Source organism: Pseudophryne corroboree, chromosome 4, assembly GCF_028390025.1.
Source record: "Pseudophryne corroboree isolate aPseCor3 chromosome 4, aPseCor3.hap2, whole genome shotgun sequence".
Classification (NCBI taxonomy): Eukaryota; Metazoa; Chordata; class Amphibia; order Anura; family Myobatrachidae; genus Pseudophryne; species Pseudophryne corroboree.
This window is the reverse complement of record NC_086447.1, coordinates 843,145,676-843,268,750: the sequence shown is the minus strand read 5'-3', so window position 1 is coordinate 843,268,750 and position 123,075 is coordinate 843,145,676. Positions and strand designations below refer to the sequence as shown.

General features: G+C 47.8%; 1 protein-coding gene across 1 annotated transcript; it reads right to left on the bottom strand.

The window, feature by feature from the left end:
• Positions 1–26,916: 26,916 nt before the first annotated feature.
• LOC134910503 (beta-soluble NSF attachment protein) lies at positions 26,917–118,317 on the bottom strand. The gene is made up of 11 exons (XM_063918606.1): positions 118,089–118,317; positions 93,510–93,589; positions 85,588–85,704; positions 76,432–76,478; positions 60,619–60,696; positions 59,905–59,960; positions 51,604–51,688; positions 49,776–49,880; positions 49,154–49,222; positions 48,894–48,944; positions 26,917–29,582 (listed from the first exon to the last, which is right to left on the bottom strand). The coding sequence occupies exons 1-11, from the start codon at positions 118,190–118,192 to the stop codon at positions 29,472–29,474; spliced, it is 903 nt and encodes a 300-aa protein (XP_063774676.1). The 5' UTR covers positions 118,193–118,317; the 3' UTR covers positions 26,917–29,471.
• Between the last annotated feature and the right edge of the window lie 4,758 nt (positions 118,318–123,075).

Genomic DNA, 123,075 nt, shown 5'->3' with positions numbered 1-123,075 from the left:
GAAAACCCTCTCCGTTTGCCAGGACTCTTCCGCTACCTGAAGACATCTTTCTTTATTGCCCTGCAAACTGGATTTTCTTTTATTATGCAGGAGGGTTGAGCGCTCCAGAGGTGGCATGCCGGGTGAGTTACATCCAATGCCGCCCCGCGCTTCTGCTGCTCCGTCTGAATGCCCCAGCCGCACTCACCAATCTAGAGGGAGTATAGCGGAGACCCGCTCACGTGACTACTTCCGGTTCACGTGACCGTGGTTCCGACAACATCCACCTGTATGTACAGGGAAATCACGTGGCGGACACCGGGGGAGTCACTTCCGCCCCCCGTACGACATCACTTCCGCCCTTTCTGTGGCAACCGTCCATGGACAAAAGAAACATCCATGGGCGGTGCCATGCATAACACTTACGTCCTCACTGGAGGGGCTCTGATCACATGAGCCTGGCATAATAAACTATATGAATTTTAATGAGAAACAGAGTCACGTGACCAAATCTAAACACAACAGTTTGGAAAACTTGTGTAAACCACTCGGGACTTATCCATATCCAAAAAAGCATTTCACTAGAAAAGTATATAGGGACTCTATAATAAGAAATGGGGAAATCTATATTGTTAATAAAACGGGGCAACATAAAGGCGCAGATTGATTTAACCTCATTATCATAATGACAATTATATACACTGTATGTAAATCATGGTCATATGACCATAATCAGATTTATTAAGCTCAAACAGATTAAATTCGTTAGATATGATAGATACTATAATATTAGAATATTCTGATAGAATGGATTTAACTATAGTCTAAAGCAGAGAACAGTATAGCTAATAATGATTAAATCAAGAATCTAGACATCAGTTATTAGACCCAGAAGTATATATGTTCCGGAAAAATCTACAGAATCATATTTAGTTTATATATTTTTTGCTATTTTTTTATTTATTTAATTCAGTTCTTAGGGGAGAGAAGAAAAGAATATTACATCTAAGGATATTTTCTCAGATTATAGTGCTCAGTTCAACAGCTTCATTTAGACCTCCCGGATAAATTGTGCCCATCCTAAACATCCAATAGGCTTCTTTTTTTTTCTAAATATTTTTATTCCAATTTCTCACAGTACAAAGAAGAAAATGCATAAATAGCAATTTGGTACAGTGAATAGTGAGACAGTAAAATATTACAGTACAGATAAATTGCCACCCTGCCAAAGGGCCGCAGGAAATCAAATAATCAATCTCACGGCTGAACAAGGAGAAATCAGAACCTCTTTTCGAAATTTTCCTCAAATAAAATATGTAAACATTCTAATAGAAAAAATTGTGTGTGTAACAAGTAATAGCGGAGTATAAAATTTATGAGCATAATGCAAATTGGCAAGAAGAAAACAGACATGGAACAAACGTCTTCCGCTGACATCGATATATAATATCTAGTACTCCAGATATAGACACAATAACTAAAACAAAATAAAATTTAATAAAGTAAAATAAAACCGAAAATATTTAAAACAGTGAAAGTATTCAATGCTCGCTAGAGGACACGGGCCGTCGATCTGTCCATAGAGATATTCCCAAATCTAAAAGATCAGTATCCCAATCAGCCCGGTAATACAGGAGAATAAAGAGAAAAAGAGAAGAAATGTGAAAAGAGGGGGTAGAAAGGTGTAGTATTCAAAGACCTAAGAGGTTAGGATGATCTATAGAGTGGAGTAAGTACCATGAAGTAGATTGGAAGCAGTTATGAAGTGCTTGTCTGGTGGTTTTGGGTAGTGTCCGAATATAATTATCCCAACATTGGAATAAAGTTGGGGTGAGTTTTTCTTTATGGATGGACGCCTCCAGCCAATCCATGGTAAACAAAAAGAATAGTCTAGATGTTACCATTGAGAGAGTGGGAGTAGAATCATGTATCAACTGCTGTAAAATATCTTTTCTGCTGGCCGCTGACAATATCACAAGAAGCTTTTTGGTGGTCCTTGGGATGTCCGTCTGGTCCGCTAAATAGCCAAACAGAGCCCAAGACATAGTGCAACGAAAAGACACGCCTAGCGTCGTAGTACCATATTGATGTACCTCATGCAAAAACTTTCCAATTAAGCCACAATCCCAAAAACAATGCAAAAGATCCGCCCCTTCAGCCAGACATTTGGTGCATCTCGCGTCTTCCGAGATGCCCATTAAATGCCGGCGATTAGGTGAGATATAGGCTCTATGGAGCATTTTATAGGCCATTTCTTGGTACGAGCTAGCTGGAATGAGTTTCAGAGTCAGCTGAAAATGATTTAAAGGTAGTCAGGGGTGACCGATGGGATGCGGGAGGACCATTGGGACAGTTCTGGAAGATCCGTAGTAGGGTCAATTTCTATGCGTATACGTGCATAAATAGTTGAGATAGAATAGAAGCCAGAGCGGAGAAGTATGAGAAGAAGATCTAGAAGATCATAGTCCGTCAGTTTGGGTAAAACGGTTTTAAGGTAGTGGACTGCCTGGAAGTAGGAAAATTCCTGTCGAGGGTGTAAGCCATATTTATCCCTCGCTTCAGCAAAGGACAACGGTAGGTGGGAGGCATTAAGCAAGTCGCGTAGGTTACGGATACCAGAAGAATGCCAGTCAGTGAAGGGTCTCAAGGCCCTCCCCTCCTGAAACTCCAGGTTGCCGACCAGGGGTAGCGAAAGCGAGTAAAAATATTGAAGTTTAAGAGGCTTTCTTGCCATTCTCCACGCCTGTATAATGGGAAATAGTAATAAATGATTAGTGATACTTGAGGGCAAGTTGGAAGGTCTGGCATGTAGTATGTAACTGAGAGATAGAGGAGCACAGAATTGCGAATCCAGAGTGGAGTCAGTATAGTAATTGTTATCTCCGAGCCAGTCCAAAGCAATGCGAAGGAGACAGGCAAGGTTATATTGTTTGATGTTGGGCAGGTTAACTCACCTCTAAGTACTGTTTGGGACAATTTTTTCATGCTAATCCGGGGTCGTTTTCCAGACCAGATGAAATTGGTAATGGAAGTATTCAATAAGGATAGGTCTGAGCTAGATAATAACAAAGGAGTCATCTGTAAAATATAAAGATGTTTTGGGAAGCTAGCCATCTTAAACAGATTGCAGCGTCCTAGCAAGTTTAGAGGAAGGGTTTGCCAAAGACCAAGCTCAGTCTTAATTTTGCGCAAAACCGTGGAAATATTGTACCGATATAAATGACAAGGATTTGAGGGGAGCGCAACACCTAGAAAGGTTATGTAAGTAGTCGCCCATTTAAAGGGAAAGGTGTCGCCCCATCCTGTTCTCGCCCGTCCAAATATGGCCAATGCCTCCGACTTCCCATAGTTAACAGAATATCCTGCGAAAGAAGAAAAGCGGTCAATTGTGGTGATCAGTTGGGGGATCGAAAGGCGGGGGTCGGAAAAAAAGGAGAAGGTCATCAGCAAATGCCACCACCCTCAATTCCCGAGTCCCACGGCAATGCCTTTGTATTCCCTATGTAACAGAATAGACCTGATAAGGGATTCCAACGCCTGATTAAAGAGAAGGGGAGACAACGGGCATCCCTGTCTGGTGCCTCTTTCCAACGTGAAGGGGGTGGATGCTACACTGATAACTAAAACTTGTGCCACAGGGTTAGTGTAGATAGTCTGCACCAAGTTGCGAAACAATGGGCCAAAGTGTTGGTGGAGAAGCACTCTAGCCAGATGAGGCCAGGCGATCTTATCAAACGCCTTTTCTCTGACGTCCTAGTGGATGCTGGGAACTCCGTAAGGACCATGGGGAATAGCGGCTCCGCAGGAGACTGGGCACAACTAAAGAAAGCTTTAGGTCACCTGGTGTGCACTGGCTCCTCCCACTATGACCCTCCTCCAAGCCTCAGTTAGATTTTGTGCCCGGCCGAGGTTGGATGCACACTAGGGGCTCTCCTGAGCTTCTAGAAAGAAAGTATAGAATTAGGTTTTTTATTTTACAGTGAGACCTGCTGGCAACAGGCTCACTGCAGCGAGGGACTAAGGGGAGAAGAAGCGAACCTGCCTGCTTGCAGCCAGCTTGGGCTTCTTAGGCTACTGGACACCATTAGCTCCAGAGGGATCGACCGCAGGCCCAGCCTTGGTGTTCGGTCCCGGAGCCACGCCGCCGTCCCCCTTACAGAGCCAGAAGCAAGAAGAGGTCCGGAAAATCGGCGGCAGAAGACATCAGTCTTCACCAAGGTAGCGCACAGCACTGCAGCTGTGCGCCATTGCTCCTCATACACACTTCACACTCCGGTCACTGAGGGTGCAGGGCGCTTGGGGGGGGGGCGCCCTGAGCAGCAATAAAAACACCTTGGCTGGCAAAAATACCACAATATATAGCCCCAGAGGCTATATATGTGGTAAATACCCCTGCCAGAATCCAGAAAAAAGCGGGAGAAAAGTCCGCGAAAAAGGGGCGGAGCTATCTCCCTCAGACACACTGGCGCCATTTTCTCTTCACAGTGCAGCTGGAAGAAAGCTCCCCAGGCTCTCCCCTGTAGTTTTCAGGCTCAAAGGGTTAAAAAGAGAGGGGGGGCACTAAATTTAGGCGCAATATTATATATACAAGCAGCTATTGGGGAAATTTCACTCAGTTATAGTGTTAATCCCCACATTATATAGCGCTCTGGTGTGTGCTGGCATACTCTCTCTCTGTCTCCCCAAAGGGCTTTGTGGGGTCCTGTCCTCAGTCAGAGCATTCCCTGTGTGTGTGCGGTGTGTCGGTACGGCTGTGTCGACATGTTTAATGAGGAGGCTTATATGGTGACGGAGCAGATGCCGATAAATGTGATGTCGCCCCCTGTGGGGCCGACACCAGAGTGGATGGTTAGGTGAAAGGTATTAACCGATAGTGTCAACTCCTTACATAAAAGGGTGGATGACGTAACAGCTGTGGGACAGCCGGCTTCTCAGTCCGCGCCTGCCCAGGCGTCTCAAAGGCCATCAGGGGCTCAAAAACGCCCGCTCACTCAGATGGCAGACACAGATGTCGACACGGAGTCTGACTCCAGTGTCGACAAGGTTGAGACATATACACAATCCACTAGGAACATCCGTGACTTGATCCCGGCAATAAAAAAAATGTGTTACACATTTCTGACATTAACCCTCTAAAAATGGGTTTTTATGTTGGGGAGAAAAAGCAGGCAGTGTTTTGTTCCCCCATCAGATGAATGAATGAAGTGTGTGAAAAGCGTGGGTTCCCCCCGATAAGAAACTGGTAATTTCTAAAAAGTTACTGATGGCGTACCCTTTCCCGCCAGAGGATAAGTTACGCTGGGAGATATCCCCTAGGGTGGATAAGGCGCTCACACGGTTGTCAAAAAAGGTGGCACTGCCGTTTTAGGAACGGACACTTTGAAGGTACCTGTTGATAAAAAGCAGGAGGCTATCCTGAAGTCTGTATTTACACACTCAGGTACTAGACTGAGACCTGCAGATCGTGCTGCTGCAGCGTGGTCGGTGACCCTGTCAAACATGAGAACATATTAAAGACGTTGTCTTATATATGAGGGATGCACAGAGGGATATTTTGCCGGCTGGCATCCAAAATGAATGTAATGTCCATTCTGTCAGGAGGGTATTAGAGACCTGTCACTGGACAGGTGATGCTGACTTTAAAAGGCGCATAGAGATTCTGCCTTATAAGGGTGAGGAATTATTTGGGGTCTCTGGGACCTCGTATCCACAGCAACAGCTGGGAAGAAATATTTTTACCTCAGGTTTCCTCACAGACTAAGAAAGCACTGTATTATCAGGTACAGTCCTTTCGGCTTCAGAAAAGCAAGCGGGTCAAAGGCGCTTCCTTTCTGTACAGAGACATGGGAAGAGGGAAAAAGCTGCACCAGTCAGCCTGTTCCCAGAATCAAAATTCTTCTCTCGCTTCCTCTGAGTCCACAGCATGACGCAGGGGCTCCACAGATGTAGCCAGGTACGGTGGGGGGCCGTCTCAAAAATTTCAGCGATCAGTGGGCTCGCTCACAGGTGGATCCCTGTTTCATTCAAGTAGTATTTCAGGGGTACAAGCTGGAATTCGAGATGTCTCCCCCCCACCGTTTCCTCAAATATGCCTTGCCGACAACTCCCTCAGGCAGGGAGGCTGCGCTAGAGGCAATTAATAAGCTGTATTCCCAGCAGGTAATACTCAAGGTGCCCCTACTTCAACAAGGACGGGGTTACTATTCCACACGGTTTGGGGTACCGAAACCGCATGGTTCGGTGTGACCCATTTTATATTTAAAATCCTTGAACGCATACATAAAAAAATTCAAGTTCAAGATGGAATCGCTCAGGGCGGTTATTGCAAGCCTGGACGAGGGGGATTACATGGGATCCCGGGACATCAAGGATGCTTACCTGCATGTCCCCATTTACCATCCTCGCCAGGAGTACCTCAGATTTGTGGTACAGGATTACCATTACCAAGTCCAGACACTGCCGTTTGGACTGTACATGGCACCGAGGGTGTTTACCAAGGTAATGGCCGAAATGATGATACTCCTTCGAAAAAAGGGAGTTTTAATTATCCCGTACTTGGACAATCTCCTTATAAGGGCAAGGTCCAAGGAGCAGTTGCTAGTCGGGGTAGCACTATTTTGGAAAGTGCTACAACAGCACGGTTGGATTCTAAACAGTCCAAAGTCACAGCTGGTTCCTACGACACGTCTACTGTTCCTGGGGATGGTTCTGGACACAGAACAGAAATAAGTGTTTCTCCCGGAGGAGAAAGCCAAGGAGCTGTCATCTCTAGTCAGAGACCTCCTGAAGCCAAAACAGGTATCGGTGCATCATTGCACGCGAGTCCTGGGAAAAATGGTAGCTTCCTACGAAGCAATCCCATTCGGTAGGTTCCATGCAAGAACTTTTCAGTGGGACCTGTTGGACAAGTGGTCCGGATCACATCTTCAGATGCATTGGCTGATAACCCTGTCTTCAAGGACCAGGGTATCTCTACTGTGGTGGCTGCAGAGTGCCCATCTTCAAGAGGGCCGCAGGTTCGGCATACAGGACTAGGTCCTAGTGACCATGGATGCCAGCCTTTGAGGCTGGGGGGCAGTCACACAGAGAAGAAACTTCCAGGGACTTTGGTCAAGTCAGGTGACTTCCCTACACATAAATATTCTGGAACTGAGGGCCATTTACAATGCCCTGAGTCAGGCAAGGCCTCTGCTTCAAAACCAGCCGGTACTGATCCAATCAGACAACATCACGGCAGTCGCCCATGTAAACCAACGGGGCGGCACAAGAAGCAGGATGGCGATGGCAGAAGCCACAAGGATTCTCCGATGGGCGGAAAATCATGTGTTAACACTGTCAGCAGTGTTCATTCCCGGAGTGGACGACTGGGAAGCAGATCTTCTCAGCAGACACGACCTCCACCCGTGAGAGTGGGGATTTCATCCAGAAGTCTTCCAAAGGATTGTACACCATTGGGAAAGGCCACAGGTGGACATGATGGCGTCCCGCCTCAACAAAAAGCTATAAAGGATATTGCGCCAGGTCAAGGGACCCTCAGGCGATAGCTGTGGACGCTCTGGTAACACCGTGGGTGTACCAGTCGGTTTATGTGTTCCCCCCTCTGCCTCTCATACAAAAGGTACTGAGAATAATAGGAAGGCGAGGAGTAAGAACGATACTCGTGGTTCCGGATTGGCCAAGAAGAGCTTGGTACCCAGAACTTCAAGAAATTATATCAGAGGACCCATGGCCTCTGCCGCTCAGACAGGACCTGCGGAAGCAGGGGCCCTGCCTGTTCCAAGACTTACCGTGGCTACGTTTTGACGGCATGGCGGTTGAACGCCGGATCCTAAAGGAAAAGGGCATTCCGGAGGAAGTCATTCCTACGCTGATTCAAGCCAGGAAAGATGTAACTGCAAAACATTATCACCGCATATGGCGAAAATATGTTGCTTGGTGTGAGGCCAAAAAAGGCCCCAACAGACGAATTTCAACTAGGTCGATTTCTGCATTTCCTACAAGCAGGAGTGTCTATGGGCCTAAAATTAGGCTCCATTAAGGTACAGATCTCGGCTCTGTCGATTTTCTTCCAGAAAGAACTAGCTTCAGTACCTGAAGTTCAGACATTGTAAAAGGAGTGCTGCATATTCAGCCCCCGGTTGTGCCTCCAGTGGCACCTTGGGTTCTCAACGTGGTGTTGAGTTTCTTAAAATCACATTGGTGTGAGCCACTAAAAACCGTGGATCTAAAATATCTCACGCGGAAAGTGGTCATGTTATTGGCCTTGGCTTCGGCCAGGCGTGTATCAGAATTGGCGGCTTTGTCATATAAAGTCCTTATCTGATTTTCCATATGGATAGGGCAAAATTGAGGACTCGTCCCCAGTTTCTCCCTAAGGTGGTATCAGCTTTTCACTTGAACCAACCTATTGTAGTGCCTGCGGCTACTAGGGACTTGGAGGATTCCAAGTTACTGGACGTAGTCAGGGCCTTGAAAAATTATGTTTCCAGGACGGCTAGAGTCAGGAGAACTGACTCGCTGTTTATCCTGTATGCACCCAGCAAACTGGGTGCTCCTGCTTCTAAGCAGACTATTGCTCGCTGGATTTGTAGCACAATTCAGCTGGCGCATTCTGCAGCTGGACTACCGCAGCCAAAATCTGTAAAAGCCCATTCCACAAGGAAGGTGGGCTCATCTTGGGCGGCTGCCCGAGGGGTCTCGGCTTTACAACTTTGCCGAGCAGCTACTTGGTCAGGGGCAAACACGTTTGCTAAATTCTACAAAATTGATACCCTGGCTGAGGAGGACCTGGAGTTCTCTCATTCGGTGCTGCAGAGTCATCCGCACTCTCCCGCCCGTTTGGGAGCTTTGGTATAATCCCCATGGTCCTTACGGAGTTCCCAGCATCCACTAGGACGTCAGAGAAAATAAGATTTTACTCACCGGTAAATCTATTTCTCGTAGTCCGTAGTGGATGCTGGGCGCCCATCCCAAGTGCGGATTGTCTGCAATACTTGTATATAGTTATTGCCTAACTAAAGGGTTATTGTTGAGCCATCTGTTGAGAGGCTCAGTTATATTCATACTGTTAACTGGGTATAGTATCACGAGTTATACGGTGTGATTGGTGTGGCTGGTATGAGTCTTACCCGGGATTCAAAATCCTTCCTTATTATGTCAGCTCGTCCGGGCACAGTGTCCTAACTGAGGCTTGGAGGAGGGTCATAGTGGGAGGAGCCAGTGCACACCAGGTGACCTAAAGCTTTCTTTAGTTGTGCCCAGTCTCCTGCGGAGCCGCTATTCCCCATGGTCCTTACGGAGTTCCCAGCATCCACTACGGACTACGAGAAATAGATTTACCGGTGAGTAAAATCTTATTTTCTGCATCTAGAGTTATAATAATATTACTTTTGGCCTGACAAAGAGGAGTGTGAGAAATTGCGGCCAGTGCTGCTCTTATTCCCCGTGTGGATTGTATACCCTTGACAAACCCCATCTGCGCAGGAGAAATTAGACGGGGTAGGCAGGTCTGCAATCTGTTAGCCATTATTTTAGTTAGGATTTTAAAGTCCTGGTTGAGGAGCGAGATAGGGCGATAAGAGCCGACCAGGGAGGGATACTTGCCAGGCTTTGCAAGGACAATAAGTCTTGCCTCATTGAAACGGAGAGGGGTCTCTCCTGTCTTAAGGATATGGTTATAGAGCTTAGTCAGAACAGGGAGTACGTCGGCAGTTAGCATCTAACTGCCGACGAACTCCCTGTTCTGACTAAAGCCATCAGGACCAGGGCTTTTCTCATTAGGGAGGGATTTAATGGTGGCCTGAACCTCATCATCAGTGATAGGAGCATCTAATAAGTCCCTCTCCTCCGATGTGAGCTCAGGCTCACTATCAGCCTCCGCAGTATAAAGAGATTTATAAAAGCGCATAAAAGCAGAGCAGATATCAGTGGGATTGGAAAGGATAGTTCCAGAACTGTGTAGCGCATCGACCCATGTTTTAGTCCGCGGCCCTCTGACTAAATGAGCCAGAAGCTTTCCTGACTTATTCCCCCACCTATGGAATTTATTCCTGCTATAGTCATAGCTCATTTGGGCTTGTTCAGTAAGGAAGGTGTCATAGATTTGCTTTGCCATGAGGTACGTTTCCCTGTGGATAGGACTATCGCATTGTATATAGTTACGATAAGCCAGCGTGAGTGCCGCACTCAGCTCTTGCAATTTAGCGTTACATTTCTTGCGTTTAGAATTAACATAAGAAATAATATGTCCTCTAAGGACAGCCTTAGAGGCCCCCCAAAAAAGTGGGGTATTAGATTCTTGTTCCAAATTGTCAGTGACATAGTCAAGCCAGGTATGTTTAAGATGCAGCAAGAAATCTTCGGAGTGCATAAGATAAGCCGGGAACCTCCAACATTTGGAGATACATTGAGGTAGAGCTAATTGTAGGGATAGAGTTACGGGGGCATGGTCTGAAATAATAATGTCTTTGACCGAGGTGTGAGATACTTTAAAGAGCAGATGTTTAGATAAAAATAGATAGGCAATGCGAGAGTGGGTGGAATGTGGATGTGAATAAAAAGAATAGTCCCGAGTGAGGGGGTGATGTATACGCCAAGGGTCTAGTAAAGCAAGTTGGGAACAGAAGGAGAGAAGAAGAGTGGAAGATGAACCGGGTCTGTTGGTACTCACCCCTGATCTGTCTATGGATGGATCGACAACCGTGTTGAAGTCACCCCCTAAAATCATATTCTGACCTCCCCAAGATAGGACTCTCCAGAGAATATCTGCAAAAAAAAGGTTATTAGATCCAGTAGGTGCATAAAGGTTCAAAAAGGTATAAGTCGTGTTATCAAGAGAATGGCTACACCCCTAGTTTTGTTAGTATAAGGAGCAGAGATGCACTCTCCAATCCAAGGGGCTTTCATGGAGACAGAGGAGTCGTATAACCAGTGTGTCTCCTGCAATAATACAATGTGAGGGGTCATGCGGGAGAGGTGCGCAAGCACCTTTTTACGTTTAATGGGGCTATTAAGACCCTCCACGTTCCAGGATATTATATTAAAATCAAAAAGTGGGGCGGTTACCGGGCCAGATGGTTGGGAAGTGGTATTATCAGTCATACTTACCTATCCCCACAGGAGGAGAACAGAGCAGCAAGATATCATAGTTAAATCGGTGGCCCTCCCAGCGAGCAGGGAGGGGCCAACCAATGGAGGACCGAGACCTAGCACTCCAGCAAGCAAAACAGAAAGAAAAATAAACAAACATTCAAGAACAACAAACCAACAAACAAAAAACACATAGAGGCATAGCCTCTGGCATACATAAATGGTATGCCAATAGCGTATCCTTAACATTGCGTGACCCACAGGTGATAACATTTGAAAGAGGAAGCAAACATAAAGGAGAACTTAAAAATCAAGTATCAGGAGCAGCAAAGTGGACCATTGCCGCCAATGGATCATCGAAAAAGAGCGGTTTTCTATTTTGAAAGACTCGAAGGCAGGCCGGATATAGTAAGGAGAACTTGACTTTGTCCTCAAACAGTTGTTTGCATAGTGGGGCAAACTCTCTGCGCCTATTAGCGACATAGGTGGAGAAGTCCTGGAATATGAGCAATCTTTCCCCCTTGTAAAGTATAGACTCCGACTTGCGATAGTGATCTAATAGCTTGGTTTTGTCCGCGTAATTGAGAATTCTCATAATAACAGGGCGAGGGTGTCCAGCAGAGTCCCTGCGCTCAGGACCCAAACGATGAGCCCTTTCAATGGCTAAAGGTGATCCGTGGAGGTCCATGTCCAGTTTTTCTGGCAGCCATGTAGAAAGAAGGTCTAGCAACGCATGGCCCCTCACCGACTCCGGAATGCCTACCACCCGCAGGTTATTACGACAGCTCCGATTCTCCAAGTCATCGAGCTGGTCAGTAAGGCCTTTAATTTCTTTAGTTTGGGTCTCTATAGTAGTCTGTGCAGACAGTAGGTCATCTTCCAGCGTCGAGACCCTCTGCTCAACATCATCTAGACGGCCATTGTGTTGGGTCAGTTGGGTCAGGGTGGAGTCAATGGCCTCCTTGATGCCCGCCAATTTTTCATCAAGGAGAGGCCCCAATACCGCTGCAATATCTGTGGGTTTCATTTTAGGCTGTTTGGTAGTCGCAGTATTGGTACGTTTCCGTTGAGAACGAGAACGAGTGGTCAGAGTTGGATGAATTTCTACGGAGAGTATCTTCACAGACTCCCGATGCAGGGCCAGAGGAGGACATAGGTGTGGACACCAGGAATTTTTCCATGTGAGGTCACAAAGGATAGAAATACACTATAGGCAGTAGAAGTCGACGCAGAGAGTAGATTGATGAGGGTCACAGCAGTGAAAAGGACAATCTAGAGAGTTACATCTTCATGAGGTAAGGAGGCATGGTAAGGGTTCCGTGCAGTTAAAACGTGAAGGAGCAATATGGCGGAGGCGCCCACATTACATTGCAGCGTGATAGAACGGAGCAGCAGGGGGTGATGTCCACGAGCCCACCGTTGATATATGTTGTAAAAGACAGAGGGTAATGATCCAAGTACCTGAAGAAGGGGAGGGGGGAGAGTTCCTCACCACACCGTCAGTGTGTTTCAATGGCAGTGACAGTGTAGCTCCCATCTCCCGCCGTCACAGAACCCCAGGGTGACCAGAAGGTAATAGAAAAAAAGGGGGAAGGGGGGAGGGGTGGGGCCGGGTCGTCAGAAGATGTGGGGTGCCAGGGATATGCTCAGTAGCTTGGGCCCCCGGGCAACTGTAGAGGAGGCAGAATGCAACGCCAGAGCGAAGCTCCCGCCAGTGTCTGCGGCGAGGGTTAGGCCGGCTGTCCGTGGGCAGAGGCTTCAGATGGGGTATGAGGAGGGACACCTTACCAGGTACTGCGGCTGGCTGAGTGGTGCTGGTGCCCTCTCCTCCGGTCCCGCAAAGCTCCCAATAGACTTCTTGTTGGCAAAGTCTTTTGTACGTATCGCCCCCTCTGTTGGTCAGTGGAATATGTTCCACCCCAATGAGTCTGAGGCTATTTGGATTGCCATTATGGACGGCATGAAAGTGTTGAGAGACACTATGAGACTCGAGCCTCTTAATGATGTTTCTGCGATGCTCGAGAAACCTGACTTTCAAATTTCCTTGTTGTGTGTCCCACATATTTGAGACCACAATCACATATAAGAATGTATACAACATAAGTGGAATTACAATTAATAAAGTGTTTAATTTCATACTACTCATTAATATTCTCGGTTTTAACATATTTAATTTTATTATCTATGTGATTACAAGTAATGCATCTACTTGCTCCGCATTTAAAGAACCCTTTGGTTTCTGTAAGGAGCCAAGAGTTTGTCTGAAATGATGCTTTTGATTCTGGTTTCAAAAAACTAGGTGCAAGTGCGTTCTTAAGTGATTTATTTTTTCAAAAAACAAAAACCGGATTAGCTGGTAATAAAGGTGCTAATAAATAATCCTGTTTCAAAATTTTATGATTTTTCTTTATGATCTGTTTAATTTGAGAGCAATGGTTGGTATAAGTGGAAATGAAAGCTAGCTGTCTATCTTCCCCTAACTCATTAATTCTCTCTTTTGAGATAGCAATAAATTCCTGTCCATTCTTTTAGTGTCCTCGAATGCCTTTTTCAGAAGGGCTTCTGGATAGCCCCTATGTTCAAAGGACTCGAGCATCTCCAATGCTTGGGCTTCAAAGGACTCCAGATCGGAACAATTACGTCTAAGACGTATAAGTTGTCCCCGAGGAATGCTTCTCTTCCAAGGGGGATAATGTGCGCTGGAATAGTGCAAGTAGGCGTTAGTGCCGACTTCTTGAACATAATTCATAGTGCATATTTTACCATCTAAAGCTTGCAGAGACACATCCAGAAAGTTAATACAGTGTGAGTGGTATTGATAAGTACTTTGAAAAGGAGGATGATAGGGTCTGCACAGGATCTCTCAATCTATAAACTTACTGATTTAATTACTATAGGATAAACCTATAATTATAACGTTAACCAACATCTGGCCATGAGTAATTAAATAATTAGTATCTGGCACTAGGTTGGCGGTGCTCCCAGAGGTAGTTCAGTGAACTGGTATAAGGAAAATGTATGGTTCCTGTATAGTACAGGAGCCAAAGAGAAAAAGAAGAAAGACTACAAGTCTCTTCTGGGGCACACTTTTGTTGTGAATTATGTAATATTGTTAAATTAAAATATAACTTTTATTAGTATTCCTCAAAAATAGGGGCTCGAAGGCAAAAAGGAACTGAAAAATTATAAGGGTATTTTCAATTATATCAAAAGGTTAATCTATCCGATTTAAGCGTAGTTGATTGTATAAGGTGATACAAATCAAACTGACTGGCTCCGTTTGGCAAAAATATATGTCTCTCTGGTGTTAGAAAAGCTGCAATTCTGATATGCACGCTATATTGGTTGCCCTCTTCCGAAAAAATGAAGTGTACTTATAATAAGAATAACAATGACAATATATCGGAAGAGAGGGATATTTCTCAATCTAACAAACCGGGCTCACCCTGATAATTAGTAAGAGTCTACTGCCGTAATCTGAGGTGGATATAGTAAATGATAACAGTACTTTGGCTCCGGGTCCTATGTTCTAAATTAGGATATAAATTGATAATTTCGAACAAGTGCCACTAATACAGTGTAATTAAGCACTTTAATATATAATAAGTCCTATTATTGGGTTTTTTCTATTTATGTAGGTAAACATCTTCCCAAATATTATGATCTTCATACAACTCAGCTCTAATCACATTATGGTCATATGACCGCACAGGGAACATACATTCAGGCATAAGAAATTTGCATCCATATAACTCTGAGTAATTAATTAATTATTTAATCAATGATCACGAGCAATCCACTCATCAATCAACAGGACCCACCAGGTCTTTAAATAACAGCATCAGAGAGCCAGGGAGCAGGCACTCCGTGAACAAGCTCCCCGAGCGAAACGTATGTCGTCACTTCCGGTTCCGGGTTCCGAACTTCCGGTCGGCGGACCGCGGACACCGGCGTCTCTCTGCTGGATTCACCCTCTACCACAGACCTCCAGTGGCGGTTTCTAATGACCAAGGGGGGTATTTTACCCCTCCACCTAACAGTAGGATTACTCTTTCTGTTTGATGCTCCATCAGGATTTAATATTTACACAATACTGCATGTAAAGTTTGTTGAAACAATTTTCTCAGATACTGTTGTGACTCTTCACCTATGCACAATATAATAACTTAAAATACATGTCAAACATGGTAACAATGGGACAGCATCAGGCTGGTCAGTAAGCCGCACTCTGGTCCAGGACTCATCCTCAATTTATTACCATCATCATCATTTTGATGCTTCTATTATCTGGACTTAAAGAGCTCCCAGGTATTTCACCTAAAATTTGGATCTCTTTGGCTCCTGTACTATACAGGAACCATACATTTTCCTGGTATTGATAAGTGAAAACTAAGTCATACGAATTGTGATTGAGGGTGTCAACTAATAATTGTGCTGAAGGTGCATCCCCATCCCAAAAAATAAATAAATCGTCAATGTACCTGCCATACAGGACCAGGCTCGCGCCCCAGTCTCCTCCCCAAATAAGAAGTACCGGGCCGGGGCGGGCCTCGCTCTGGGGGATCCCAGGGTGGGGGGCCGACTTCTAGGTTTTGCCCAGTAATGGTTGAAGACCACTTCAGATACCTGGGCGAGGGAAGTCGTCGCTCGAGGCTACGCCATACCCTTCAAGAATCGTCCCCTGCAGCGATTTTGCCCGACAGATGTGCCTCTGGATCCGGCAAAAGCAAACGCGTTGCACTCGGTGGTACATTCCCTCCTGACCACAGGAGTGGTAGTACAGGTGCCCCTGGCTCAGAGAGGCAAGGGGTACTATTCACCGCTGTTTCTAGTCCCGAAACCGAACGGGTCCTCGTGGCCCATTCTCAATCTGAAGTCCTCGAACAAGCATGTGCGGATCTCCAAGTTTCGTATGGAAACGCTGCGCTCTATTGTTCTGGCCATGGAGCCTGGGGAATATATGGTCTCCCTGGACATACAGGATGCCTACCTACATATTCCTATTGCGGTATCTCATCAGCAGTACCTGAGGTTTGCGGTGGGCAACCTTCATTACCAATTTCGGGCGTTACCCTTTGGTTTGACAACGGCTCCCCGAATTTTCACCAAAGTTATGGCAGTCATGACGGCTACACTCCGCCGTCAAGGGGTCAGGATCCTACTGTACTTGGACGATTTGTTGATCCTGGCAAATTCCCCAGAACTTCTCCTGTGTCATCTTGATCTGACGGTCCAGTGCATGAAAGCCCACGGGTGGCTGATCAACTGGAAGAAATCCTCCCTGGTTCCTGCTCGGAGCATGTTACATCTGGGAGCGTTATTGGACACTCACAACCAACGGTTGTTCCTGTCTCAGGAGAAAGTCCTGAAGCTTCAGGACAGGATTTGATGCTTCCTATCTCGTCCGCAAGTGTCGATACATTCGGCAATGCAAGTGCTGGGTCTCATGGTGTCTGCTTTCGACATGGTGGAGTATGCTCAGTTCCACTATCGCCCTCTGCAGAAGTTAATTCTGACCAAATGGGACGGCCTGTCTCACCGGATCAAATCTCATATGATCTCATTATCTCTGGAGGTCCGCCTGTCACTGAGCTGGTGGCTTCAGGACCAACAGTTGAGCAGGGGCCATCCCTTCTGGATATCCGACTGGCTTCTTCTGACAACGGATGCCAGTCTGAGAGGTTGGGACGCGGTGTTGGAACAACACTCTCTTCAGGGTCGGTGGATGAAGGATGAGTATCTGCTCTCGATCAATATTCTGGAACTGCGGGCAGTGTTTAACTCGTTGACTGGCCCAGCCTCTAATACAGAACAGACCTGTTCAAGTACAGTCGGGCAATGCCACCATGGTGGCGTACATCAATCAAGGCGGCACTTGAAGCCGCATGGCAATGAGGGAAGTATCACGGATTCTTCAATGGGCGGAGCATCATCTGCCGGCCATATCCGCAGTGTTCAATTCGGGCGTCCTCAACTGGGAAGCGGACTATCTCAGTCGTCAGGACGTACATGCAGGAGAGTGGAGCCTCCATCCGGAGGTGTTTCAACTTCTCGTGGATATGTGGGGCCTTCCAGATGTGGATCTGATGGCGTCTCGACACAATCACTAGGTTCCGGTCTTCAGAGCAAGGACAAAGGATCCTCAAGCTGCGTTCGTGGACGCTCTGGCAATTCCACGGAACCGAACGTGTTCCCTCCAGTGTCACTCCTGCCCAGAGTAATACGGAAGTTCAAGCAAGAAGGAGGAAACCTGCTTCTGGTCGCTCCAGCGTGGCCCAGACGGCACTGGTTCTCCGATCTACTAGTTCTCTCGTGGGATCGTCCCCTTCTAATTCCACAACGACCAGACCTCCTCATTCAAGGCCTGGTATGTTTACCAGGATTTGGCTCGTCTGACTTTGACGGCATGGCCCTTGAGGCTTCCGTCCTGAGGGCCAAGAGTTTTCTCTGAGGCGGTCGTTCAAACTATGTTGAAGGCCCGTATGCCGGCTTCTGCTCGGCTCTACCATAGGGTCTGGAATGCTTACTTTACTTGGTGTGCGTCTCACAATCCTGACGTTTTCAAGTTTAGTACGGCCAATCTATTGTCCATACATTCACTCAGGGTGTGTTGCAGATTCAGCCTCTTTTTGTGCCACCTGTGGCCCCTTGGGACTTGTCAGTGGTTTTGGAGGCCTTGCAAGTGTCTCAGTTTGAGCATCTTGCCTCTGCTGACCTTAAGTGGTTTTCCCTTAAGGTCCTATTCTTGCTGGTGATTGCTTCAGATTAGAAGGGTCTCGGACTTGGGTGCCTTATCCTGTATGTCTCACTATTTGATTTTTCACCGTGACCGGGCGGTTCTTAGAACGCGGCCAGTTTACCTATGGCGGTGTCTTCCTTCCACCTTAACCAGGAGATTGTGGTTCCGGCCTTTAATTCTCCCGAGTTGTCTTCCAAAGAGCGGTCTTTGGATGTGGTACGGGCTCTCCGTATCTATGTGAAGAGAACTTCCTCCTTTAGGAAATCTGATTCTCTTGTATTGTTTGGTTTTCACAAACGTGGCTGGCCTGCTTCAAAGCAGACCCTGGCCAGATGGATTAGAATGGTGATTGCACATGCTTATGTACAGGCTGGTCGTCCAGCTCCTGCTACCATTGAGGCCCATTCTACTCAGTCGGTTGGACCTTCTTGGGCGGCCCACCGTGGTGCGACCCTTGAACAATTGTGCAGGCGGCAACGTGGTCTTCAGGGAACATGTTCTTAAGGTTCTATGCCTTTGATACCGCCGCATGCCAGGATGCTTCCTTTGGACGCCGGGTTCTTTTGCCCACTACAGTGCATCCCACCCATAAGGAGCTGCTTTAGGACATCCCCGATGTGAATCATTGTGGAGCCCAGTGTATCCCGCAGCAGAAAACAAGATTTATGGTAAGAACTTACCGTTGTTAAATCTCTTTCTGCGAGGTACACTGGGCTCCACAAGGCGTCCACCCTGACGCACTTAGCTTCTTTGGATTGGTATTGGCATAGCCGCTGACACCCTCTCCTGTGGTGAGTGTGTCGTGTGCTTGGCTACGAGCGGTTGTCGTCTCGGATACCTGCTACTGCATTGGTCTGGTTAACGAAACTGAGCTCCCTGTGCATGGAGGCGGGGTGATAGAGGAGGTGGCACTGAGCATCTTGGGAACAGTCAAAAGCTTTGAGCCTATTGGTGCCTCGGATCATGATCCTACTCTACACCTGATGTGAATCCTTATGAAGCCCAGTGTACCTCGCAGAAAGAGATTTAACAACGGTAAGTTCTTGCCATAAATCTAATTTTTTAGAAGCTTTAGTAAATATACTCTCTGGTGAGTGGAGGCTGCTGGACTCATTGCCATGTTCGTGGATTCATCTAGAGGAGACGTGTGCTGTGTGACATAGTGTGATGTCCTGCTGGAAGATGGGTAGAGCGTGGCCATGAGAGGCGGAGCATGGGCTGTAACAATACTCAGGCAGGCTGTGGCATTTAAGCAATGATCAATTTTGAATGGGATCTGATCGTGTTGGGAGCGTTCTCTGGCACACATTACACCAACTCCACCCTGAACCATTGACACAAAGTAGGACAACTCCATGGATGGCTACCAAGGTATGATAAGTGGATCTTAATTACTGAAGGGGAATAGTTTTGCTAAAGGTTGTTGCAATCGGTGGTGAGGTTCCTGGTCAAATACAGTATTAGATGACGATAGGACACAATAAAACAATCTAACAGTGAGTGGACAGGTGACGGGCTAGGGCTCATTTATCAATGAGTGATAAATTTCACTGTAAGTGAAACTGCACCAGCCAATCAGCTCCTAGCTGTCAAGTTCCAGGCTGAATTTGAAAAATAGGATTTTAATTACCTGCCGGTAAATCCTTTTCTCATAGTCCGTAGAAGATGCTGGGGTCCATATTAGTACCATGGGGTATAGACGGGTCCACCAGGAGCAATTGGCACTTTAAGAGTTTAACAGTGTAGGTTGCCTCCTCCCTCTATGCCCCTCCTACCAGACTCAGTCTAGAAACTGTGCCGAGGAGACAACATACTTCGAGAGAAGGAAATACACATATAGTGGCGAGATTCATACCAGCTCACACAACAAGGCAAATCCGGCCAACAGGCCGGAAAACTTAGCAACAGCTGAAACAGTACTGAAACAGGAATGAACACAGAACTTACCTAGGAACCAGGTAGTACTGAACCAAATAACCACTGCAGGACAAAGAAGCGCTGGGCGGGCGCCCAGCATCCTCTACGGACTACGAGAAAAGGATTTACCGGTAATTAAAATCCTATTTTCTCTTACATCCTAGAGGATGCTGGGGTCCATATTAGTACCATGGGGATGTACCAAAGCTCCCAGAACGGGAAGTAGAGCGCGCAGGCTCCTGCAGAACTGCTTGACCAAATTTGAGATCATCAGAGGCCAAAGTATCGAACTTGTAAAACTTAGCAAACGTGTTCGAACCAGACCAAGTAGCTGCTCGGCAAAGCTGTAAGGCCGAGACACCCAGGGCAGCCGCCCAGGAAGAACACACTTTACGAGTAGAGTGGGCCTTAACCGATTTTGGATACTGCAATCATGCCGTAGAATAGGCATGCTGATGGTGAACCTGACCCAGCGAGAAATCGACTGCTTAGAAGCAGGACACCCAATTTTCTTGGGACCATAGAGGACAAACAGAGTCAGATTCCTCACAACATCCAAGGCCTTTGAAGCAATTGAGAAGTCAGTAGCCACTGGCACCACAATAGGTTGGTTGATATGAAATGCCGACACAACCTTAGGAAGGAACTGAGGACGAGTTCTGAGTTCCGCCCTATCATCGTGGAAGACCAGATAGGGACTTTTACAGAACAAAGCCCCCAACTCTGACACACGTCGAGCAGAAGCCAAGGCCAACAAAGTTACCGCCTTCCAAGTGAGAAACCTGATTTCAGCCTCCTGTGGAGGCTCAAACCAATCCGATTGCAGGAACTGCAACACCACATCAAGGTCCTATTGTGCCGTTGGCGCCACAAAGGGAGGCTGGATGTGCAGAACCCCTTTCAAAAAGGTCTGAACCTCAGGGAGGACAGCCAATTGTTTCTGGAAGAAAATGGACAAAGCTGAGATCTGGACCTTGATGGAACCTAATCTCAGGCCCATATCCACACCTGCCCTCAGGAAAAGGAGAAAACGTTCAAGTTGAAACTCCACCGCAGGAAATTTATTGGGATTCACACCAAGACACATATTTTTTCCAAATTCAATGGTAATGTTTAGACATTACCCCCTTCCTAGCCTGTATCAGGGTAGGAATAACCTCGCCTGGAATACCCTTCCGAGCTAAGATCTGGCGCTCAACCGCCATGCCGTCAAACGTAGCCGTGGTAAGTCTTGATAAGCGAACGGCCCCTGCAGTAGAAGATCCTCTCAAAGAGGTAGGGGCCTTGGATCTTCCAGCAGTAGATTCAGCAGATCCGCATACCAAGCCCTCCTTGGCCAGTCTGGAGCAATGAGGATTGCCAGAACTTTTGTTCTTTTTACAAGTTGTAGAACTATTGGAATTAGAGGAAGTGGAGGGAATACATATACTGACGTGAACACCCACGGCGTTACTAGTGCGTCCACCGCCACTGCCTGAGGGTCCCTCGACCTGGAACAGTACCTCCGAGGCTTCTTGTTGAGGCAGGAGGCCATCATGTCTATGTGAGGAACTAACCACCAACTCGTTACCTCCTCGAACACCTCCGGGTGGAGGCCCCACTCTCCTGGATGGAGGAAGTCCGCTTCCCAGTTGTCTACTCCCAGAATGAAGATTGCGGACATCGCTACAGCGTGCCTTTCTGCCCTGAGGAGGATTTTTGTCACCTCAGACATTGCAGCCCTGCTCTTCGTTCCGCCCTGTCGGTTTATGTAGGCCACTGTGGTCACGTTGTCCGACTGCACCTGAACAGCCCTATCCTGTAGAAGGTGTGCTGCTTGAAGGCCGTTGTATACGGCCCTTAGCTCCAGGATGTTTATCGGGAGGGACTCCTGACTCGACCACCTTCCTTGGAAGGTTTCCCCATGAGCGACCGCTCCCCAACCTCTTAGACTTTCATCCGTGGTTAGAAGGATCCAGTCCTGGACTCTGAACCTTCGGCCCTCCAGAAGGTGTGGTAGTTGCAACCACCAGAGGAGCGAAATCCTGGCTTTTGGAGACAGATGTATCCTCTGGTGCATGTGTAGGTGAGATCCCGACCACTGGTCCAAGAGATCCAGTTGAAAAGAGCGAGCATGAAACCTTCCCTACTGCAGAGCCTCGTAGGAGGAAACCATCTTCCCCAAAAGGCGGATGCACTGATGAACATCCAGAACCCTGGACATCAAGACATCCAGAACCATGGTTTGAATCACCAACGCTTTCTCCACCGATAGAAACGCCCTCTGCACCTCCGTGTCGAGGATCATCCTCAGGAAAGACAGCCTCCTTGTCGGCTCCAGATGAGACTTTGGATAGCGTCCAGTAGAATAGCTCTGGACTTGAAGAAACAGTGAGGTGGGAGAGTTTGAAACTCCAGCCTGTACCCCCGGGACACAATATCCTGTATCCAGGGGTCCAGGCCAGACGACACCCAGACGTGGCTGAAATGCCGGAGTCTTGCTCCCACCTGACCTTCCTCCAGGCTTTGCGGTCCACCGTCATGCTGAGGACTTTGAGGTCCTGGGAACCTGCGGGAGCAGGCTTTTTGGATTTGGCACGACCACCTCAAAAGAAGGTGTGAGAGGGCTTGACCTTTCTAGGCCTAGTGGGCCGACAGGACTGTTACGCATTGGGAGTAAAAGGCTTCTTCGTAGCCGGTGCAGTGCTGAGGAGAGAAAAGAACTTACCCGCGGTAGCCGTGGCAATCCACGCATCCAGCGCCTCCCCAAACAGAGCCTGACCTGTATATGGTAGGCTGGCTCTCCACACTTTTCCTGGATTCCGCGTTCGCAGACCATTGGCGCAGCCAGAGACCCCTGCGAGCCGAGACGGACATGGAGGAGATCCCCGCAGCCATGGAACCGAGGTCTTTCAATGCGGTAGATCCCGGGACTGGTAAGACCACCTGTTTTGACAGCCTAGAGACAGAGGCGTCAACTATAGGTGGAGACTCCCATTTTTTTTTTTATCATCTTCCGGGAAGGAAAAAGCAACCAGAACCCTTTTAGGGATCTGGAATTTTTTTCTCTGGGTTTTCCCAGGCTTTTTCAAATATAGCATTTAATTCCATAGAAGCCGGGAAGGTGAGAGGGGCTGTCTTACTGTCCGGGAAAAAGGCCTCCTCAACCTGCTCAGGAGGTGTGTCAGAAATATGTAACACATCCCGCATGGCCTCAATCATCAACTGCACTCCCTTAGCAAGTGATGCCGACCCCCTCGACACATCCCCTTCACCGTCTGCTGTGTCACAATCGGTATCCGTGTCATCCTGCATAATCTGGGCAAGAGCACGTTTGTGAGAATGTACCGCAGGGGGCCCCGAGGGAGCAGTATCAGACCATACTGCCATAGAGGACTGCAATACCTGAGAAGCATGCTCAGTCCTTACAACTCTTTCAGAAATCTGAGAAATAGCCCTCCTAAGAGAGGTTAACCACTCCGGTTCTCTAGCTGGGATCTGCGCTACAACAGTGCAATCCTGATTACATGGGATGGGATCTTCCTGAGAAGATAAATCCCTTGCAGCATATGAGACAGAGTCTCTAGACATGTTTGCTTGTACACCCCACATACAGGGTACAGGGCAGACAGTTTCCCCCCCAAGAATGGCAGAGACACAGAGATTGGAGCCAACCCACACACAGCGCTATATAGGTATAGGGAGACCCTTAACCAGCACTGACAGTGTCCCTTAATAGGTGACACAGTCTTTACACAGCCTCCCCTCCCTTCTACAATCCCCTGGTACCGTACAGATAGCTGGAGGTGCTCTGGAGGGACTGCTCTTCCAAGATTATACTGGCCTGAGGATTTTGTGTTGGCTGAGATCCGCAGACCCCAACAGGCTTTCTGGTCAGTGTAGGGTTAAGGCGCCGGCTCAGGGCGCCCCACCTAAGCACCGCTGAGCTCCCCGGAGCGCAGTTAGTACTGCGCTCCTACCCTGTAGCCGCCATCTTCACATCGGCTCCCTGCTTGTTAGGGAGCCGATGACTCACTCGTCACACTTCAGCTCTGTAAGGGGGTGGCGGCATGCTGATGGGGTGAGCGTTCCCCTGCGGCGGGGAGCGATCTATCCCTCTGGAGCCGAGTGTCCAGTCAGCGGAGACAGTGGCTCAGACCCCGCAGGGTGGACATTGCTCCCCCCCTCTGTCCCTCGATGCAGGGAGGCTGTTGCCAGCAGCCTCCCTGTAAAAAAACAAACTCTAAAATAAACTTTTCTAAAGAAGCTCTGTAGAGCTCCCCTAGCTGTGACCGGCTCCTCCGGGCACATTTTCTAAACTGAGTCTGGTAGGAGGGGCATAGAGGGAGGAGCCAGCCCACACTGTTAAACTCTTAAAGTGCCAATGGCTCCTGGTGGACCCGTCTATACCCCATGGTACTAATATGGACCCCAGCATCCTCTAGGACGTAAGAGAAAATGACAGTTAGGAGCTGACTGGCTGGTGCGTTATCCCCATCCACTTTATCACTTCTCCAGGCTTAATAAATCTGCCCCACAGTCTGTAACATGGCAGCTAGGAGCAGATTGGCAGGTGCAATTTATCACTCAGTGAAATTTATAACTCATTGATAAATGAGCCAATTAGTGATTGACTTTATATCCTGAAAAGACATAATACATTAGTTCTCTAAACAAATTTGTCTGTAAGAGCAGAGGTTTTGGGCCTGATTCTGAGGTGAAGGCGGTTGCGTCTTTTGCCGCAACCGGGTCTGCTTCTTTATGCTGACGCCACCCCCTGATTAGTAAAGAACTAAGAAAGCCACTTGCAGCGGATTAGACCATTTTTTCCGTCTGGTGCATCTTTAGAGACCTCATCACTCGCACCGTTGAACCCTATACCAGTCCAATGGCAGCTGCAGTTTCTCCGTCTGAATATGGCCTCCTATGTGATTGGCTGTGCGCCTTTCAGTTCAGCTTTCAGTGACATGCCGCCGTCGACTTTGCCACACGTTACCTCCCAGGAACAGCCACTAAAATTCTGCATCTCTATGTGCAATCGGAAACGCAAGCACTGTGCAACTCAGATTCCGACACATCGTTCACGATATCGTCTAGTGTGAACACACTGTATCGTCAATGATGCGTGCTCCCGCAGGTCGCTTGCAACATCTCCTGTTGGCTGTACATGCAGTTCAATTTGGCGATGTCACAAGCAATACCATACTGCTGAACACAGCATGGCCCAGCTCCTCCCCCCAATGCTGCTCCATTGCAGCAGACATCAGCAAGTGTCTATGCGCTTGCTGATGTCGACACCCCGCCGCATGCTGTTCCTGCCGGGTACACACATCGTCTAGTGCAGGCCTGGCCAACCTGTGGCTCTCCAGATGTTGTGAAACTACACATCCCAGCATGCCCTACCATAGTTTTAGCATTCCCTAATAGCAAAACTGTGGCAAGGCATGATGGGACTTGTAGTTTTACAACAGCTGGAGAGCCACAGGTTGGCCAGGCCTGGTCTAGTGTGTACCCGGCTTTAGAAGAACAAATTGAAAACCCCATCTGTGCCAGGAGCTTTTGATGGTCATGATATACAGTAACTGCATGAACAATTTCTTCTGCTGACTTTTTATTTGGGGGTTGCTATAGTCTAGTGTTTATTCTAGCACCCTGCACCTTTCAAATCCTGTGCAGTTCCTCTTTCCTGCCTGAGGTGTCGCTCTCTGCTCTGGTGCTTCACAGCACACACAGGCCTGTATCACAGCACTGCGTAACAGATCAGAGTGTGCTGAGAAGCACCACAGCAGAGAGCGACACCCCAGGCAGGAAAGAGGAACTGCACGGATTTTGAAAGGTGCAGGGTGCTAGAATGAACACTAATAGTCCTATATTTTCCTCCTTATCTGGTAGTGGGTCACAAAGTTAAAATGGGTCTCTCTATCCTCCTTATATTATGTCATGAAGTCAAATGAACATTTAATTTTTTAGTTCTTATTGCTCTGGTCGATATATATTTTTCATACAGTGGTGCATTCCATGGAGAGCAGTTTTGCAAGCCTTTGAAAATGGAAACAAAAATCCCTTAGACTGCAGGATGTGAAGAACATAAGCAGGTATATTAGACTGATAGCCACTGGAATACTTTGGTGGACCTGAGTTGCATGTAATGTGACCTCTATTCCGGACACCTGGAGCAAACAGAATGCTGATGTAACTATACGTCCCCATTCTGAGTCTAGGCGATTGCAGAGATGGCTCGAACGCAGGGCCGGTTCGAGCCATCTCTGCGCCCCGGGCAGGAAATGGGGACGTGGCTTAATACAGGGGGCGTGGTCAGTTACGCCCCCTGTACAGTAGTAGCGCCGCTTAAATGCTGAGCGGTGCGTGATGACGTCATCGCGCACCGCACAGCTAAAGGTCCTCTCCACGAAGGGAAACTAGACGCGCAGCGTCTAGTTCCCTTCGTGGAGAGGACCTTTGCTGTGCGGTGTGCGATGATGTCATCACGCACCGCTCAGCAAAGGTCCTCTCCATGAAGGGAAACTAGACGCGTAGCATCTAGTTCCCTTCACAGGGGACACAGCCGCACAGCCGGGGGACACAGCGGGCAGCGGAGGGCACAGCAGTGGCGGATCTTGCTATGGTGCGGCGCCCTCCGGATGGCGCCAGCGCCCTCCGGAAGGCGGCGCCCCGGGCAAAAGTCCTGCTTGCCCGTGGCAAGATCCCCTACTGCGATAACGGCCATCATCAGCGCTTACACCTACCCATGCTATGAGCCGGAGATGCAACGGAGGAGTTCATGTATCAAGCAGTGAAAAGAGTGGAGAAATTGAGCAGTGGAGAAGTTCCCCATAGTGACCAATCAGAATCTACCTACCATTTTATAGAGTGTACTTGATAAATACTGTACTTCCTCAAAGCGGATTGGTTGCTATGGGTAACTTCTCCACTGCTTGATATATCAACCTCTATATTTGCAGTGCGGAGTATACAAACAACTCAGAGTAGGTAGTAACTGGCTACATGTCTGCAACACACCCACGCTCATAAACGCCCACTAAATAACGCCCATTCAACTGTTGCTGAGAAATGTCTCAGATGCATTCAAGCTTCTCAAGTATCAGGCCCTCTGTGCAAGAATGGAACCAAGAACAACCACCTGGATCTCACCACCTGCCAATTCCAGCATGCTTTTCCAACCTCCATGTACGGATATAAAACAAAACAAGCCATTACTGTTGCATATAGTCACTTTATTAACTGTACATGTGCACACAAAAAGAGAGACAAAGTATTTCCTGCTAAGTTACGGTAGATAGGTTACATCATTATACACCTAGAAGGAAGACAGATTGTCCGTTACATAGTTTGAAAATCGCAGCATCACATTTTACGCAACAACTGACACACACATGCTGTCCACTATCTCACAATATATCCACAAAAACTACAATTTAACCAAGATACACAAGACTACAAAACAACTATTGCATCTTATTACGGAGACAGATTAGTATGCATATTTTCACAAGTGTGCAAAAATACTGTTTTCAGATCATCTTAAAGTGAAAAGAAAAAAAAGTAATTATTTAGGTATGAAACAGATCTAGGGTTTTATTTACTAAGCATCAGCTTCTAAAACCCAGCGCTTCCTATCATGTTTATGCCAGAAATTTAAAAGGGCAACGCTTTTGCTAGTAAAAGCATTGCCCTTTTAAATTCTGTGCATAAACTCAATAGGAAGCTCCAAGTGTTAGAACCAGACGTTTATTAGTATACAGACCCCTTGGAATGCTTCAAAAATGATTTCCCACTTGGAAATGGGCTGTGTTGCTCTTTAAAGGTGTTAAAATAAGTGAACCACAAATAAAACATTTAGAACATAAAAACAAAAACAAAACAAAAAAAACGTACATACAAATACCTTAGAAATAAAATCTTTTCATTATTCAATATTTACCAAAAACATATTTTGTTAACATATTAATAGAACATAAAAGTGCAACGACTGTATTCTGAAAGAATTTCATATAAAACATGTTAAACTGCATCAGTGCAGGAACACAGTGAGGACGGCTATTATGCCAGGTGTAACAAAAGTAAAATAAAATCAGGACTACCAAACTACGGTACATAACGGCAGCAGGTCTTCACCCCTTGATGACCTGAAGAAGATTTATAGGTCTTCTCTCTTAATTATAAAAACATTTCGTATTGCTTTCCTTTTTGGGATACACAATGACAAAGAGGAATAAAAGTAGTTTATACTTGGCGTACCGTAGAGAAAAAATGGGCAACAATAAGGATTGGGTAGGGGAGGGGGGGGGGGGGGGGGGGGTGTCGCAAAATTGAATGAATATTCCCAAACTACTTTCGTTAGTACAACCCTGGAATAGAATTCTAAAGTTTAACCAGCTAGCTTTTACAGAGAAACCAAACCCGGGTTACAATTGGCTACAATGTATGTTTTGGGTTTTCAATTTGCATCGCAACTATGCACGGTCACAAATCATCCTTAGGGTGGAAGTAAATGTGGGGCAATGCCAGTAGTGGGGAGGACAGACTGGAACCACACGTATCCTGCATGAAATTCACAGATTTGTGTAAAATGCGTCAGTATACAGAGGGTGGGAGACAGTTTGGAGATGTGAGGGGTGGATATGGAAATCATGTTTAAGCCTTATTTTTATTTTTTTAAACTAACAAATTTAAGGGGACCCAAGTCATAGAATTTTACAACTCTACAGCAACAGATTTCTTATAATAGTGATATCTCAGCTAGCAATAAATCACAGTTATCACTAATCTATTAATGCAGTGCTTTTCCACGTCAATTCATCTCGACTCCGGAATGGCACATCGCAACCATTAACAAGCTAGTTTTTCCTCCCACCGCATAAAATAGCAATGTTTTTGCTACTATATATGCTGTATATATGCGCAGTCAAGCATCGTGACTAATTTAATTGCCCCCCAGGACTGGAGGAGGCAGCAGTAAATCTGCAGTGGAAGGTGTAAAACCCCCATGCACTTACAGTATGTGCACATACCATATGAGCCCTTATAACGCGGCCAAGACCTGCAAAGATACAGTGACTTCCACAATTACTGGCAGTGTCCTTTGAGCACGATAGTCAAGATGATCATTTAGTAGCTCAGGACTTGCATGTTTCTCAGCGTAGTAAGGTGCAGTACTTTGAGCTTTGCTAGAGGTTAATATGGATCCTTTTGTAAGTATTCTCTATACTACAACTATCTATACTTTGGGTTATAGGATTACCAATCCTCCATACTGCAGCTGTCCATCTGAAACCCTCAAGGGAAACAGCCATATACAATAGACTAGATATATAATATACATGAGAATGCCACCTACAGTATGATATCAATATTGATGAGAAACGCCCATTATTCACTGGCTACTAGTAAAATGATTGGCTGCATTAGATTAGCCCACACAAAATGGCCGCCTACACTGTGTGGAGACAATGAGTGCATTTTAATACAATAACTACTTTCATACCCTCAAGAAAGTTGGCCATTGTGCATAAAAAATATCATTTGCATCCATTGCAATATTAGATTCCCCATACTAAAAATAGGTAGAATTCATATAAAATGTTTAATATGAAATCCTTTCAGTGCGAGATATCATGCAGCCATTAACATTGTGTTGAATTACAGACTTTACTGGCGCTGAAAAGTATAAAAGTAAATTATACAAACAATGTGCAAAGGCTAAAACAAAAAACAGGGATCAGATGTATACTTGTAGCAATTTTCTGATTTATTTCAGGTCTCCGTCTCCATCTACATCTCCTTGGATGGACTTTTTGATGCGAAGTAACATGGTGGTAAGCCACTGATCTAAGCGGGAAATTGAATCAAATTCCTTCACCTGAAATGTAAAATAACAGAAAAAAATAAACTTATTGTACGTGAGAAGGCTGTCATCTCTCAGTGGAGACTTCGTGGCAGGCCATGGGGGGATAGTATTTGGATTCTGGCACTTGGGATACCGGCGGTCAGAATACAGACAGCGGCATTCCGACGCTCAGGATCCCAACACCTGGACGGTAAGTAGGCTAACCCTCCCTGGTAGTGCCTAAACCTAACACCCTTCCCCGCAGTCTAACTCTATCTCTCCCCGGTGGTGCCTAACCCTAACCCCCCCCTACACCCCCCCACATCACCGTAGCTTAACCTTATCCATCCTCCAACTGCAGCCTGACCCCAAGCAGTCCAGGGATACTTGAGTTCAGGATGCCGGCACCGGTGATCGGGTGTGGTATAAAAGATCTACAATGTCCAGGAACACGGATAATAGATTGAAAACATATGGTCGACATGCATTAGGTTGACAGGTACAAAAGGTCATGGTTACTATTCCCAATAGATGTCCACATGGATAGTAAATCAGGCAAATGTTGACAAAACATGTGAAAAACCCAAAAAACATCTCGACCATTTGTGTGTCAACCATCTTCATGTCGATCTCTTGAACCTGTCGATCTTAATCACTGTCGACCTATATTCCTGCATTACCACCCCCTGCTTCACTCAGTGAACAACCTCCAAGGCAGCGACACTGTTAGCCATCTAGACACCTCCCATAACTCCATGGCTTCTTGAGAAGAGAGGAATAAAAGGCATGGGACATAAGTCCAGTGATATACTGTAGATTCCAGTGCAAAAAACTTTTCCTCTGTCTATCTCAGGAGAGGAGGATTTAACAGAATATTCAGGGCTGCCATGGAGTCTGAAAAAAGGAGATTTATGGTAGACTTACCATGGTTAAATCTCTTTCTGCGAGGTACACTGGATTCCGCAGGGAATACATCGGGGTGCAGAGTTGGATCTTGATCCGAGGCACCAACAGGCTAAAGCTTTGACTGTTCCCAGGATGCATTGCACCGCCTCCTCTATAACCCCGCCTCCAGGCACTGGAGCTCAGTTTCGTTAACCAGTCCAATGCAGTAGCAGGTAAAAGAGATGGTAGATGTTGGTCACATAGAACCACAATCTCACGACAGGAGAAGGGACTAGCGGCTAATGCCATACAAACCCAAAGAAGTTAAGTGCGTCAGGGTGGGCGCCCTGTATAATCCAGTGTACCTCGCAGAAAGAGATTTAACCATGGTAAGTCTACCATAAATCTCCTTTTCTGCAGTGGGGTACACTGGGATTCCACAGGGAATACATCGGGGATGTCCTAAAGCAGTTCCTAATGGGAGGGGACGCACCATAGCGGGCACAAGAACCCGGCATCCAAAGGAAGCATCCTGGGAGGCGGAAGTATTAAAGGCATAGAACCTGATGAACGTGTTCACTGAGGACCACGTAGCCACCTTGCACAATTGGACGCGCCTCGGCGAGCCGCCCAAGAAGGTCCGACAAACAGAGTAGAATGGGCTTTAATAGCAGCGGGATATGGAAGGCCAGCCTGTGCATAGGCTTCTGCAATCACCATTCTAATCCATCTGGCCAAAGTTTGCTTATTCGCAGGCCAGCCACGTTTGTGAAAACCAAAAAGTACAAAAAGGGTATCTGACCTCCTGAGGGATGCAGTCCTCTCTACGTAAATACGGAGAGCCCATACCACATCCAAAGACCGCTCTTTGGAGGACAAACCAGAAGAGATAAAGGCGGGAACCACAATCTCTTGGTTAAGATAAAAAGATGATACCACCTTAGGGAGATAACCAGGGCGAGTTCGAAGAACTGCCCAGTCACGGTGAAAAATCAGAAAGGGTGGACAACAGGACAAAGCGCTCAAGTCCGACACCCTCCTAGCAGAGGCAATAGCCGGTAAAACACGACCTTAAGTGTAAGACATTTAAGATCCACAGACTCAAGAGGTTCAAATAGAGACTCTTGTAGGGCACTGAAGACAACAGACAGATCCCATGGAGCCACAGGAGGGACATAGGGAGGCTGAATCCGTAGAACACCCTGAGTGAAAGTATGAACGTCAGGAATAGATGCAATTTTCCTCTGAAACCACACCGACAAGGAAGATATATGAACCTTGAGGGAGGCCAGACAAAGACTTAAATCTAGGCCTTGTTGCAGAAAAGCCAAAAGCCTAGAAGTTCTAAACGGATAGGCATCATAATTCTTAGCAGCACACCATGTGAAGTAAGAGTTCCAGACCCTGTAATAAATCCGTGCAGAAGCCGGTTTGCGAGCCTTCAACATAGTTTGAATAACCGCCTCAGAGAATCCCTTGGCCCTCAGAAGTGAAGCTTCAAGAGCCACGCTGCCAAAACCAGTCTGGCCAGGTCCGGATGGACACAAGGGCCCTGAACGAGGAGGTCTGGGCGTTGAAGAAGTAGAGGAGGACGCTCTGTCGATAGACCCTGCAGGTCTGAGAACCAATGCCGTCTGGGCCACGCTGGAGCAACTAGAAGTAGTAGTCCTCTTTACTGCTTGAACTTCCGCAGTACCCTGTGCAGGAGTGAGACTGGAGGGAACACGTAAGGCAGCCAAAATTTCCATGAATTGCCAGTGCGTCCACGAACACTGCTTGAGGATCCCTTGTCCTTGATCCGAAGACCGGAAGCTTGTGATTGTGTCGAGACGCCATCAGGTCCACATCTGGTAGGACCCACTTGCCCACTAGGAGTTGAAAGACTTCCGGATGAAGATACCACTCTCCGGTGTGAACGTCCTGACGACTGAGGAAATCCACTTCCCAGTTGAGGACTCCGGGGATGAACACTGCCGATATTGCTGGCAGATGGCGTTCCGCCCAACAGAGGATTTTTGATATTTCCAGCATTGCCATGTGGCTTCGAGTGCTGCCTTGATGATTTATGTATGCCACCGTGGTGGCGTTGTCTGATTGTACCTGAACAGGCCTGTTCTGTACTAGGGGCAGGGCCAGTGTCAACGCATTGAACACCGCCCGCAATTCCAGAATGTTTATCGGGAAGAGAGACTCCTCCCTGGTCCACCGACCCTGGAGAGAGTGTTGCTCCAACACCGCGCCCCAAACCCGCAGACTGGCATCCTTTGTCAGGAGGACCCAGTTGGAGATCCAGAAGGGACGGCCCCTGCTCAACTTTGGGTCCTGTAACCACCAACTCAGTGACAGACGAACCTCCGGAGTCAAGGAGATCATTTGAAACCTGATCCGATGAGGTAGGCCGTCCCATTTGGAAAGGATTAACCTCTGCAGTGGGCGGGAATGAAATTGAGCGTACTCTACCATGTCGATAGCTGACACCATGAGGCCTAGTATTTACATCGCCGAGTCTATCGACACTCTTGGGCAAGAGAGGAAATATCTGATCCTGCCCTGAAGTTTCAGGACTTTCTCTGGAGACAAAAACAATCGTTAGTTGTATGTGTCCAGTAATGCCCCCAGGTGCACCATGCTTCAAGCAGGGACCAGCGAGGACTTTTTCCAGTTGATGAGCCACCCGTGGGGCTTGGAGGAATTGGACTGTCAGTTCCAGATGACTGAGGAGAACCTCTTGGGAGTTCGCCAGGATCAGCAAGTTGTCCAGATACGGCAGGATCCTTATTCCCTGACGGCGGAGAAGAGCAGTCATCACGGCTATGACCTTGGTGAAGATCCAAGGGGCCGTGGCCAATCCAAATGGCAGTGCCTGGAATTGATTATGTAGGTTGCCAATACCAAACCGCAGATATTGCTGATGCGAAATGGCAATAGGCATGTGCAGGGATACCATATAGTCTGTGGGTTCCATGGCCAGCACTATAGAGCGCAGAGTTTCCATACGTAATTTGGATACTCTCACAAACTTGTTCAATGAATTGAGGTTGAGTATAGGACCCATTTGGTTTCAGAACTAGAAACAGGGTCGAATAGTATCCCCTGCCTCTCTGAGACAGATGTACCGGCACTACCACTCCTGTATCCAGGAGAGATTGTACAACAAAGTGTAGAGCGTGCGCTTTTAACGGATCCACAGGGATAACAGTTGTGCAAAATTGGCGAGGGGGACATCTCTTGAAAGGGACTGCGTACCTGTGAGAGACAACTTCCCGCACCCAGGCATCTGAAGTGGTCTTTAACCAGGCCTGGGCAAACCGCAGAGGTCGGCATCCCACCCAGGGGGAGGCCCGCCCCGTCATGCAGCAGGCTTGTCTTGTTTGGAAGCAGGCTGACGGGCGGCCCAGGATTGTTTAGATTTAGGCTTAATGGTTTTGGAAGCACAAGCTTGTCGCGGATATGTCTGACCCTTTGCTTTCCCTGGAGGTCAAAAGGAACGAAAGGTGGTAGTCTTAGCGTTCGGAGCAGAAGGATTAGTATTTGGGAGACACGCAGTCTTGGCAGTAGCCAAGTCAGTTACAATCTTGTTCAGCAAATAGGATGTTTACCTTGGGTGTAGTATGGTATGCCGGCGGCCAGCATACCGGCGCCGGGATCCCGATTCTCCCTCCAGAGGGGTCGTGGACCCCCAAGAGGGAGAATAGTTGTCAGTATACCGGTTATCGGGATTCCGGCGCCGGTATACTGAGCGCCGGGATCCCAACAGCCGGCATACTGAATACCACCCATCTCCCTTAAAAGAGAGCACCTCCAAGGTCTTTTTGGAGTCCAGGTCCACCTTCCGGGACCTCAACCACAGAATTCGACAAGCCAGGATAGACGTGGTACATGCCTTAGCCACCATTACACCTGCATCAGAGGAAGCCTCCTGAATATAGTGGGAGGCTGTGGTAATATAAGACAGATATTGTCTGGCAGTGTCAGAAAAATCCTGAGGCAGCTCATCCTCAATTGCCCGAACCCATGCTTCAATTCCTTTTGCAGCCCAGGAGGCTGCCATAGTGGGTCTAGGTAGGAGAGTAAATAGACTTCAGGCATCCCTCCAAACACTTATTCGCCGGTTCCTTCAGTGAGGTGACAATGATGAGAGGCAGAGTATATGACACCATAAAACGGGCGACATGAGAGACCACTGGCAGTGGAGTTTCCCACTTGTTACTCAACTCCGCAGGGGTTAGATAACGAGCTAGCATCTTTTTAGACAGGGAAAATTTCTTTCCTGGCGACGACCAGGATTCCTGACGTATGTCAATTAAGTGGCCAGAATGTGGTAAGACTACCTTAGCAACCTTCTGACGTTTGAACTTATCAGGTTTCTTAGACGCAGTAGTAGGCCCAATGTCATCATCTATTTGAAGACTTAGCTTAATAGCCTCCACCAGGTCAGGAACATCAACCTGGGTAGTAGACTCCTCATCAGAAGCAACTGTATCAGTGTCTGACGGATCAGTATATTCCCCATCCTCATCGGAACAATTATCCGAAATATTAGTGGATTGTGAGGAAGAAATGGCCCTTTTAGATGACCCCTTGGCCCCAGAGGGACGTGGGGTAGATTTTTGTCTAACCAAGGATTGATTTAATTGTTGTAATTGGGTAGATAGAGTATCTGCCCAGGGCAGATTAACTACAGGGACAATATGTGGCTGGGGTGGTCTTCAGTATGCCGAATGTCGGGATCCCGGCGCACATTATACCGGCGCCGGAATCCCGACACCCGGCATACCTACAGCTATTCTCCCTCATGGGGGTCCATGACCCCCCTGGAGGGAAAATAAAATAGTGTGGCGTGCGTAGCGCGCCACCGCGTCCGCAGCGTGGCGAGCGCAGCAAGCCCGCAAGGGGCTCCTTAGCGCTTGCCACGCTGTCGTTATGCCGGCGGTCGGGCTCCCGGCGCCGGTATGCTGGTCGCCGGGAGCCCGAGCGCCGGCATACCGTACTACACCCACGTGGCTGCAATGGCACAGGAGGTCCCACAGAGGGCGCAAGACGTGTCACAAGTGTACTCAGCATACTTGAGAACGCTGCCCAAGGTGGGTCCTGATTGGCCACAGGTGCTGCAGATAGACTGGGTGTATGACACTCAGCGCCTGAACCAGCAGCTAAAACTTCCCCCTCAGGTAAATATGTAGTGCCAGTACTGCAGGATGCAGAAGCGTCCGCGTATTTCCCGCCCTGTGTGGCAGACATTATAAGTAATGTAGCCGTAAGGCGTAACGGTACAATATAGCCAGACAAATACAATATCTGCAAAAAAAAACCCTATGTAATGTGACAGTAAACACAGTACACAAAACAGAGGATTTAAGCAGTATGAGGTGACTGAAACACACAGACAAAATACCAAATTGGATATTATGTGTAACATTTTTATATATATATATATATATATATATATATCCATCCATTGTAGAAAACCCGCACTCACATGTCGTTAATAATCACAGTTGCTGGGGTGCAGAATCCAGGAACAGGTCCAATCCGAACAAAGTTCCACAATACATGTACGCAAATGAGGATGCACTCACCAGACTTCTCCAGAGTGGAAACGATAAACTTTAATCCAGACAGCACATACTCACAAAAAGAAGGTCAACGTTTCGGCTCACAGCAGAGCCTTTCTCAAGACCAAATTACCAGGTTGCCATCTTTTCTGCAGCGGGGTACACTGGGGTTCCACAGGGAATAACATTGGGGATGTCCTAAAGCAGTTCCTCATGGGAGGGGACGCACTGTAGCGGGCACAAGAACCCGGCGTCCAAAGGAAGCATCCTGGGAGGCGGAAGTATCGAAGGCATAGAACCTTATGAACGTGTTTCACTGAGGACCACATAGCCGCCTTGCACAATTGTTCAAGGGTCGCCCCAAGAACAGACCGAGTAGAATGGGCTTTGATGGTAGCAGGAGATGGAAGGCCAGCCTGTACATAAGCATGTGCAATCACCATTCTAATCCATCTGGCCAAGGTCTGCTTGTTAGCAGGCCAGCCACGTTTGTGAAAACCAAACAGTACAAAGAGAGAATCAGACTTCCTGTCGAAGGCTGTCCTCTTCACATAGATACGGAGAGCCTGGACCACATCCAAAGACCTCTCTTTGGAAGACGATTCAGGAGAGACAAAGGCCGGAACCACAATCTCCTGGTTAAGGCGGAAAGAAGACACCACCTTAGGTAGATAACCAGGGCGCGGTCTAAGAACCGCCCGGTCACAATGAAAAATCAGATAGGGGGACCTACAAGACAAGGCACCCAAATCTGATACCCGTCTAGCAGAGGCAATAGCCAGCAGAAACAAGACCTTAAAAGAAAGCCACTTAAGGTCCGCAGATTCAAGAGGTTCAAACGGAGACTCTGGCAAGGCCTCCAGAACCACCAACAAATCCCAAGGAGCCACAGGTGGGACATAGGGAGGTTGAATCCGTAAAACACCCTGAGTGAATGTATGAACATCAGGCAGAGTCGCAATTTTTCTCTGAAACCATACCGACAAGGCAGAAATATGAACCTTGAGGGAGGCCAGCCGAAGGCACAAGTCCAGGCCCTGTTGTAGGAAGGCCAAAAATTAGGCTGTACTAAACTTGTAAACATGATTGTTAGATGCGCACCAAGCAAAGTAAGAATTCCAGACCCTATGGTAAATCTGAGCAGAAGCCGACTTATGGGCCTTCAACATAGTTTGAATGATCGCCTCAGAAAATCCTTTGGCCCTCAGCATGGAAGCTTCAAGAGCCACGCCGTCAAAGCCAGCTGGGCCAAATCCTGGTAGACACAAGGGCCCTGAACGAGGAGGTCTGGTCGCTGTGGAAGCAGAAGATGACGCTCCAGCGAGAGACCCTGTAGGTCTGAGAACCAATGCCGTCTGGGCCACGCCTGAGATATCAGAAGTAGGATTCCTCCTTCTTGCTTGAACTTCCTCACTACTCGGGCAGGAGTGACACTGGAGGGAACACGTACGGCAGCCGAAAGTTCCATGGAATTGCCAGTGCGTCCACGAATGCCGCTTGAGTATCCCTTGATCTTGCTCCGAAGACCGGATCCTTGTGATTGTGTCGAGATGCCATCAGGTCTACATCTGGTAGACCCCACTTGTCCACTAGGAGTTGAAATACTCGGGATGAAGGCTCCACTCTCCGGCATGTACGTCCTGACGACTGAGGAAGTCTGATTCCCAGTTGAGGACCCCCGGAATGAACACTGTCGAGATGGCTGGCAGATGGCGTTCCGCCCATTGAAGAATCTATGACACTTCCATCATTGCCATGTGGCTTCGAGTGCCACCTAGATGATTTATGTACGCTACCGTGGTGGCGTTGTCTGACTGTACATGAACTGGCTAGTTCTGTACCAGATGCAGTTTCAGAGCATGGAACACTGCCCGCACTTCCAGAATGTTTATTGGGAGGAGAGACTCCTCCCTGGTCCACCGACCCTGAAGAGAGTGTTGCTCCAACACCGCGCCCCAACCCCTCAGACTGGCATCCGTCGTCAGGAGGACCCAGTTGGAGATCCAGAAGGGACGACAGCTACACAATTGTTGGTCCTGTAGCCACCAGCTCAGGGACAGACGAACCTCTTGAGACAAGGAGATCATGTGAGACCTGATCCGGTGAGGCAGGCCGTCCCACTTGGCAAGAATCCGCATCTGCAGAGGGCGGAAATGAAATTAGGCGTACTCTATGTCGAAAGTGGACACCATGATGCCGAGTACTTGCATCGCCGAGTGTATCGACACTCGCGGGCGATATAGGAAGCATCACATCCTGTCCTGAAGTTTCAAGACTTTCTCCTGAGACAAGAACAACCGCTGGTTGTATGTGTCCAACAACGCCCCCAGGTGCACCATGCTCTGAGCAGGGACCAGGGATGATTTCTTCCAGCTGATGAGCCACCCGTGGACTTGCAGAAACTGGACCGTCAGAACCAGATGACGGAGGAGAACGTCTGGGGAATTCGCCAGGATCAGCAAGACGTCCAGATACGGTAAGATCCTAATACCCTGATGGCGGAGCAGGGCCGTCATCACCGCCATTACCTTGGTGAAGATTTGCGGAGCAGTAGTCAGTCCAAAGGGTAAGGCCCGGAATTGATAATGGAGGTTGCCAATAGCAAACCGCAGGTATAGCTGATGCGACACGGCAATAGGTATATGTAGGTAAGCATCCTGTATGTCCAGGGATACCATATAGTCCCCTGGCCCCAAAGCCAGGACAATAGAGCGAAGGGTTTCCATTCAAAACTTGGAGACCCTCACAAACTTGTTCAGAGACTTGAGGTTGAGAATGGGCCGAGAGGAACCATTCGGTTTTGGGACTAGGAACAGCGTTGAATAGTATCTCCTGCACTCTCTGAGCCAGGGGCACCGGCACTACCACTCCTGTTTCCAGGAGGGACTGAACCACCGAACGAAGAGTCTTTGCCTTTAACTGATCCGAAGGGATATCTGTCAGGCAAAAGTAATGAGGGGGACGTTTCTTGAAGGATATGGCGTATGAGTGACGACTTCCTGTACCCAGGCGTCTGAAGTTGTCTTCAACCATACCTGGGTAAACTGTAGAAGTCGGCCTCCCACCCTGGGATCCCCGAGAGGGAGGCCCGCCCCGTCATGCTACAGAGTTGTCTGTTTTGGAAGCAGGCTGACGGGCAGCCCAGGCACGTTTAGGTTTGGGCTTAGTGGATTTGAAAGTGCGAGCCTGACTCTTTGCTTAACCTGGAGGTCGAAAGGAACGAAAGGAAGTACTCTTAGCCTTCGGAGCCGAAGGAGTAGTACTAGGTACACATGCAGTCTTAGCAGATGCTAAGTCAGCAATGATCTTGTTGAGATCTTCCCCAAAAAGTATGTTTCCCTCAAAAGGGATCACCTCCAAGGTCTTTCTAGAGTCCAGATCTACAGACCAGTACCGCAACCAGAGGATCCGGCGAGCCAGAATAGATGTAGTAGATGCTTTGGCCGCCAGGATACCTGCATCAGATGCCGCCTCCTAAATATAATGGGAGGCCGTAATAATACATGAAAGACACTGTCTAGCATTATCAGGAAAATTAGATGGTAGTTCCGCCTCAACTTCCTGAACCCGTGCCTCTATAGCTTTAGCAGCCAAAGAGGCTGCAATAGTAGTGCCATGCATAGCTCAGGCAAGAGTGCAAATAGACTTAAAGCAACCCTCCACACGCTTATCCGTCGGTCCCCTCAGGGAGGTGACGGTAGTGACAGGCACAGCAGATGAGACCACCAGACGCGCAACTTGTGAGTCCTCCGGCGGCGGTGTTTCCCAATTGTTACTTAACTCTGCAGCGAGGGGATAACGAGCTAGCATCTTTGTAGACAAGGAAAACTTCTTACCCGGTTTTCCCAGAATTCCTGACTAATATCATCCAAGTGGTCAGAATGAGGTAAAACAAACTTAGTAACCTTCTGACGTTTAAACTTGTCTGGTTTCGCAGAGGTAGCTGGATGCCCTTCATCATCACTGATTTGAAGTATCAGCCTGATAGCCTCCAAGAGATCAGGAACATCTACCTGTGTCAGAAATTCCCCATCAGAAGCATCTGCATCAGAGTCTGAAGGTTCAGTGAAAGCGCCATCTACATCGGATGAGGTATCCGAAACATGTGTGGATTGTGAGGAAGTAATGGCCCGTTTAGATGACCGCCTGGTCTTAGGTGGGGGAGAGTCAGGATTTTGCTTAGCTAGTGACGGATGCAATTGCTGTAACTGAGAGAACAGAGTATCTGCGCACGGCGGATTAACTGCAGGGACAATATGTGACTAATGGCACAGGAGGTCCCACAGGGGGCGCAAGTCTAATTACTAGCGTAGTCAGTAAATTAGAGAAAACAGCCTAAGGTGGGTCTTGACTTGCCCCCGTTGCTGCAGACTGACCATGGGGTATAGAACCTCCAGTACCTGAACCCTCAGCTGCTACGTTTTCCTCTAAGAAATCCGTGGCATCAACACTGCATGGTGCAGGATCAGCCATGGATTTACCACCCTGTGTAGCAGACATGATATGTAAGCGTAACCCTAGGGTGTAATAGTACAAGATTAGCAGACAAACTACCTGACAAAAATCCCCTGTATGGTGTGACTGCAAGGCAGAGCACAAACTGAGGATTTAAGAGGTATGTGGTGCCTGAAAAACACAGAGAAAAATACCAAAGTAGTATATCCTGTGAAACACTATATTATATGAGAACCCTCACGCACCTAGCCCCCCTCAGGGTACAGAATATAGGGATAGCCATATGTGTGAGATACACGAAATAGAGACCACACAGCAGCCATTGGCACACAGTCACATATGCAATGCAGAGATTATTACCAACAATAAAACTGCACTGGACTAGCAATACTAAGTAACTATACCACTGAGTAAAGCTATGTAGATATATAGATATAACAATGCACAGTAAAAACTGGATGTATATCACAGGGTACTTGTACTAAATAACCCTGAAATATGCACTTGTTCTTAACTAACACTGTCTAAACGACATGTAGAATACTTAAGTGTCCTGTAAATGCACAGCACTGATGAAGCAGGCGGCATTACGGAGGAGGCATTGCCCACCAGTCCCAAAGTCAGCGTAGCATGTGTGTAATGGCGCCCAAACGCTGGCAGGGAGTGAGGGAGACAGTGATGCAGCTCCAGGGCGGGAACATTTACTTTAAATGGCGCCCAGGGGCTGGGGGAGGGGCTACAGGTCAGAGCCTTATCCCCTTGCTGGACTTCACCACCAGGTACTGTGGGCCATAATAAAACGGTTTATATATATAAACGACCTGTGCCCCTGCCCTGGTGGTCTAGTGGGGTCCATGTACAAACAGTGTCCACGCTAGCGCGCGGCCCGCCTCCTAATGGCCGCGCCAGATCGCGATTTTGGGCGGGTCCCGCCTGGGGGACCCTCTTACCTCCTCCCTTGATGCGGCCACGCGATCCTGGAGAGCTGCGGCAAGTGTATGTGCCTTAGGTGAAGAACCGGAGCCTTCGCTGTAAGTACCCGGCAACCACGGACGCGGGAGTACACAGCGCTGCTGGGGAAGGTGATGGAGCTGCAGCAGGAGATGTCAGAATGACATCTAGCACTAAGAATGCCTCTGCTGCAGCCCTTGAAGTCTTCTATATTTTTTAAAAAAAGCTCTTTTCAGGGCTGCTGGATCAGCCCTGCCTGTTAGTGTCCTGCCTGCAGGGCACCAACTTACAAACGGAGCTCCTGTGCACGGAGGCGGGGTTATAGAGGAGGCGGCGCTGAGCATCTTGGGAACAGTCAAAGCTTTTAGCCTGTTGGTGCCTTGGATCAAGATCCTACTCTACACCCCGATGTTATTCCCTGTGGAACCCCAGTGTACCCCGCTGCAGAAAAGCTCTTTTCAGGGCTGTCTAGCGCAGCCCCACCTGTTAGTGACCTGCACTGCAGGCACCAACTTACAAACGGAGCTCCAGTGCCTGGAGGCGGAGTTATAGAGGAGGCGTTGCAATGCATCCTGGGAACAGTCAAAGCTTTAACCCAGGGGTGGGGAACCTCATGCCGTATAAGGCCCTCAAAGCCACTTGATCCGGCCCGGCCAGGCTCACCTAAACGAGAGAAGATGCCGAGTGCCTGCTGAGATTTTACCACCAGCAGGCACCCGGCTCCTCAGCAGCAGCCGGAGGCAGGAGCTCACTCCTGAGCTCCAGCTTCTGGCTCAGGCAGTGTACATGTGTGGCTGTGCGGCGCTATGGGAGAGACGTCATGACATCTCTCCCATAGTTTCGAGGAGAGGGAGGGCAACGGTCCAGAAGCAGGAGCAGGGCTGGAGAGCATTGTGGGTTTCTTTCTTTTTTTTAATGTGTGTGTGTGTGTAAGCGAACTACTAGGGGGCATATTTAATGGGGCATAACTACAGGGGGCATATTTAATGGGGCATAACAACTGACGGGGCATATCTAATGGGGCATAACAACTGACTGGGGGCAAATCTAATCGGGCATAACAAGTTACTGGGGGCAGGCTAATTTATAAGTTGATAATTTTTGTATGACCCCCGGAGGATTTTATAAATATCCAAATGGCCCTTGGTAGAAAAAAGGTTCCCCATCCCTGCTTTAGCCTGTTGGTGCCTCGGATCAAGATCCAAATCTACACCCTGATGTATTCCCTGTGGAATCCCAGTGTACCCCGCTGCAGGAAAAAAAAACTGGCTTTCTAAGAGACCGCTCATTTAGCATCCCTGAAAAGACTTATGAGCACTTATGAGGCACGTTAATAAATGCATTTTAAAGATCCCCTGCAGCGAGGTCAAATTACCTATTGCAGCTAGCACAGACTTTTATAACCACAGGTACATAGCCTTAATGAGCACTCATTCACAAATATAAACATTACTATAAAAAAATCTGATTTGACGATAGATAGATAGATAGATAGATAGATAGATAGATAGATAGATAGGATAGATAATAAGATTTTACTTACCGGTAAATCTATTTCTCGTAGTCCGTAGTGGATGCTGGGGACTCCGTAAGGACCATGGGGAATAGACGGGCTCCGAAGGAGACATGGGCACTTTAAGAAAGAATTTAGATTCTGGTGTGCTCTGGCTCCTCCCTCTATGTCCCTCCTCCAGACCTCAGTTAGAGAAACTGTGCCCGGAAGAGCTGACAGTACAAGGAAAGGATTCTGGTAATCCAGGGCAAGATTCATACCAGCCACACCGTATAACTTGAGATAAACATACCCAGTCAACAGTATGAACAACAACAACAGAGCAACCCTGATGCAACCATAACATAACCCTTATTTAAGCAATAACTATATACAAGCATTGCAGAAGAAGTCCGCACTTGGGACGGGTGCCCAGCATCTACTACAGACTACGAGAAATAGATTTACCGGTAAGTAAAATCTTATTTCTCTGACGTCCTAGTGGATGCTGGGGACTCCGTAAGGACCAACGTCCTAGTGGATGCTGGGGACTCCGTAAGGACCATGGGGATTATACCAAAGCTCCCAAACGGGCGGGAGAGTGTGGATGACTCTGCAGCACCGATTGAGCAAACACAAGGTCCTCCTCGGCCAGGGTATCAAACTTGTAGAACTTTGCAAAAGTGTTTGAACCTAACCAAGTAGCCGCTCGGCAAAGTTGTAATGCCGAGACCTCTCGGGCAGCCGCCCAAGAACAGCCCACCTTCCTAGTGGAATGGGCCTTAACTGATCTTGGCATTGGCAATCCAGCCGCCGAATTAGCCTGCTGAATCGTGTTACAGATCCAGCGAGCAATAGTCTGCTTTGAAGCAGGAGCACCAAGCTAGTTGGAAGCATACAGGATAAACAAAGACTGTTTTCCTGACCCTAGCCGTTCTGGCTACATAAACCTTCAAAGCCCTGACTACATCAAGCAACTCGGAATCCTCCAAGTCCGTAGTAGCCACAGGCACCACAATAGGTTGGTTTATATGAAAGGATGAAACCACTTTCGGCAGAAATTGTGGACGGGTCCGCAATTCTGCTCTATCCGCATGGAAAACCAGATAGGGGCTTTTATGTGACAAAGCCGCCAACTCTGACACACGCCTAGCCGAAGCCAAGGCTAATAGCATGACCACCTTCCACGTGAGATATTTCAACTCCACCGTTTTGAGTGGTACAAACCAGTGGGATTTCAGGAAACTCAACACCACGTTAAGATCCCAACGTGCCACTGGAGGCACAAAAGGAGGCTGAATATGCAGCACTCCCTTTACAAACGTCTGAACTTCAGGTAGAGAAGTCAACTCCTTTTGAAAGAAAATGGATAGGGCCGAAATCTGGACCTTAATGGACCCCAATTTTAGGCCCAAATTCACTCCTGACCGTAGGAAGTGAAGGAAACGGCCCAGCTGGAATTCCTCCGTAGGGGCATTCCTGGCCTCACACCAAGCAACATATTTTCGCCATATACGGTGATAATTTTGAGCTGTCACGTCCTTCCTAGCCTTTATCAGCGTAGGAATGACCTCATCCGGAATGCCTTTCTCTGCTAGAATCCGGCGTTCAACCGCCATGCCGTCAAACGCAGCCGCGGTAAGTCTTGGAACAGACAGGGCCCCTGTTGCAACAAGTCCTGTCTTAGAGGAAGAGGCCACGGGCCCTTCGTGACCAATCTGGAACAATGAATATCGTTCTCACTCCTCTTTTTCTTATTATTCTCAGCACCTTGGGTATGAGAGGAAGAGGAGGAAATACATAGACCGACTGGAACACCCACGGTGTCACCAGGGCGTCTACAGCTATCGCCTGAGGGTCTCTTGACCTGGCGCAAGACCTCTGTAGTTTTTTGTTGAGGCGTGATGCCCTCATCTGTGCGAAGACTTCCTGATGAAGTCCCCACTCTCCCGGATGGAGGTCGTGTCTGCTGAGGAAGTCTGCTTCCCAGTTGTCCACTCCCGGGATGAACACTGCTGACAGTGCGCTTACGTGATTTTCCGCCCAGCGAAGAATTCTGGTGGCTTCCGCCATCGCTACCCTGCTCCTTGTGCCGCCTTGTCGGTTTACATGAGCCACTGCGGTGATGGTGTCTGACTGAATCAGAACCGGTTCGTCGCGAAGCAGGGTCTACGCTTGACGTAGGGCGTTGTATACGGCCCTTATTTCCAGGATGTTGATGTGAAGGCAAGTCTCCTGACTTGACCACAGACCTTGGAAATTTCTTCCGTGTGACTGCTCCCCACCCTCGGAGGCTTGCATCCGTGGTCACCAGGACCCAGTCCTGAATGCCGAATCTGCGGCCCTCGAGAAGGTGAGCATTCTGCACCCACCACAGGAGAGACACCCTGGCCCTGGGGGATAGGGTGATTAACCGATGCATCTGAAGATGTGATCCGGACCACTTGTCCAGTAAGTCCCATTGAAAGGTCCTCGCATGGAACCTGCTGAAGGGAATGGCCTCGCATGATGCCACCATCCTTCCCAGGACTCGAGTGCAGTGATGCACTGACACCTGTTTTGGTTTTAATAGGTTCCTGACCAGTGTCATGAGCTCCTGAGCTCTCTCTATCGGGAGATAAACCCTTTTCTGGTCTGTGTCTAGAATCATGCCTAGGAAAGGCAGACGAGCCGTAGGAACCAACTGCGACTTTGGAATATTTAGAATCCAGCCATGCTGCCGTTACACTTCCAGAGAAAGTGCTACGCTGATCAGCAACTGCTCTCTTGATCCCGCTTTTATGAGGAGATCGTCTAATTATGGGATAATTGCGACCCCTTGCTTCCGCAGGAGTACCATCATTTCCGCCATTACCTTGGTAAATATTCTCGGTGCCGTGGAGAGACCAAACGGCAACGTCTGAAATTGGTAATGACAATCCTGTACCACAAATCTGAGGTACGCCTGATGAGGTGGATAAATGGGGACATGAAGGTATGCATCCTTTATGTCCAGAGACACCATAAAATCCCCCCTTCCAGGCTTGCGACGACCGCTCTCAGCGATTCCATCCTGAACTTGAACCTTTTCAAGTATATGTTCAGGGATTTTAAATTCAATATGGGTCTGACCGAACCGTCCGGTTTCGGGACTACAACATGGTCGAATAATAACCCCCTCCTTGTTGAAGGAGGGGAACCTTGACCACCACCTGTGGAAGATACAATTTGTGAATTGCAGTTAACACTATTTCCCTCTCGTGGTGGGAAGCCGGCAGGGCCGTCGGTGAGGGGGTATCTCCTCGATGTCCAGCTTGTATCCCTGAGACACAATATCTATTGCCCAGGGATCCAACAGGGAGTGAACCCACTTGTGGCTGAAATTTCGAAGACGTGCCCCCACTGGGCCTAGCTCCGCCTGTGGAGCCCCAGCGACATGCGGTGGATTTTGTAGAGGCCGGGGAGGACTTCTGTTCCTGGGAACTAGCTGTGTTGTGCAGCTTCTTTCCTCTGCCCCTGCCTCTGGCAAGAAAGGACGCACCTCGGACTTTCTTGTTTCTTTGTGATCGAAAGGACTGCATTTGATAATGTCGTGCTTTCCTAGGCTGTGCTGGAATATAAGGCAAAATATCAGAATTACCAGCTATAGCTGTGGAGACCAGGTCCGAGATCCCTTCTCCACACAATCCTCAGCCTTGTAAGGTAAACCTTCCATATGCCTCTTAAGTCGGCATCACCTGTCCATTGCATGTTCCACAGGACACGTCAAGCAGAAATCGACATAGCGTTGACTCTAGAACCCAGTAGACTAATGTCTCTTTGGGCATGTTTTATATATATATCTAAGACAGCATCTTTTATATATATATATATATATATATATATATATATATATATATACACACACACATACTAGGGTCTCAATCTCTGCTGATAAGGTATCTGTCCACGCTGCTACAGCGCTATAAAGCCATGCCGACACAATCGCCGGTCTGAGTAGTGTACCAGAAAGTGTGTAAATGGACTTCAAAGTACTTTTACTGCATGCTATCTGCAGGATCCCTGAGGATAGCTGTTAAGTCAGCGCTACCTTTTGGGCAAACGTGACACCCTAGGGGAAGATTCCCATCGTATCCTGGCCCTAGTAGGGAAAGGATACTCCCTGAGAATTCTTTGTGGGAAAATGCAGTCTCCTGTCTGGAGATTCCCGCTCTTTTTCTTCATGAGAGGAGGGAAATTTACCTCAGCTTTCTTTCCCTTAAACATGTGTACCCTTGTGTCAGGGACAGATGAGTCATCAGTGATATGCCAAACATTTTTTTATTACAGTATCATATATTGAATACTTTCCTGCCATTTTGGCTGTAACTTTGCATTATCGTAGTCGACACTGGAGTCAGACTCCGTGTCGATATCAGTGTCTATTATTTTGGATAGTGAGCATTGAGAGACTCTGAAGGTCTCTGCGACATAGGGACAGACATGGGTAGATTCCCTGTCTGTTCTCTAATCTTTTGTGCAATAAATTTTCCTTAGCACTTAATTTCACATATCCAAACAGGTGTCGGCGTTGTCGACGGAGACACCACTCACACACACATTTGCTCCATCACCTCCTTAGGGGAGCCTTTTACCTCAGACATGTCGACACACACGTACCGACACACGACACACCACACACTCAGGGAATGCTCATCTGAAGACAATTCCCCCACAAGGCCCTTTGGAGAGACAGAGAGAGAGTATGCCAGCACACACCCCAGCGCTATAAACCCAGGAATAACACAGTAACTTAATGTTAACCCAGTAGCTGCTGTTTATATTGATTTTTGCGCCTAATTATGTGCCCCCCCCCTCTCTTTTTACCCTTTTCTACCGTCTATCTGCAGGGGAGAGCCTGGGGAGCTTCCTCTCAGCGGAGCTGTGGAGAAAAAATGGCGCAGGTGAGTGCTGAGGAAGAAGCCCCGCCCCCTCGACGGCGGGCTTCTGTCCCGCTTGAATATACATTTTCTTGGCGGGGGCTCATACATATATACAGTGCCCAACTGTATACATGTGTACTTTTGCCAAAAGAGGTCCATATGCTGCCCAGGGCGCCCCCCCCTGCGTCCTGCACCCTTACAGTGACCGGAGTATGTGAGGTGTGTGGGAGCAATGGCGCACAGCTGCAGTGCTGTGCGTTACCTCAGTGAAGAATGGAGTTTTCTGCCGCCGATTTCGAAGTCTTCTTGCTTCTCATACTCACCCGGCTTCTGTCTTCCGGCTCTGCGAGGGGGACGGCGGCGCGGCTCTGGGATCAGACGACGAGGGTGAGATCCTGTGTACGATCCCTCTGGAGCTAATGGTGTCCAGTAGCCTAAGAATCAGGACCTAGCTTCAGAGAGTAGGGCTGCTTCTCTCCCCTCTGTCCCACGATGCAGGGAGTCTGTTGCCAGCAGAACTCCCTGAAAATGAAAAACCTAACAAAATACTTTCTCACAGCAAGCTCAGGAGAGCTCACTGAACAGCACCCAGCTCGTCCGGGCAGATTCAAACTGAGGTCTGGAGGAGGGACATAGAGGGAGGAGCTAGAGCACACCAGAATCTAAATTCTTTCTTAAAGTGCCCATGTCTCCTGCGGAGCCCGTCTATTCCCCATGGTCCTTACGGAGTCCCCAGCATCCACTAGGACGTTAGAGAAAGATAGATAGATAGACAGATAGATAATGGTGCAGCACTCCAGACATTTCCATAAACCAAATAATTTGCAGACTATTGAAAAGTTATGACCGGAGTTAACCGTTTACACTGAGCCTTACCCGACACCAACCCTGGGACACCAGATCCAGGTTTTGTTTTTGAGGAGTCCGTTTCCACTGACAAAAATCCCATGTTGATGCGCGATCACATGCAAAAACCCGTTTTTTTCATGTCCGTGGAAAGGGGGTATTAGTCAAGTAAGAGGATGACAAGAACAATTTGAAATCATATGTAAAAAGTCTTCTAGAGTATCTGCATAGTGCCAAATGTACGCAATGTGTTACTCACAGCTTCAGTGTATGCTTCGCTGTTCTGTTCTTCATGAGCTTCCAGCAATTTCTGAGAAAAACAAAGTACAGCGTGCTAAGTTTGTATATAGAAGTGACATCAGATTACACATCTCCTGGGAGAGAATGACTCACCAGCATTCCCTGTACTCCGGTATCACATGTGACACAAGGCATTCCCAGTAGCTACTGCGCCCACCTCCCTCTAATTATCCGGGCTTATGTCACAGACACTCCCAGCTGCCTTCTGTACACACTGACCTTTAATAGCTTGCATTCCCGGGAATCTGAAAATGCAGGAAACATTTCTTCATATTTCTCCAGCGCAATCTGCAAAACAGCACAAAGAACAGTCACAATCTATCATAATCTAATTGGACACGGCCTGCATATCGTGTGTGATTTTGTTGAAAGCCCATACTAATGAGAATGCATTCATTAGGAACCAGTGATATCAATGGAGCATGAATATTGTTATTATTAATCATGTATTATTTTACTGCGCCACCAAGAGTCTGCAGTGCCGTACTGGGAAAAACCCGACACTGGAACACGAACCAGTTCAATACAAACAGACCGTACAAGGGAATAAATTAAATGGTGAAATAATAAGATGGTACGATGACGTCTTGTCACAAGTGACTAATTGAAAAGATTGCATTCTCTAATTCTGGTGCCTCGTGCCTCCTAAATGTTGGTGCCTCTGTGAATTAGTGGATTGATTGAATTAATATACGTATGAATTTACCCTATCTGCAAAACAGCGGCTTCCTTTGCATGTAACTGATGGGGCAGTACTCTATATAAAAGGTCATTCACGTCCAGCAATACTATCACCATCTCAGTATGAATCCCACACTTTAGTATATACAGCGCATAGTACCTTAGCGTTCAGCTCATCCACAATGAAATGGCACAGAGCTGCTTTGAAGAAATATTCTTTTGCACTATACTTCAGTAGCGGATTATCCATTGTGCTGGTACCAACCTAGGAAAGATTACAATTGGGATTTGGGAACAAATAAACCAGATGCATAAAATAAATACTCAGATTATGGAGGGTTACTAAACTGCAGCTTGCAACAGTAATAAATGTCAGCAACTGCACAGATTTCCCAGCAGCTGTATATTAGTCTGTCTGATCATTGCGCAAACAAATTCATACAACATTACTTATTCATCTGGATCTCATCGCAAGTGTCATCCACATATGTGGCAAAATGAAACACATCCTGTCTTTGTACTCTAGCGTCACCTGGATGGATGGTCGGTCTGTGTGAGGCCACCCTAAAGGGGGGTACTCACGGAGCGATCGCTGCTTAAAATCTAAGCAATCTGACTAGATTGCTTAGATTTTAAGCATGATTGCTGCGTGTGTACCCCCCACAGCGATAGCGATGCGCAGCCCCGCGCATCGCTATCGCTGGTGCTAGATTGGCCTGCATGCAGGCCAATCTAGCGGGTCGCTCATTTCACCCGCTGGGTGAAATGAGCGGCCCCCCGTCTCTCCCGCATCGCTCAGCACACATTGCGCTGTGCTGAGCAGGGGGGAGAGATGTGTGCTGAGCGGTTCGCTCACCACACATCTCTCCCACATCGGCCAGTGAGTACTGGCCTTAACAAACCCCTGTGTGCCCCCAGATAAAACCATGCAAGCAATGAGTATACAGAGTGTAATGGGGGTACACACGGACAGATCAGTGCTTAAATTCTAAGCAATCTGACTTGATTGCTTAGAATTTAAGCACGGATCTCCCCTGTGTATGCCCCACAGCGATAGCGATACGCGGCACAATCTAGTAGGTCGCTCATTTCACCGCTGGGTGAAATGAGTTGCCCCCTCGCTCAGCACACATCACGCTGTGCTGAGCGGTCACTGATAGATTGCTCAGCACACATCTCTCCCCATTTGTACGAAGCTTAAGCTTGTGAGCAGGGCCTTCCTACCTCTATGACGGTTTATTATTACCCAGTTTTATTTGATCATTGTTATTTCCAATTGTAAAGCGCAACGAAATTTGCTGCACTATATATTATATAATAAACTGTTAATAAATAATAAAAAATAAAATAAACCCTTAAGGGGGGTACTCACGGAGCGATATTCTAAGCAATCTGACTAGATTGCTTAGAATTTCAGCATTATCGCTCCGTGTGTACCCCCTACAGCGATAGCGATGTGCAGCCCCGCGCATCGCTATCGCTGCTGCTAGATTGGCCTGCATCAACTTCAACCCGCTGGTTGAAGTGAGCGCCCGCCTCTCCCTCCGCACAGATCGCGCTGTGCTGAGCGGCGGGAGAGATGTGTGCTGAGCGGTTCGCTCAGCACACATCTCTCCTGCATCGGCCTGTCTATATGGGCCTTTAAACCCACCTCACAATGAAAATTCTTTACAGTTTACTAATTTAAAAGGACAGCCAAAGCTAAAGTACTGCAGGCTGCTTTATATAAGATGAACTAATAACATTTACACTATGTGACATGTACAGCCAGCATTTATTAAGAACATAAGCAAAATATTTCAGGAAAGCTTAATTACCCCGTGCACAGAAGTCTTCCTGTATCTAACACACCTGAGTGACGCAGGCAGCAGGCTTCTCATGTGTTAGGGTGTGGAAGTGTTTACATGTATATTAGTGAATGTTATATGCTACAGTATATAGGACACCTTGCATGTTAGGTACATGCTCACTTGATGACAGACACAAACCTGTTCATATATTTCTGTTGCTTTTTGGTACTGCTCCAATTGTGCTGCATATGCGGCGACTTTTAGCAGACATTTATTAGCGGAGCTGAAATATAGAAACAGAAGATAAAGATCCGAATATTGCAGAGTAGATTAGAGATCTAGAGTGCGTCAGGGAGAATTTATGGCTCATGTGTAATAGGCTGTCATTTGGTCTCTGCAAGCTAGCTAATGGATTTAAAGCGGTAATCTAGTTACTGTTTGGCCTAAATCACGCCAGGACCAGCAAATGGCAGCTTATTATATATGAGCTTAGGGGGCCGATTCTGAGTCGTCACAGCCGCGTCTGTGTCCGGCGTCTATTGCTGGGTCACCCATCTTTGACATTATGCAAATGCAACGACCAAGTCCTTCCCTGGTGTAGATCTCTGGGTCCGATGTGAAAGGACTGAGACGCCCACTCTCTGCGTCTTTAGATACACCATCCCAATGACGGATACAGTGTCTTCATTCTATGTGAGCGGCTGTGTACGTAACCACTTTCACCGACATGTCCACGACACTGCCATAGGAAACCCAGACGACAGACCACGTACATGTGTGCGCTAAGCCACCAACCCTGTGTCACGGCCCGTGAACACCCGCTGTACTCCCTATACACTTCTCAGTGCATGCCTCTAATATCGCAACTGCGACACTGTGCGAACAAAATAAGAATGCTTGCGCGGCGTGACTTAGAGGACCGTGCAGAAGAGGAAAAAAGCTGCGTCCGACCCCGGCAGTGCGTGTGACTCAGAGCCAGGCCCCATGTGTCTTGATTCCAGGATAAATACATTGCGTGTTACAAGGTGGGGCGCGCTATAAATAAACATATAAAATGGGAATTAGGTGCTCTATTATCTTTTTAATACTTTGTGGCTATGTTTTCTTGATTATCCGGATGATAGACAGACAGTGTGTAGATTGACCAGTACAAAAGGACGACACTTTTTTTCTTTTTTTCCGTTTTCCCAATGTTCGTTTGATTTACTATCCACATGGACTACGATTGGGAATAGTAACCTGTGGCGAGCGCAGCGTAATAATGCATTTCCAGGTGACTGAATGGTGCTACATATACAGGCATGTGACGGACTTACATTCTGATACTGTCGCAGGTAACTTGTGCTGTGTATGCTGTAACGGCCCGATTAGGAAGATCAGTTCACAGCAATGGGAATTTGCTGGGGCTCCAGGCTACGGGACTGATCTAATCCCACTAACTTTATAAACTGTCATCCAAAGCCCCCAAAGATTGACAATATGATAAATGGACGTGGATCATGGGGTCGACAGTAACTAGGTCGACACCTGAAATTGGTCAATACGGTCATTAGGTCGACATGGGAAATGGTACAGTAGACATTAGTTTTATAAAAATAAAAATAAATTGGTGTTGTTTTCTCCGTAAGTGACCGGGAACCCTAATTAGAGCACGGTTTTCCCTCGCATGGTGAGCGAAGGCAAGGTTACTATTCCCAATCATAGTACACGTGGATCGTAAAGTATGAAAAAGTAAAAAAAAAAAAAAAAATTTAAAATCATGTCGCCATTTTCATGGGTCGACCTAGTGACTATGTCGACATATTGACCATGTCGACCTAAAGACCGGATCCCATTATAAACTGGGTTGTATTCACTTTCCAGTCTTAAGAAAGGTATCCACTGACATTACATACAGAGCAGATGAAGCCACAATGCAAATAGGTGTGGTATAATAGATATATAGTGTCTAGTTAGACAGTCAATAGATAGACACCATCATGTGCTTATCCTTTTTCTTACTTTAATAATCTTCAACTGCACCAAATCCATCAGTCTTCTGCCACCTGATACTTATTCCAGTGTCATCTGCTGATGTAACTATGTTTATTTACCCTGTGCTTGTCCTATACTGTCAACTGTAAGTTGCTGTTTTCCAGTTTGATTATTTGTTTATGTACTCTGTAATTGGGCGATGCGGAACCCTTGTGGCGCCATATAAATAAAGGATAATAATAATATGTTAGACAGACATTAGGTCGACAGGGTCAAATGGTCGACAGGGTCAAAAGGTCGACATGAAAAAATAAGAATTTACTTACCGATAATTCTATTTCTCGTAGTCCGTAGTGGATGCTGGGGACTCCGTAAGGACCATGGGGATTAGCGGCTCCGCAGGAGACTGGGCACATCTAAAGAAAGCTTTAGGACTATCTGGTGTGCACTGGCTCCTCCCCCCATGACCCTCCTCCAAGCCTCAGTTAGGATACTGTGCCCGGACGAGCGTACACAATAAGGAAGGATTTTGAATCCCGGGTAAGACTCATACCAGCCACACCAATCACACCGTACAACTTGTGATCTGAACCCAGTTAACAGCATGATAACAGAGGAGCCTCTAGAAAAGATGGCTCACTACAGCAATAACCCGATTTTTTTGGTAACAATAACTATGTACCAGTATTGCAGACAATCCGCACTTGGGATGGGCGCCCAGCATCCACTACGGACTACGAGAAATAGAATTATCGGTAAGTAAATTCTTATTTTCTCTAACGTCCTAAGTGGATGCTGGGGACTCCGTAAGGACCATGGGGATTATACCAAAGCTCCCAAACGGGCGGGAGAGTGCGGATGACTCTGCAGCACCAAATGAGAGAACTCCATGTCCTCCTCAGCCAGGGTATCAATTTTGTAGAATTTTACAAACGTATTTGCTCCTGACCAAGTAGCTGCTCGGCAAAGTTGTAAAGCCGAGACCCCTCGGGCAGCCGCCCAAGATGAGCCCACCTTCCTTGTGGAGTGGGCATTTACAGATTTTTGGCTGTGGCAGGCCTGCCACAGAATGTGCAAGCTGAATTGTACTACAAATCCAACGAGCAATAGTCTGCTTAGAAGCAGGAGCACCCAGCGAGTAAGATTTCCTGACTCCAGCCGTCCTGGAAACATATATTTTCAGGGCCCTGACAACGTCTAGCAACTTGGAGTCCTCCAAGTCCCTAGTAGCCGCAGGCACCACAATAGGTTGGTTCAGGTGAAACGCTGAAACCACCTTAGGGAGAAACTGAGGACGAGTCCTCAATTCCGCCCTGTCCGAATGGAAAATCAGATAAGGGCTTTTACAGGATAAAGCCGCCAATTCTGACACGCGCCTGACCCAGGCCAGGGCCAACAGCATGACCACTTTCCATGTGAGATATTTTAACTCCACAGATTTAAGTGGTTCAAACCAATGTGACTTTTGGAACCCAAAAACTACATTGAGATCCCAAAGTGCCACTGGAGGCACAAAAGGAGGCTGTATATGCAGTACCCCTTTTACAAACGTCTGAACTTCAGGGACTGAAGCTAGTTCTTTTTGGAAGAAAATTGACAGGGCCGAAATTTGAACCTTAATGGACCCCAATTTCAGGCCCATAGACACTCCTGTTTGCAGGAAATGTAGGAATCGACCCAGTTGAATTTCCTCCGTCGGGCCTTACTGGCCTCGCACCACGCAACATATTTTCGCCAAATGCGGTGATAATGTTTTGCGGTTACATCCTTCCTGGCTTTGATCAGGATAGGGATGACTTCATCCGGAATGCCTTTTTTCCTTCAGGATCCGGCGTTCAACCGCCATGCCGTCAAACGCAGCCGCGGTAAGTCTTGGAACAGACAGGGTCCTTGCTGGAGCAGGTCCCTTCTTAGAGGTAGAGGCCACAGATCCTCCGTGAGCATCTCTTGAAGTTCCGGTTACCAAGTCCTTCTTGGCCAATCCGGAGCCACGAATATAGTGCTTACTCCTCTCCATCTTATCAATCTCAGTACCTTGGGTATGAGAGGCAGAGGAGGGAACACATACACTGACTGGTACACCCACGGTGTTACCAGAGCGTCTACAGCTATTGCCTGAGGGTCCCTTGACCTGGCGCAATACCTGTCGAGTTTTTCCCAACGGTTTATAATCATGTGGAAGACTTCTGGGTGAAGTCCTCACTCTCCCGGGTGGAGGTCGTGCTGAGGAAGTCTGCTTCCCAGTTGTCCACTCCCGGAATGAATACTGCTGACAGTGCTATCACATGATTTTCCGCCCAGCGAAGAATCCTTGCAGCTTCTGCCATTGCCCTCCTGCTTCTTGTGCCACCCTGTCTGTTTACGTGGGTGACTGCCGTGATGTTGTCCGACTGGATCAACACCGGCTGACCTTGAAGCAGAGGTCTTGCTAAGCTTAGAGCATTGTAAATGTCCCTTAGCTTCAGGATATTTATGTGAAGTGATGTCTCCAGGCTTGACCATAAGCCCTGGATATTTCTTCCCTGTGTGACTGCTCCCCAGCCTCGCAGGCTGGCATCCGTGGTCACCAGGACCCAGTCCTGAATGCCGAATCTGCGGCCCTCTAGAAGATGAGCACTCTGCAACCACCACAGGAGGGACACCCTTGTCCTTGGTGACAGGGTTATCCGCTGATGCATCTGAAGATGCGACCCGGACCATTTGTCCAGCAGGTCCCACTGGAAAGTTCTTGCGTGGAATCTGCCGAATGGGATTGCTTCGTAGGAAGCCACCATTTTACCCAGAACCCTTGTGCATTGATGCACTGAGACTTGGCTCGGTTTTAGGAGGTTCCTGACTAGCTCGGATAACTCCCTGGCTTTCTCCTCCGGGAGAAACACCTTTTTCTGGACTGTGTCCAGGATCATCCCTAGGAACAGAAGACAAGTCGTCGGAACCAGCTGCGATTTTGGAATATTGAGAATCCAATCGTGCTGCCGCAACACTACCTGAGATAGTGCTACACCGACCTCCAACTGTTCCCTGGATCTTACCCTTATCAGGGAATCGTCCAAGTAAGGGATAACTAAAATTCCCTTCCTTCGAAGGAATATCATCATTTCGGCCATTACCTTGGTAAAGACCCGGGGTGCCGTGGACCATCCATACGGCAGCGTCTGAACTGATAGTGACAGTTCTGTACCATAAACCTGAGGTACCCTTGGTGAGAAGGGTAAATTTTGACATGAAGGTAAGCATCCTTGATGTCCCGAGACATCATGTAGTCCCCTTCTTCCAGGTTCGCAATCACTGCTCTGAGTGACTCAATCTTGAATTTGAACCTCTGTATGTAAGTGTTCAAAGATTTTAGATTTAGAATCGGTCTCACCGAGCCGTCCGGCTTCGGTACCACAACAGTGTGGAATAATACCCCGTTCCCTGTTGCAGGAGGGGTACCTTGATTATCACCTGCTGGGAATACAGCTTGTGAATGGCTTCCAAAACTGTCTCCCTGTCAGAAGGAGACATCGGTAAAGCCGACTTTAGGAAACGGCGAGGGGGAGACGTCTCGAATTCTAATTTGTACCCCTGAGATATCACCTGAAGGATCCAGGGGTCTACTTGCGAGTGAGCCCACTGCGCGCTGAAATTCATTGAGACGGGCCCCCCACCGTGCCTGATTCTGCTTGTAAAGCCCCAGCGTCATACTGAGGGCTTGGCAGAGGCGGGAGAGGGTTTCTGTTCCTGGGAACTGGCTGATTTCTGCAGCCTTTTTCCTCTCCCTCTGTCACGGGGCAGAAATGAGGAACCTTTTGCCCGCTTGTCCACGAAAAGACTGCGCCTGATAATACGGCGTCTTCTCATGTTGAGAGGCGACCTGGGGTACAAACGTGGATTTCCCAGCTGTTGCCGTGGCCACCAGGTCTGAAAGACCGACCCCAAATAACTCCTCCCCTTACTAAGGCAATACTTCCAAATGCCGTTTGGAATACGCATCACCTGACCACTGACGTGTCCATAACCCTCTACTGGTAGAAATGGACAACGCACTTAGACTTGATGCCAGTCGGCAAATATTCCGCTGTGCATCACGCATATATAGAAATGCATCTTTTAAATGCTCTATAGGCAAAAATATACTGTCCCTATCTAGGGTATCAATATTTTCAGTCAGGGAATCCGACCACGCCAACCCAGCACTGCACATCCAGGCTGAGGCGATTGCTGGTCGCAGTATAACACCAGTATGTGTGTAAATACATTTTAGGATACCCTCCTGCTTTCTATCAGCAGGATCCTTAAGGGCGGCCATCTCAGGAGAGGGTAGAGCCCTTACAAGCGTGTGAGCGCTTTATCCACCCTAGGGGGTGTTTCCCAACGCACCCTAGCCTCTGGTGGGAAAGGATATAATGCCAATAACATTTTAGAAATTATCAGTTGTTATCGGGGGAAAACCACGCATCATCACACACCTCATTTAATTTCTCAGATTCAGGAAAACTACAGGTAGTTTTTCCTCACCGAACATAATACCCCTTTTTAGTGGTACTCGTATTATCAGAAACGTGTAAAACATTTTTCATTGCCTCAATCATGTAACGTGTGGCCCTACTGGAAGTCACATTTGTCTCTTCACCGTCGACACTGGAGTCAGTATCCGTGTCGGCGTCTATATCTGCCATCTGAGGTAACGGGCGCTTTAGAGCCCCTGACGGCCTATGAGACGTCTGGACAGGCACAAGCTGAGTAGCCGGCTGTCTCATGTCAACCACTGTCTTTTATACAGAGCTGACACTGTCACGTAATTCCTTCCAACAGTTCATCCACTCAGGTGTCGACCCCCTAGGGGGTGACATCACTATTACAGGCAATCTGCTCCGTCTCCACATCATTTTTCTCCTCATACATGTCGACACAACGTACCGACATACAGCACACACACAGGGAATGCTCTGATAGAGGACAGGACCCCACTAGCCCTTTGGGGAGACAGAGGGAGAGTTTGCCAGCACACACCAGAGCGCTATATATATATACAGGGATAACCTTATATAAGTGTTTTTCCCCTTATAGCTGCTGTATCTTTAATACTGCGCGTAATTAGTGCCCCCCCTCTCTTTTTTAACCCTTTCTGTAGTGTAGTGACTGCAGGGGAGAGCCAGGGGAGCTTCCCTCCAACGGAGCTGTGAGGGAAAATGGCGCCAGTGTGCTGAGGAGATAGGCTCCGCCCCTTTTTCGCGGACTTTTCTCCTGCTTTTTTATGGATTCTGGCAGGGGTTAAAATTCATCCATATAGCCCTGGGGGCTATATGTGATGTATTTGCGCCAGCCAAGGTGTTTTTATTGCTGCTCAGGGCGCCCCCCACTAGCGCCCTGCACCCTCAGTGACCGAAGTGTGAAGTGTGCTGAGGAGCAATGGCGCACAGCTGCAGTGCTGTGCGCTACCTTGTTGAAGACCGGACGTCTTCTGCCGCCGATTTTCCGGACCTCTTCTGCCTTCTGGCTCTGTAAGGGGGCCGGCGGCGCGGCTCTGGGACCCATCCATGGCTGGGCCTGTGATCGTCCCTCTGGAGCTAATGTCCAGTAGCCTAAGAAGCCCAATCCACTCTGCACGCAGGTGAGTTCGCTTCTTCTCCCCTTAGTCCCTCGATGCAGTGAGCCTGTTGCCAGCAGGTCTCACTGAAAATAAAAAACCTAAACTAAAACTTTCACTAAGAAGCTCAGGAGAGCCCCTAGTGTGCACCCTTCTCGTTCGGGCACAAAGATCTAACTGAGGCTTGGAGGAGGGTCATGGGGGGAGGAGCCAGTGCACACCAGATAGTCCTAAAGCTTTCTTTAGATGTGCCCAGTCTCCTGCGGAGCCGCTAATCCCCATGGTCCTTACGGAGTCCCCAGCATCCACTTAGGACGTTAGAGAAAGGTAGATAGTACAAAAGGTCGACAGGGTCATAAGGTCGACATGAAAATGGTCAACATAAAAAAGGTAGACAATGTTTTTTGCATTTTTGTGGTTTGTGTGGATAGTTTTGTCATCTGGGACCCCCAATTGTAGAAAGGCTTCGCTTGCCACGCTTCGGGCTCGCTGCGCTCGCCACAAGCTTTATAACCGACTTTATGCCGGCATGGATAGAGAAGGTATGAAATAGTCCAAAAACATGTTAAATTTAAAAAAAAGTTTGTCTATCTTTTTATGCAGACTATTTTCATGTCGACCTTTTGACCCTGTCGACCTTTTGTACTGTCGACCTTTTGTACTGTCGACCTTTTGACCCTGTCGACCTAATGTCTGTCTAACATATGGTGTCTATCTATTGACTGTCTTACTAGACACTGTCTGTTTATCAACCGGATACCAATGTATACTGCGTATTATCCAACATACACAGCAATACATTAATCTGTCTGTCATTTCACTTGGGAACCCACAATATTAAATATACAAAATACAGCAGATTAAAATCTCTTCATCCCCTCTACTCCTACTAACATGAACAGAACACTCATATATGCAGTCTGGCATTAACAAAACAGTAACATGAACCTTACCTGTTTGATTCTTCTCCTTTATAGTAATCTGCTGACTGCTCATAATGTGCGATTGCCTAGGCACAGACAAACAATACATTAATCTGGTTTATTAATGTTATGTGTACAGTAGACTGTGATAGGACAAGGCAGAGATACCAGAATTTCCCCAGGTGGTAGACTGTTCGTATAATACACTAACGACCTGTATTACAAATTTGCAGCACCTGACAGAGTACATAAACAGTATGAATAAAACAAGAAAAAAGTAAACTTACAGTACAAAACATTGCAGAACATGGACAATGTGTATAAACATTTCTGCATCAGCAGTCATAATACCCAAATAAGCAGCATGGTGGCCAAACCCTAGGGTTAGGTGCTGTTGCAGGCAGTGGAAAGGAGATGATAGTATAAGTGAGGGAAGGAAAAGCACATAAGGGCAGAGGGCCCTGCTCTTGAGAGCTTACAATAGTTATACAGTATGTCTACACTAACTGCTCCCTTTCATGGACCTGTAAAGGACCTTTAAATTGACTGAGCAACCACCACTTTATATTAGTTACATTTAGTAGTTTATTCAACACAGATAAAATAAAAATTTGTGCAACTTGTCGCAATATGTCGCTTTTTAAATCATGTCTATGAGACGGAGTCAAAACTAAGCCTTGTCTTTAGCAGTACGATCGCCAGCTATAAGCAATAATATAATACTTCATAAAACTACGGGCTCACCTTTTCTATGTCTACAAGCTCAGTTTCATAAATTTCTGCAATTGTAATATGATGCTTAGCAGCAATTGTAAACCTTCCCTATAAGAGAAAATAGTGGTTATTAATTGTATTAAGCTCAATATATATAGGTCACACTAACGCACACACACAAGACATTTTATAATATAATTTTATATAATTCTAGAAAGACCATCTCATTTGCTACAGAAATGACTGTATGCAGCTCGGCCAGCTATAGATGTCCCAAGAAATGGTTTTACTACAGATACTGTCTCTTAATATTGTAAATCTATTATTAATAACAATACTAATTGAGATTAGACAGATTCAACTGGAATTTTAGTAGGAAAATTGTGTTCATGTCTAAGTGGGGGGGAAACAAAATATTTCCCTACAGGTTTAAAATGAAATAATGGGGTAATCCAACTAGCCGTGGGGTGGGTGGTCTTCAGGTTGCCGAATGTCGGGATCCCGGCGCACAGTATACCGGCGCCTGAATCCCGACACCTGGCATACCGTCAAACATTCTCCCTCGTGGGGGTGGCGAGCACAGTGAGCCCGCAAGGGGCTCATTTGCGCTCACCGCGCTGTCAGTATGCCGGTGGTCGGGCTCCCGGCGCCGGTATGCTGGTCGCCGGCTGCCGGCATACCGTACTACACCCCGTGGGGTTAAGCTTCGGGTTTCACACCCAGAAATATTCAATTAAACAGCTTTTTTTTCCCCCGCTCCAAGGGCACTGCAGGGGGGGCAGATATAACATGTGCAGAGAGAGTTAGATTTGGGTGGGGTGTGTTCAAACTGAAATCTAAACTGCAGTGTAAAAATAAAGCAGCCAGTATTTACCCTGCACAGAAACAAAATAACCCACCCAAATCTAACTCTCTCTGCACATGTTATATCTGCCCCCCCTGCAGTGCACATGGTTTTGCCCAACTGCTAACAAATTTGCTGCTGCGATCAACTCTGAATCACCCCCCTAATCCATTGATTCTGCGTAAAATGCTAAATCAATGGGTTTCCCTGCACGATAAACCCCAGAGGCTGCGTTTTATCGCAGACTTCTTGCAGCTCCTGAGGCAGCAATGAAAAGTCCACCGCTGGCTCTTAATGCGAGGTGAAACCCTGCTGGATGAATTAATCTGCGAGGGTAATTAGCTAATGGGATTCCCCCAATAAGAGAACTCCAAAAATAATATTATTAAAAAATAAATAAAAAATTGGAGTATAGGTAATGTCTAACATAGACAACTATGGAATCATTGGAAAACATCCACTGTCTAATATCTAAAATAGATACATGTAGGTTGGAAAAGTGCTGTGCTGCTTTTCTTTTGATACAATATGTACAGTAAGTCTGAGTTAGAAAAATATATATATTCACAAATGCTTTTGGGTTCGAATGACTGATCAAGTTTGTTGAATGTTCACAGGTTATTCAATAAAAATGGCCATAAGTACGTGGACACCCTTTCTCATTAGTGTTTGGCACATTTCAACCAAACCCATTGCTAACATATGCCTAAACCAAGCATACAGCCATTTAATCTCCATAGCTAAACATTAGCAGTAGAATGGGTCATAGGGGGTAATTCTGAGTTGATCGCAGCATCAAGTTTGTTAGCAGTTGGGCAAAACCATGTGCACTGCAGGGGGGGCAGATATAACATGTGCAGAGAGAGTTAGATTTGGGTGGGTTATTTTGTTTCTGTTCAGGGTAAATACTGGCTGCTTTATTTTTACACTGCAATTTAGATTGCAGATTTAACTCACCACACCCAAATCTATCTCTCTCTGCACATGTTTTATCTGCCTCCCCTGCAATGCACATGGTTTTGCCCAACTGCTAAAAAAATTCCGGATGCGATCAACTTGGAATTACCCCCATAATGAAGAGATCAGTGACTTTACATGGCATAGGATGCCACCTTTCAAGAGAGTTCTTCAAATTTCTGCTTCAGCAGTCACATGTAAATGCTGTTAGTGAAGTCTAAACATCTAGGAGCAACAGATCAGAAGCATAGCTTTAGCCTAAACAAGTTCACAAAACGGGACTTCTGTAAGTTAAAGCCAGTAGCACTTAAAAATGATCTCTCCTCGGTTGCAACACAGAGTTCCAAATGGCCTCTGGACACAATGTATGTACAAGGACTCCCCAAGCTTCATGGACTGCACACTAGAGGAATGGAAAGGAGTTTTCTGTAGTGGCAAAACGCGCTGTACCACCTGGCAGTAGAATCTGAGCTTAGTGGATGCCAGGAGAAACCTTCCTACACCAATGTGTGTGGTCAATTCTAATGTTTGATGAAGTAGTAGTAAAGGTGTGGGGTTGGTCTTTTTTTTGTGGTTTGGCTTGACTCACTTAGGGACAAGTGAAGGCACATCTTAATGCTACAGTGTAGAATGACAGTAGTGGGCTTCCAGCTCTGTGGCAAAAGTTTAGGGGAAGGACCATTCCTGCTTTATCAAATCTGGTCTGCCAAGTTTGATGTGGAAGAACCTGACCAGCCTCCCAGGACACCTGACCGGCCTCCCAGGACACCTGACCACATTCGAACACCTTTGGGATAAACTGGAACAACACCTGTGAGACAGTCCTCCTCACCCGACATCAATGTCCAATCTCAGAAATGATCTTGTGGCTGAATGAAAGCGAATCCATACAGTCACATTCCAAATGTAGTATAAAGTATTCCTAGAAGAGTGGAGGCTGCAAAAGCAGCAAAAAAGGGGGCCAACATATTAATGCCCATGGTTTTGGAATGAGATGTCCAACAAGCACATATGGGTGTGATATTAGAGGTCTCCACCTACTTTTGGCCATGTAGTATATATAAAAAGGTTAATTTCATGCACTACTGTTGCTATTCTCAAAAGCTAAGCCCTTATACCTGAGGTTCTCAAACGCGGTCTTCAAGGCACCGCAACAGTCAAGGATTTAAGTATATCCATGCTTGGCCACAGGTGACTTAATTAATATCTCAGTCAATTTGATTTACCCATCTGTGCTGAGCTATGGATATACTTAAAACCTGGAGCACTGGGGTGCCTTGATGACCGCATTTGAGATCCTCTGCCTTATACACATGGGTGTTATCTCAAATCACTTAATGCATAATCAGAAACCTCATAAAAGGCCATAAAATAAGGCAATTTACACAACTAAGACATATCAGCTGTACACACTGATATTGCCAGCAGTGCTCAGAAGCATTGTCCCCTGGTAAAATGCATTTTAGTACAGACGTATCCCCATACACCTGACCTCAATACGTCGTGCGGTGCGAGTGAGCAACACAAAGCATTGTAGCGTATTGACGTTTTCTTGAAATTTGTCTTATTCGTACCGCCGACACAGCAAAACCACTCAATCTGTACCAGAGACACCGGGCTGCGACTTTAACCGAACATGAATTTGTTTTAAATACGCGAGTGTTCATTCTATAGCTTGCACCTTTCAAAACTCATGCAGTTCCTCTTTCCTGCCTGAGGTGTCACTTTCTGCTGTGGTGTTTCTAGCAAAGTCTGGTCTGTATCTCAGCACTGAGATACAGACCAAACTGAGGGGTCTATTTACTTGGAGAGAGATAAAGTGAAAGGAGATAAAGTACCAACCAACCAGCTCCTAGCTGTCATTTTTCAAACCCAGCCTGTGACATGGTAGTTAGGAGTTGATTGGCTGGTACTTTATCTCCGTCCACTTTATCTCCATTCAAGGCGTAGTAAATAGACCCCTTAGAGAGGAACTGCACCGGTTTTGAAAGGCGCAGGGTGCTAGAATGAAGCCACAGATGAAGTACAACAGAACTTGGCATGGGAAAAATCTGTGGCTGCTGCATCGTAGCACTTCATATACAGAATCATACTCACTCGCACATAGATGTACAAGTGTCACACATCAAATGAATCTGTGCAGTCTTGTGAAACGATTTTGTCGCATCGCAAGACGCACATTCGAGCGACATAGTGCATGGAACCTGGTGCGACTAAGGTGATAGTGTATGAAGACATATCTGTACAAGAGCAAGCTTCGAGATGAGCTTAAGAACACACTAATACTATAAGCTTTAAACAAGCATTTTGGAATTCCTGTGTAAACTAGCATTAAAAAAATAAGAATTTACTTACCGATAATTCTATTTCTCGGAGTCCGTAGTGGATGCTGGGGTTCCTGAAAGGACCATGGGGAATAGCGGCTCCGCAGGAGACAGGGCACAAAAAGTAAAGCTTTAGGATCAGGTGGTGTGCACTGGCTCCTCCCCCTATGACCCTCCTCCAAGCCTCAGTTAGGTACTGTGCCCGGACGAGCGTACACAATAAGGAAGGATTTATGAATCCCGGGTAAGACTCATACCAGCCACACCAATCACACTGTACAACCTGTGATCTGAACCCAGTTAACAGTATGATAACAGCGGAGCCTCTGAAAAGATGGCTCACAACAATAATAACCCGATTTTTGTAACTATGTACAAGTAATGCAGATAATCCGCACTTGGGATGGGCGCCCAGCATCCACTACGGACTCCGAGAAATAGAATTATCGGTAAGTAAATTCTTATTTTCTCTATCGTCCTAGTGGATGCTGGGGTTCCTGAAAGGACCATGGGGATTATACCAAAGCTCCCAAACGGGCGGGAGAGTGCGGATGACTCTGCAGCACCGAATGAGAGAACTCCAGGTCCTCCTTAGCCAGGGTATCAAATTTGTAGGATTTTACAAACGTGTTTGCCCCTGACTAAATAGCCGCTCGGCAAAGTTGTAAAGCCGAGACCCCTCGGGCAGCCGCCCAAGATGAGCCCACCTTCCTTGTGGAATGGGCATTTACATATTTTGGCTGTGGCAGGCCTGCCACAGAATGTGCAAGCTGAATTGTATTACACATCCAACTAGCAAAAGTCTGCTTAAAAGCAAGAGCACCCAGTTTGTTGGGTGCATACAGGATAACAGCAAGTCAGTTTTCCTGACTCCAGCCGTCCTGGAACCTATATTTTCAGGGCCCTGACCACATCTAGCAACTTGGAGTCCTCCAAGTCCCTAGTAGGCGCAAGACACCACAATAAGCTGGTTTAGGTGAAACACTGACACCACCTTAGGGAGAGAACTGGGGACGAGTCCGCAGCTCTGCCCTGTCCGAATGGACAAACAGATATGGGCTTTTTTGAGAAAAAAACCACCAATTTGACACTCGCCTGGTCCAGGCCAGGTCCAAGAGCATGTTCACTTTTCATGTGAGATGCTTCAAATCCACAGATTTGACTGGTTTTAAACCAATGTGTTTTGAGGAATCCCAGAACTATGTTGAGATCCCACAGTGCCACTGGAGGCACAAAAGGGGGTTGTATATGCAATACTCCCTTGACAAACTTCTGGACTTCAGGAACTGAAGCCAATTCTTTCTGGAAGAAAAATCGACAGGGCCGAAATTTGAACCTTAATGGACCCCAATTTGAGGCCCATAGACACTCCTGTTTGCAAGAAATGCAGGAATCGACCGAGTTGAAATTTCTTCGTGGGGCCTTCCTGGCCTCACACCACGCAACATATTTTCGCCACATGTGGTGATAATGTTGTGCGGTCACCTCCTTTCTGGCTTTGACCAGGGTAGGAATGACCTCTTCCTGAATGCCTTTTCCCTTAGGATCCGGCGTTCCACCGCCATGCCGTCAAACGCAGCTGCGGTAAGTCTTGGAACAGACATGGTACTTGCTGAAACAAGTCCCTTCTTAGCGGCAGAGGCCATAAGTCCTCTGTGAGCATCTCTTGAAGTTCCGGGTACCAAGTCCTTCTTGGCCAATCCGGAGCCATGAGTATAGTTCTTACTCCTCTACGTCTTATAATTCTCAGTACCTTAGGTATGAAAAGCAGAGGATGGAACACATACACCGACTGGTACACCCACGGTGTTACCAGAACGTCCACAGCTATTGCCTGAGGGTCTCTTAACCTGGCGCAATACCTGTCCCGTTTTTTGTTCAGACGGGACGCCATCATGTCCACCTTTGGTAATTCCCAACGGTTTACAATTATGTGGAAAACTTCCCCATGAAGTTCCCACTCTGCCGGGTGGAGGTCGTGCCTACTGAGGAAGTCTGCTTCCCAGTTTCCATTCCCGGAATGAAACACTGCTGACAGTGCTATCACATGATTTTCCGCCCAGCGAAAAGTCCTTGCAGTTTTTGCCACTGCCCTCCTGCTTCTTGTGCCGCCCTGTCTATTTACGTGGGCGACTGCCGTGATGTTTTATCCCACTGGATCAATACCGGCTGACCTTGAAGCAGAGGTCTTGCTAAGCTTAGAGCATTATAAATTTACCCTTAGCTATATTTATGTGGAGAAAAATCTCCAGACTTGATCACACTCCCTGGAAATTTTTTCCTTGTGTGACTGCTCCCCAGCCTCTCGGGCTGGCCTCCGTGGTCACCAACATCCAAAACTGAATGCCGAATCTGCGGCCCTCTAGAAGATGAGCACTCTGTAACCACCACAGGAGAGACACCCTTGTCCTTGGATATAGGGTTATCCGCTGATGCATCTGAAGATGCGATCCGGACCATTTGTCCAGCAGATCCCACTGAAAAGTTCTTGCATGAAATCTGCCGCCTGGAATTGCTTCGAAGGAAGTCACCATTTTTTTACCATGGCCCTTGTGCAATGATGCACTGATTTTAGGAGGTTCCTGACTAGCTCGGATAACTCCCTGGCTTTCTCTTCCGGGAGAAACACCTTTTTCTGGACTGTGTCCAGAATCATCCCTAAGCACAGGAGACTTGTTGTCGGGATCAGCTGCGATTTTGGAATATTTAGAATCCACCCCTGCTGTTGTAACAGTATCCGAGATAGTGCTACTCCGACCTCCAACTGTTCCCTGGACTTTGCCCTTATCAGGAGATCGTCCAAGTAAGGGATAATTAAGACGCCTTTTCTTCGAAGAAGAACCATCATTTCGGCCATTACCTTGGTAAAGACCCGGGGTGCCGTAGACAATCCAAACGGCAGCGTCTGAAACTGATAGTGACAGTTCTGTACCACGAACCTGAGGTACCCTTAGTGATAAGGGCAAATTTGGGACATGGAGGTAAGCATCCCTGATGTCTCGGGACACCAGATAGTCCCCTTCTTCCCGGTTCGTTATCACTGCTCTGAGTGACTCCATCTTGATTTGAACCTTTGTAAGTGTTCAAATTTTTTTAGATTTAGAATAGGTCTCACCTAGCCTTCTGGCTTCAGTACCACAATATAGTGTGGAATAATACCCCCTTTTCTTGTTGTAGGAGGGGTAATTTAATTATCACCTGCTGGGAATACAGCTCGTGAATTTTTTCCCATACTGCCTCCTTGTCGGAGGGAGACCTTGGTAAAGCAGACTTCAGGAGCCTGCGCAGGGGAAACGTCTCGACATTCCAAACTGTACCCCTGGGATACTACTTGTAGGATCCAGGGGTCCTGTACGGTCTCAGCGTCATGCTGAGAGCTTGTCAGAAGCGGTGGAACGCTTCTGTTCCTGGGAATGGGCTGCCTGCTGCAGTCTTCTTCCCTTTCCTCTATCCCTGGGCAGATATGACTCTTATAGGGACGAAAGGACTGAAGCTGAAAAGACGGTGTCTTTTTCTGCAGAGATGTGACTTAGGGTAAAAACGGTGGATTTTCCAGCAGTTGCCGTGGCCACCAGGTCCGATGGACCGACCCCAAATAACTCCTCTTCCTTTATACGGCAATACACCTTTGTGCCGTTTGGAATCTGCATCACCTGACCACTGTCGTGTCCATAAACATCTTCTGGCAGATATGGACATCGCACTTACTCTTGATGCCAGAGTGCAAATATCCCTCTGTGCATCTCGCATATATAGAAATACATCCTTTAAATGCTCTATAGTCAATAAAATACTGTCCCTGTCAAGGGTATCAATATTTTTAGTCAGGGAATCCGACCAAGCCACCCCAGCTCTGCACATCCAGGCTGAGGCGATCGCTGGTCGCAGTATAACACCAGTATGTGTGTATATACTTTTTATGATATTTTTCCAGCCTCCTGTCAGCTGGCTCCTTGAGGACGGCCCTATCTATAGACGGTACCGCCACTTGTTCTGATAAGCGTGTGAGCGCCTTATCCACCCTAAGGGGTGTTTCCCAACGCGCCCTAACTTCTGGCGGGAAAGGGTATACCGCCCATATTTTCTATCGGGGGGAACCCACGCATCATCACACACTTCATTTAATTTATCTGATTCAGGAAAAACGACGGTAGTTTTTTCACATCCCACATAATACCCTCTTTTGTGGTACTTGTAGTATCAGAAATATGTAACACCTCCTTCATTGCCCTTAACGTGTGGCCCTAATAAGGAATACGTTTGTTTATTCACCGTCGACACTGGATTCAGTGTCCCTGTCTGTGTCTGTGTCGACCGACTAAAGTAAACGGGCGTTTTAAAAACCCCTGACGGTGTTTTTGAGACGTCTGGACCGGTACTAATTGTTTGTCGGCCGTCTCATGTCGTCAACCGACCTTGGCGCGTGTTGACATTATCACGTAATTCCCTAAATAAGCCATCCATTCCGGTGTCGACTCCCTAGAGAGTGACATCACCATTACAGGCAATTGCTCCGCCTCCTCACCAACATCGTCCTCATACATGTCGACACACACGTACCGACACACAGCACACACACAGGGAATGCTCTGATAGAGGACAGGACCTACTAGCCCTTTGGAGAGACAGAGGGAGAGTTTGCCAGCACACACCAAAAACGCTATAATTATATAGGGACAACCTTATATAAGTGTTTTCCCTTATAGCATCTTTTTTATATATTTCTAACGCCAAATTAGTGCCCCCCCTCTCTGTTTTAACCCTGTTTCTGTAGTGCAGTGCAGGGGAGAGCCTGGGAGCCTTCCCTCCAGCCTTTCTGTGAGGGAAAATGGCGCTGTGTGCTGAGGAGATAGGCCCCGCCCCTTTTTCGGCGGCCTCGTCTCCCGCTCTTAACGGATTCTGGCAGGGGTTAAATATCTCCATATAGCCCCCGGAGGCTATATGTGAGGTATTTTTAGCCAAAAAAGGTTTTCATTTGCCTCCCAGGGCGCCCCCCTCCCAGCGCCCTGCACCCTCAGTGACTGCCGTGTGAAGTGTGCTGAGAGGAAAATGGCGCACAGCTGCAGTGCTGTGCGCTACCTTAAGAAGACTGAGGAGTCTTCTGCCGCCGATTCTGGACCTCTTCTCGTTTCAGCATCTGCAAGGGGGCCGGCGGCGAGGCTCCGGTGACCATCCAGGCTGTACCTGTGATCGTCCCTCTGGAGCTAATGTCCAGTAGCCAAGAAGCCAATCCATCCTGCACGCAGGTGAGTTCACTTCTTCTCCCCTAAGTCCCTCGTTGCAGTGATCCTGTTGCCAGCAGGACTCACTGTAAAATAAAAAACCTAAGCTAAACTTTTCTAAGCAGCTCTTTAGGAGAGCCACCTAGATTGCACCCTTCTCGGCCGGGCACAAAAATCTAACTGAGGCTTGGAGGAGGGTCATAGGGGGAGGAGCCAGTGCACACCACCTGATCCTAAAGCTTTACTTTTTGTGCCCTGTCTCCTGCGGAGCCGCTATTCCCCATGGTCCTTTCAGGAACCCCAGCATCCACTAGGACGATAGAGAAATAGGAATTTAATACCTACCGGTAATTCCTTTTCTCGTAGTCCGCAGTGGATTCTGGGGAATGTACTTTAGTACCGTGGGTATAGATCAGGTCCACTGGAGCCTGGCACTTGAAGAAACTTTTAGTGTGTGCTGGCTCCTCCCATCTATGCCCCTCCTACCAGACTCAGTCTAGGAAAACTGTGCCCGAGGAGACGGACATACCAGGAGAGAAGGAAACATATACACATATAGAAACAGCAGTGAGGCAACGAGCCAACACACAACCATAATAGAATAGGAGTGCTAACCGGAACAGAGGATAGCAACACCAACCACAACAAAGGATAGCAAAGCTAACTCAACCTGGAAAAGGGACCACAACAGCGTACCAACCAGAAACACTTACGCAAGGTAAGCAGAATTCGAAGCACTGAGGCGGGTGCCCAGTATCCACTACGGACTACAAGAAAAGGAATTACCGGTAACGTTCTAGTGGATACTGGGGAATGTACTTTAGTACCGTGGGGAAATCCTAAAGCTGCCAGAACGGGTGGGAGAGTGCTGGGATCCCTGCAAAACCGCCTGACCAAATTGAAGGTCATCCTTGGCCAAGGTGTCGAACCTATAGAACTTTATAAACGTGTTCGAACCAGACCAAGTAGCAGCTTGGCACAACTGTGAGGCCGAGACACCCCGGGCAGCCGCCCAGGAAGAACCCACTGATCTCGTTGAGTGGGCCTGAATAGACGTCGGCAAAGGCAGAGCACCCGAAGTATAGGCTTGTTGAATGGTCAGCCTGTGCCAACGAGCAATAGATTGCTTAGAAGCTGGATGATCAATCTTGGTGGCATCATTAAGGACAAACAGCGAGTCAGATTTCCGATGACGAGCAGTCCTCTTGACATAAATCTTCAGAGCCCTCACCACGTCCAAAGACTCTGGGGCAACTGAAGCGTCAGCCAACACTGGAACCACAATCGGTTGATTCACGTGAAAAGCTGACATCACTTTCGGCAAAAACTGAGGCCGGGTCCTGAGTTCCGCGCTATCCTCATGAAATATCAAGTACAGGCTCTTACAGGATAAGGCCCCCAATTCAGAGACACGTCTTGCAGATGCCAACGCAAGCAACATGACAGTCTTCCAAGTGAGAAACTTCAATTCCACCCTATGTAAGGGTTCAAACCAGTCCGACTGAAGAAAGGACAAAACCACATTGAGATCCCATGGAGCCGTGGGAGGTACGAAGGGCGGTTGCATATGAAGAACTCCTTTTAGGAAACTCTGTACTTCCAGCAACATTGCAAGTTGTTTCTGGGAGAAGATAGAAAGGGCTGAAAGCTGTACTTTGACGGAGCCTAACCGTAGGCCCATATCCACACCCGCTTGTAGGAATAGGAGAAAACGACCAAGTCGAAATTCCACAGGAGACACCTTTCTACCTTCACACTAAGAAACATTTTTTTCCAGATAAGTAACCACTTTCCGGGGCTGTACCATAGTGGAAATAACCCTTGAGGGAAGACCTTTTCTGGCTAGAATCTCTCTATCAACTTCCAAGCCGTCAAACCTAGCCGCTGTAAGTCTGGATAGACGAATGGTCCTTGCTGAAGAAGGTCCTTTAGAAGCGGCAGAGGCCACGGTTCTTCCAGAGACACGGCCAGGAGGTCTGCATACCAGACCCGCCGAGGCCAATCCGGGGCAATTAGAACTGCCTGAACGCTTTCCCTTTTGAGTCTTTTTAGAACTCTTGGAATGAGCGGGATTGGAGGAAACAGATAAACAAACTGGTAAGTCCATGGCGTCGTCAGCACATCCACTGCTACAGCCTGCGGATCCCTCGTTCTGGAACATTAACGGCGTAGCTTCTTGTTGAGTCGAGAAGCCATCAGGTCTATCTGCGGACACCCCCACCGTTGAATTAATTGTTGAAGCACCTGAGGATGAAGACCCCATTTTCCCGGATAGAGGTCGTGCCTGCTGATGAAGTCCGCCTACCAGTTGTTCACTCCTGGAATGAATTCGGCCGAGATGGTCCTTGCGTTGGCCTCTGCCCAGAGGAGTATTTTTGACATTTCTTGCATTGCTGCACTGCTCCCTGTCGGTTTATGTACGCCACTGCCATGGCGTTGTCCAACTGAACTTGGATAGCTTGATCCTGGAGAAGAGAGGAAGCATGTAGAAGGGCATTGTAAATCGCCCTGAGTTCCAGGACGTTAATCGGTAGTGCATATTCCTGACTCTACCATTTTCCCTGGAACTGGGCCCCTTGGGTCACAGCCCCCCAACCCCGAAGGCTGGCATCTGTTGTCAGTAGAATCCAAGACTGGGTACTGAAACTCCGGTCTACCACCAGGTGAGGAATTTGTAGCCACCACAACAGGGATATCCGAGCTCTGGGTGATAGGGTTACACTCTGATGCATGTGCAGATGAGACCCCGACCACTTGTCCAGCAAATCCAGCTGAAACGGACAGGCATGAAATCTCCCGTACTGGACTGCCTTGTATGAGACCACCATCTTGCCCAGTAAGCGAATGCAAAGGTAAATTTAGACCTTGTGGGGCCGAAGTACTGAGCGGAACATAGCCTGTATAGTCAAGGCCTTGTCCATTGGAAGAAACACCTTCTGAGACACTGTGTCCAGTATCATTCCCAGGAACTGAAGTCGTTGGGATGGTTCTAGGTGAGATTTCTGAAAATTCAGGATCCACCCATGATCCGTAAGCAGGCGAGTCATCAGGTCGACGCTTTGTAGCAGACGTTCCCTGGACATTGCTTTTATCAGGAGATCGTCCAAATAGGGGACTATGTTGACTCCCATTTTGCGCAGTTGCAGCGTCATCTCCGCCATGACCTTTGTGAACACCCTTAGAGCTGTGGAGAGACCAAAGGGTAAGGCCTGAAACTGGAAGTGGCTGTCCAAGATGGCAAACCTGAGGTAAGCCTGATGAGGGGGCCACATAGGGATGTGCAGGTAAGCATTCTTGATGTCTAGGGACACTAGAAATTCCCCCTTCTCCAGACCGAACACCACTGCCCGCAGGGACTCCATCTTGAATTTGAATACCCGCAGACAAGGGTTTAAAGCCTACAGATTCAAGATGGGCTGCACCGAACCGTCCGGTTTTGGTGTGACACAGAGACTGGCGTAAAACCCCCTGTTGTGTAACGAAGGAGGCACTGGAACCACAACTCTTGCTATGGGTGAAGCTGGCAAGCCCGACCTGAAGAATCTGTGGGGAGGAAGCACTTGCAATTCCAGCCGGTATCCTTGGTAGATAAGGTCCCTCACCCAAAGATCCCAGCAGGACTCCGCCCATACATGGGCGAAGTGTTGAAGGCGAGCACCTACCTGAAAGTCGCCTTGCTGCTGGGGCCAACCGTCACGCGGAGGGCTTCGTGGCAGGGGATCCGGAGGTCTGGTCAAGGGATGCAGCAGCTGCTGGTTTCCGGGACTTACCGCAAGATCCTCTAACAGCATTGGAGGCCCCTCGGCCTCTGCCTCTGAATCTTGCCACACGAAAGGACTGCAAAAAAGGTCCCGAGTAGGGACGTCTAGCAGGTGGAGCAGCCGACGGCAGATAGGTAGACTTACCCGCCGTCGCGTGAGAGATCCACTTGTTCAACTCTTTGCCAAATAGTGCATCTCCTGTAAAGGGAAGATTCTCTACACCCTTTTGGAATCAGCATCCGCTGACCATTGACGCAGCCACAGGGCTCTGCGGGCCGAGACCGCCATAGCAGTGGTACGTCCATTAATCTGACTTAATTCCTTAACAGCCTAGCTCATAAAGTTTGAAGCATCCTGGATATGCTGCAGCAGCGTAATGATTTCTTCCTGATGCAGGGAGTTAAATCCATTTATTATATTACCAGACCATTTCACAACTGCCCTTGAAATCCAACCACAAACTATAGTGGGATGCTGAGCCACGCCGCCACCGTATATAGGGGGTAATTCCAAGTTGATCGCAGCAGGATTTTTGTTAGCAATTGGGCAAAACCATGTGCACTGCAGGGGTGGCAGATATAACATGTGCAGAGAGAGTTAGATTTGGGTGGGGTGTGTTCAATCTGCAGTCTAATTTGCAGTGTAAAAATAAAGCAGCCATTATTTACCCTGCACAGAAACAAAATAACCCACCCAAATCTAACTCTTTCTGCACTATCTACCTCCCCTGCAGTGCACATGGTTTTGCCCAACTGCTAAAAAAAATCCTGCTGCGATCAACTTGGAATTACCCCCATAGTGGTCTCAATCTTACGGTCAGCTGGGTCCTTTAGAGATATAGCCCAAAGTACCGGTAGAACCAGCTTACGTGACAGCCTGGACACAGAGGTATCGACTGACAGGGAATTTTGCCATACCTTCCTATCTTCAGCAGGGAAGGGAAAGGATGATGATAACCTCTGAAGAGTTTTGAGTTTCTTATCAGGAATGACCCACGCCTCTTTGTCCAGGAAGTTTAATTCCTTAGATATAGGAAAAGTGGCTGAGGATTTAGGTTTTACATTAAAATACAATTCCTCTTCTGGTTCTGCTTCCTTATCGGGTATATTAAGAACCTCCCTAATAACATAAATTAGGGCTTCCATCCCCAGGGACAGAGAGCTGTCCTCCTCCATATCAACTTCTGTTTCATCCAAGTCTGGAAGTTCAGAATCCGACTGAAGCACCTGTGGAAGTGAACGTTTATGTGACACCAACAGAGGGGGCTGAGGAGCCTGTCTGTGAACTGCAGCCTTAGCCATATTATTGACAGATTATTTTAGTACCTGTTGTTCTTGCCTAGCTGCAGCTAGTTCTGTATTTACAGATGGAGCCATGCTCATCTAGGCTTCTCTGCTGCGCCTAGGTGCACCAAGGTTTATAAATCTTTCATCTATTGTTCTCAGCTGCAAAACAATACAGAGAGAACAATACAGCAGGGGATTAAGTCCGACTGCCCTGGCTCAGTTAATCCTATTAAAGGCAAAGATAAGGAGGGCTCCATCTGTATATTATGAATCATGCCTTTAAATGATTCCAACCAGTCAGGTGCCTGTGTACTATTACCCTGAGAGGATAAGGAACACTGTTCACACAGGAGAGATCCCTCAGAGGAAGCTGTAAAGGTACAAGAAGTACACATAGCCTTATCTGCAGACATTTTGCACACAGAGTGAAAACAACATACAGTGTAGTCATAAACACAAAGTGAAAACACACACACACACACACACACACACACACACACACACACGACAGCCTCTGGAGTGACACAGACAGAATGGAGACCAGCACACCATACACAGCAAAGCAGTACTCTGCTGTGTAAACTCTGATTACTCTTGCTTTCGAGCAGCGGCGCTACCGTTGATGTGCTCCCCCCTTTCCTATGAAACCCCTGCTACCATTACAGTAGTCTGTGCAGCCGGGTCTATGCGGAGGAGCAGCGTGTATGCAGCCTTGCTGATCCGCAGCAGCAGGCAATGGCGCCTTTCCCGCCTCTGGTCCCGCTCTCTGGGAAGCCTCGCCCCTGTAATGGCATGCGGTCCCTTCTAAAATTAGACTGGCATTATAAGTGAAGGAACGCAATATTAGATGCTGTACACCCCCCCTTTCTGCCAGTGTAGTCTGTCATGCCGCCAATCGTCACCGGTGACCCGCTAATCGGGACCCCGGTATTAACACTCACCGCACCTGTGTCTCTTCGGCATGTTAGGAGGTGGCGGTTAGCTGCCAGCGTGTGCACACACAGTATGGTGTGTGAAACAGCGCATCAGGAGCTTAATGTGCTGTCAGCTGGGATTACGAACTATTAACCCTCCGGAGGTTGGTTCGGTTCCCCCCCCCCCTCCCCTATGTCCCACGACGCAGGTAGACTGGTTGCCAACCAATACTACCTGAAAATAACAAACTAAAATAAGGATTTGAAGAAAACTCTTTGGAGCTCCAGAGGAATGTACCCGGCTCCTTGGGCACATTTTTCTAAACGGAGTCTGTTAGGAGGGGCATAGAGGGGAGGAGACAGCACACTCTAAAGGTTTCTTAAAGTGCCAGGCTCCAGTGGACCCGATCTATACCCACGGTACTAAAGTACATTCCCCAGTATCCACTAGGACGTTAGAGAAAAACAAACTGTGTTCTAATAAAAAAAAATTCTGTTAAAACTAATCAGAGATCTACAGAATATCATTCCTTACCATATCTGTGTAAATGTCGATGGCTGCATTTAAGCAGTTGATGGCCTCTGATGTTAGCAATTAGGAAAGACAATGAAAAGCAACTTAACAAAAAAATAATGCAATTACTTTATGGATTAGTGAACTCAAATGGAAAGACTGAATTGAAGCAAAACTCTTAGCATATTTAATAAGGTATCTGGTCTCTAGGTCAACAGTAACTAGGTCAACAGTGTCTAGACCGACCACTATTGGTCAACAGCAACTAGGGCGATAGGGTTTCTAGGTCGACAGGTCAAAAGGTCGACATGAGTTTTTCACATTTTTTTTTCTTCTTTTTTTGAACTTTTTCATACTTAACGATTCACGCGGACTACGATTGGGAATATTAACCTATGCCGAGCGCAGCGGTAGCAGAGCGAGGCACTTTGCCTGAAGCATGGCGAGCGAAGCGAGCCATACGAGGGGACACGGTGCACTAATTGGAGTTCCCAGTCACTGTAAGGAGAAAACTACACCCAAAATACATTTAAAAAACTCATGTCGACCTTTTGACCTGTCGACCTAGACCACGTCGACATACAGACCATGTCGATCTAGTTACTGTTGACCAATAGTGGTAGACCTAGACACTGTCAACCCTCCATACCACACCCATTTAATAAACCAAGAAGCAGAAAGTGAAAACAACTAGTTATCTCTGTGTCCTTTATCTTTAGTAGATATTAAAGGGAATGTATTTTGAAACCGAAATCTGGAAATGATGGGAGTAATAGTAAAAATATATGGGTGACCGTTTTTTCTCCAGAAGGTGTGGTTCTTTTCTGCAGTCACATTCTATGCATAATATTCATGTTATAGCAATGTTTCTGCCTTCTATAAAACCATTCCAGTCTATAGTTGACTAGATCACTCTCTCTCTAGTCTAGGCCATTACTCCCCATCTGTCTATTCTGTTCAGCAGACAATTTAAAAGTATGGGGATTAGGGGAATTCAGTTGCAGTCGATACAGTTTCGATTCGTTGCCCAATGGTTTTATCAATTGCAGCCTGGTTTTTTCGTACGAAAATTGTCCCATTTTTTGGTGAAAACACACAAGATCCAGGATAATTCCTAGGTCAGTTATGAAGGATTTTTGTTCTCCTGCCATGGGCAGGTGAAACCAACCACCAATAGTGCTGGCAATCGGGGACAACTGAATAACCCCTGAGGGATCAATCAGCCGCCGTATTTTACCGTAGCTAATTAAATTTCCCCCTTTATGTAGCTGTAAAATGTGCATAACCCAATATTATTCATAATTAAAGTTTTTCCTCCACCTTCAGAGTCCTCATCCAAATGAATCCCTCCCAGCCCACGTAGCTGTCAGATGAGGTTCCCTCCTCTCGTACTTCTATTGATATAATCAGTAAAGCACAACTGAACCCTATAAACAAGCACTGGAGATTTATTTAACACAAAGGGGCAGATTAACTATCTGTTGGGTCTACACAGCCGCCGCCGATCGGTGGCTTTGACTGATGGATTACAAAAGGCAACATTAATTAAATGGATAATCAGTGTCGTTTAGCATTACTAATGCAGTTTGAAAAACATTGATCAAAGCCGTTGATCAACAGTTTTGTAAACCGGACGTTTAGTAAATCTGCCCCACAGAATAGACTCCGTATCAAGGAAGCAAGGTAAGCTGACAATTGCACAGCCATGGTTCCATGCCGATTAGCTGCAACAGAGCCTCTGCTGTCCGTTAGCAAAAAGGTACAAGACTCCCAATTTCCTGATACGTACTGTGCTAGGAAACACATAATGAACACAGACAAAAAGTAATTGCAGAGATCCATGGCACTCTTACATTTACCGCTTTCAGATCACGAATACCGGGTTGGAAACGTGTCCTTCCCGGGTGCGACTGTCTTCACGACCCAGCAGATTGCCGGGTAGGGTTGCCATCGGGGGCAGGGACCGCAGCGTCATTGGAAGCAGGTGCGGTGCTAGGAGATGAGATCATCTCTGCGCCGCCTCCCCCTATGCTGTGAGCGGGTACCGGGTCGCATCGACCGGGAAACCCGTGCACCTGACCACGTAAGAACACGGAATAACTCTTCTTTATTCCCAGGTTAAATTACTGGGTCAGGTGACCCGTGAATTCGCGACTGACCCTTTCACACCGCACAGCGACCCGCGTCGACTTGGCAATATACCGGGTCGATACCGGGTTATTTGTGCAGTGTGAAAGGGGTAATATTGGCTGCTATAACGATAGCAGGGCACTAATTACTGTGAGGGATTCTTCCTCTTATAGCAGATATCATTAAGGATAAAGTGAAGCAACAGATGATAAAAAATGAGATTTATGGTAGACTTACCATTGTTAAATCTCTTTCTGCGAGGTACACTGGATTCCACAGGGAATAACATCAGGGTGTAGAGTTGGATCTTGATCCGAGGCACCAACAGGCTACAGCTTTGACTGTTCCCAGGATGCACTGCACCGCCTCCTCTATAGCCCCGCCTCCAGGCAGTGGAGCTCAGTTTTGTTAACCCGTCCAATGCAGTAGCAGGTAAGAGAGACGGTAGATGTTGGTCACATAGAACCACATTCTCACGAAAGGAGAAGGGACTAGCAGCTAATGCCATACAAACCCAAAGAAGCGAAGTGCGTCGGGGTGGGCACCCTGTGGAAACCAGTGTAACTCGCAGGGGTGGTCTTCAGTATGCCGGCTGTCGGGATCCCGGCGCACAGTATACCGGCACCGGAATCCCGACAGCCGGCATACCGACACTTATTCTCCCTCGTGGGGGTCCACGACCCCCCTGGAGGGAGAACAAAATAGCGTGGCGCGCCACCGTGCCCGCAGCTTGGCGAGCGCAGCGAGCCCGCAAGGGGCTCATTTGCGCTTACCACACTGTCGGTATGCCGGCGGTCGGGCGCCGGTATGCTGGTCGCCGGGAGCCCGACTGCCGGCATACCATACTACACCCCCTCGCAGAAAGAGATTTAACCATGGTAAGTCTACCATTAATCTCCTTTTCTGCAGCGGGATACACTGGTATTCTACAGGGAATAACATCGGGGATGTCCTAAACCAGTTCCTCATGGGAGGGGACGCACTGTAACAGGCACAAGAACCCGACGTCCAAAGGAAGCACCCTGGGAGGCGGAAGTATCAAAGGCATAGAACCTGATGAATGTGTTCACTGAGGACCACGTAGCACAATTGTTCTGCAGACGCGTCATGGCGGGCCACCCAAGAAGGTCCAACCGACCGAGTAGAATGGGCCTTGATAGCAGCAGGAGCTGGGAGCCCAGCCTGCGCATAAGCTTGTGCAATCACCATTCTAATCCATCTGGCCAAGGTTTACTTATTCGCAGGCCAGCCACGTTTGTGAAAACAAAAAAGTACAAAGAGGGAATCTAACCTACTGATCTTCTTTGGAGGACAAGCCAGAAGAGATGAAGGCCGGAACCACAATCTCCTGGTTAAGGTGAAAAGATGAAACCACCTTAGGTAAATAACCAGGGCACGTTCGAAGAACTGCCCGGTCACGGTGCTCAGAAACGGTGGGCGACAGGACAAAGCGCCTAAGTCCGACACCCTCCTAGCAGAGGCAATAGCCAACAGAAACACTACCTTAAAGCATAAGGCATTTAAGGTCCACAGATTCAAGAGGTTCAAATGGAGACTCCTGCTGGGCATTTAAGGCTACAGACAGATCCCATGGAGCCACAAGAGGAACATAGGGAGGCTGAATCCGAAGAACACCATGAGTGAAAGTGTGAACGTCAGAAAGAGAAGCAATTTTTCTCGGAAACCACACCAACAAGGCAGATATATGAACCTTGAGGGAGGCCAGACGAAGGCCCAAGTCGGTTCTTTGTTGTAGAAAAGTCAAAAGTCTGGAAGTTTTAAAAGAATATACATCATAATTCTTAGCAGCACACCATGTGAAGTAAGAATTCCAGACCCTGTAATAAATACGAGCCGAAGCTGGTTTACGGGCTTTCAACACAGTTTGAATGACCGCATCAGAGAATCCTTTGGCTCTCAGGACTGATGCTTCAAGAGCCATGCCGTCAATGCCAGTCTGGCCAGGTCCAGGTAGACACAAGGGCCCTGACCGAGGAGGTCTGGGTGTTGAGGGAAGTTGAAGAGGACGCTCTATAGAGAGACCCTGCAAGTCTGAGAACCAATGCTGTCTGGGCCACGCTGGAGCGACTAGAAGTAGTAGTCCTCCTTCTTGCTTGAAGTTCCGTATTACCCTGGGCAGGAGTGACAATGGAGGGAACACATATGGCAGCCGAAAGTTCCATGGAATTGCCAGTGCGTCCACGAACGCTGCTTGAGGATCCCTTGTCCTTGCTCCGAAGACCGGAACCTTGTGATTGTGTCGAGATGCCATCAGGTCTACATATGGCAGGCCCCACTTGTCCACTAGGAGTTGAAAGACTTCAGAATGAAGACTCCACTCTCCAGCGTTCACATCCTGACGACTGAGGAAGTCCGCTTCCCAGTTGAGGACTCCCGGAATGAACACTGCCGATATTGCTGGCAGATAGCGTTCCGCCCATTGGAGGATTTTTGACACTTCCATCATTGCCATGCGGCTTCGAGTGCCGCCTTGATGATTTATGTACGCCACCGTGGTGGCGTTGTCTGATTGTACTTAAACAGGCCTGTTCTGTACCAGAGGCAAAGCCAGTGTCAACGCATTGAACACTACCCGCAATTCCAGAATGTTTATTGGGAGAAGAGATTGCTCCCTGGTCAACTGACCCTGGAGAGAGTATTGCTCCAACACCGCACCCCAACCCCATAATCTGGAAAGGATTAACCTCTGCAGAGGGCGGAAGTGAAATTGAGCGTACTCTACCATGTCGAAAGCCGACACCATGAGGCCTAGTACTTGCATCGCCGAGTGTATCAACACTCTCTGGCAAGAGAGGAAGCATCTGATCTTGTCCTGAAGTTTCAGGACCTTCTCCGGAGACAGAAACAGTCTTTGGCTGTGTGTGTCCAGCAGCACCCCTAGGTGCACCATGCTCCGAGCAGGGACCAGTGAGGACTTTTTCCAATTAATGAGCCACCCGTGGGCTTGTAGGAATTGAACCATCTCCAGTTGACTGAGGAGGACATCTTGGGAGTTCACCAGAATCAGCAAGTCGTCGTCCAGATAAGACTGGATCCTGATTCCCTGACGACGGAGGAAAGCCGACATCACGGCCATGACCTTGGTGGAAATCCGAGGTGCCATGGCCAGTCCAAATGGCATAGCCTGGAATTAAAAATGAAGGTTGCCAATAGCAAACTGCAGATATTGCTGATGCGAAATGGCAATAGGTACTGTATTTGCAGATAAGCATCCTGTATGTCCAGGGAAACCATATAGTCCTCGGGATCCATGGCCAGAACAATAGAGCGCAGGGTATCCATACGGAATTTGGACACTCTCAAAAACTTGTTCAATGATTTGAGGTTCAGGATAGGCAGGAAAGACCCATTTGGTTTCGGAACTAGAACCAGGGTCGAATAGTATCCCCTACCTCTCTGGGACAGAGGTACCGGCACTACCACTCCTGTTTCCAGGAGGGATTGTACAACCAAGTGTAGAGCTTGTGCTTTCAATGGATCCGAGGGGATAACCATTGAACAGAACTGGCGAGGTGGACGTCTCTTGAGAGACAACTTCCCGCACCCAGGCGACTGAAGTGGTCTTTAACCAGGCCTGGGCGACCTGCAGAAGTTGGCCTCCCACCCATGGGTCCCCCAGGGAGAGACCCGCCCCATCATGCAGCAGGCTTGTCTTGTTTGGAAGCAGGCTGACGAGCAGGCCCAGGATTACTTAGATTTGGGCTTAGTGGTTTTGGAAGTACGAGCCTGTCTCGGATCCGCCTGACATTTTGTTTTACTTGGAGGTCGAAAGGAATGAAAAGTTGTACTCTTAGCCTTCTGGGTAGAAGGATTAATACTTGGGAGAAACGCAGTCTTGGCCGTCACCAAGTCAATCACAATCTTGTTCAGATCCTCCCCAAATAGTATGTCTCCCTTGAAAGGAAGCACCTCCAAGGTCTTTTTAGAGTCAGGCCCACATTCCAGGACCGTAACCACAGAATCCGGCGAGCCAGGATAGACGTAGTAGATGCCTTGGCCGCCATGACCCCTGCATCAGAGGCCGCCTCCTGAATATAGTGAGAGGCTGCGGTAATGTACAACAGATATTGTCTGAGTGTCAGAAAAATTTAGAGGTAGTTCATCCTCAATTGCCTGAACCCATGTTTCAATAGCTATTGCAGCCCAAGAGGCTGCCATAGTGGGTCTATGCACAGCACCGGTAAGTGTGTAAATAGACTTCAGGCATCCCTCCACACACTTATCCGTTGGTTCCTTCAGTGAGGTGACAGTGGTGAAAGGCAGAGTAGAAGACGGGCGACATGAGAGTACACCGGCGGTGGAGTTTCACACTTGTTACTCAACTCCGCAGGGATAGGGTAACGAGCGTGCACCTTTTTTGGACAGGGAAAATGTATTTCCTGGAGACGACCAGGATTCCTGGCGTATGTCAATTAAAAAGGTCAGAATGTGGTAAAACTACTTTAGCAACCTTCTCACGTTTAAATTTATCAGGTTTCTTAAACATAACAGGAGGATCAATCTTATCATCAATCTGGAGAATCAGCTTGATAGCCTCCACTAGGTCAGGAACATCAACTTGAGTAGTAGATTCCTCATCAGAAGCAACTGTATAAGTGTCTGACGGATCAGTATAATCCCCATCCTCATCGGAAGAATCATCCGAAATATTAGTGGATTGTGAGGAAGAAATGGCCCGCTTAGATTACCCCTTGGTCCCAGCAGGGCGAGGGGTAGGTTTTTGCCTAACCAAAGACTGATTTAATTGTTGTAACTGGGTAGACAGAGTATCCTCCCAAGGTGGGTTAACTACAGGGACAATATGTGGCTGCAATGGCACAGGAGGTCCCACAGGGGGTGTAAGCCATGTTACAAGCGAAGTCAACATATTTGAAAATGCAGCCCAAGGTGGGTCCTGATTTGCCACAGGTGCTGCAGACTGACTGGAAGGTGCAGGGCACCCAGTACCTGAACCATCAGCTGAAACCTTTTCCTTAGTCAAATCTGTGGCGCCAGCACTGCATGATGCAGGAGTGTCTGTGGATTTCCCGCCCTGTGTAGCAGACATTGGCCCTCATTCCGAGTTGTTCGCTCGCTAGCTGCTTTTAGCAGCATTGCAACGCTAAGCCGCCGCCCACTGGGAGTGTATCTTAGCTTAGCAGAATTGCGAACGAAAGATTAGCAGAATTGCGAATAGAAATTTCTTAGCAGTTTAGCAGAGTAGCTCCAGACTTACTCAGCCATTGCGATCAGTTCAGTCAGTTTCGTTCCTGGTTTGACGTCACAAACACACCCAGCATTCGCCCAGACACTCCCCCGTTACTTCAGACACTTCCGCGTTTTTCCCAGAAACGCCAGCGTTTTTTCGCACACGCCCAGAAAACGGCAAGTTTCCGCCCAGAAACACCCACTTCCTGTAAATCACAGTACGATCACCAGAACGATGAAAAATCCGCGTTATGCCGTGAGTAAAATACCTAACTTTTGTGTAAAATAACTAAGCGCATGCGCTCTGCGAACCTTGCGCATGCGCAGTAAGCGACTAATCGCAGTATAGCGAAAATCGGCAACGAGCGAACAACTCGGAATGACCCCCATTATTGGGAATGTAGCCTTAGGGCGTAACAGTACAATATAGCCAGACAAACACAATACCTGCAAAAAAAACCTGTGTTATGTGACAGCAAATGCAGAGCACAGAGGATTTAAGCGGTGTGAGGTGACTGAAACACACAAAGAAAAATACAAAACAGTATATCCTGTGGAACACTATATTTTAAATGAGACCCTGATGAGACCCTGATGCACTTAGCCTCCCAGGGTACAGAATATAGTGATAGCAATACGTGTGATACACAGAATAGAATCCACACAGCAGCTACACAGTCACAGGTACAATGCAGGTATTACATATAAACAATAAGACTGCACTGGACTAGTAAATCTACATATAGATATGTATGTATACAGATATAACAATGCACAGTAAACACTGGATGTATATCACACAATACTTGTACCCAGTATTCATATAGCAGTACACTTGTTCTTAACTAACACTGTCTAAAATGACATGTAGAATACTTAAGTGTCTGTAAATACACAGCGCTGACAAGACAGGCGGTTTTACAGAGGAGACAGTGCCCAGCAGTCCCAGAGATCAGCTCAGCTAGTAGTGAAGATGGCGCAAAAATCTCAGCAGGGAGTGAGGGAGAGTGAAATGCAGCTCCAAGGCGGGAACACCAGCAGTGGATGGCGCCCGGAGCTGGTGGAGGGGCTACAGGTCAGCACCTTATTCCCTCTGCTGGACTTCATCACCGGGTACTATGGAGCCTATTACAAACGGATTTTTGTAAATCCAACCTATGCTCCCTGCCCTGGTGGATATAGTGGGGTCCATGTACGGCCACAGTGTCCATGCCAGCGGCTTGGTCCGTCTCCTGTGACCGCGACCGGATCGCGATTTACCAGCGGGTCCCACCTTGGGGACCCTCTTACCTCCTCCCTGTCATGCAGCCACGTGATCCAGGAGAGCAGCAGCGGTGGTGTGCCTAGAAACCAGTGCCTCCCCGGTGCAAGTACCCGGGAACCAGGCTGTGGGAGTATGCAGCGCCGGTGAGGGAGGTGATGGAGCCGCAGCACAGCATATCAGAATGACATAAAAAGTGCTGCGGCCCTTGAAGTCTTCTTAAAAAGCTCTTTTCAGCACTGCCTAGCACAGCCCCCCCTGTTAGTGACCTGCACTGCAGGCACCAGCTAAAACTGAACTCCAGTGCCTGGAGGCGGGGCTATAGAGGAGACGGTGCAGTGCATCCTGGGAACAGTCAAAGCTTTAGCCTGTTGGTGCCTCGGATCAAGATCCAACTCTACATCCCGATGTTATTCCCTGTGGAATACCAGTGTACCCCGCTGCAGAAACCATGTAAAATCCACACCTTTTCAAAATAAGTTATACAATTGTTATTGCTTAGATCACGTGAGATAAGATTTGAACATAAGAACATTTTGGGACACATCATGCACAACACTGTATATCTGGAAAGTCACCTTGTGGATCAGCTTTCTTGTACGCATTCCCGGCATCTACAAAACTCGTGGCTGCGTCATGTTTGCTCTGCAGTTGCATATACAGCTTGGCTGCCTGACAAAAAGCATTTCCCGCAGCTACAGAATAAAACATCACTTCATATTATCAGCCATCACTTAGAAGCAAAAAACAAACAAAATACAAACACCGTCCTAATTTTAAATAAGACTTCAGAGAAAGAAAACAGAAACCGAAACATTTATTAATTCCTCTTACCTTCTTCATTTGCCAACTAACGTGTATGTCCAAGTCATGTGATCAAATTTTAAAATCTTTGTTATACATTAAAAGGCGTTCATTTAATTTAGGCTTCTCATAATACCCAAACCCAGTGACAATGTAACAAAATATGTTACACACAAGAGTGAAATAAAAGTGCACTATTATTTTGTATGTAATCAAACAATAGGTTTTTAATTACCTACCGATAAATCCTTTTCTTGTAGTCCGTATAGGATGCTGGGGTCCACATTAGTACCATGGGGTATAGACGGGTCCACTAGGAGCCATTGGCACTTTACGAGTTTGAGAGTGTGGGCTGGCTCCTCCCTCTATGCCCCTCCTACCAGACTCAGTCTAGAAACTGTACCCGAGGAGAGGGACATCTTCGAGAGAAGGATTTTACACAGATAGTGGCGAGATTCACACCAGCTCACACACAAGGCAAACCAAGCTAACTAGCTTGAGACATCAGCAACGGCTGAACAATATTACTTACCAAGTATCGTAACAGTACTTACCAAGAACTAAGCAGTACTGAACGAAGTAACCGCTGCAGGATCACGAAGCACTGGGCTACGGACTATGAGAAAAGGATTTACCGGTAGATAATTAAAATCCTATTTTCTCTTACATCCTAGAGGATATTGGGGTACACATTAGTACCATGGGGATGTACCAAAGCTCCCAGAATGGGAGGGAAAGCGCGGAGGCTCCTGCAGAACTGATTGACCAAACTTGAGGTCCTCAGCGCCCAAAGTATCGAACTTGTAGAACTTTGCAAACGTGTACGACCCAGACCAAGTAGCCGCTCGGCAAAGCTGTAAAGCCGAGACACCCCGGGCGGCCGCCCAGGAAGAACCCACCTTACCAGTAGAGTGGGCCTTAACCGATGTAGGACACGGCAAGCCTGCCGTAGAATACGCATGATGGATAGTGAACCTGATCCAGCGAGAGATCGTCTGCTTAGAAGCAGGACACCCAATTTTCATGGGATCACACAGGACAGAGAGTCCGATTTTCTGTGGCGAGCAGTGCTCTTCACATAGATTCTCAGAGCCCTTACAACATCCAAGGACTTTGATGAAATTGAGGAGTCAGTAGCAACTGGCAACACAATAGGTTGGTTGATATGAAATGCCGACACAACCTTCGGAAGGAACTGCGGACGTGTCCTGAGTTCAGCTCTATCTTCATGGAAGATCAAGTATGGGCTTTTACATGACAAAGCCCCCAACTCCGACACATGCCTAGCAGAAGCCAAGGCCAACAATATGACAGCCTTCCACGTGAGAAACTTGACCTCAACTTCCTGTAGATGCTCAAACCAGTCCGACTGGCGGAACTGCAACACCACGTTAAGATCCCAGGGCGCCGTAGGCGGCACGAAGGGAGGCTGGATGTGCAGAACTCCCTTCAAAAAGGTCTGAACCTCAGGGAGGGCAGCCAACTGTTTCTGGAAGAAAATGGATAGGACCGAAATCTGGACCTTTACGGAACCTAATCTCAGACCCATATCCACACCTGCTTGGAGGAAGAGGAGAAACCGTCCAAGTTTTAACTCCACCGTAGGAAACCTCTTGGATTCACACCAAGAAACGTATTTTTTCCAAATGCGATGGTAAATGTTTAGACATTACTCCTTTCCTAGCCTGTATTAGGTTAGGAATGACTTTGTTCGGAATGCCCTTCCGAGTTAGTATCTGGCGTTCAACTTCCATGCCGTCAAACGTAGCCGCGGTAAGTCTTGATAAGCGAACGGCCCCTGCTGCAGCAGGTCCTCCCGAAGAGGAAGAGGCCTCGGCTCTTCTAGCAGTAGATCCAGAAGATCCGCGTACCAAGCCCTTCTTGGCCAGTCCGGAGCAATGAGGATTGCCTAAACTTTTGTTCTCCTTATGATTTTTAGAACTCTTGGATTGAGTGGAAGTGGAGGAAACACGTACACCGACTGGAACACCCACGGAGTCACTAGGGTGTCCACCGGCACGGCTTGTGGGTCCCTCGACCTGGAACAATGCCGCCGAAGCTTCTTGTTGAGACAAGAGGCCAACATGTCTATTTGAGGTACACCCCAAAGACTTGTCACCTCCGTGAACACTTCCGGATGGGGGCCCCACTCTCCTGGATGGAGATCGCGTCTGCTGAGGAAGTCCGCTTCCCAGTTGTCTACTCCCAGAATGAAGATTGCTGACAGCGCCAACGCATGTTTTTCTACCCAGAGGATGATTCTTGTTACCTCTGACATTGCATCTCTGCTCTTCATTCCGCCCTGTCGGTTTATGTAAGCCACTGTCGTTACATTGTCCGACTGCACTTGAATGGCTCGATTTCTCAGAAGATGGGCCGCTTGGAGAAGCCCGCTGTAGACGGCTCTTAATTCCAGAATGTTTATCGGCAGGCCGGCTTCCAGACTTGACCACCTTCCTTGGAAGGTTTCCCCTTGAGTGACTGCGCCCCAGCCCCGGAGACTTGCATCCGTTGTTTGAAGGATCCAGTCCTGAATCCCAAACCTGCAGCCCTCCAGAAGGTGAGGTAATTGCAGCCACCAGAGGAGTGAGATCCTGGCCTTTGGCGACAGACGTATTCTCTGGTGCATGTGCAGATGAGATCCCGGCCATTTGTACAGTTGGAAGGACCGAGCATGAAATCTCCTGTACTGCAGAGCCTCGTAAGAGGCCACCATCTTCCCCAGAAGGTGAATGCACTGATGAACCGACACCCGGGCTGGCTTCAGGACATCCCGGACCATTGTTTGTATCACAAACGCTTTTTCCTCTGGAAGAAACACCCTCTGCACTTCTGTGTCGAGGATCATTCCCAGAAATGACAACCTCCTGGTTGGTTCCAAATGTGATTTTGGAAGATTCAGGATCCAACCATGTTCCTTGAGAAGTTGGGTCGTGAGAGTTATGGACTGTACAGCTTCTCCTTGGACGATGCCTTTATCAGCAGATCGTCCAGATATGGAATTATGTTCACCCGCTGTCTGCGGAGGAGAACCAACATTTCCGCCATCACCTTGGCGAATACCCTCGGTGCTGTGGAGAGGCTGAATGGCAAGGCCTGGAATTGAAAATGACAGTCCAACAGTGCGAATCGGAGATAAGCTTGATGCGGCTGCCAAATGGGAATGTGGAGGTACGCATCCTTGATTTCTAGGGATACCAGGAATTCTCCCTCCTCCAGACCCGATATCACCGCCCTTAGAGACTCCATTTTGAACTTGAACTCCCTCAGAAAGGGGTTTAGTGATTTTAAGCTCAAAATGGGCCTGACCGAACCATCAGGTTTCGGTACCACAAAAAACTTTGAATAGTAACCTTTGTATTGCATCTGGGGAGGAACTGGTACAATAACCTGTGCCTCCACCAACTTCTGGATGGCTCCCTCTAGGGTAGCCCTGTCTGCCGGCAAATCTGGCAAGCCTGATTTGAAGAACCGGTGAGGAGGGAGATCCTGAAATTCCAGCCGGTACCCCTGGGACACAATATCTTGTACCCAGGGATCCAGGCCGGATGACACCCAGACATGACTGAAATGTCTCAGTCTCGCCCCCACCGTCCCTACCTCCGGGCCGCGCGGTCCACCGTCATGCTGAGGACTTTGGCGTACCTGAAGCAGGCTTCTGTTCCTGGGAACCTGCAGCAGCAGGTTTCTTGGATTTTGGTCGACCTCCTCTAAAGAAGGTGTTGGACGGTTTGGCCTTTCATGTTTCGGTAACCCGAAAGTACTGTGATGCAGCTGAAGAAAACGGTTTCTTCGTAGCAGGTGCAGCTGAGGGAAGAAAAGGTGACTTACCCGCTGTAGCCGTGGAGATCCATGCATCCAACGCTTCCCCAAAGAGAGCCTGACCTGTGTAGGGGGGGTCTCCACACCTCTCCTGGATTCCACGTCGGCAGACCACTGGCGCAGCCACAGTCCTCGTTGAGCTGAGACCAACATAGAAGATATTCCTGCAGCAATTGAACCCAGGTCTTTCATGGGGGTTCACTACGGCTGGCCGGCGGTCGGGCTCCCGGCGACCAGCATCCCGGCGCCGGGAGCCCGACCGCCGGCTTACCGACAGCTTGGCGAGCGCAAATGAGCCCCTTGCGGGCTCGCTGCGCTCGCCACGCTACGGGCACGGTGGCGCGCTATGCGCGCCACACTATTTTATTCTCCCTCTATGGGGGTCGTGGACCCCCACGAGGGAAAATAATTGTCGGTATGCCGGCTGTCGGGCTCCCGGCGCCGGTATACTGAGCGCCGGGAGCCCGACCGCCGGCAAACAGAAGACCACCCCTTTCATGGATTCCACCACAAATCCTGCAGAATCCTGAATGTTACGTAAAAACAATTCAACGTCACTTTTATCCATTGTATCCAAATCCTCAAGTAACGTGCCTGACCACTTTGCTATAGCTTTGGAAATCCATGCACAGGCAATAGTAGGACGTTGTATTGCCCCTGAAGCCGTGTATATGGATTTGAGCGTAGTATCAATTTTGCGATCAGCCGGCTCCTTTAAGGCGGTAGATCCTGGGACAGGTAAAATTACCTTTTTCGAGAGTCTGGATACAGACGCGTCCACTATGGGTGGGTTTTCCCATTTTTTCCTATCCTCCTCAGGGAAGGGGAAAGCAACCAGAACCCTTCTAGGGATCTGGAATTTTTTATCCGGGTTTTAACACGCTTTTTCAAAAATAGCATTTAATTCTTTGGACGCAGGGAAGGTTAGCAAGGCTTTCTTATTGTCAGTGAAGTAAGCCTCCTCAACCTGCTCAGGTGTTGTATCAGCAATATTCAACACATCCCTGACATCCTCTATCATCAACTGCACTCCTTTTGCAAGAGATGCGGCCCCCCGCAGAACATCCCCATCACCGTCTGCCGTGTCAGAAACTGTATCCGTGTCATCTTGCATAATCTGGGCAAGAGCACGTTTGTGGGAACTAACAGAGGGGGGCCCGGAGGAAACAGAACCGGACCAAACTGCCATAGAGTTCTGTAAAACCTGAGTTGCAGATTCATTCTGTGCAACCCTAGTAGAACTCTGAGTTATCATAGACTTGATAGAGGATAACCATTTAGGCTCCCTTGCTGGTATCTGCGCTAAAACAGTGCAATCCTGATTACATGGACTGAGATCATCCTGAGAGGACGTATCCTCTGCAGCATATGACACAGAGTCCCTGGACATAGCTAAATGGAGACCAGACACTCCACACACACACGGGGGAGGCTAGACAGAGTTTCACCCCCAAGAATGGCAAGAGAGACACAGAGATTGGAGCCAACCCACACACAGCGCTTTCAATGGTATAGGGAGACCCCAACCAGCGCTGACTGTGCACCTTAATAGGTTACGCAGCCCCCCCCCCCTTCTACAACCCCTGGTTTCGTAAGAGATAGCTGGAGTTGCTCTGGAGGGACTGCTCTTCACTGACAACGTTTCTGCAGGCAGGAAAATGGCGCTGAACGCTGCTGGGTCCGCTCTGAGAAGAAGCTCCGCCCCCTTAATGGCACAGTCTTCCCGCTCTTCTGGAGATTATACTGGCCTGAGAAATTGTGCTGGCAGCGATCCCGGGACCCTGACAGGCTTGAGAGGTCTGTGTAGGGTGTAGGCACTGGCTCAGGGTGCCCCTCACAGCGCCGCACTATGTACCACTGAGCCCCGAAGTGCAGTTAGTACTGCGCTCCATACCCTGTTGCCGCCATCTGCACACCGGCTCCCCGCTTGCTAGGGGGGCCGGTGACTCACTCGCCACTGATCTTCTGGCTCTGTAAGGGGGTGGCTGCATGCTGCCGGGGTGAGCGATCCCCTGTGGCGGGGAACGTTCTATCCCCTCAGGAGCTCAGTGTCCTGTCAGCGGAGATAGTGGTTCAGACCCCACAGGGTGGACACTACTCCCCCCCCTTAGTCCCACGATGCAGGGAGGCTGTTGCCAGCAGCCTCCCTGTAAAATAATAAACTCTAAAATAAACTTTACTAAAGAAGCTCTGTAGAGCTCCCCTAGCTGTGACCGGCTCCTCCGGGCACATTTTCTAAACTGAGTCTGGTAGGAGGGGCATAGAGGGAGGAGCCAGCCCACACTCTCAAACTCTTAAAGTGCCAATTGCTCCTAGTGGACCAGTCTATATCCCATGGTACTAATGTGGACCCCAGCATCCTCTAGGACGTAACAGAAATTTTCATTGTAGATTATATATAAAATATATTCTAAAATATATACTATAAGCAAATGAATATGTGCATTATTCTGTATGTAATCAATTCTTTTAATTGTATATTTATATATTAAGTATATTCTAAAATATATACTGTAAGCAAATTAAGAATATATTGTATAAACACATGAAATCCACATAACAGAATTTTAATGAATGTTATTGAATGACTGTTATTGCAGACACTATTGGCTAAATGTAATAGCCTCTGAGTTCCGGAGGTGCGGGACATTTGTGCGAGTTTTTTTTTTTTTTTTTTTTAAGTAGCAATCATTTACAAGGAAAAATCAACCTGGTTTTGCCTTGTAAAAGATTGCTGCTTTAAAAAAAAAAAATGAAAAAAAAAAAAATGGACAGACTCACACAAATGTCTCGCACCTCTGGAACTTGGAGGCTATTACATTTAGCTGCATATTTTAACCTTTTACTAATAATCACAAAGCTCGCGATGAAGAGGCCTTTTGAAACTTGGCTAGTACTGGCTTCATTTATACCAGAACTTGTAGTCAACTACATATACTAAGGGGGGGTGGAGCCAAGTTCGGCGGCCAGCGGGGGTGAGCCGAGTGCAGTGGCCCGGCGGGGCGGGAGCAGAGCGCGGCGAACGGAGCGGAGAGCGGCGGCCGGCGGGGGGTGCTGAGAGCGGCGGCCAGCGGGGGGACATGTCTGCGGCGGCGGGGGAAGCCGCTGACGGGAATAAGGAGCCTGGCCGGGGTAACGCCCTGCTCAATCCAACTTTTTTTAAAGTCGGATTGAGTTTCTCGGAAAGGGGGCCAAAACCTGTCGGATTTGGCCCCATTTCTGACAGAAGCACGTGGATCGGCGCCTATTCCGCCGATCCACGTGTTTTCCGACAAGTCGGGAATTCCCAACTTGTCTGAAAAAAACAGCCCTCTTTGAATAGATCGGAACCCCTACCGACAGAAATCTGTCGGAAGCTGCTGCCTTTCCGACAAGACGGCAGCTTCCGACAGCTATTGAATACGGCCCTAGATGTCACTATGGCCCAAATATATTAAGCCTTTACAAGAGATAAAGTGGAGACGGATAAAGAGGGATACATGACCTGCCAATTAGCTTCCCTACAGGCTGTGCTGGAAAATGACAGGAGCTGATTGGCTGGTACTTTATCACTCTCTATCCGTCTCCAGTTTATGTCTTGTTAAGGCTGAATACATTTGGGCCTATATTACTTAAGGACTAGGGCATCAAATGGCTTGGGCAATTTCAGCAACCCCCCACTATGCTGTCCCCCCCATTTAGCAATTAGGCAGGAGTAACTATGTGGGGACCACCACAGCTACATGATCACAGTCTTATTATAGAGAGGGGTAGAACCAGCTCCTGATGTGAGGTAATAGGTGTATAGGGAAGAGATCACACCTATCTGCCACGGGAACAGAGGTAGTTGGAAGATGACACCTAAGGTCACATACTCCCCCAGACCAACACTTACCGCTCCAGTTCTTAGCCATCTTGAACATGTTAGCGGCTCTGGCATACATTTCACAGGCTTCTTCAACCTTTGTGTTTCCGCTGATTGAAAGGGGTCGGAAAAAAAAAAAAAAAAAAAAAAGGATTACTACTTATGTTCTTTACATTCGTGTCTAACAATAACAATGGAATGCCATTTAAAGATACCCAGAATGTAATTCCAATACCCATGCTTCCATTTTAGACCTTGAGTAGATCCATGCAAAGCTTTGCAATAGATACTGTTTGATATTATCAATAGGTCTCTATTTCTTTCCGCAAAAGACGGTGTTTAGCCGGATCAATATTTGATATGAAAGTTAAAATACTTTTACTCTTATTTTTAGTTAAAAATATTTGGTAGAATCAGACATTAGCAAACAACTATTCTCAACATGGGATCACTATGCTGCCATAACCTGTAATCTGCACCCTTACAGCTCCAAACCAAATCCCAACCATAGTCCCAGTCTATATGTGTTTTTATTCTTTTTTTTTTTCCAATCACCATTTTCCACAGAATTCTAGGACAATTATCAGCAGAAACGTGCATTGTTAAGGAGCACAGATGATCATTTCCCCAGATTTAGCCTGGTACACAGACAGGTGGTTCAGAATCACAGCTAACAACAGTCTCTTGACCTCAATCTTCTTCATGATATCGCCGGCTCGCACAAGTCTGGATTAGCAAGTAGCAGCATGAGTAATGATGGGTTCTGCGTCCCCAGACACGTCTAATAGCGTCCCTGCTGTATGCATGGTGTTTGGCTTTGGTCAGAGCAGAACTGTCTGCATGTAGCAAATAATCACTAACAAAAGAAATCATTTAATTGTACAGGTTGAGTATCCCATATCCATATATTCCGAAATACGGAATATTCCGAAATACGGACTTTTTTGAGTGAGAGTGAAATAGTGAAACCTTTGTTTTTTGATGTCTCAATGTACACAAACTTTGTTTAATACACAAAGTTATTAAAAATATTGTATTATAAGACCTTCAGGCTGTGTGTATAAGGTGTATATGAAACATAAATGAATTGTGTGAATGTAGACACACTTTGTTTAATGCACAAAGTTATAAAAAATGTTGGCTAAAATGACCTTCAGGCTGTGTGTATAAGGTGTATATGTAACATAAATGCATTCTGTGCTTAGATTTAGGTCCCATCACCATGATATCTCACTATGGTATGCAATTATTCCAAAATACGGAAAAATCCCATATCCAAAGTACCTCTGGTCCCAAGCATTTTGGATAAGGGAGACTCAACCTGTATTATCATTTTTGAAGTGTAATTATTCACACAGCGAAATACAAAAGTAAAGTAAAGTAAAGTAAGTCCCTCCTCCTATACCCAAGTGTACCTAATAACTACACTCCCTCCGCCCATACACAGGTGTACCCAGTAACTACACTCCCTCCTCCTATACCCAGGTGTACCCAATAACTGCACTTCCTCCTCCTATACCCAGGTGTACCCAATAACTACACTCCCTCCTCCTATACCCATGTGTACCCAATAACTACACTCCCTTCTCCCATACACAGGTGTACCCAGTAACTACACTCCCTCCTCCTATACCCAGGTGTACCTAATAACTACACTCCCTCCTCCTATACCCATGTGTACCCAATAACTACACTCCCTCCTCCCATACACAGGTGTACCCAGTAACTACACTCCCTCCTCCCATACACAGGTGTACCCAGTAACTACACTCCCTCCTCCCATACACAGGTGTACCCAGTAACTACACTCCCTCCTCCCATACACAGGTGTACCCAGTAACTACACTCCCTCCTCCCATACACAGGTGTACCCAGTAACTACACTCCCTCCTCCCATACACAGGTGTACCCAGTAACTACACTCCCTCCTCCCATACACAGGTGTACCCAATAACTACACTCCCTCCTCCCATACACAGGTGTACCTAATAACTACACTCCCTCCTCCTATACCCAGGTGTACCCAATAACTACACTCCCTCCTCCTATACACAGGTGTACCCAGTAACTACACTCCCTCCTCCTATACACAGGTGTACCCAATAACTACACTACCTCCTCCTATTCCCAGGTGTACCCAATAACTACACTCCCTCCTCCTATACACAGGTGTACCCAGTAACTACACTCCCTCCTCCTATACACAGGTGTACCCAATAACTACACTCCCTCTGTCACAATCCTGACTTTACTCCTCTTATTCTAGTACCTGGTCTTATGACTTACCTCTGCCAGTAGTCCTGCAGATCAGGATATCTAGCTTGCTGTGTTGAATGCCTGAGAAGTCGGCCAGCATACAAGTGGCAGACTGTGTTCTGGCTACTGATTAGCCACCTGAGAGAGTTCACGAGTGTATGTATGTGTGTGTAATCTGCAGAATCCTGCTTTCAGCAGTGTTATCCCTGGCCAACTGGTCCCTCTGCATATTGCTCTCAGTGAAGCCTCTACATGCTGTTCCTATACAGTGTTCGGTGAATTATCCAAAGTGTGTCTTTCACTCAGCATTATGCGATACTCAGGCAGAATACCAAAGTTTCATCCAAAACTCAGACATGGCTGCAGCCATGTTGGGGGTGGTCACCTGATCGATGTCAGCCATTCCAGCTGCTGCTCTCAACCAGCTGATTGCAAGAGCCAATCCCTGCTTCCCAGTAGGTATAAATGGGTCAGTCCATGAAGTCTCAAGCTTCCAGTGCAATGTTGTGCACAGCCTTGCTGTGTGTTATCCAGTGAGCTCCTGCAAAGACCTTGATCAGAGACTCTCATTGTGTTTACCGGGTGGTATTCATGTGACCGACGGTCGGGAGACCGACGGTCACATGACCTCCTCCAGCATCCCGACCCCCACTATCCCGATGGTCGGCATGCCGACCAACAGGGACTATTTCCACTCGTGGGTGTCCACGACACCCATAGAGTGGGAATAGAACCCGTGGCAACCGTAGGTCGCCACCGAGCCCGCAGCGTGGCGAGCGCAGCGAGCGCAGCGAGCCCGCAAGGGGCTTGCTGCACTCGCCCCTCGCCGCTGGGATCCCGGCGTCGGTATGCTGCCGGGATCCCGGCATCGGTAAGCTGACCGGCGGTCAGGAGACCGCCGGTCAGCCATACTACACCCGTGTTTACCACCTTGCTGCACCACTGGCTACCTCATCTGTTCCAGACGATACTTCTGCTCCATCGGTTCCAGCCAATATCTCAGCTCCATCGATTCCATCAACATCGGTTTCAGATGATATTCCAGCACCACCAGCTTCTCAGTCTCATCCTCTAGTCATTCAAGTATCTGAATCAGTCTGTCTAACCCATCAGTCAGTCAAGTTACCACAGATTTTACCCAGTGCCAATACTGAGTGACCCAGACAGGGGGATGCGACCTGCACGTTGGGCACTTCCTTGCGGGGGTCCCTGGCGAAAACCATCGGCATGTTAGACTCCACTCCGTTTCTGCCAACTGTTTAGAATTGGTTTTAGAACCTGCAGTCTATGAACAAGAACTACATTAATCCAGCTACCGTCACTTTGCCTCCACTTTTTTCACAACTCCAGAGTACGCACCAGCCAAAAAACGAACCTCGGATTCACAAAATCCCACGACTAACACCCTCCTCCTAAGCGTAAGTGTGCCCAATCACTACAACTCTTCCTCCTAAACGCAGTCTTACCCAATCACTACACCCCCTATACCCAGGTGTACCCAATCACTACACTCGCCCCTCCTAATCACAGGTGTACCTAATCACTACACTCTCAATACGCAGGTGTACCCAATCACTAAACTCCTTCCTCCTATAACTATGCGTATCTAATCACTACATCCACTCCTTCTAAGCACAGGTGTACCCAAAATAAAGGTTTTTTTTTCCCCCGCTAATGTTTTTTTATGATAAAAAGATTTTTTTAATCATGTAATAGAGACCTTGATCAACCATGTTTTAATGCTTTCTAACATTAATAATGTTATTAGGCTTTGATTTATTTTACTTCTTTCAATAAAACCAATTTTTTAAGGCTTATTATTCCTATAACATCTGAATATATGTAGATAGACTAAACATATTAATAGATACAAAGTATACGCAGTGATAGATGAAATTGAAAATAAGAACAAGTTAATGTTAAGCATTAGTCCTACATATTACTTATTAATAAATAATTCTGATTATTAATACAAAATTTAAAATGCAAAAGCACTTTTCATAGAACACACACACTCCCAAAAGGAGGAGTTAAGCGTCAGTACTGGGCATGCCACTGGCATTAAAATATTTTGAATAAAAAAATAGTTTTGTAGTAAACTAGGTTTTTTTTTTTTTTTTTTAAGAAGTCTCGGCGCCATTCCTGTAGTCACAGCATAATAAAACATTTTTAAAAAACAGTTCTTTTTTTACGCCATATGGTTTAAACCAGCATACCCTGCATCATAATAAACATTAACATTTGCATTCATTATGCAATCAGATTAGTAGGTAAACTGACTACCCTTCTGCTCCAAGTAAAGTCTATCCTACCCGACTCCCTGAGCTAGCCTTAGGAAATTTAAAGTAACAATATGTTATATGGCAAACCAGCCTTATAACTTAATGACAATTTACACTTGGCTGCAAACTCCCCAAGATTGTGCCGTTCCTGTAATCTTGGAACCTATTACACAACCCCTGGAGTGTTTTTAGCTAAGTGGCTTTAAAAAGTACTCATCATGGGCAGAATTAACAATTGAGTAATATTCTCATTATCACTCGTTTCAAATGTTAAATGGTGCTCCAGCCAATCAGCTCCTGTCATGCCTTTGAAAAATTACAGTTAGAAGCTGATTGGCTGGAACACATTTAACATTTGTAACGAGTGATAACAAGAATATCACTCATTGTAAAATCCCCCCCCCCCCCCCCCATATCTAGTATTTTTCATAAATAATTTTTTACATCAGTCTCTCTCGAGGCACCAATCTAAACTGGAGGTGCGAGGAGTATAGAGGGGGAGGAGACAGCTACACTTCTTAAAAAAGAATTAAAGTGCCAAGCTCCTCGCTCACCAGCCTATACCCCCATTGTCAATACTCCAGTGTCCCCGAGTGGATGAAGGAGAAAATAGGTTTTAATTACCTACCGGTAAAACCTTTTCTCGTAGTCTGTAGGCGATACTGGGAATCCATTTAGTACCATGGGGTATAGACGGATCCACTTGGAGCCATGGGCACTATAGAAGTTTGATAACGTGTGCTGGATCCTCCCTCTATGCCCCCCCTACCAGACTCATTCCAGGAAACTGTGCCCGAGGAGATGGACATATTTTGAGAGATGGGAATAGATAAGGAAAGTGGTGAGATTTCAAACCAGCACAACCAGAACAAGAGGAAAGCCATGCTAACCAAACTTGAAAACAGGGACAGCAACGGCTGAACCAAACAACAGTTCTTAAACAAGTAACCATGCAGGAAGAACGAAGCATGGGGCGGGCGCCCAGTATCCCCTACGGACTACAAGAAAAGGATTTACTGGTAGGTAATTAAAATCCTATTTTCTCTTACATCCTGGGGTATACCGGGAATCCATTTAGTACCATGGGGAAGTACCAAAGCTCACAAACCGAGTGGGAAAGTGCTGAGGTTCCTGCAGAACAAATTGACCATACTGAAGGTCTTCAGAGGCCAAGGTATCAAACTTGTAAAACTTGGCAAACATGTTCAAACCCGACCAAGTAGCTGCTCAGCAGAGCTGTAATGCCGAGACACCGCGGGCACCCGCCCAAGAGGAACTCACCGACCTAGTAGAGTGGGCCTGTACAGATTTCAGAATCAGCAAACCTGCTGTGGAATAAGCATGCTGGGTAGTAAGCCTGATCCAGCGTGCAATTGACTGCTTTGAAGCAGGACACCCAATCTTATTGGCATCATAAAGAACGAACAGCGGATCCGATTTCCTGTGACGAGCAGTTTGCTTTACATATACCTACAAATCCCTTACAACGTCCAAAGACTTTGAAGTAGCAGAGGTGTCAGTAACAACCGTAACCACAATTGGCTGGTTGATATGAAACGCCGACACCACCTTAGTAAGGAATTGCTGACGAGTACTGAGTTCAGCTCTGTCCTCATAGAAAATCAAGTAGGGGCTCTTGTGAGACAACTCCCCCAGCTCCGATACACGCCTTGACGAAGCCAATGCCAACAGCGTGACGGTCTTCTTTATATTTTACGTCTACCTCCTGTAACGGTTCAAACGAGTCCAATTGGAGAAATTGCAGAACCAAATTGAGATCCCAAGGTGCCGTGGGAGGCACAAAGGGAGGTTTGATATGAAGAACACCCTTCAAGAACGTCTGGACCTCAGGGAGAGAAGCCAATTGTTTCTGAAAGAAAATAGACAAGGCCGAAATCTGAACTTTTATGGAGCCTAGGCGCAAGCCCACATCAACTCCCGACGGCAGAAAAAGCAGGAAACGTCCCCGATGAAATTCCACCATAGAATATTGGGGGTCATTCCGAGTTGATCGCTAGCTGCCGTTGTTCGCAGCGATCAGGCTAAAAATCTGCATTTCTGCGCATGTGTATGGGCCGCAGTGCGCACGCGCGACGTACTTTCACAAAAAAGTGTGCAGTTTCACACAAGGTCGAGCGATGCTTTTCAGTCGCTCTGCTGATCGGTGAGTGATTGACAGGAATGGGGCGTTTCTGGGAGGTAACTGACCGTTTTTCGGGAGTGTGCTAAAAAACGCAGGCGTGTCAAAACGCAGGCGTGCCTGGGGAAACGGGGGAGTGGCTGGCCGAACGCTGGGCGTGTTTGTGACGTCAAAACAGGAACTAAACAAACTGGAGTGATCGCAAGGAAGGAGTAGGTCTGCAGCTACTCTGAAACTGCTTGAAAAAATTTCAGCACTGTTCTGCTAACCTTTCGTTTGCACTTCTGCTAAGCTAAGATACACTCCCAGAGGGTGGCGGCTTAGCGTTTGCACTGCTGCTAAAAGCAGCTACCGAGCGATCAACTCGGAATGAGGGCCATTGTCTGCTCTCACACGAGAGACATATTTCTTTCAGATACGATGGTAATGTTTTGACGTTACCCCCTTCCTGGCTTGGATCATAGGGGGTAATTCAGAGTTGATCGCAGCAGCAAATTTGTTAGCAGTTGGGCAAAACCACGTGCACTGCAGGTGTGGCAGATATAACATTTGCAGAGAGAGTTAGATTAGGGTGGGTTATTTTGTTTCTGTGCAAGATAAATACTGGCTGCCATATTTTTTTACACTGCAATTTAGATTTCAGTTTGAACACACCACACCCAAATCTAACTCTCTCTGCACATGTTATATCTGCCCCCCCCCCTCCCCCTGTGGTGCACATGGTTTTGCCCAAGTGCTAACAAATTTGCTGCTGCGATCAACTCTGAATTAGGCCCATAGTTGGGTTGACCTTGTCAGGAATCCCTCTCCTGGCTAGAATCAGCCGTTCAACTTCCATGCTATCAAACGTAGCCGTGGTAAGTCTAGATAAACGAACAGGCGCTGTTGTAGAAGATCCTCTCGAATAGGCAGAGGCAACGGATCTTCGATTAGCATCTCGAGAAGATCCACATACCAGGCCCTTCGCAACCAATCCGGAGCAATGAGAATTGCTTGAACTCTTTCCTTTTTTATTCTTTTGAGAATTCTTGGGATCAGAGGAATGGGAGGAAGCAAATACACCAGCCGGTAGACCCACAGAGTTGTCAGGGCGTCGACCGCTACAGCTTGTGGGTCTCTCGACCTGGAACAATACCGCTTGAGCTTCTTGTTGAGTCGAGAGACCATCATATTGATTTATGGATAACCCCACTGACGCGTCAGCGACTGAAACACCTCCGGGTGGAGGGCCCATTCCCCCGGGTGCAGGTCGTGTCTGCTGAGGAAATCTGCTTCCCAATTGTCTACTCCCGGAATAAAGGTTGCCGACAACGCCACAACATTTTTTTCCGCCCAGAGGAGAATTCTTGACACCTCTGACATTGCGTCTCTGCTTTTCGTTCGCCCTGTCGGTTTATGTACGTTACCCCCCGTCACATTGTCCGACTGGACTTGAATGGCCTGATTCTGAAGAAGAGATGAGGCCTGCAGAAGGGTGTTGTAGATAGCCCTGAGCTCCAGGATGTTTATTGGAAGTACGACTTTCTGACTTGACCATCTTCCCTGAAAGTGTACCCCCTGGGTGACTGCACCCCAACCTCTGAGGCTTGCGTCTGTGGTTAAAAGGATACAATTCTAAATGTCAAACCTTTGACCCTTCACTAGGTGAGAAGTTTGTAGCCACCACAACAGGGAGATCCTGGCTTTCAGCGACAGACGAATCCTCTGGTGCATGTGAAGATGCGATCCGGACCATTTGTCCAACAGATTCAGCTGGAAGGGCCTTGCATGAAACCTTCCGTACTGAATTGCTTCGTAAGAAGCCACCATTTTCCCCAGAAGGCGGATGCATAGATGTACTGAGATTTGGGTTGGCTTCAAGACGTCCCGAACCATCGACTGGATTGCCATTGCCTTTTCCGAGGGAAGGAACACTCTCTGAGATTCTGTGTCCAGTACCATTCCCAGGAAATGAAGCTTCTGCATAGGTTCTAGGTGAGATTTTGGTAGGTTCAGAATCCACCCATGATCCAGGAGTAATCTGTTTGCGAGACCAATGTTCTCCAACAACTGCTGCCTGAACGCAGCCTTTATCAGAAGATCGTCCAGGTAAGGAATTAAGTTCACTTCTTGTTTGGCAGAGATGATGATACAACTCCGCATCACTTTGGTGAACACCCTCAGTGCCGTTGAGAGACCAAATGGCAGTGCCTGGAACTGGTAGTGACAGTCCTGTAGTGCATATCGTAGATAAGTCTGATGAGGCGGCAAGATTAGAATGTGAAGGTACGCATCCTTGATATCCAGAGATACTAGGAATTCCCCCTCTTCCAGACCTGAGATCACCGCTCTCAGAGACTACATCTTGAATATGAACACTCGTAAATATGGGTTCAATGACTTGAGGTTCAGAATCGGTCTTACCGAACCGTACGGTTTCGGTACTACAAACAAGCTGGAATAGTAACCCTTGTTTTGTAGATGAGGTGGAACTGGAACAATGACCTGGGTCTGTAACAGTTTCTGAATGGCGTCCTGTAAGGTTATTCTTCCCTCTTGTGAAACTAGTAAGCCTAATTTGAAGAATCTGTGAGGTGGGAGATCCTGGAACTCCAGTCTGTAGCCCTGGGATATGAGGTCTATAACCCAGGGATCCTGACAAGAACCTGTCCAGATGTGACTGAAGAATTTTAGCCGGGCTCCCACCTGCCTGTCTTCCAGGCATCGCGGTCCACTGCCATGCGGAAGGTTTTGAGGAAGCAGAGCCTGAGCTCTGTTCCTGTGCACCAGCAGTCGCTGGTTTGCGTGGTTTACCTCTAGCACCTCTGGTGCGGTAGAAGAACCTCTGACCTTGCCGCTAAACTTGGCAGTCTAAAAGGACTGCAACTTGGGTCCTGAGTAGGCCTTCCCAGCTGGCGTAGCTGCAGAAGGTAGATAGGTGGACTTATTGAAACAAAAAAACGGCTGCGCAATATACCAAGGGAAATGTGAGAGCCGATGTGAGTAAGATAAATTTATTAACCATAAGCACAATAAACAATTTTAGAATAAATAAAATATATTATAAAATACAATACATTAATACTTACCCACAGTAGCTCAGGAGATCCATTTGTCGAGTTTGTCACCAGATAAGGTCTCACCTGTGAAAGGCAGGCCTTCCACACCTTTCTTGGAGTCCGCGTCAGCAGTCCACTAACGTAGCCATAATCCCCTGCGTGCCGACATTGCCATAGCTGTAGTGCGTGCATTAAGCAAACCTATCTCTTTAACGGCTTCCACCATAAAGTTCGTAGAGTCTTATATGTGTAGCAGGAGTAAAACAATTTCCTCTTGAGATAAGGTGTCTAACCCCTCAATTAAATTGCCAGACCATTTAGCTATGGCTCTAGTAATCCACCCACATGCTATAGTGGGTCTCTGGGCCACCCCTGCAGCTGTATACAAAGATTTGAGTGTAGTCTCAATCTTACGATCAGCTGTATCCTTTAGGGAGGCTGCACCAGGAACAGGTAGTACTATTTTACGTGAGATCTTGGAGTCTGATGTATCCACTATTGGTGGATTTTCCCATTTTTTCCTAACCTCAGGAGGAAAAGGAAAATATGATAACTGATAATGTCAATTATTATCTTTAAACATAAAGCTATAACTTCAAATACACCTTTATCGTGGGGCCGCTGCGGCCGCTGGATTGAATACACACGCTACGTACTGTGTACGCTATTTGCGTACAGAGTCCTATAGCTTACGGACTTAGCGTACAGGACGCCGCGCCGGGAGTACAAAGTACACACCGCGCGCACACAATAGGATGATAGATTTTAAACCTTGTTAGTGATACAATGTAATGATACGTTTATGCTTTAAACCTTCTGCAGCACGGCACTGTAATGATGATACACTTTAAACCTTGTGCAGCGCTGTCGGTACAAAGTACTCACAGTGCGTACCCTTTACCAAATACACGTTAAAACCTTAAGCAGTTTGTGAATATAATAACCCTCTAACCCCTAGCAGAGAAATGAGGACACAACACCGATATGGGGTAAAACCACAGGGTTCTAAGGCCACTGCGGATTAATTAGACAAAAGGAAATAACAATACAATTTATACACTACAAGCTAACATGATATCTAAACAGAATAATGGCTACAGAGAATGTACATACGTGAGAATTCGTTCGCAAGCGCGTCCTGGACCAGTCCTCCGCTATCAGGTAGAAAGCGTTCAGAGTCTTGTGTGACCAAGCCTGCTGCAAGCTCTATTTATTCACTTCATCCAAAACAATACAATGGTCACTGTAATCCCTTTGTCTATTGGACACAGAGATGTTCATTTACATTACAGGAGAGGTCATAGGTTGATTTGAAAAGGTGGGCGATGTCATTCTCAACAGCTCTTGGGGGTGGTATCCTCTGGATTCCCGCCGCATACATAATACATAGTAAATACAGTTTTATATCTATATTCTACTTCTGCACATAACTATACGCTGCAACATGCGATCTTCCTCTAACCAACACCGGAATGTTTCCCTTAAAATACCCTACAGCTGAATACCAAACACCACCTTGTAACCTTGTTCTGTCCTCTCCTATCCTGTAAAGGTGAATCCCTTTGTTCAGTAACTATTTTAAACAGCTATTTCTTTCTGATGTGGTGCAGGGGGCTATGTGTACAATGTGCACTATTTGGGTTAAATATGAAATGTTTTGATAACAATCTATGCGCTCACAAACACTACCGTAAATGCGCACACCACCCGCAGGAACGCGGGAGCGATCATACGCAAATTGCGAGTATGTGCACGCACGGCAGAATGGGCGCGCGCACAGCGGGCATGCGCCTGGTGTTAGTACAAGGCATATGCATTATGATATTTTTCGACTTTGACATAACCGCCTAGGAATTTGAAATTTCTTATCTGGTTCTTCAAACAGGGTATTTAGTTCTTTGACACTGGAAAAGTGGCTGAGGATTTTTTCTTTATATTAAAATAAGAATTTACTCACCGGTAATTCTATTTCTCATAGTCCGTAGTGGATGCTGGGTACTCCGTAAGGACCATGGGGAATAGACGGGCTCCGCAGGAGACTGGGCACTCTTAAAAGAAAGATTAGGTACTATATCTGGTGTGCACTGGCTGCTCCCTCTATGCCCCTCCTCCAGACCTCAGTTAGGGAAACTGTGCCCGGAAGAGCTGACATTACTAGGAAAGGATTTGGAATCCAGGGTAAGACTCATACCAGCCACACCAATCACACCGTACAACTTGTGATAACTATACCCAGTTAACAGTATGAACAACAACTGAGCCTCATTCAACAGATGGCTCAGAACAATAACCCTATAGTTAAGCAATAACTATATACAAGTATTGCAGAAAGTCCGCACTTGGGACGGGCTCCCAGCATCCACTACGGACTACGAGAAATAGAATTACCGGTGAGTAAATTCTTATTTTCTCTGACGTCCTAGTGGATGCTGGGTACTCCGTAAGGACCATGGGGATTATACCAAAGCTCCCAAACGGGCGGGAGAGTGCGGATGACTCTGCAGCACCGAATGAGCAAACTCAAGGTCCTCCTCAGCCAGGGTATCAAACTTGTAGAATTTTGCAAAAGTGTTTGATCCCGACCAAGTAGCAGCTCGGCAAAGTTGTAAAGCCGAGACCCCTCGGGCAGCCGCCCAAGAAGAGCCCACCTTCCTCGTGGAATGGGCTTTTACTGATTTAGGATGCAGCAGTCCAGCCGCAGAATGTGCAAGTTGAATCGTGCTACAGATCCAGCGAGCAATAGTCTGCTTTGAAGCAGGAGCACCCAGCTTGTTGGGTGCATGCAGGATAAACAGCGAGTCTGCCCTGTCCATATGGAAAATCCGATATGGGCTTTTACAGGACAAAGCCGCCAATTCTGACACACGCCTAGCTGAGGCCAAGGCCAACAGCATGACTACCTTCCACGTGAGATACTTCAACTTCACGGTCTGAAGTGGCTCAAACCAATGTGACTTTAGGAAATCCAACACTACGTTGAGATCCCAAGGTGCCACTGGAGGCACAAAAGGGGGCTGAATATGCAGCACTCCCTTAACAAACGTCTGAACTTCAGGCAGTGAAGCCAGTTCTTTTTGAAAGAAAATAGACAGGGCCGAAATCTGGACTTTAATGGATCCCAATTTTAGGCCCATAGTCACTCCTGACTGTAGGAAGTGCAGAAATCGACCCAGCTGAAATTCTTCTGTTGGGGCCCTCATGGCCTCACACCAAACAACATATTTTTGCCATATGCAGTGATAATGTTTTGCTGTCGCATCCTTCCTAGCTTTTATCAGCGTAGGAATGACTTCAAATGGAATGCCCTTTTCCATTAGGATCCGGCATTCAACCGCCATGCCGTCAAACGCAGCCGCGGTAAGTCTTGGAACAGACAGGGCCCCTGCTGTAGCAGGTCCTGTCGGAGCGGCAGAGGCCAAGGGTCCTCTGAGATCATTTCTTGTAGTTCCGGGTACCAAGTTCTTCTTGGCCAATCCGGAACGAGGAGTATAGTTCTTACTCCTCTCTTTCTTATTATCCTCAGTACCTTTGGTATGAGAGGAAGAGGAGGGAACACATAAACCGACTGGTACACCCACGGTGTCACTAGAGCGTCCACAGCTATCGCCTGAGGGTCCCTTGACCTGGCGCAATATCTTTTTAGCTTTTTGTTGAGGCGGGACGCCATCATGTCCACCTGTGGCCTTTCCCAACGATTTACAATCAGCTGGAAGACTTATGGATGGAGTCCTCACTCTCCCGGGTGGAGGTCGTGCCTGCTGAGGAAGTCTGCTTCCCAGTTGTCCACTCCCGGAATGAACACTGCTGACAGTGCTAGCACGTGATTCTCCGCCCATCGGAGAATCCTTGTGGCTTCTGCCATCGCCATCCTGCTTCTTGTGCCGCCCTGTCGGTTTACATGGGCGACAGCCGTGATGTTGTCTGACTGAATCAGCACCGGATGGTTTTGAAGCAGGGGTTCTGCTTGACTTAGGACATTGTAAATGGCCCTTAGTTCCAGAATATTTATGTGTAGGGAAGTCTCCTGACTCGACCATTGTCCTTGGAAGTTTCTTCCCTGAGTGACTGCCCCCCAACCTCGGAGGCTTGCATCCGTGGTCACCAGGACCCAGTCCTTAATGCCGAATCTGTGGCCCTCGAGAAGGTGAGCACTCTGCAGCCACCACAGCAGAGACACCCTGGCCCTCGGGGACAGGGTGATCAGCCGATGCATCTGAAGATGCGATCCGGACCACTTGTCTAACAGATCCCACTGAAAGATCCTTGCATGGAACCTGCCGAAGGGAATTGCTTCGTAAGAAGCTACCATCTTTCCCAGGACTCGCGTGCAGTGATGCACCGACACCTGTTTTGGTTTCAGGAGGTCTCTGACCAGAGATGACAACTCCTTGGCCTTCTCCTCCGGGAGAAACACCTTCTTCTGTTCTGTGTCCAGAATCATGCCCAAGAACAGCAGACGCGTCATAGGAACCAGCTGCGACTTTGGGATATTCAGAATCCAGCCGTGCTGTTGTAGCACTTCCCGAGATAGTGCTACTCCGACCAACAACTGCTCCTTGGACCTTGCCTTTATAAGGAGATCGTCCAAGTACGGGATAATTATAACTCCCTTCTTTCGAAGGAGTATCATCATTTCGGCCATTACCTTGGTAAATACCCTCGGTGCCGTGGACAGACCAAATGGCAACGTCTGGAATTGGTAATGGCAGTCCTGTACCACAAACCTGAGGTACTCCTGGTGAGGTGGGTAAATGGGGACATGTAGGTAAGCATCCTTGATGTCCAGTGACACCATAAAATCCCCCTCTTCCAGGCTTGCAATAACCGCCCTGAGCGATTCCATTTTGAACTTGAACTTTCTTATATAAGTGTTCAAGGATTTCAAATTTAGAATGGGTCTCACCGAACCGTCTGGTTTCGGTACCACAAACATTGTGGAATAGTAACCCCGTCCCTGTTGAAGGAGGGGAACTTTGATTATCACCTGCTGAAGGTACAGCTTGTGAATTGCCGCCAGTACTACCTCCCTTTCCTTGGGAGTAGCTGGCAAGGCTGATTTGAGGTAACGGCGAGGGGGAGACGCCTCGAACTCCAGCTTGTATCCCTGAGATACCACTTGTAGAACCCAGAGATCCACCTGTGAGCAAACCCACTGGTCGCTGAAGTTCCGGAGATGGGCCCCCACCGCACCTGGCTCCACCTGTGGAGCCCCAGCGTCATGCGGTGGACTTAGTGGAAGCAGGGGAGGATTTTTGTTCCTCGGAACTGGCTGTCTGGTGCAGCTTTTTCCCTCTACCCCTGCCTCTGGGCAGAAAGGACGCGCCTCTGACCCGCTTGCCTTTCGGAGGCCGAAAGGACTGTACTTGATAATACGGTGCTTTCTTAGGCTGTGAGGGAACCTGAGGTAAAAAAGTCGACTTTCCAGCTGTTGCTGTGGATACGAGGTCCGAGAGACCGTCCCCAAACAATTCCTCACCTTTATAAGGCAAAACTTCCATGTGCCTTTTAGAATCAGCATCACCTGTCCACTGCCGAGTTCATAATACTCTCCTGGCAGAAATGGACATTGCATTAATTCTAGATGCCAGCCGGCAAATGTCCCTCTGTGCATCCCTCATATATAAGACTACGTCTTTAATATGCTCTATGGTTAGCAAAATAGTATCCCTGTCAAGGGAATCAATGTTATCTGACAGGGAATTAGACCATGCTGCTGCAGCACTACACATCCATGCTGAAGCAATAGCAGGTCTCAGTATAGTACCTGAGTGTGTATACACAGACTTCAGGATAGCCTCCTGCTTTCTATCTGCAGGCTCCTTTAAGGCGGCCGTATCCTGAGACGGCAGTGCCACCTTTTTTGATAAGCGTGTGAGCGCCTTGTCCACCCTAGGGGATGTTTCCCAACGCAACCTTTCCGTTGGCGGGAAAGGGTACGCCATTAGTAACCTCTTAGAAATCACTAATTTCTTATCTGGGGAACACCACGCTTCTTCACACAATTCATTTAACTCATCAGATGGGGGAAAAGTCACTGGCTGCTTTTTCTCCCCAAACATAATACCCTTTTTAGTGGTAACCGGGTTAATGTCAGAAATGTGCAACACATTTTTCATTGCCGTAATCATGCATCGGATGGCCCTTGTGGATTGTACATTTGTCTCATCCTCGTCTACACTGGAGTCAGACTCCGTGTCGACATCTGTGTCTGCCATCTGAGGTAGCGGGCGTTTTTGAGCCCCTGATGGCCTCCGAGACGCTTGGGCAGGCGCGGGCGGAGATGCCGGCTGTCCCAAAGCTGTTACGTCATCGAACCTTTTATGCAAGGAGTTGACACTGTCGGTTAATACCTTCCACATATCCATCCACTCTGGTGTCGGCCCCACAGGGGGCGACATCACACTTATCGGCTCCTGCTCCACCTCCACGTAAGCGCCCTCATCAAACATGTCGACACAGCCGTACCGACACACCGCACACACACACAGGGAATGCTCTGACTGAGGACAGGACCCCACAAAGTCCTTTGGGGAGACAGAGAGAGAGTATGCCAGCACACACCAGAGCGCTATATAACAGAGGGATTTACACTAATACAAAGTGAATTTTTCCCCCAATAGCTGCTTATATCACCTTATTGCACCTAAATTTATGTGCCCCCCCTCTCTTTTTTACCCTTCTCGTAGTGTATACTGCAGGGGAGAGCCTGGGGAGCGTCCTTCCAGCGGAGCTGTGAAGAGAAAATGGCGCTGGCTGTGCTGAGGAAGATAGCCCCGCCCCTTCAGCGGCGGACTTCTCCTGCTTTTTTTATAATATTTATGGCGGGGGATTAGGCACATATACAGTTTATAACTGTATTATGTGCATTTTGCCAAAAAGGTATACATATTGCAGCCCAGGGCGCCCCCCCCAGCGCCCTGCACCCACCAGTGACCGGAGCGTGTGATGTGCTGTGGGAGCAATGGCGCACAGCTGCAGTGCTGTGCGCTACCTTATTGAAGACCGGAGTCTTCAGCCGCCGATTTTCTCCTGGTTCTTCCGTCTTCTGGCTCTGCAAGGGGGACGGCGGCGCGGCTCCGGGAACGGACGATCGAGGTCGGGCCCTGTGTTCGATCCCTCTGGAGCTAATGGTGTCCAGTAGCCTTAGAAGCACAAGCTAGCTGCAAGCAGGTAGGTTTGCTTCTCTCCCTTCAGTCCCTCGTAGCAGTGAGTCTGTTGCCAGCAGATCTCACTGAAAATAAAAAACCTAACAAATACTTTCTTTTCTAGTAAGCTCAGGAGAGCCCACTAGATGCATCCAGCTCTGGCCGGGCACAGATTCTAACTGAGGTCTGGAGGAGGGGCATAGAGGGAGGAGCCAGTGCACACCAGATATAGTACCTAATCTTTCTTTTAAGAGTGCCCAGTCTCCTGCGGAGCCCGTCTATTCCCCATGGTGCTTACGGAGTACCCAGCATCCACTAGGACGTCAGAGAAAGTAAGATGCCTCACACTCCTCTGTCACCTTATCAGGAATGTTTAGGACTTCTCTGATAGAGTACCCTTCCCTACCTCTATGTCCACCTCACCTTCCTCCATTATAATGTGGTACATGGTTATGGCAATGCTCACTCCTGGTATATTGTGGTATCCGGCTATTGCAATGCTCACTCCTGGTATATTGTGAAACCCGGCTATGGCAATGCTCACTCCTGGTATACTGTGGTACCCGGCTATGGCAATGCTTACTCCTGGTATATTGTGAAACCCGGCTATGGCAATGCTCACTCCTGCGATATTGTGGTACCCGGCTATGGCAATGCTCACTCCTGGTATATTGTGAAACCCGGCTATGGCAATGCTCACTCCTGGTATACTGTGGTACCCGGCTATGGCAATGCTTACTCCTGGTATATTGTGAAACCCGGCTATGGCAATGCTCACTCCTGCGATATTGTGGTACCCGGCTATGGCAATGCTCACTCCTGGTATAATGTGGTACCTAGCTATGGAAATGCTCACTCCTGGTATACTGTGGTATCCGGCTATGGCAATGCTCACTCCTGGTATATTGTGGTACCCAGCTTTGGCAATGCTCACCTATGGTATAATGTGGAACAAAGCTATGGCAATGCTCACTTCTGGTATATTGTGGTACCCGGCTATAGCAATGCTCACTCCTGGTATGTTGTGGTACCCAGCTATGGCAATGCTCATTCCTGGTATGTTGTGGTACCCGGCTATGGCAATGCTCACTCCTGGTATAATGTGGAACGAAGCTATGGCAATGCTCACTCCTGGTATATTGTGGTACCCGGCTATGGCAATGCTCATTCCTGGTATGTTGTGGTACCCGGCTATGGCAATGCCCACTCCTGGTATAATGTGGAACGAAGCTATGGCAATGCTCACTACTGGTATAATGTGGTACCAGTGGCGGAACAAGCAAGCGGTGGGCCCAGGTGCAACAAAATGCTTTGGGCCCCCCCCCCCCCCCCCATCCCATCCAAGTCCACCCCATGGGCAGTGCGCGCCGTAGGCGCGCGCAAAAATACATAGTGGCGTGGCTTCGTGGGGAAGGGGTGTGTCCACAAAATAATACCAATTCATAAAACGGTGCACAGTAGTCTCCATTCTTTAAATTACGCCGCACAGTAGCACCACTACACCAGGTAGAGACCCTTTTACTCCTTACAGCGAACAGATTCCCCTTTTTACACATAACGGCAGACAGTGTGCACTTTTTACACATAACGGCAGACAGCGTGCCCTCGTTACACATAGCGGCAGACAGCGTGCACTTTTTACACATTACGGCAGACAGCGTCCCCATTTTACACATTACGGCAGACACCATACACTTTTACACATAACGGCAGATAGCGTGCCCTTTTTACACATTACGGCAGGCAGATTCTACCTTTTTACACATAGCGGCAGGCAGATTCCCCATTTTTATACATAGCGGCAGGCAGATTCCCCATTTTTACACATTGCGGCAGGCAGATTCCCCATTTTTACACATTGCGGCAGGCAGATTCCCCATTTTTACATTGCGGCAGGCAGATTCCCCATTTTTATACATAGCGGCAGGCAGTCCCCCCTTTTTACACATTGCGGCAGGCAGTCCCAACAAATAAAAAAAGAAAGAAAGAAAGAAAGAAAGAAAGAAAGAAAGAAAGAAAGAAAGAAAGAAAGAAAGAAAGAAAGATTATACTTACCCTCTCTGTTGGCTCAGGCTCCTCGGTGCAGCTTCCCGGGCAGTAGAGAAGAAGGAGGAGGGAGGTGAAGGAGGGAGCCGCAGCAGCGCTGTGTTACTGGTGGAGGCGCTGCTGCTGCCCCTCTGCTTCCCTATAGGCTGTTCTCAGAGACAGCCTATAGTGAAGCAGAGGAGCAGCAGCAGCAGCGCCTCCACCAGTAACAAAGCGCTGCTGAGGCTCTCTCCTTCACTGAGAGACTGTGACCTGTTTGTATATGAGGGAGGGAGGGACGGACCCTCCTCCCTCCTTTGTGTGCGGGTGGCCAGAATCGTTCCTTATGACGGGCGGGTCACGGGAGCGCTGGTGTGCGGCTGCGGCATGACATACAATGAGTCATTGTGACTCATTCATGTAATGCCGGCCGGCGGCTGTGGGCCCTTGAGTGCGGCGGGGCCCCAGTGCAATGCACTGCCTGCCCCGCCAGTAGTTCCGCCCCTGTGTGGTACCCAGCTATGGCAATGCTAACTCCTGGTATAAAGAAATTTATGGTAAGACTTACCATTGTTAAATGGTAAGTCTGCGAGGTGCAATGGATTCCACAGGCAATAACATTGGGGTGTAGAGTTGGATCTTGATCCAAGGCACCAACAGGCTAAAGCTTTGACTGTTCCCAGGATGCACTGCACCGCCTCCTCTATAGCCCCGCCTCCAGGCACTGGAGCTCAGTTTTGTTAATCAGTCCAATGCAGTATCAGGTAAGAAAGACGGTAGATGTTAGTCACATAGACCCACATTCTCACGACAGGAGACGGGACAAGCAGCTAATGCCATACAAACCCAAAGAAGCCAAGTGCGTCAGGGTGGGCGCCCTGTGGAAACCAGTGTACCTCGCAGAAAGAGATTTAACAATGGTAAGTCTTACCATAAATCTCCTTCTCTGCAGCGGGGTACACTGGTATTCCACAGGGAATAACATCGGGATGTCCTAAAGCAGTTCCTCATGGGAGGGGACGTATTGTAGCGGGCACAAGAACATGCCGTCCAAAGGAAACACACTGGGAGGCGGAAGTATCAAAGGCATAGAACCTGATAAACGTGTTCACTGAGGACCACGCGCCACGGCAGGCCGCCCAAGAAGGTCCAACAGACCGAGTAGGATGGGACTTGATAGTAGCAGGAGCTGGGAGTCCAGCCTGCACATAAGCTTGTGCAATCACCATTCTAATCCATCTGGCCAAGGTCTGCTTATTCACAGCCAAGCCAAACCAAAAAGTACAAAAAGAGAATCTGATCTCCTGATAGAGGCAGTCCTTTCTACATATATATGGAGAGCCTGTACCATATCCAAAGACCGCTCTTTGGAAGACAAACCAGGAGAGATAAAGGCCGGAACCACAATCTCTTGGTTAAGGTGGAAATATGACACCACCTTAGGTAGATAAGCCGACACCATGAGGCCTAGTACTTGCATCGCCGAGTGTACTGACACTCTTTGGCGAGAGAGGAAGCATCTGATTCTGGCCTGAAGTTTCAGGACCTTCCCTGGAGACAAGAACAACCGTTGGTTGTGTGTGTCTAGTAACGCCCCCAGGTGCACCATGCTCTGAGCAGGGACCAGTGAGGATTTCTCCCAGTTGATGAGCCACCCGTGGGCTTGTAAGAATTGGACCGTCCATTCCAGATGACGGAAGAGAACCTCTGGGGAGGAGTTCCCCAGGATCAACAAGTCATCCAGATACGGCAGGATCCTGATACCCTAACCGCAACGAAGGGCCGTCATGACCACCATGACCTTGGTGAAGATGCGAGGAGCCGTAGTCAGTCCGAAAGGCAAGGCTTGGAACTGATAATGAAGGTTGCCAATAGCAAACCGTAGATATTGCTGATGCAACATGGCAATAGGTATGTGTAGGTAAGCATCCTGTATATCCAGGGATACCATATAGTCCTTGGGTTTCATAGCAGGTACAATAGAGTGCAGAGTTTCCATATGGAATTTGGACACCCTCACAAATTTGTTCAAAGATTTGAGGTTGAGTGTAGGCCGGGAGGATCCGTTCGGCTTCGGAACTAGAAACAGCATCGAACAGTATCCCCTGCCTCTCTGAGACAGAGGTACCGGCATTATCACTCATGTATCCAGGAGGGATTGGACAACCAAATGTAGAGTTTGTGCTTTTATCGGATCCGTAGGGACAACCGTTGAGCAAAACTGGCCAGGGGGACGTCTCTTGAAAGAGATTGCTTACCCGTGAGAGACCACTTCCTGCACCCAGGCGTCCAAAGTGGTCTTTACCCATACCTGGGCGAACTGCAGAAATCGTCCTCCCACCCTGGGGTCCCCAGGGGGAGGCCCGCCCCGTCATGTAGCAGGCTTGTCCGGTTTGGAAGCGGGCTGACGGGCGGCCTAAGAATGTTTAGGTTTGGGCTTAGAGGACTTGGAAGTGCAAGCCTGTCTCGGGTACGCCTGACCCTTTGCTTTACCTGGTGGGTGGAAAGAACAAAAAGCAGTACTCTTAGCCGTCGGAACCGAAGGATTAGTACTTGGGAGAAATGCAGTCTTGGCCGAAGCCAAGTCGGTCACAATCTTGTTCAGATCATCTCCATATAGTATATCTCCCTTAAAAGGGAGTACCTCCAAGGTCTTCATAAGAGTCCAGGTCCACAGACCAGGACCGTAATCAAAGAATACGGCGATCCAGGATAGACGTAGTAGATGCCTTGGCCGCCATAACGCCTGCATCAGGGGCCGCCTCCTGAATATAGTGGGAGGCTGTGGTAATATAGGACAGATACTGTCCTCAATTGCTTGAACCCATGCTTCAAAGCCAGCCAAGAGGCTGCCATAGTGGGTATATGCACAGCACCTTCAAGCAACACTCCACACGCTTATCCGTCGGTTCCTTCAAAGAGGTGACGGTGGTGACAGGCAGCATAGATGACACCACAAGACATGCGAGTCCACTGGTGGCGGGATTTCCCACTTGTTACTCAACTCTGCAGAGATATGATAACCAGCTAGCATCTTTTTAGACAGGGAAAAATTCTTTCCTGGAGAAGACCAGGATTCCTGATGTATGTCAATTAAATGGTCAGAATGTGGTAAAACTAATTTAGTAATCCTCTGACGTTTGAACTTATCAGGTTTCTTAGACGTATCAGGAGGGTCAACATCATCATCAATCTGAGGAAGCAGCTTGATAGTCTCCACTAGGTCAGGAACATCAACCTGTGTTTTAGAATCTTCATCAGAAGCAGCGGTATAAGCATCTGATGGATCAGTATATTCCCCTTCCGAATCGGAAGAATCATCCGAAATATTAGTGGATTGTGAGGAAGAAATGGCCCGCTTAGATGACCCTTTGGTCCCAGTAGGGCGAGGGTTAGGTTTTTGTTTAACCAATGACTGATTTAATTGCTGTAACTGGGTTGACAGAGTATCCGCTCATGGTGGATTAACTACAGGGACAATATGTGGCTGTAATGGCACAGGAGGTCCCACAGAGGGCGTAAGTCTTGTTACAAGCGTAGTCAGCATATTTGAAAATGCAGCCCAAGGTGGATCTGCCACAGGTCCTGCGGGCTGACTAGGGGGTGTAGAACACCAAGTACCTGAACCCTCAGCAGAAATCATTTCCTCAGGTAAATCTGCGGCGCCAGCACTGTATGATGCAGGAGCATCTGCGGATTTCACGCCCTGTATAGCAACATTATTGGGAATGTAGCCTTAGGGCGTATCAGTACAATTTAGCCAGACAAACACAATACCTGACAAAAATCCCCTAAGATATGTGACCGCAATTGCAGAGCACAAATAGAGGATTTAAGTGGTATGAGGTGACTGAAACACACAGTGAAAAATACAAAACTGTACATCCTGTGGAACACTATATGGTATATGAGACCCTGATGCACTTAGACCCACAGTGCACAGAATATAGTGATAGCAATATCTGTGATACACAGAATAGAATCCACACAGCAGCTATAGGCACACACAGTCACAATGCAGAAATTATTACATATAAAAAATAAAACTGCACTGAACTAGTAATACAACATATAGAAATGTATGTATACAGATATAACAATGCACAGTAAACACTGGCTGTAGATCACAGAATACTTGTACTGAATATTCATATAGCAGTACACTTGTTCTTAACCAACGCTGTCTAATCGACATGTAGAATACTTAATTGCTCTGTAAATGCACAGCGCTGATTAGACAGGCGGCTTTACAGAGGAGACAGTGCCCAGCAGTCCCAGGATCAGCGCAACTCTGTGAAATGGCGCCCAAACGCTGACTGGGAGTGAGGGAGAGAGAGAGATGCAGCTCCAGGGCGGGAACACCTGCTGTAGATGGTGCCTGGAGCTGGCAGAGGGGCTACAGGTCAGCGCCTTATCCCCTCTGCTGGACTTCACCACCGGGTACTATGCAGCCTATAATAAACGGATTGTAGTAAATTCGACCTGTGCTCCTTGCCCTGGTGGATATAGTGGGGTCCCTGCACGGCCACAGTGTCCACGCCAGCGGCGTGGTCCGTCTCCTGGGACCGCGACCGTATTGCGATTTTGGCGGGTCCCACCTGGGGGACTCTCTTACCTCCTCCCTGAAGTGCGGCCACGCAATCCAGGAGAGCAGCAGCAGTGAGGTGTGCCTGATGACTGGAGCGCCTCCGCTGCAAGTACCCGGCAACCAGTGCGCGGGAGTATGCAGCGCCACTGGGGGAGGTGATGGAGCCGCAGCACAGAATGTCAGCATAACATACAGTACACAGCATCTAGTGCCTGTGCTGCGACACTTGAAGTCTTCTTTTTTCTTAAAAAGCTCTTATTAGGGTTACCTAGCGCAGCCCCACCTGTTAGCTGCCTGCACTACAGGCACCAACTGACAAACTGAGCTCCAGTGCCTGGAGGCGGGGATATAGAGGAGGCGGTGCAGTGCATCCTGGGAACAGTCAAAGCTTTAGCTTGTTAGTGCCTCGGATCAAGATCCAACTCTATACCCCGATGTTATTCCCTGTAGAATACCAGTGTACCCCGCCGCAGAAAATGTGGTACCGGCTATGGCAATGCTCACTTCTGGTATATTGTGGTACCCAGCTGTGGCAATGCTCACTCCTGGTATAATGTGGTACCGGCTATGGCAATGCTCACTCCTGGTATATTGTGGTACCCAGCTATGGCAATGCTCACTCCTGGTATAATGTGGTACCGGCTATGGCAATGCTCACTCCTGGTATATTGTGGTACCCAGCTATGGCAATTATCACTCCTGGTATATTGTGGTACCCAGCTATGGCAATTATCACTCTTGCTATATTGTGGTACCCAGCTATGGCAATGCTCACTCTTAGTATATTGTGGTACCCGGCTATGGCAATGCTCACTCCTGGTATACTGTGGTACCCAGCTATGGCAATGCTCAGTCCTGGAATATTGTGGTACCCAGCTATGGCAATGCTCACTCCTGGTATACTGTGGTACCCAGCTATGGCAATGCTCAGTCCTGGAATATTGTGGTACCCAGCTATGGCAATGCTCACTCCTGGTATATTGTGGTGCCTGGCTATGGCAATGCTCACTCCTGGGGTACAGTACTAGTGGTGATGGGGATGTAAAGGCCTGCGCCTGTCTCCCAGGTCCACCACTCCCATCCCCCCTCCTCCAAGATGACATCCCATGTCTCCCCACCATCCCCGTGCTCTCACCCGAAGAGACCCCGCAGGAAGGAGTGCGAGGACTTCACCCTCTTCTCGGCGTCCGCCATCAGCTGCACGGCTTCGCGCTCTTTGCCGGAGTTGTCCATGGCCATTGTGAAGAGAATTCCGGGCACCGTCCAGCCTAGACCGTCACCGCTCTTCCCTAGCTCCTGCAGCAGTAACACAGGCGCTGACCCCAGCCGGCGCCCGTCTCCGTCTATGACAGCCGCATGGCGTATAGGGAGATGTAGTCTTTACCACCATCGCAGGACAGTGGCTGAGGCAGCCATGATTACTGAGGGCAAGCCCCACTCAGCGGCATACAGCTCACTAGCAGGTACTAAATAAATACGAAATTATGTTCTTCCCATGCAAACAAGTGGAACAGAATTTTAATTCATTTTTAAATAAATGTACTCATATAAATAAAATTTCTCCTACGTCCTAGAGGATGCTGGGGACTCCGTAGGGACCATGGGGTATAGACGGGATCCGCAGGAGACATGGGCACACTATAAGACTTTGAATGGGTGTGAACTGGCTCCTCCCTCTATGCCCCTCCTCCAGACCTCAGTTAGACTCTGTGCCCAGGAGTGACTGGACACACACTAGGGGAGCTCTACAGAGTTTCTCTAAAGACTTTATTGCATACTTGCCTACCTGACCCTCTCCATGAGGGAGAAAATACTCTGTTCCTGGACTTCCCTGGTAATGTATGATTGCCATCACCTGTGGTGAAACACCTTTCTTATCAATTACCTAGCTCACCACAGGTGATGGCAATCATACATTACCAGGAAAGTCCAGGAACAGAGCATTTTCTCCCTCATGGAGAGGGTCAGGTAGGCAAGTATGCTTATTGTTAGGTTTTTTATTTTCAGGGAGACCTGCTGGCTACAGGCTCCCTGCATCGTGGGACTGAGGGGAGAGAAGTCAGACCTACTTCTTCTTAGTTCAAGGGCTCTGCTTCTTAGGCTACTGGACACCATTAGCTCCAGAGGGTTCGACCACTTGATGCGCCTAGCTGCTTGTTCCCAGAGCCGCGCCGTCACCCCCCTCACAGAAGCCAGAAGAAAGAAGCCGGGTGAGTATTAGAAGAACAGAAGGCTTCAGACGGCAGAAGATCTTCAATAATGGAGGTAAGCGCAGCGCTCCATGCTCCCACACACCAACGGCACTCACAGGGTGTAGGGCGCTGGGGGGGGCGCTCTGGGCAGCAGTTACTGAGGGTCTCTTTTTACACTGGCAAGAACGCATATTCGGGCCCTGGGCACCGTGTACGATACCCCCGCCAGTATACAGCAGCGGTCGCGCTGTGCGCCATTGCTCCCACACAGCAACGGGTTTACATGGGTGCAGGGGGGGGGGCGCCCTGGACAGCAATATATATATATATATATATATATTTATTATTTGAGTAGGTATATAGTGCGTAGACACTATATACGGTCCCCTGCCTGCATGTAAAAACTATATTATAATGGGGCTGAAGCGCGCCGAAAAGGGGCGGGCCTTAGCCCTGACAACAGTGTTCAGCGCCATTTTCTCTCTGTCCCTGCCAAAAATGTGTACAGTGCAAACGAGGGGGGGCACAGTGTTTTTAGTGTTATATTGAGGGAAATATAGCACTATTTTTTTAGAAATGGGCATGTAATCATTGTTGTGCATATTCCTCTGTGTGTTCCCTGTCAGATATACCCACTATAGTCCACATGTGTCAACATGCGTGAGTGCTCTGTCACAAACAGCTATGGGGATCACTGTCGGCATGGCCGACGCCTGTTGGTACTTGATACAGTAGATACAGAGTCAACAGGTCGGTAGTTGTATGCTTGTCAAAAGTAAACACTGTATGGGAGTCACAGTAGTATGTGGGTGACCCTGTCGGCACCAACTGTTATTACTGGGTGTAAATTAGCATGCTGTAACTGCCTTATACCTGTATATCAGTGACGTGCGGTGATGCCTGTGGCTGGAGAGGCACACTTGGGGGTGTAAAGGGGAGGAGGGGGGGTTATGCACTTGCACTCCCAAACCCCTCCAGCACTTACTGACAGCACAGCAACACCTCTAGCACTCACTTACCCCTATGATCCCTCCGGCACTGACTCCCAGTCTGAGGCTGTAAGTTTCGGGGAAGGAGGAAGAAATTTCAGTGATCCCTGCTGCTCGCGGCTACAAACTCCATGGGGGGATCAGTACCTGGTGGCTGCAAGCTCCTGTGGGGGGGGGGGGGATCAGTACCCGCGGCAGTAAACTCTATTGTGATGGGGCGGGGGGGGGGGGAATCAGGCACCAGCACCCGGCGGCTGCAAGCTCCTGCGGGAGGGGGAGTCGGGTATCAGTACCCGCGGCTCGGCACAGTGAAGCTGGGCAGGACATTAGCTGGTGCTCAGCACTGACAGACAGATTAGTGCTGTCCAATCAGGTCTGCCTGATTGACAGGGGCGTGCTTTCATGTGGGTTGAAGGCACGTCCCTGTCAATGAGGAAGATGTGCTGGTGCCGCCTCTCATGATTTTTTGGATGGGCTTTTTCTGCTCGCAGCTTGGCCCCGCCCCCTGTCCATCTCCAGACTTAAACACTTTACCATTGACAGTGGGAGGCAGAGTTCTCACTGCCTCCCACTCACATTTGGCTCTTTTTTTCACATCAAGTAGGATTGGAAAAATACAGAGAAGATATTTAAGACACAGAACATGTGTAAATATCTTCTTTGTATTTTCTCTAACGTCCTAAGTGGATGCTGGGGACTCCGTAAGGACCATGGGGAATAGCGGCTCCGAAGGAGACTGGGCACAAAGTAAAAAGCTTTAGGACTACCTGGTGTGCACTGGCTCCTCCCCCTATGACCCTCCTCCAAGCCTCAGTTAAGATTTTGTGCCCGAACGAGAAGGGTGCAATCTAGGTGGCTCTCCTGAGCTGCTAAGAGAAAAAGTTTAAAGTAGGTTTTTTACTTTCAGTGAGACCTGCTGGCAACAGGCTCACTGCATCGAGGGACTAAGGGGAGAAGAAGCGAACTCACCTGCGTGCAGAGTGGATTGGGCTTCTTAGGCTACTGGACATTAGCTCCAGAGGGACGATCACAGGCCCAGCCATGGATGGGTCCCGGAGCCGCGCCGCCGTCCCCCTTACAGAGCCAGAAGACTGAAGAGTCCGGAAAATCGGCGGCAGAAGACGTCCTGTCTTCATTAAGGTAGCGCACAGCACCGCAGCTGTGCGCCATTGCTCTCAGCACACTTCACACTCCGGTCACTGAGGGTGCAGGGCGCTGGGGGGGGGGGGGCGCCCTGAGACGCAATAGAAATACCTTTTTTTGGCTAAAAATACATCACATATAGCTTCTGGGCTATATGGATGTATTTAACCCCTGCCTAAATTACAATAAAAAAGCGGGAGAAAGGCCGCCGAAAAGGGGGCGGAGCCTATCTCCTCAGCACACTGGCGCCATTTTTTCCTCACAGCTCCGTTGGAGGAAGGCTCCCTGACTCTCCCCTGCAGTCCTGCACTACAGAAACAGGGTAAAACAAGAGAGGGGGGGCACTAAATTGGCATATAAAGATATACAGCAGCTATATTAGGGAAAAACACTTATACAGGTTGAGTCTCCCTTATCCAAAATGCTTGGGACCAGAGGTATTTTGGATATGGGATTTTTCCGTATTTTGGAATAATTGTATACCATAATGAGATATCATGGCGATGGGACCTAAATCTAAGCACAGAATGCATTTATGTTACATATACACCATATACACACAGCCTGAAGGTAATTTTAGCCAATATTTTTTATAAGTTTGTGCATTAAACAAAGTTTGTCTACATTCACACAATTCATTTATGTTTCATATACACCTTATACACACAGCCTGAAGGTCATTTAATACAATATTTTTAATAACTTTGTGTATTAAACAAAGTTTGTGTACATTGAGCCATCAAAAAACAAAGGTTTCACTATCTCTCACTCACTCAAAAAAGTCCGTATTTCGGAATATTCCGTATTTCGGAATATTTGGATATGGGATACTCAACCTGTATAAGGTTATCCCTGTATATATATAGCGCTCTGGTGTGTGCTGGCAAACTCTCCCTCTGTCTCCCCAAAGGGCTAGTGGGGTCCTGTCCTCTATCAGAGCATTCCCTGTGTGTGTGCGGTGTGTCGGTACGTTGTGTCGACATGTATGAGGAGGAAAATGGTGTGGAGGCGGAGCAATTGCCTGTGTTAGTGATGTCACCCTCTAGGGAGTCGACACCTGACAGGATGATCTTATGGAAAGAATTACGTGATAGTGTCAGCACTTTACAAAAGTCTGTTGACGACATGAGACAGCCGGATAATCAGTTAATACCTGTACAGGCGTCTCAAACACCGTCAGGGGCTCTAAAGCGCCCGTTACATCAGGTCGATACAGACACAGACACGGACACTGACTCCAGTGTCGACGGTGAAGAAACAAACGTATTTTCCAGTAGGGCTACACGTTACATGATCACGGCAATGAAGGAGGTTTTGAACATTTCTGATACTACAAGTACCACAAAAAAGGGTATTATGTGGGGTGTGAAAAAACTACCCGTAGTTTTTCCTGAATCAGATGAATTAAATGAGGTGTGTGATGAAGCGTGGGTTTCCCCCGATAAAAAACTGCTAATTTCTAAAAAATTATTGGCATTATACCCTTTCCCGCCAGAGGTTAGGGCGCGCCGGGAAACACCCCCTAGGGTGGATAAGGCGCTCACACGCTTATCAAAACAAGTGGCGTTACCGTCTCCTGATACGGCCGCCCTCAAGGAACCAGCTGATAGGAAGCTGGAAAATGTCCTAAAAAGTATATACACACATACTGGTATTATACTGCGACCAGCAATCGCATCAGCCTGGATGTGCAGTGCTGGGGTGGCTTGGTCGGATTCCCTGACTGAAAATATTGATACCCTGGACAGGGACAATATATTATTGACTATAGAGCGTTTAAAAGATGCGTTTCTATATA

What these genes read in the sequence shown, in the direction of transcription:
- LOC134910503 (XM_063918606.1), bottom strand. Translation starts at nt 118,192, where the DNA reads ATGGCCATGGACAACTCCGGCAAAGAGCGCGAAGCCGTGCAGCTGATG. An exon ending in CAAGAAAGCTGATCCACAAG is followed by an intron (nt 76,479 to 85,587) that starts GTGACTTTCCAG and finishes TGCTAACATCAG; the next exon opens with AGGCCATCAACTGCTTAAAT. An exon ending in GGGAATGCAAGCTATTAAAG is followed by an intron (nt 48,945 to 49,153) that starts GTCAGTGTGTAC and finishes TGTTTTTCTCAG; the next exon opens with AAATTGCTGGAAGCTCATGA.